The 144,179-nt window shown below is 39.2% G+C and overlaps 2 protein-coding genes across 3 annotated transcripts; one reads left to right on the forward strand and one right to left on the reverse strand.

Moving 5' to 3' along the window:
* Positions 1-25,681: 25,681 nt before the first annotated feature.
* Positions 25,682-42,487, reverse strand: APIP (APAF1 interacting protein). The gene is made up of 8 exons (XM_074809821.1): positions 42,224-42,487; positions 36,554-36,654; positions 33,467-33,515; positions 32,072-32,189; positions 31,005-31,140; positions 28,278-28,445; positions 27,600-27,722; positions 25,682-26,429 (listed from the first exon to the last, which is right to left on the reverse strand). Exons 1-7 carry the CDS (start codon positions 42,257-42,259, stop codon positions 27,623-27,625), a joined length of 708 nt encoding a protein of 235 aa, XP_074665922.1. The 5' UTR covers positions 42,260-42,487; the 3' UTR covers positions 25,682-26,429; positions 27,600-27,622.
* PDHX (pyruvate dehydrogenase complex component X) lies at positions 42,481-109,998 on the forward strand. 2 transcript variants are annotated; one of them, XM_074809819.1, is made up of 11 exons: positions 42,481-42,871; positions 52,756-52,839; positions 56,369-56,469; positions 66,902-67,107; positions 74,127-74,225; positions 79,368-79,551; positions 81,119-81,266; positions 89,571-89,629; positions 94,137-94,295; positions 97,851-97,915; positions 102,777-109,998. In XM_074809819.1, the coding sequence occupies exons 1-11, from the start codon at positions 42,730-42,732 to the stop codon at positions 103,039-103,041; spliced, it is 1,512 nt and encodes a 503-aa protein (XP_074665920.1). In that variant the 5' UTR covers positions 42,481-42,729; the 3' UTR covers positions 103,042-109,998. The 2 variants fall into 2 exon arrangements, with proteins under 2 accessions (XP_074665920.1, XP_074665921.1); XM_074809820.1 differs by having other exon boundaries at positions 94,137-94,299; positions 102,777-103,034.
* The last annotated feature ends 34,181 nt before the right edge of the window (positions 109,999-144,179 follow it).

The following is a 144,179-nucleotide window of genomic DNA, read 5'->3' on the forward strand; positions in this document are numbered from 1 at the left end:
AATGATGGAGATATGACGGTGCTTGCACTAGGGAGTTTATATTCTAAGCCTGAGATAAGAAACGCCAGTGGGTCAGAGATGAAGAAAATCACAAGATGCCAGCAACGTAAAGATTGTGTTCTGCAGTAGGGTCTGCAGGTAAGGAAGATAAATGGAACTTTTGTGAATGAATGCTTTTTATTATTTATGCTTTTTCTTCATGCTGTATCCGAAAAAGCAGAATAGATAAGAGAAAGTTATCACCTTTCCAAGGGAATCAACACTCAGGAATGGATGGCTCCTCCATTTAAGCAAGTTGTTTTTTGCCTGTTGTTGATATATCACAGAAAGATTGAAAGGAATAGGTCTGTGCAGGTAGAACTGGGAGCAGAGTTTGGCTGCGGAGCCTTGATGACTGGTGAGGGTACACAGAAGGGCAAGGGCCTGTGTTGTATTTGCATAACTGACAGCTGAAAAAAACACTTTCAATTATAAACTAAAAAGTGCACAAGAAACACTGAGATAGTGATTCCTTTAATCCTACACTTTCAGTCACATGATGGCACAGGACCACACTTTGAGGCAATCTGATTTTCTTCCCATAGATTTAGGATTCTGCCACAATTCCCTAATTGCTGTGGAATGTTGATAATAACAAGCAGGGCATTATCACTCCATCTGGATTGTACAGTACTAGAATACTTTGCATTTCTTTAGTCTCATTTACCATGGGGAATTTAGATGTAACCTGACTGGTGAATTTACATGACTAATATTCCCTTTTTAGGAGGGCAGAAATTGAGATAAACACTGCTGGTAGTTTTTTTCCTCCATGTTGTACAGACTAGGAAAGCCCGAGATTGGGACAGGGTCTTCAAATCCTTAAAGGGTTTAATTTAATACTTAAAGGGATTAATTTCTTTAACCCCTAAACAACATGTACAGCTTGCACAAAGATCTTCATTCTCACCTTCAGTGTCTTGGGCATACTCTGGGGAAATTCATAGTAGAAACTTCTTTAACGGTGTAACACAGAACAAATTTTCTTAGGCTTTCAAAATACATTACATTTTTAAGACATATGTAAGAATTTGTATGAATACTGAGAACATACATAATCTCCTATTCCTGAGACCTGCTTTGTGAATACTCTTATAGCAAGCATCGTTATCTGAGTGGTCAGTTCGTGGTTCTACCATTACTTTTTGGGTCTACTTCTGTAACACACAGAATTCACATGCTGCTTAGCTGGTGGTTTTGACCACACTGTGAGACAGCAAAACATTTGAACCGAGGATTATTTGAACCAAGTCAAACTTTTAATGCTATACCACACAGATTATTTCTAAATACCATTTGAGCAAAATATAGAAGGATCTTTACAACTAAATGCAGCATTTCAATTTTTCAGAACTAAGATTTGAGAAAGGTATTGGCTTTTCTGCTGACGGGTGGGATTTACAATTTAAGTGAAAGTGTGTCATGCTGACTACTTTTGAAGGCTTTATTATTTATATATATATTTTTTTCCATTCACAACAGAGAAATACATGGAATGCAGCAGAGTGGTATGGATGGTGATTACCAGACAGTGTCAGAGAAAGAACTGAACATATTAAAGACAAGAGGACCGTGTGTGCGTGTGCTGGTGTTGGCTGGGATAGAGTTAATTTTCTTCCCCGCAGCTCGTATGGGGCTGTGTTTTGGGTTTGTGCTGGAAACAGCGCTGATACCAGAGGGCTGGTTTCGTTACTGCGGAGCCGTGCTTACACAGAGCCAAGGCCTGTCCTGCTCCTCACCCCACCCCACCAGGAGCTGGGAGGGGACACAGCCGGGACAGCTGACCCCGACTGACCCCAGGGGGGTCCCAGCCCATATGGCGTCATGCTCAGCACATAGAGCTGGGGGAGAAGGAGGAAGAGGGGGATGTTGGGAGCGATGGCGTTTGTCTTCCCAAGTCACCGTTAGGTGTGATGGAGCCCGGCTGTGCTGGGGATGGCTGAGCACCTGCCTGCCCCTGGCAAGGGCTGAATGGATTCCTTGGGTTGCTTTGCCTGCCTGCACAGCTTTAGCTTTACCTATTAAACTGTCTTTATCTCAACCCACGAGCTTTCTCACTTTCACCCTTCTGATTCTTCCCCCCCACCCCACCGGCGGGGAGTGGGCGAGCGGCTGTGCGGGGCTCAGTTGCCGACTGGGGTTAAACCACGACAGTCTGGCTTGAACTCTCTCCATGAAATGCTCTTACCATGTAAAGGTGAAAGGCACGGGAAGCAAAATGACAGTCTCTCCCTTGCATACAAGTGTACAAACAACTACATACCCTGTGCTTAGGAGGAGAAAATTTTGTAATTACAGGGGTATTCTGTTTCCCTGTAGCACAGTTACCAGTACTTTCAATAGCACATTATACACTGTGACCCTAAAAGTGTGAAATCAGACTCACAAAGAAGTAGCTTTTTGTCTGAATTAGCTGGTGAGAGCTCAGGACCCTGGAGGTGCCTGTATTTTGTATCCCCCTCTCCCCTCCTTCTTATTCCGAAGGATGTGTGCTGGAATGACCAGCTCTTTTCCCACAGTCTATCAGCCAGCTGACGACTGCTACTGACCTTGACCAGACTGGAATGATTATTTATCCATGTAGCTGTGGGAGATAACGTTAGTCCAAGTTCTTGGCCATACTTCATCAGTTTCCAGGCTAATGCATGTAGGCATGATGAACCTATCACAGCTGTGGTTTAATGGGTATAAACAATTAAGTAATTATAAATCAATGAGCTTTGTAACTCTGGTATTATAATAATTACATTTTAAAAGGCACTACTTAGTTACAACTCAGGGATTATTTACAGGCAATAATTAAGGTCAAACTGACTTCCTCCTGTTACAGAGAGTATTTGTATGAGCAGCATGCCAAACATTAATTAATTTAAGGCAAGCCTAATTGCCTAGTGTACTGAAGTGTGTCATTATCCTAGAGAATATGGTCTTGGGTCTACGACTGGTTCTATTTTAAAGAGAAAAGATGTCTTTTTTTTTTTTTTTTAAATAAAAATGCAAATTGTCTTAATGCGTTACTTTTCAGTTAGAATGGTTTCATTTCCTTCAGGGTTTTTTCACTCAGCCCACAGGAAAGGGAATAAAGTAACAGGAAAAAGAGTATGGCACATTCCATGTATGAAGCAATCCTATGAAGAAAGAATAGATGGGAAAAATTAGTGCAATCGTTTTACAGGATTATTCCCTACAATATATTTCCCAGTGCTTTGTCTGGTCTAGTTTGCAAAGATGCAAATTATGTCGTTTTTATTGCTTCCCTTAGGGGAGATTATTCCAGTCTAATAACACTCACAGTTAGGAAATTTTACTGATGTTCAAACTGTTTTTCTTTACCTGACTTTACCCCATTGCTCCCAGTTGTAAACTCCCGCAGGCAATTCGGAATAGTTCCTCTCCTTCCTGGGTTTTCGGAGCCAAGCAATACACAAGTATTTCTTTTAATCTTTCATCGAAGTCTATATAAATTGATGGACGTTTGGGCCTTGGAGAGCCTCCAAGTTTGAACACAGCCTCTGATGACTGCCCTGTGTCCACATGTATGCCTGTGCATGGATACACTCGTGTGCAGAGACACGTGTACTCATCACATGATTACCCCAGACAACGCCCCCACGGTACCCACTGACCGATGAAGCATTCTCTTGCAAATGGATTTCTTTTTCACTTAGAAGAAAAGTCACCTCCAAAGCTCGTAGCCTTGAGGAAAGGTGAATTCATAGGGTCAGCACAGAGTCATAATGGTGGGAAGGGACCCCAGGAGATGTCTGGTGTGAGCCACATCACAGAGAAAGGCGAACTATGAATGCAGACCACGTTGTACAGGGTTTAGCCCAGTTGGGTGTCAAAAGCCCTCAAGGACACACGTTCTCCAACTTTCTTTGTGACCTATTTGAACAATCCATTTTCTCACTGAAATATTTTTTTCCTTTATACCCAGACAGAAACTAATCTTGTACTTGGTAGTCTTCTGGGATCCATTGTACACTTCTCAGCAGAAACAGCAACTGTGAAAGGTGACAGTATGAAAAGCTTTGAAAGGCAGCACAGACTCTCCAGTTTCAGGTCAGAAGAACATTGTCAAGTTACCTTCCCTCTCTGGGTTTTTCTTTCTTGTCTACTCTTAATTTGTTTAAATGATAAACCTGATAAAAAAAATAGTCTTTGGAGTAACATCTTGAGAATGTATGCTTAAAATGCGCTTGTGTTAAAATCCTTTAGAATTTAGTTGTGAGAACCATTTCCTAAAATGTTGAAAAGTTTCTGCTGTTTGATGAAACACCTAATATTACATGATTGTTGGTAGTCACACTGTGCACCCCTTCTGCATTACCTGTATGAAAAGTGGCATCTTCCACAGGAAATATCCTTCCTCCTGGTTCGTGATGCCTACATCAGATCACCTGAGGGACATCTCCTAAGGGGATTCACTTTCAGACTCTGGTGGTACAACTAACTCTGTCACCATGCTTCACTCCTGCTCAGTGCTCCTCTCTTTAATCTGCACTGCTACTGCTGGACAGGCACCCAGCCTTCCCCCGCTCCACCTCGCTAGTGTAAACCTTCTCCTTTTTCATCTCCATTGGCACTGAATAATTCAGTCACCTACTGGTGCCTCTCCCTCAAATACATCAATATATCTCACAGTTCTGGCAGATTTGATTATCACCTTGGAATTGCACTCCTCCTAGATGGAGGTGTCACTGATAAAGATATAATACCCGTCATTTTTGCAACATCAAGTGTAATGAACATTTTTTTTTTTTTTTTTTTTTTTTTTTAGCTAATAAGCTCTAGTTCTTGCAGTCTTTTGAAGACCCCTGCTCCTTTTTGCTCTCTTCTATGTCACTTCCAGATGCCATATTTGTTGAAGTGGGGTTCCCAGTCCTAGGGTGAGTATTCCAGCTAAAGTTTTACACTAACACTGAAAACAGATATTTCATGTGTCTGACAGGCTGTGCTCTGCTTTACACATCCAAGGGTGACGTTAGCCTTTCCCATTTTTTTGTTGTGGCTGCATAATATTTACTCAAGTGCAGCCTGCGCTCACATAGATCTCCTGCCTCCATGTACTCAAAACTATTTTCTGGACAGTCATTCCCCATTCTGTTTTTGTACAGTTGAACACATCTGTGTAAGTGTAGCATCTTCCTCTTGGCCCTGTTATTTTTATTTTTCTTCCAGTTTCTTGATATTTTTATTGATAACTACAACAGTCAGCATGGTTTTCTGAGGCTGTTGTCCATATTTTATTCAGAAGTGTTTATTAAAATGTAGTTGCAGTGCTCCAAAAACCATCAGAACAACTTGATTAACACATGTCAGATGTAATTCTGTTTTGTAAAAGTCACAGTATTTGTAGTGGGGGAAAATAGTTTAGGAAGAGATATATGTGTAAAGGGAACAAAATAGAATGCCTGCTTTATAAATAGATGCAATGGAAAAATTACATGTCCTCGTGATATAAAGTTTCCAAAAAAAAAAGGATGAAATATTTCACATAAAGGATGCTTAAGAAGTCATTTCAAAAATGACAAAATGAAAGAGTTATGTTCCAAAGTGACTGCATTTGTTTTTCATTTAACAAAAAAATCGAGTTTACAGTAAGACTCTTTTGTAGAGATCTCCAGATACATGTAGAACTTAAAATAATAACTGAGGAATACTGTAATATCCTTTAGCAGAAATATTTCAAAGGGGACAGGCTTTCCAAAATGCTTGGCTTCTTTTTAAGAACCAAAACAACTAGCAGCATTCTTAGAGACTTTTAGCACACATGGCTTTGAGCGCTTCTGAAAATTTGCCTATAGAGGTGGATGCCGAGCACTTGAAAAAAATTATCCTTGAGCTCTTTGGAAAATCTGGCTACATTTTAGACAAATGCCTGTTCTATGATCTCTTGCCCTTTGATATACCAAAGCTTCACATTGCTATTTGATGAACTGCTTGTTGACAGATATTTATCAGTTTTTAGCTGGCTTAAAAAAAAAATAAGGGGGGAGGGGAATCTTGGATTTTGTAGACATGTAGGTAAACTTTATATTTAGAGGGAAAGTCAAACAGCCAGCCAAGCAATCAATCAAATTTCTCAGTCCCTTGAGAGGACCTGGAGCGTACAGTCCAAGTGCAGGCCTGGAGAGTCTTTCTTGCACTCCAACCCTTAGTTACATCACGGCTTCATGATTTTACTAATGTTATTGAGAAATGTTTGTACGTATTTTTCCACCACCAAATGGGGAGAAAATACAGCAACCGTTTATGCTGATACAGAGAATGATCAGCCAGTTGGGAAAGTACATTATGGGTAAGTACCATAACTAATCTCACTGCAGAATAAATTGTTACTAATAAAAGAAATAGTAAGAGTATGTATACTGAGATGTATTCAATATTTCATAAAGAGCTGCTTTTTAAATATCGCAGACAATTGTTATATTAATCTAAGTTTAGTGTAGCACCCATTTACTAAGGTTTCTGGATCGCATTCATGTTTTTCAGGTATACATTTTGACACAATACATCATTCCTATTTTCAGTCCTGCCAGTGCTAATGTTAACCTGGGAGTTGTTTTCCAGTTTCCCACCCTCTGAAGAGCATCTAAAGTCAACGCAAAGAACACACGTTCCTGGAAAATGCCTCGTGTATTTAATTGACAATTAAAATCTTGTCGTGGCTTTCCTGCATTTCTGAATGTAGCCAAAATGCAATCTCATCCAAATCCGGACTGGATCAGCAGGAATATCTTGGCCAGCCTGAAAGTGTCTGAGATTAAGCTTAAGGCTACCTGTTGAATTACACCCCCAACTGTTACATGGGCAGTGGTCAATGCCTGGCAGACTACCTGGAAGAACACTGTTGCATCCTTTTTCATCCATGTGTATAAAAATGGCCCAGATTTTTGAACATACGCCTCTCTTGCTGTATTCATGGATGTTAAATTTACAAGAGTAGTAATTATTTACGGCACTAGGTGGTTAAACTGTTCTTGTATCAACTACCAGTCCTATCCTGATTAATCAGTATTTAATTCAACATTCCATATCTCTGTTGACCTTTAAAAATATTTTTTGCTACCTATCAGACAATTGTATATAGTAGGAATTATTTTAGATCTTATTTGGATGATTAATTCTTTGTTTTTCAACTTGGTGGGAAGGGTAGACTTGTTGAATGCATTTATCAAAATTACATGAAAGTAGTTTCTGAGCAATAGAAGCAGAAGAACTGTGCCATGGGTGCAGTAATCTGGGCTTCATGATAGAAGAAGACATTAATTCTTCTTTTTAGAAGTTATTTGTTTACTTATTCCCCATAGCTTCTTTCCAAAGATTGTACAAGAGATGGTTAGCTATAGCAGCAAGGTAAAGATATGATTGCCTAATAGATATGGTTTAGGATGAGTTTTAATCTTTACTGAATCGTCTCACTAAATAGTGAATGATATGTAGCTGATGGAAGAGATACAGGAGAGAAAGAGCAGCTGGTGTTTTGACTGATTCTATGATATTGTAATTATGTTTCTAAACCCGTGCCAGGTGCTTTAACAACTCTAGCTAAGTTTTATTTTATGTGGATGTAAATAAATAAAGATTGTGGTTAATTTTCCTGTTTCCTGAAATAAGACTTTATAGGTGTCAGTGAAAACAATGTAATTGAGGCCTAGAAAAAATAGGAGACTTAATTATTGGAACTGTGCAACTAAAGTAATGGGGTGCTTGAGAGGTTGACTGGGTAGCTAGGGAGGACGTGATTTAGCAGGCCATTTATAGCTCATCAAAGGGTCTGTATTTGTCTTTTAATAAGGACATGAAAGCCAGAAAATGACTGAATATAGCCTTTGAATACTGATGCCATGAACACATGGTGCAGAGAATGATTGGGGCTAGCATGGGTGCATGTTGTATGGGTAAGTCATGAATCAATTGAAAATAAGTTGCAGATTGATGACAGAAGCTAAGCAGTAGGAAATGGCAGAATGTAAAAGGGAACAGAATAGATGTAAATAAAAGAGGGGGAGAGAAGGGATTTGCACACAAATTTTTTGACTCAGCTGCTTGAAAGCTTGACCGGCATCATGCTCCATTACTTACTGTGCCACGTCCGTAAAGAGAACCTGAGCAACAAATGTGGTCTGGATTTAAACATGTGGTTAAAGGCGACTCGGTGAGTGAGGGTTCCTGACTGGGGGGAGAGCAAGACTCCTGACAGGGATGCAGGGTTAGTGCAGGCACAGTCAAACCTGGAATAGCATCCAGGGGCCCTGGAGAGTCAGTGGGAGTGGGGCACAGAGGGGGAGAAAGGATTTGCAGCTGACAACGGCACACATATCAATTGTAGAAAATATTTATTATTATATTCTTAAGAGTTTAACTTGATTTAAATTCAGATGTTTATTTTAGTGCAACATAAATCAGATAACACTAACGATAATATGGTATTACCAGCTCCCAAATAACTGTATTTATCACTGACTGCAATTGTCTCCACTGAAAGCATAAAAGTAAGTGGGAAGGAAGCAATCTTGTTCAATCCACAATGGAAAAGACTTGATATTTTTGTTAAATGCAGTTATATTTTCTATTTCACAAAATATTTTTTCATAGAACCATAGAGTGGTTTGGGCTGGAAGGGACCTTAAAGACCATCTAGTTCCAACCCCCCTGCCATGGGCAGGGACACCTTCCCCTAGCCCAGGTTGCCCGAAGTCCCATTCAATATATCATTTTAAACCAAGTACAAATTTTTGTATTTAAACCAAGAAATACAACTTCTTTTTTTTTTTGTATTTGTTGGTTTAAAATGTCCTGTAAAGCCATATGAAATTATAACAGATCTCATAATTTTCCCTTTAAGTCTCTATGATGATGATTATTGTGCAATTTGCATTTCAACATACAGTTATGCTTTCTGGACTCCAGCCCTGCTGAAGCACAATCAACTTCAGGATAAACAGCAAAGAGAGGATATAATTATATGTACTCAGAGGAGATGAAAATTAAAACTGTTTTCCAGTTTATAGATGTTAAATGGGTTTGAGTCAATTAGCAAAATTATCTTTCACCATAGGTTAGAGCAATTAATTTATTGAGGTGAGGAGTGGTCACCTAGTGCAACTTCTTCAGCAGCTGTGCTTCTTTCAGTGATAGTCAGACATCTTAAATCTTTCCTCTGCTGCAGAACCCGGCAGCGGAAACTGGTCCTTGCCAAAATCTATAAAGCTGATGCCTTATTCTCCTCTAAATCCCTTCTCAAAACCTTTTTCTGCTGTGATGCTTGCGAACCACTCCCATCGGTTAGGCAAGTAGTGAGCTGTAGTGAAGTCTGTTTGTTTTACAGTTATTCAGTCTTTCCAATCCACTCCCACCTTGCGGTTTATCTGTTCCATCCGTCACTTTTATCCTGGCTGATAAAAATGCTGTTAGATCTCTGATGCAGGAACTCTTTCTTATTATTGTTTGCAAGACACCTAACTAAATTAAATCCTTTCACTTGGGGTTTCTAGGTGCAACTATAATACAAATAGTAAATAATAACCCTGTAAGATTAGAATTATCTCTAACCCAAAAATCTGAAAATTACTTCAGTGGTGGGTGATTTGCAGTGCACTGGAGGAACTAAGCAGCAGAGAAGGCACCGGGGTGCCACAACAGAATCTTGTCACCAGACAAATCCTGTCCAGTAATATGAAGGAGCACTAATAGATTTGGGGAACCGTGCAGGTGTAAACCTACACAGCTTGCTCTCAAAACATCATCCAGACTAGAAAGTTAGAACAAAAAGTATTTCCGTTGTAAGATGGTTTTTAGTCCAGAGCAAATTGATTTCTCCACACTTAGATCTGATTTATCGGTTGTTACTACCCTCTGTCTGACCACCAGTGCACGAAAAGCTTCCCACATTAATGGAGCTTAGGAACCAAATGTAACCTAGGAGTCCTCGTGTCTGAACCACAGTAACATATCTTGTCCTGCAGCGACAAGTGTTTCATCACAGAAGTGAAGATCCATAGTTAAACCTTACAGGAGAGGTTACGGGTGAAAGTCCTGGGTCATAACCTCGTTGTGACTTGGCTTTTAGCATGTCACCTTGGCTGTGGTATCGATAATTGGGTCAAAACCAGCAATAAAAAAGAATACACATGCATCACTAAGCCAGGAGGAGAACACGATGTCTTTGGAGCCCTCTGTGTAACTGGTCATACCTGTTCTAAAATGAGTACACTCTCTGAGACGCATTAAAGGGAACTGACCTTACCTTAGTGTCTAATCATAATAAATGACAGGCTGGGTTAATTATAACTTGGTAATTCTTTAGTTAAACTTTGTACTAAGATTCATTTGCAGTGTATTCTTTCATGCAGAACATAAAAGATGTAATTGTGTGCAGAGTGGGCGTGGTGTTTCCCTAGGTCAGGTAAGGAATGATCTGTTCATATACTTGCCCTGTATGAAAAATCCATGCATGCTGTATATGAATATCCCGGTTTATAGGACTGTTTCTACTAGTTCTTTGCACATTTGTGAGGACACTCACTTTCTTAATGCTTGGGGGTCATTCTTCTTCCTAGCCTGATAGAAGGTAGCAAGATAAAGTTGTGTTTGCACAGCGCAGCAACTCCTTAATAAAACCTTCCAGACCCAGTCTAGATGTTCATCCTTCCCCACTCCATACATCAGTATTTCTAAATTAGCTGGCCTGATTACTTCATCTTGTAGTCTTGTAGGACTTGTTTATAAGTCAGGGCCCAGACTTTGCTTCCAGGCTGTTGATTAGCCATGTCAGGGATGAAATAAAGTGATTTGTACTGAACCTTTTTTCACTCAGCTGACTGAAGCTGGTGTTCTGCCTTCAAGAAATCTGTTATAGAGAGTACCTCACTGGATCACTTTTTTGAACCAAAACATACGTGCAGCTTTTGTATGTGCTTCACATGTATGGTTGTTGCACCAAGGACTTTGTGTGAATTAACAGAGGCGCTGGCCATGTGAAATGAGATGTGAGCAGGTAAAAGTAGAAGTCACTTCGGAAAACATCAGTATCATTTTTACAGAATAATGCAGTATCCTGAGAAAGGGGGAATACTAGCTAATCCTCAAGGGTTTTGCTTATTCTTCTGCAAAATAAGATTCTTCTTTTTATTTAACTCCCCCCCTGTAAAAAAAAAAAAACACCACAATCAAGTTCTCCCCCCCCCCCCCAAAAAAAAAAAAAAAAAGTCCCCACAACAACCCTCTAAACGATTCTGAACCTGACTTCCTTGGATTGCTGTCATCAAAAACAACAAGATCCTGTTGAGATTGAGATAATTCAGTGTCAAAATTGTAGCTCATTCCCAGCCAGGCATGAAAGACTTCTTCCAGCAGATTGCTCCTCACAGCTGCTGCTCTTTCTGCTAAAACCGGCTCTTCTATTTGTTCTCTCTTCCTACAGCTCTCACAGATTTTTTGATCTGGAAGCCCCTGGTTGTTCCCTACCTCAAGAACTGGTGACAAACCAGTACCATCTCCCTGTGCTTATTCTGGATTTTTTAGAATAACATGACTCTCCCAGTGCATGAAGGAGGGAGGATGAATGAGCTGAGTCAACATCAACACAAAGGTTAAGAATGAAAGCCAAAACCAATCGCTTCAATCGCTGCTGGCTGATGTTTGTTAGTAGTACCTGGGCCAGTACAGGTGAAGAAAAAAAGACCAACAAAAGCCTAAACTCCATTGAACTAGTAGCTTCAGAAGTTTCCATAGAGAGGGAAAAGGAAGAAAAGTAATTACCTTTGCTCCAGGGGATCAGGAATGATGTGCTAGCTGCACCACATACACAGAAACAAACTGTAAAAGTCATCTCTGACCATCCTGTGGAAGACTGGAACCACACTTTTCAAAGCTGCTAATCAGCCACTTTAATTAGTGTTAAACTTACTCGCCCTCAAGGCAACTTTCTTTATTAGTAACACTTCTCTGCAAGTATTTTGAGTTCACAGGCACTTACTCTGCTCTTTGGGGATCTCTGCACTGAGGTCTCATTATCTCAGAAGGGTCCAGGCTGTTTGGCTGCACCACAGAGAAATGCAAGCAATTACAGAGGGAAGAAACTTGTTCTTCCAGCAAGGGGAAAATGGATGGACTGCCACAGGGTGCTCACTCTTTCATGAGACAGCCACTGGTTTTTCTGTTATCAGCCATATTTAGAAAGTAAATGTTTTTCTAAGCTCTGCTATTTTTCTGCCCTTTAGATACTCTTATTCTAAGTCCTTTGTCCTGTATTTTTTTCTAATGTTTTCTTTTTTTGTGTGTGTCTTGATGTCCCCTTGATATCTTTAAGTTTTTGTCATGTTTGACTTTTTCAATAAGTTTCCTTTTTAATTTCCTTTCTTTCCTTTATTATCTCCTGCATATTCCTCCCCCTCTTCCCCAATATTATATTTATTTATTAACTGCACTTAAACAGTCTCAATTGAGCATGAGATCCTATTATGTTGATCACAATCTACAAAGCATAGCAGAAAGGAATTTTATCCTTTCACAGATAAGGAAAACGTGGCTCTGGCCAGTCAGTCACTTGACCTAACCTGTGTATGGAAGCCAGATGCTTCCAGGCTTGAGACCGTATAGAATAGAATAGAACAGAATAGAATAGAATAGCATCATTCAGGTGGAAGGGACCTACAACGATCATCTAGTCCAACTGCCTGACCATTTTAGGGCTGACCAAAAGTTAAAGCATGTTATTTAAGAGCATTGTCCAAATGCCTCTTAAACACTGACAGGCTTGGGGCATTGACCAGCTCTCCAGGAAGCCTGTTCCAGTATTTGACTGCCCTCTTGGTAAAGAAATGCTTCCTAATGTCAGGTCAGGGTTTATCTCCCCTGATGCAGCTTTGAACCATTCCCACAGGTCCTGTCCCTAGATCCCAGCAGGATCAGCACCTCCCTCTCCATGTCTCCTCCTCAGGAAGTCATAGAGAGCCATGAGGTCACCCCTCAGCATCCTTTTCTCCAAACTAGACAAACCCAAAGTCCCCAGCTGCTCCCCATAGGACATGCCTTCCAGCCCTGTCACCAGCTTTGTTACCTTCCTCTGGACACATTCAAGGACTTTCACATCCTTCTTAAATTGTGGGGCCCAGCACTGCACACAGTACTCCAGGTGAGGCCACACCAAGGCTGAATACAGCGGGACAATCCCCTCTCTTGACCAGCTGGTTCCGCTGTGTTTGATGCTCCCTGGGATGTGGTTTGCCCTCTTGACTGCCAGAGCACACTGCTGCCTCCTATTGAGCTGCTGCTGACCAGCTCCCCCAGATCCTCTCCTGCAGGGCTGCTCTCCAGCCACTCCTCTCCCAGTTTATACTTGTGACTGCAGTTAGTCCATCCCAGGAGAAGAATCTGTCATTTGGACTTCATAAATTTCATGCCCAGTTCTCCAGTCTATCTAGATCCCTCTGCAAGGCCTCTTGTCCCTCAAGAGAGTCAACAGCACCTCCCAGTTTGGTCTTGTAATGGTGCATTCAACTCCTGCATCCAGATTATTGGTAAATATATTGAAGAGAACCGGCCCTAGGACTGAGCCCTGGGGAACACCGCTGGCGACCAGCCAGATGTAACCCCATTCACCACAACCCTTCGAGCCCTGCCCTCCAGACAGTTCCTCACCCAGCACACGGTGTACCTGCTTATCTCACAGACGGACAACTTGTCCAGAAGGATGCTGTGAGGGACAGTATCAAAACCTTATCAAAATCTAGAAAAACTGGAGTTTTCATGAGTCTACTGATACAAGGCTATCAGTCATATCCTTTTTTTTTTTTTTCTTTTTTTTAACACACATTTCCTTCTCTGTGCTCTCTCTTTTCTCTTTTGTTTTGTACTTTTCCAGAGAGAACAGTTTATTCTCTATGGTTACTAACCCTTGTCCAGTTTGCTGAGTGGATATCTTTTCACCCAAATCAGTGGCAATGATCTCAGGTTACAGGATGTTTCATCAACTACAGAACACCTGTATTGCATAACTCAAGTGAGTTGAACAGTACACCCATCCTGAAATAACACTAGGCACACAAGTTAATTGCATAGTTACTGTGGGAAAAAAAAAAAAAACACAACATAAAAATTAATTATTTGGTGGTAACTATTAAGTGACTCTATCAGCAATGGCAGTAACCTGCTTGTTTAACTTAAGATAACACTTTCAGCGCTTGCGATTTTCCAGTAATCATTTAATTGACTGGTGTGCAAACAAAATGACATTTTGGAAAAATGCTTGCACATAAAATCCCAAGCTAACTCAGCAAGAAAAGGTTGCTCCTACTATCTCCATAAGCATTACTGACAACAGTTACCACAGCTTATTCAAAAATAAATGGGGAAAAGTAAAGTAAGAACTTTCATTGAATTCCACCCATGTTCTGCTGCAGGGCAATGGGGAAAGATGCACAACTGGGGGAGAAGGAGGAAGAGGTACTTGATTGGCATGTATAAATGAAGATCAAATAGTCTTTTCGGTTTTGTTGTCCTCCTCTGCAGTAAATGATTTGGGTGAGGGAAGGTTGTTTGGGTTACATGGTGAAACATATGCTTAGGTCTACTGTATTTACAAAGGAAAAGGACCAGTGTCCTGTCACTTCGAGTTATTACTACGTCTAACTCTCCAAACCTAAACTTCTTGTTTGAGAGCAAGATAGAATCAGCTTCTATTAATGGGAGTGGAAATTAGACTCCAAGTTTTTAACATGGAAATGAATATTTGGATGTTAAAAGAGAAAACTGAACTTTAGACTTTCTAAATATTAGAAGAAGAACCATTTTTTGGTCAATTTTCTTGAAAGCAGTTTTGAATCAATAGATTTTTCCAATGGATTTTAGCACCCATGCTTGCACGTGGACAGAAGGAACCTCAGTCGATCTACATAAGGATCAACATCAAAATAAAGTAGGAATGAATAAGAGGTTATGTATTCAAGTCTTTAAGTGGATACTCCTGTTCTAAGATAAAAACTTATCAGAGTTAAGCCACTTGTTTAGACTAGAAGGCTCCACCAGTTACAGTGATGCTGTTACATGGGTACAACAAACGCCCTTCCTCTGATACAACACACTCAAAGGCCCTTTTTCTGCTTTTATTTCATTTGAGCTTAACCCCTTTCTAGTCAGAACAATGTAGTATTTAACACAGTAACATTATCATATTCACAAAGGCACAGTATATCTCTGTTACTGTAGAAATCGCATTTACTCATTTCTATATGTCAGCATTTGAACCGGGCCTGTTATCGTTTTTCCTGGGTGTCTGGAAAATTGGAATGCAGTGTCTTGAGTGCTAACACATTACAAAGATCTTGCAGAAATAGTACCTACTAGAAGTTCACAGCAGCTGTTCTGTCTGTATTTCGTTAAGGTACTTCATTATTAATGGAAATTCTAAGGGAGTTATTATCCCATAGTAACACATAACAAGAGATTTCAATCTATTATTGAGTCATAATAGCTACTGGCATGGTGTTTTTTTTCAGTAGTAACTGGTTGGAGAGCAACCTTTGGACATGTTCCTGCAGCAACACCCACTCTTCTAGGGAAAAGGATTATCAATGCAAATTACAGGGGTGTGTTTATTAAAGGTTACTAATTTGAAAAATGAAAAATTTGCCAAGATGAATGATTGGTAAAAGCATCTATCATCCATTTCAGGACCAAAAGAAGATTATAAGAATCATGGAAAGCAAAAGATGTTTTGTTAAAAGGGAGGCCTGGAAGCTGTAATTGCTCAATTCTTTAGATTTGTTCCAAAGCGCCTATTCAAGCCTGCATTTCAAACATCAAGGACTATTCTCAAGCATCTTAAGTATTTCTATTAGAGGTATCTAATCCACAGGTTTTTCCCTTGTCATCTAAATTTCGCCTAGAATTGTGTACAGTCACCAAAAGCCTCAAGTAACCAAGCAACCACATCAAACCTAAACCTTTTCAGGAACCAGAGCCTTGATATATCTTTGGAGGGTGTGAGCACATCTGGCTCAGGCTCTGAATAAAATATTTTTCACAGCTAAGTGACCTAGAAAAGTAGCTTTTTATGTCTCATGCTATATAAATGACACTCATTCAAAAATCTCCAATACACTTGAACTCCTTCTGCTGAAGGGTCTTCATATCTGCGTCTCCCATGACGGAAGCTTTGCTGAGTGACCGTATTTTAACTTCCTTCTGCTGACTCATCTTTCTCTAGTTCAAGCTAAAAAAGAGTGGGACAGAGATTCAAGCATAGATCTATAAATTAAACATAGATCAGAATTCAAGACTCCCCTTCCCCACGTGAATGATCTGTTCATTGCTTGAGGACTCGTAGGTGCCCACTGCTGTCTCTTTCTGAGCCAGTGAATAGTTTCACAGCATCTTCAGCAAGAAGGAATGAGAATACTCCCTCCAAATTTAGAATAACTGAAGTTTTAGCTCTCTTCATGGAGATGGGAGAAACTTGGTTGCAAGTCCTCATTACGAAAAGGTACCAGGTTTTCCTCATTCTGAATGAGACCATTAACTGCCTGAGTACAATTTGAAAGAGCTGCTACTTCCTTCTCCTCAGGAATAAATTAATAATCCTGCTTACATTTTTCTCAAAGACAGTACTTAGACATCCATCTTGAGGGATGCATTCCAGGCTGAGATTTCTCAAACAGGAGGAGGCTGCTCTCTGCTGTGTTCAAAGATACGGCTTAAGATTAAAGACCTACTCTTCATGTTGTTTGCTGCTGGTTGCTTATTTTACCTCACATACAGCTTGTATTTTAAAAATGTAAATCTTATTATACCTTTGAATAGAAATGCTTGTACAGGGAAGTCCATTACAAGTATCAGAAATCTACCTCCATTTTTTGGATGACACTTTCAAGCTGTTACTGCTTGAAAGATGCATAAGGAAGTACAAAGCCTTTACAGAGCTGACGTGTATCATAGATGAGTCAAAGTCCTGATATTACTTCTCTGAACAGGAATTGATATTTACCCAACTAGGAAATCCACCTTTATCCTCTATGAACTTGACCATGGAAGTCATAGTTTGGGCAAGGATTCACTTGAAGCTGAACTTACCAAATAGGATATTTCAGATAGTCACAAGGGACTGTTTGGGTTAAAGAAGCTCTTTCCCAACCACATCTACAAATCCTGAGAAAGTGTTGTACCCTCTGCTCCTGAAATGATTGTCCTATGCTCAGCCCTTAACAGAGAGCTAGCAAGAGTTCTGCAAGGAAAGCTTCAGATGCTTACACTATTCTCCATCCTTTTGACATTTTAGTCTTTCTACCCAATGTAAAGAGCATAGAAGACCGTGAGAATTTCCTCTACAGACATGAGTTATATTGAACAGTGCAATTTCAGTGCACAGCTGACAAGGTGAAGAAATACAACTCATGAAACTATCCTGACTTTAACCTCTCCTGGCTAACAGCATTTCCGTGATCCCTGCTGTACTTCGGCTGTCTGACTTTTGTTCATTTCTTTGAAAACAAGTTTCTTCTCTTATTTGCAGAATTTGAGCTCTCTCATTTCTGACATCTGTCATAGCTGACATCTGTAGCACCAGTCTAAGTCTGGCCACTTAAGCTATTTAATTTTGTCATCTTCATGACACTTCTCCTAAGCTCTTCGTGGCTGCTTTTCTCTAACATTTTTATGTTTATCATTATTATGATTATTTTTATGTTACATTCCCTACTGTATTACTTTGAATTTCTGGGATTTTAACACTCATTCCCTATGGCTTTTAGCTTTCTCCTTCCTGTATTCCTTTGCACTGTATTCCTTTGTTCTGGAATCCTGTGCTCATTCCTTGTGCTCATGATGGAAACTTTTTACTGCATATGAATATTCTGTTGTACTTCTTTCATCCTGAAGCAGTTCTCATGTATGGACACTTCTTCCGTGGGGAAATCTTTGTAAAACAATCCCCTGTGTTGTTAGGATCGATTTTTAATACGATATGAGGAAAAAAAAAATCAAGGAGCTGTAAGGCAGCTAGGAACATTGCAGAGATTTACAGAGCGTTGGAGGATTTCTGGAGGTGAAGCTATGAATGGCCCGTCATTGATAATAAAGGAAGTAAGCAAAGTAGGTTTGGGAATTATTTTTTTTTTCAGATGGTAAGCCTCCTGATGAATTTCTTCATAGAGATTTCTGCATAGATTTCCACATACACAGAAACATGATTAGGGAAAGCTCATAACTTGGGTAATGCTGTTGTATGGCATAATGCCACAACTTCGGTCTCAGTGTTGCAGCCTGGGAACTTTTATCAAGTCAGAGTTGAACATATATATTATGGAGAGACGTTAAACTTAAATACAGCTGGGATGACTGTCTCCCATCTTTTGTCTCCCTGTGGGAACAGCTTGCAATGTATTGTCATTTCATTTTATTTGGTAATTTCGGGTTACACTAAGTTATCTAAGTTATTGTCTACTTGATCAGCCATTGTTCTTTTTCTGTTCTATTTAGAATTAGTTCCTCATCTTCAGTATGTGATAGATTCCTCCTGAATCTTGGAAATGTTAAAACCAAAACTGTGTTGTATTAATTACTTAAAATGTCTAGACCTTCCCTTTCAAATATAGCAGTCTTCCTTATTGAGGACTAGAAATTTCAAACAGGAATACATCTTAACGTAGGTTAGCAGATGACTTTTTTATTAATAATACTGGACTAACTATTCAGGCTACTAGGATTGTGCTGTTTTAATCATAGTTAAAGATAGGAAGACATAGTACTGTTTTCTAGTAGAGTGAAAGTGTTTTATTAGTGCTTCAACTGCAGCAGACAGTGGTCATCATCCTATTTGTTTAACTGTGCTTATCTACTAATGTTGCTACCATTGCTGCTAAATGCTTTCTTATTTAGGTGTCTGAGGCCTTAATTATATTCTCTCTCCTTGCCTTTACTACAATTAAATAATTTGTTATCATAATGTTTGCCCTTCCCTCCGCTGAAACATTATTCCCCTCTTATGCAGTGGCTTGAGGCTTGATAGACTGAGCTGTCACTGAAATGCTATTGAGTGGGTTCTCCTCCCTCTATTGCTTTTCAGAAACAGCAGCTGCCCTCTTCCTACTCCTACACATCTCTCTCTATCCCCATTTGTTTTAACCATGGCAAGCAAGCATGACAGTAGCCTTGGGTTTTGGTTTTTGTGGTTTGTGTTTTTTGTTGTTTTTTTTTTTTTTTCTTTTTTTTCTGGAAACTGGACTTTTGGGTTCATCCAAATTGAGTAAAAAATAAATCACCTTTCAGACACCTCTACAGCACCCCAGCTGTAAGCCTCTAAGCGTGTTTACATGGAGGAATTATCAGGTGACAAGTGTGAGAAATTCTTTACTTTGGCAATGGGATTCTCCTAATAAAAATGTAAAGCATGCAACTGGATTTAAAATGGAAGTCAGGGACCTCCAGCTCTGACTAAGTATTAATCTGTCCAGAAACATTTAAGTGCCTTGATTTTCAATTGCTAATGTACTTTCTCTTGAGGCCCTTCTGCTAAACTTCTATGTGGACACTCCTTTATTTGTATACAAGTTGAAAAAATTACCTGCATTGTGACATGGCATTTGTTTTGGCTACGTTTTTTACAGGTGTAGTCCTGAACCCTTGTTTTTGTGGCGCATGTGATATTTCAGAAGTTATCATAACCTGAAGATGAGGGCAATAAATAAAACGATGACCCAAGATGATGGGGTAGTTTGATTTTGAATATGTGACACAAGTCATGAAAGGAGTAATTTTTTATTGTATGAACTAAGTTACAGGGGGAGTAATTTTTTATTGTATGAACTAAGTTGCAGGGACTGTTAAGTTAAACTTAAAATAACCCTTTTAAAAGTTGTTGAGGATAATGAATTAGTCAGGAGGAGTTAGAGCCTGCTGCTGTCAACTAAAGTGCTTGGGGACTTGAGATAGAAGTGAACGATAAGAAGCAGCTTTCATGCATTCAAATAAATTACATGTTGGGCTTGGCTTAATCTTGGCATCAGAATGATCTCTGGGGTTTTCCCTACATTATCTTAGTCTATGATTATGCAAATATCCTTTTAATGTAGCGACTGCTTAACAGGAAATTAGTCTCATACTTGCTTATATGCTCTTGCAACCAACAAACATTTGCTTGCAAAATCCTCGTGTGTCTGAGGCACAAAAGGCACATTAACCCTTTAAGGTCCAAAATGTTGCAAACATGCAAATCAGAGGACATGCTCGGATATGTCAGGGATGTAGCAAATGAATCAGGGAAGAGATAGGTTTCCTAACACAAAAATATTTCTGGGTTTGAAAGTTCAACCAGAACGCAAATGGTATTAAGTTTACATTTGGTTTCAAAGATAGCAAGGAAAACAGGGGAAGGGAGAAAAATCTTACAGAAAAGTAGGATTAAAACTGAATAAAACATGGAAATGAGACAAAGCATAAAGACAAAAGAAATTAAACATCAGTGTTAAATGCACAGCAACCTGCTGAGCCCAGGTAGTCTGCCATCACCATGCACACGTATAGACGTACTTCAATGTACTGCAGTGGTGTTGTTTTCAGGAACTGCACCCAAATGGGGACTGTGAGGGGAACCTGCTTTGTCTGGAGAACAGGAACTTTAGAATGGGAATCAGATGTCTCATCTGGAAAGCCAGATGGCTGGTATCCTTTGGGAGGGGTGGACTTGAAGTCACAAAAATTGTGTAGTGTTAGTTGTGGGTACATCTCTGAGTAAGCAGGAAAGCTCAGTTCTTGATTTCTTGTTTTTGTAAATATCTGCTAGGTGAAATTGTCTTGAGTAACCTTATTTCTTAGACTAAGGGTTTTCTTGTTTTTGTAAATCTCTGCTAGGTGAAATTGTCTTGAGTAACCTTATTTCTTAGACTAAGGGTTTTCTTGTTTTTGTAAATCTCTGCTAGGTGAAATTGTCTTGAGTAACCTTATTTCTTAGACTAAGGGTTTCTAGTATAAGAGGTCATGTTTCTTTTTAGGAAAAAAGTACCAGTTAAGCATTTGATATTAATCTGGGCTACACTAGTGATAAATTGGGAGCTAGTACTTGATGTGTGTGTGTGTGTCCGTCCCCCCCCCTGTTTTTTAACACCCCTGATTGAAACACAGAGAGCTAAATCCTCAGAGTTACGGGGGAGCCTGATGAAATTAAGCACCTAACTTTCCAATGGGATTGAGGGTAGTATCTGATTCATTCAAGCTCTTTTGAAACTCCCATCAAAGTGAACTGTTCAAGGCATGACCTTAAGGTAACACTTGAATCAGCCACAAAATCTAGACTTCCAGCTCTTTGCTTCAAATGTAAGACCTATTCTTTCTTCTATATCCAGTGTATTCTGTTTGTAATTATCAGAAATTACCATTAGAGAATTTGGAGCTAATCTAGGGCTCATTAAGGAGCAAGAATTTATACTTGACTATTTGAATAAATTCTTGTTGATCTGGTTTCTGGAGATTAAACTCTGTAATTTTATCTGTCATAGATGGGAGAAACTTGCTAGTACAATAGCACAGTAGAGTAAAAAACCCAACACACACACGTAAGTACAGCGAGAGTGGGTGTTTGCAAATGCTATCCAGGCAACATGAATTTTCATGATTCCCCATTAAATCCCATCTAGTCAAACATGCTCAGTCCATTTTTGGCATTAAGCACTAGCCAGTCACTATTTTTTTCTGACTGCTGTAGCAAAATCTAGCAGATGAGAGATTAAATCTGAAGATATATAGAAAAAATTTAAAATTTACTATTTGGAATTTATTTTGTTTTCAATAGATTAAAATCCTAAGAAATAGACAACTGTTGTGGTTCCCCTAAAGGTTTCACCTCCAAATAATTTTGCAATGGTGCACTCGCTATGCTGAACCACTAGCACTCAAACTGAGCAGAAACAGGTCTCTGTGCTAATGATGTCAGCCAAAAAATAGTGAGATTTTATTTGCCATCTGATTTATGTAGTGAATCCTTGGGTAATACCAGGATAAATGCCTGAGAGCTCTTTTTCAGACTCAGGGACTTAGAAATTTTCTCTTTTAAAAATCATATCAGGTAGCACTCTTCTGGAGTAACATTAAGCTTTTGACATTAAGTTGACTTAAAATTAAACCAAACTTACAGATTCACTGACTTCTATGAAAGCTTTGATTAGCTGGTAGCAAAGCACAATCACAGGCACTTCTATATTCTGTTACAGAAGTCGATCTCAGCTCAGAGGGCTGTCCTTGGACATAACCTAGGTCTGTAAAGCACAACTTTTATTTCATTTTATATGTAGGGAAAGTAAGTAAAAACAAAGCCTGCAAGGGTTTACCTCCCCTTACAACAAAAGGGAACTACAAAGTGGCTTCAAAAATGAAGCATTCTCCCAGTTTCTTTATTGCTTATGAATCTGTAGAGTACATGACTGATAACTCCCTTCAACAGGGATACCTTAACTCATATCAGCTCAGAGGTTTTTTGACCTTAATTTTGAAATTAAGCAGCATTAATATCAAACTACACATTTTCTTCTGTTCCTTGATACAGAATCCCTCTAAAGTGCTCCAGGTTTCTTTTGCCAATTTGTCATCCTCTGTACAACGGCAAAATATTGTTACAGAAATATTTGCAAAAAGTCTGGCAAAAAATAATTTAGAGGAAGGCTACTGGTTTATTTGTACTTTTCCGCTATTCAGTGGGCTTTTTCAGATGTTAATTTTTAAATTACGATTCCAGAGTTAAAGGAAATAGGATGCCAGTTGTTCTGCGGTGTAGATGCTGTGTTCTGCAGTTTTATTTCCTTCTTGGAAAGCAAGTAGGATGTCTGCTAGGGAACTACTTTTATTGGGAAACACTAGAACTTAATTAGTTTTTTGGATGACCCACTTGAAATGGGAATTATGTCATTTTTACATAAGCCTATCTGGTGATACTAAACCTAGATAATCGGCTTCGATGGAGATCAAGTCTTTGCTGTACACATAAAAATATCTAGCTGGCTTATTAGCCTACAATTCACATCAGAAAATGATCTAGACTGAGAAATGATGGGAGTTGAGAAGCTTTAAATCCTATAGGAATTTTTCATATTTTTGTTCTACATAATTGGAGCTGAACTTTAAGAGCTTTCTGAACACTTTGGGAAACCGTAATCATTTCACAGGTTTATGAAGCCACCTAAGCTGTGAAGTCATTGATTTCTTTGTTGAGAGTTGACACACAAACAGATGTAAGAAGAGTGTATTTAGCTCATTTCCATACCACTGAATGGGACTCTGAGCATCCTGGCATTCTATATGAAAGAACTTTATACTACTATAGAAATTTGATATTTCACACAGATTTTAGAAAGGTCAGAGTGGCAAATTGTAGCTGGATAAGTGAACATTTGCAATTAACATGACCTGAGAAGAATATATTTCACAAAAAATACCTTTCCTTGTGAGTGTTCTTTTGTAGTTTGTCACTATACATGCAGAACAAAACAACACCTAGTGTAAAATCTTCTTAATCCTTACAAAACATCAGTATTATAGAATGATACAATTACGGCCTATTCTGAGAGCATCATCAGAATACCACAGGAATTTACTTTTTGCAGAATCTAGCAGTTTGAATAAAGAATTAAAGGTCACAATCAATAGATGGCAACTAGATTCGAAGACTAAGTAGTATTTTCATTAGCATGCCCATAGGGAAGACAAGCTAAGGGAAATACTATCTTCTGTCCCTTCATGTCAGCTGCACCTCTGAAGTCTTGAAAATACTTAGAGATGTGTTTTGTGCTTAAGTGGAGTACAGGATTATGCAGCCTGTCCAAAGTCACTCTCTGATCTAAAAAATAACATTTTTCATCAAAGTTCTTACTGCAATCCACGTACACTCACAAGATGTGGAGTCACTGTAAAATATTTGTCACTGACAAACAAGTGCCTAATAATGAAAAAATGATGAATAAACATATAGTCAACAACCTGCAGTAACTTAGTGATAACCACTATTCCACATTAATAATGATGGTCACCCTCCCCCTAAGGTTTAAAGGTTGCACACTGCGGGTACAGCATTACGTAGTCAGGAAGGACAAACGTGCCTACGGGTCACAAGTCACCAATCTTAATGAAACCTCTCAGTCTGTCAGCACAGTGCCACTACCCTTTATGAATTTTAAGAATCAGGTAGCACAAGCATTCGGGAAAAAAGTTCAGAAATAAACTTCAGAAAAGTTCAGTGGCATAAACCAAAAAACAGTCAATGCTATACTTGTGTTCCTAAAACGCGTAAGGAAATCCAGAAAAGAGTGAAACATGGTTATTCCTTTGATGTAAGAATAGAATGGCAAAGATTTTGTTCAATTAAATTCACTGTAATCAATGCTGGTGAGTCCTACAGCCCAATCATCAGGGGAAAAAACCAAAAAGGCCTATCTGAACTATATGGCAATTATTCTAACAACTCCTTAGTTGATTTCAGACTGATGGGGATGGAAAAATTTGAAAGCAAAGTTTAGGTATTTCCTGTTTAGAAAATCTGAAGCATCCCAGAGAGGTGAGGATATGTTATCTTGGTACATGAGTACTCAGCACGTTTCTGATGGCAGATCATTCTATAATAAATCATTCCTGTGGGGTGGTAACTTCATCAGTTGAGGTCTTGATGTCATCTCTGACAGCTGCTGTTGGTCTGGTGGCAGCAGGTGCTGAACATGCTCTCTTGTACAGCACAGAAAGACAGGCTGTAGCTGCTACAAGGATGGGGAGATAAGAGGGATCTGGTTGCTGGCAAACTGGCAGCATAGCAGCAACTCTGGTGGCTCCACCAGCCTGTCATGGCACAAGTGATGACATCTTACTGCTTAGAAACAGCCAGTACCCAGCAGGTTGGATCAGGTCAGCAGGCACTTGGCTTGTACCAGATTTTGTCAGAGACCAACGACAGACTGTTATGTGGGGACACGAATACCCACCAAGCCAAAGCAGGATGTTTTTTGTGTAAGAAGTTCAGCACAAAGCAATTACAGTAACTAGAGAGACCAATGGCATATGCTGTGCTATAATCAGTAGTCTGACATACATAGCTAGAGAAAAGTCAGTGCTCATTAACAGGGGAAAAGTATGTTTCTTCCTGACTTCTTGGTTCAGCAGAATACTTTCCACAGATTTCAGTTCTTTCTGAATTTGCCAGAACATCCGCAGCAAATGCCCGTCCACAAGTAGCCAAGTAAGTCTGAACAGTCATCTCCATGAAACAGGGGAAGCATTGTCTGCCATTTCTGGCTTCAGCCACCTCCTCTTTTGCCCCAGCCCTGGTTCTCTTTGGACCCACCTCCAAGTTGATTCAACATTTCACCAGTGGTTTATTAGGAAACAATATAATAATTCTCTTCCCCTGATTCCTGTAGTAGCTTTCTCTTAGGTTGAAGAGCTAATTCACCTCACAGAAGCTCAAAAAAGTGCCAGAGATGATGCAAGGGGAAGTGGTGAAATGCATGGCCCATAGCAGAAAAAAAGGTCAATTGGTGCTTACCCTGTCTCAATTCACCGTTGGGACTAGAGTCTCGATACTCAATCAGAAAGTTGGTCAATCAAGGCTTAGATTGGTGCCACTGGGGGGCCATTCAAGATTTTGAAAGAAGACAATAAGATACATAAATATGTGAGACTATATTTTAATGAGCAGTATGATTAAATCTATCTTAGGCTGGCTAATTATAGGTCATAAAAAGCTGTTTTAAAGTTGTAATAAACATAACCTTATTGGAAGTGAATGAATTTAAAGAGGTAAAAACCAGACAAGACCCAGAGCAGTCTCTCAGTAACAACTTCTAAATGCACACTATAAAATTATGTTTCCTACTCATTATAATGACAATTAAGAGAATTTAAAAAATACATATGCTACAGGCTTAATTTAAAAAAACCCCTATTAACACGGCATGAATGAATCAACAGTTCAAACAATGCTTTAAACTTTATACTTAACTTCTAATTAGGGGTTGTCCTCACTTTTTTCCCCAAGAATAAAGGCTACTGTAACTTTCAGAAATGGAGACCTAGAAGAAGTTAAATGATGTAGCAGTAGAGCAGTATCAACAAATGCAGGTTGTTGAAATATGAACTTTTAAAGCACGCAAACAAAACGTTGCATTAGTTCTCCGTAGCTTTTTTCAAAGTCTTTTTTTTGCATCTGAATCTTCATTCCCCCTACTGTAGCGTTTGACAGGATTCATAAATAGCAATGATTGTTCAGCTTTTTTTGTTTAACTTCTTTTTCTTCTTGGATGTGTTTCACAGTCAAAACTGACTGCTAACATCTGTCAGTCAGCCAAGTATAACTGCACCCCCTTCTGGTTTTAACAGCGTGAGGTAGAATCTGGAATTTCCATCATCATGTAAGAAACCTGTACAGGAGAAACAAGATAAAAGTGAAAATATTCTAAAACTAGGTATTTGGTCATAAGACATAGGCAGAGGAGTATTAATGCCACTGTGTTAGCCCAACCTATGCAATTGCAGGGGCCGAGGGGCAATTTTAGAATGGTTCTCGTGGGCCGTGAGGTAGCTCTGTGCAGGTGTGGTAGCCAGTGTCTCCAAATACCTGTTCATGCAGAGACTCACTTGACAGCAAGCCTCCTGTCCCACTGCGTCCTACTCTAGTGTGGGCATAAAGGCTAATGATCCAAGCACCTGTCTGTTCTGGGGTCAGGCTGCCCGAGCAGCCACTTGTCATCTCTTCCGATGCAAACGTGGTGGGTGGAGAAGATTATCTGATGGGCCAACTCTGTGCAACAAGTTAGCCTATCCTGTTTCATCAGAACACCACTTTGGGTTAGCAACTCCTTTATATTCTCAGTACTGGTATCTTTACACTTGCTTAGATTTTCAGCAAGAAGCGTCCCAGACCCTAAAATGTTACGCTACCACTGTGTTTTGCCATACCAAGCTGTACACTGTTTACCTGAGAATTGTTTCAGGGACCCTTCATGTAAAGTACTGCCTGATCACACTATCTATGTGCTTTTACTTTAAAGTGTTCGTTAGGAAAACTTTCAAAACATTGATCATTGCTACATTAGAAAACAAAGTGTCATGGAAACTTGCCGTATGAGGTAAACAGGTGACAATAATCAATAAAACTTAATCAAATTGCAACCAGACATTTCTGCTGAAGGAAAAGTAATACCACTGAGATGGACTGAAAGCAGACTTGATCCTGCAAGCTGAAGAACAAAAGTAGGTGTTCAGGCACCTCTGTATAGATTAGCTTACTAGACTAAGGTCTTTTTTCTCCATTGGCTTTTTCTAGTAATGCTTGATACAATTTAGTCTTAAAAAGCAATTGCACTCCATGATGTACATAGGTGCTAAAATATGGACAGGACATACTTAACTATTAATATGTATCTTTTTGTTGCATTGTGTGGCAAAGGAGCACACTTCAGGCATAGATACAATTGCAGTGGTAATGGGGCGGAGCAGGGGAGATGTGCAATACTGAAGCAGACTGAAGCGATGGTGTCATTTGTCAGTCTCTCCCTCCAAACAGATCATCTCTACAGATAAATTCACACCTGAACATCAATGTTGCTGTCATTTACAAGATCCCATTTTCTGCTGCTGGATGTTTGGAAGGATCTAGCCCATGCTGCTTCATCTGCACTGCGATATCAAACAAGTAATCGTAACACTCACACCTAAAATTAAAAGGAAAAAAAAGTGAAATGTAAAGTAGGGCTCAAGTCTTACCATGTTTTATGGAAATTAATATTTTTCTTCCTTGAGCTTTACATCACCAATGTGATGGTCTGACTGGACAGTTCTATTATCATTTATTCCCATTACTGCAGTATGGAAAGTCCCAGCACTTTTGCTATGTGATCTGGATTTGCTGCATTTCCATCAGCAAATGAAGAAGTAAATTCCAATAAATGGCACTAGGGAAGACTACAGAAACAGTATTGGCAGGTGTCATGTAGAGGCAGAGATTGCCTGCAGGTTTCATATGAGGAGAGACTTGTCCATATGAAAGGAAAATGCTGGCAACCCTATCAGCCAGCACTGATATGAGAGGAAAACCAAGCGGTGGAATCACAGATTAACCCATTCCCAAAAGCTCCCTACATATTCAGTGAGGCCAGAATTTAATGTTCTGAATCATTTTCCATGGGTTGGAAATACACATGACATCAAGGGCATTAAGATTTTGAGGTATAATGGCAAAAGATACCATATTCCTAAATTGTACTCACATCGTTTTGGCTTTTTCCCATGTTTCTCCCCATACGTAAACTCCGTGACGTCTGACCAATACAGCACAAGAGTCTGGGTATTTTTCCAGTGCACGTGCCATTCTTTCCTTAAGATCCTTCTCTTCTGGTGTATTCTCAATAATGGGAACCACTAGTGTATCATCATACCTAAAAGAAAAAGGAATGCATTTAAAAAACCGCTGTGTTTGGATGTATGGAAGCTTTTCCCTAAGCAAGAGGCTGTGTAAAGATGTAAAGATTCTCAACGCTAGTGATTTTATGCTCTTCCCTTGTGAGTCATGCTGTAACATAAGAACTCTCAGGAACATCTCTCACTCCAAAATGTGTTCTCTGTTGGCAATACCTGAGCTACACTTGAGGCACAAAAAGAAAATAACACTTTGATGTATTAGGTGTAGCTGTTTGTTCATATATCACTTTGTAGTTGGGTCCCTTTACAACTTTTTCAGACTCTCATCATCCTGTATTGGCATCACCTACAAGCTTTATCTCAGATTAAATTATTTAAAAGAATCACATCATGAAGAAGGAAATGAAGCTGTTTGCTGGAGAGCAGAAAAAAAAATAGTTTAGGTAGTCCAAAAAGCCCCTGGAAATAAGATTGTCCTGCTAAGGCATATAAATAGAAAGTAGAGTCAACACATGAAAAATAAATTCTCTGTGATGGAGTCATTGGTGGGCTATATGTGATCTTAAGAGAGCCTGAGAACCCCAGTTCCAAAGACAAGATGATGCATGTTACACAGTGGAACTTGCCTAAGAGTTTCTTCTGAAGGAGGACTGGGATATTTGGCATTGTCTGAACTTTAATTAACACTGGCAGAAACTTGTTTAAATAGTTTTAATAAGTCCCCAGTTCAGGTTCAGATTTATCATTGAGATCACATAGATATTTCATGAGTGGATGCTAGTAGTACTTTTATAAAACACAGAGAGAAAGTAATGGTAAAAATAATACCAAAAAAAAAAAAGTCTCATCCCTTACACAGTTTTCAATGCTGATGCTTTCCCAAGGAAGTCTATAAAAATAGCGAATGAAGAAAATTAAGTGGTTTTGTAGGTTTACTTCGACTCTTACATATTCTGATCATGAAAATTAGATTTGGAGTGTTTACTACTAGTGAGGCCAAATGAGCCAAGGGATTGGTTTCCTAGGTTCTGCTTTCTACTTGGACATGAGTTTGGAAGCAGGTATAAATACCGTAACTGATTCCTAATCATAACTGTAAGCTTTTTATCAAGAACTAGTATCTAGAAAACCCCCAAAAGACTCTGAATGAGTTAATTACTTGGTATCTCTTTAGTTTCACTGAAATATAAGCAGCCTCCATTTAGTCAAACCTTCATATAAAATATCTCGGGACAGTCTGAGACTTTCAAAGCTATTTGCTACAGATCTAGTTCTCCTTCTGCTGAAGTCAAAGATAAAACTGTTCTGGCACCAGTGGGATCATATTTAGGCCAACAAATACTTCTGATCATCTCATCTGTACCATTTTCCCGAAGAGCTTCCAGAAAAGGTCTGTGTAATTAGAAATAATACACTGTCAATCCCTTTTCTGCAAGGTCCCATTCTGCACTATCAAATTTCTTTTGAATTCAATGGGGAGCCTTGTGTGAGGCAAGACAATGGAATCAGTCTAGTATGGACAAATACATACTTAGGAACCATGTAGTCTGGAGCTTTGATTTCTTTAGTTTTTCTGGTAAATTAACAGGATGACACCAGACAACTCAGAGATATATACAATGAATGATAAATACAACGTCTCCTGACTAACAACTAGGAATGTTTGAAAATTCAACGTGCATATTCAATAAAGAAAACTCCTGTGGATTTTTTTAAAACCAGTGTTGATAGACAATTCAATATAAGGGGTGTCTTTTGACACATTAAAAATACAAATTGACAAGAAGGTAAACCTGGCAAGTCAACCAACACTGATTAAAATATACCTGGGCATAAAATCACACACCAGACATAAGGCGTGCTCCCTTGTCAAAGGGCAATAGTTACAAAAATTAACATCAAAAAGTGGGAAGAATTTAGCATTTCAATTTGTCATCTAATTGTCACATATTATATAAATATTGTTTGCAGATCCCAATTCAACACTCTGTGGGTGGAGTCCTCAAAACAAGCCATCACACATACTTTGGAATAACTCAGCACTTACCTCAGAGCTCATCCTTGAAAAGTAATAACATTATCTTTAATGAGCTGTTTATTCTGAATTTTCTTTCAAAGTCTGTCAAGTAAAATCTGAAACCCTCTACCCTCTTAACATGCCCTAAACTAGCACAGGCAGTGATATGTGAAGCCCACCCAAATGTAGTTTGTACATTATCAATCCAACCTAATTTTGGTTGGCTCCAGTTTCAGCTTAACGCTGTATAGATGCGTTAACATCTCTGTTCGTGAGATATTTGTCAAGACATAGCTCTTTATTTGGTTTGTTTCTGTAGCTCAACAGACCACAGTTGCCTTGACATTACAAGATTTTATCTCACATCTCTTCCATAGGCTTGAGACCTTCTTACAGAAAGCCAGTCTCTGATTTATTACAGAGGTATTTTTACTTCTTATTCCTAACACTTTATATTACACACTTTAACACACATAACTCAAATGACTTGTCATTTATTTATATTGCTGAAAACAAATGATCAAACAGCATGCCTCTTTTTTTAAATATAGAGAAGTACCGGTAATAGCCTCCTGAAGTACACTTCTGGATTCCTTTTATCATCTCCTGGTGAGTAATACTGAACTCACTCCCTGGGTAAAGAAGGGTAGCCATAACAGCAGCCTTGGAATGAGTATGGATCACTGCGCCTGCCCCTAAGAACAGCAAAAGAAGAAAAAAATATATTTTTGGAATTCATTTTAAAATATGTCTATTAAGAAAATGTTATTCACTTATTTGATTCATTTTCTTCGCCTAGGCATCTTAGCAAATGGTGCTCTACTGCATTAGAGGAAAAAATATACAGTAACCTAAATGAAGCTATGATACAATTACTCATCTATAAAGGATAATTATGGATTGTCTCAGCACACTAGTGTTCATTTTCAGTTAGTGACAAATTCCAGGAGAAAAACTACTTGCACAAATTCAAGGAGAAACACTACTTGTACATTTCTTTACATACTGCAATGACTGAAACACTATTAATTTTATCAGAGTTCGGAGATTCTAAAGAACTCCCAAACTTATTTGAGAGACAAAAATTTGAAGACCTTTACTTTCTTTTTAGGCTAGTACTCTACTTCGATTATGCACTGGTTCTCTAAAAAAATATTTAACGTTATCTTACTGTGTCATGATGGAAAGATAGGTAGACAATAATTATAATTTACTCATAAAGTTGCAATGTTGCCAAAAACATGAAATGAGTTTTCCTCTGGTACATGTGTAAGCTTCTTGTGCAGGAAGATCAGAAGACTCCCTAAATCCTTTCTAAAGTTACAGATGTAAATCCCCCAGCTCCTCCTGCAACCTGCGAATATACTGCATTAAAAATTAGTGCTGAAAAGATGATCACAGGTATAGATAACTACATGAGAAGATTAAAATGTGAATGACTCATAGGATGTTACCACAGATTACCTTCCACTGTACATATTTCTTTGCAAAACAATTTATTCTATAGTGTCATATTTACTTCACTGTAACTTCCACGTATGAAGAATATGGTACTGAATATCGACTTTGTGGATGTGTATATACAGTGTTTCAGTCGCTGCTGAACTGAAAACATTTGCTACACACCTCTCATAGTGTAGGCATTCATAAAAAGAGGCGTGCACTGGCTTTTCTTTAGTTTCTTGTGTGGTGGAGGACCACTGATGTCCTGTTCGTTCATGTCACAAACAAACATATCTTCTGGCTGTAAGAAAGAAGAAACTATTTTGACCTGTGATGACCTGAATAGTTTAGTTTTCCTTCTAGGGAGACAAATATATACACCACATATTTAATACAGAAAGTGATTCTAACTTTGTAAAAGTGCTGTAACACACCACATTTATTCTAGCTTCTAATACTACTTACTGACATTGTGTAATGCGAATTAGTATTAGGTAGTCTTTTTATTCAGACTGCTGCCAAGCAGATACTTGTAAAACTAACATTTTCTCAGAAAGGAGACAGCCTGTATCTAATTACAGACAATAGATCAAAAGGAAAAGTAAAAATAATGTAGATGTACTTTTCCTTCTCCCTTAAAGAGCCAACAAAGGTCATGAATTAAACCTACGTATATTTAACTTGTAGAATTATGTTTTTAAACCTTGTTTTTAGTAGCTTTACATGAATGTTACCTTTGCATCAATCGGCTACTCATAATAGTCCAAAGAATTGTTCAGGGCAGTAATCAAACTTTCTTCTTTAATGTTATTTTAAAAAATCAGCGGGAAATAGCTTTGCAAGAGATTTCCTTACTCACTGTACTCCATCCACTGCTACTGCTAGCAAAGACCAGGCCATCACAATCTTCCCATGTTACCCCTTTGCCTGACCTCACTGCTACCATCCCCAGGGATCACTGCTGTGAAACCCCAAGTTTCTATCAGCGAAGGGATTCCTTTCACTTCTCATTGTATTTACCCTCAGACCTATAAAACAACAAATCCTTTACATATATTCTATTGTGGGGGAGTTTCTGCTGTCATAAAATAGTTATTTACCATTCTTCCCTCTGCTTATATTTTGGGTTTTTTTTGGAAAGGAGACAGATAGACAAGGTCACCTTTTCATTGGGAGAGCCCATCTATTTACTGAGAATATCAAGACAAAGATTTATAACCACTCAAATGAAAATAGAGATGAGGTGTTAATGCTTAATTATGTATGTACCACAGTAACTTGAAACTGTAGCCAGACAGCTATAAAGCCATTCAAGCTTGACAAACAATAAAGCTGGACTTGAGTCTCTCACAGTCTTCTGTGTTACTTTAAAACAAAGAGATCATCAAAACTGGCCACTGAAACACACGTTGGCTTGCTATGCTAGTGGAGTACCGAGTGAAATCCTCAGTTGTTTCAATAAGGCATTCAACAGTATAACAAGTTTCTAACTTTACATAAGGAAAAATGAAACTCTAAACAAAGGTACTTCCATCCATCTCAAGATGAGCTCTGAGGTAAAAATACAGTTCAACATACCTGTATTCTTTCCTTTTGGACTCCTGAAGGAGCGATGTAGATCTCATTCCTAAGAAAAGTTACAGACAGGGAAAACTGGTAAACACAGAGTTGTTGAACTGCACAAGCATTAGAGCTCTCCATCCACTGAGAAGGAAATAGCAAATCTAGCCTCTCATAATTTCATAACTTTCTTGCTCCTTTCATAGACTGACATGTAGATGTTTTCAAAATCGAACTGAATCATACATGGGCATATGAAATCTCTAACTTACAGGGGTACAAAACTCTACTTTCAACTTGACGAGAGATCGAAAACACACATAGGAAGTGCAGCCTTATTTTTCCTACAAAGAAAACCACAAAGCTTCCCGCTGCAATAATTCCAAATTCAGATTCCCAGAATTCAGAATAAAAATGGAATAAGAGAAATTGCAAGCAGATACTGGTCTATGACAAAACAGGTGACAAAACTATTACTAGAAAATCCACAGACTACCTATAACCAATATTAAATATCTGTAGTGTTCTACAATGTAAATACTTTTGGTTTTTGTTATAACTATGTAGTTTAGTTTTTTAATGCCTTTATACATTTATTTGCATTGATAAAAAGATAACACTAATTCAATGCAATTAAACAACTGGAATTCAAGTGCATCACTTTTTGTAAGGTTTACATGAAGAAAGAAGATGAAAAATTGATTTAAATTAAAATGATTTTAAGATGGTATCTGAAATAATTTTAATGATAGCAAAAACAAACCCCAGATTATCTCTCTCCATTGTAATCACTATTTGGTTTCAACAGTAACATACTAAATTTAGGAGCACAGAGACATCTAGTGAATAATTAGTCAAGTTACAGATACATTTCCTAAGGACCACAAGATGTTTATATTTCTGGACAAGAGAAGTTAGAAGAGCAACGAAGCTGGTGAAGGATCTGGAGCACAAGTTTTACGAGGAGCGACTGAGGGAACCGGGGCTGTTTAGTCTGGAGAAGAGGAGGCTGCGGGGAGACCTGGTTGGTCTCTAAAATTATCTGAAAGGAGGCTGTAGCGAGGCGGATGTTGGTCTGTTTTCCCAAGTAACAAGTGATAGGACAAGAGGAAATGGCCTCAAGTTGCACCAGGAGAGGCTTAGACTGGATATTAGGAAAAATTTATTCACCAAAAGAGTTGTTGAGGATTGTAACAGGCTGCCCAAGGAAGTGGTTGAGTCACCATCCCTGGAGGTATTTAAAAGATGTGTAGACGTGGTACACAGGGACATGGTTTAGTGGTGGAGTTGGTAGTGTTAGGTTTATAGCTGGAGTCACGATCTTAAGGGTCTTTTCCAACCTAAATGATTCTATGATTCTAACTCTTCCAAAAATAAAATGATATAATCTTCACAGTGTTAAAATGGCTTTATCATATTTGTGCTTTTTAACATTCATGAATTAACACTGCTAACATTGCATTAATTTAGTCTTAATTCCTTTGCATGAGCAAGATGATTCAGAGTGCAACACATTGAGAAATCAAGTGGTAATTCAGTTACTAATGGAAGACATGCATTTTTTCTTAATTTTTTTTTTTTTTTTTAGAAATTAATCACAAAGGGAAAACCTGATGATAGAATACAGCCTTTAAAACACATGATACCTGAAAAAGAATTCTAGATCCACTTTAAATATTCAATCCCATGTACAAATTGGCATTTTTATTCTGAGTAGCTGACACGAACTGCACACTGAGTAATGCTGATTAGGATTAGCTGGTAAAACCAGTTGTTAGAACTTCAATCAAATTTCAATTGTTCTTTCGCTGTTTCCTATGTAACAATTCTAAGCTAGTCTGATCTCTGCCTCATAACTATCAATTTTGAAACACAGCTACTGTTACTCTAGGTATAAACCAGTACAGTCACATAGATTACTATTCCTAGACCATGTACAATATCGGTACCAACTCGAATATGTATTTTGGTGTAGTCTGAGCAACCAAGTTATATAACTGCTGAGGAAAACTGTACTACTATGTTAGTGTAATCTCTGTTGACACCATTTGTCTTGCCACAGCCAACATGAATCACACTGAAATGATGAACAGGCCATATTTAGCTACTGCTGAGAAATTAGTGCTAGAAAGATCTTTCCACAGATGAAGAGCTTCAAAAACAAGAACTAATCCTCTTATCATTCCTCTCATTATTATTATTGCTGTTGCTTCTCTTGCAAAATCAAGCAGGGAAGTGAAATAACCTGCATAAAGCAATTAGAACAGCACAAACGTTAGCATTTAGAGCCTTTACTTCAGATCTATAGCTCTCATATATTTGAGTAGCAATGGCTGTTTGTGTCTGCGTGCGAGTGTATGTCAGAAAAATGAGTGAGAGGTCAGACACTTTCAAGTTAGAGAGTCAAAACACCCTGTGACTGGGGACAGAATATCAGGCACTGTGCAAGGTGTTTTGCAGAATGAGGACTTCTGTTTTTTCAGTGGCCACTGAGAGGAGCTCTGTCTCCATTAAAAGCTTGGAAAGTATGAACGGGGAGAGACAACCAAATTAAAAAGCAAAGTGGTGCTCCTTAGTAGTGGATACACACCAAAAAATGTTTTGCTGTTACCTGTCCTGCTTTAATTATATGTTAAGAATATCTCCTTAGAAATTATCTCAGAAGAACAGTAATTTCCTTTCTTAAAGGAAATGTCTTGCCTGCAAAATGTCTAGGGTGGGATTCATGTCATCTAAACACAGGCATGTGAAAGCTCTGTGCCTAGTGTAACCCACTCTAAATTCAATAGTCAGTGAAATGAAAAAGGAGGAATGCACTGTTCCTTATAGACAATTCATCTACCTTAAAAAAAGACAGGAAAAGGACAGAAAAAAGGCTCTCTCTGAAGTTGGCTCTCTCCACTGAAGGGACTGCAATGATTAATTCAGACCAGCCACCTCCCTTCTACATGGTTGAGTATAGCGTACTGTTCATTTCCTTCTCTACCTTCTTGCTCACTTGACTTTCAAAGATTTTTCATGGGACTGAAATGCCCTCACCAACTACTAAACACAGTGTCTCTCTCTCTCTAACCATCACATTCTTTCTCGTCCATCTCTACTTACCCATGTTTCAAGCTGATTCCTCCACCAGTTCCTGTTACCCAGCCCAAACCATAAAACAGTCTACAAAGCTCTGGGATAAGATTTCTTGGGTGTAACTTCTCCTAAAAATAAATTAAAAAAATAGATTAAAAATCATCAGAAACATCACAAACCTAAGGATTTCAATTCTGACATTGAGTTTAAAGGGGTAGTACTTTCATACTGCAGTCTATACGATCTTCAGTTACAAACTGACTGCGTGCTTGCACAATGCCCTTTACACTTTGCAGGCACCATTCACATCTCGAAAGGAACAAACAAACCCCCCAGATAAAATGCATGTCTGATCATCCTTTACAGGAAAGGTCTCATCTCACATTTATTTGAGTGCAGTGGCCCAGAGGTATTACACTAGCGAGATTAAGTCATAGATTATTGCCATAAAAAAAGAAAAATAAATGCATCTAACCTGATCCATTTTGAAAAGCTCAACTAATAACTTTTCCCATTGAATCAGTTTTCTGTAGGTTTATTTTGCTTGATTCACAAATTTCAGTAGAACAGCCTTTATTAGTTCTGTTATACAATATTTTTACATAGCAGTCAAAAATACCATAGAAAACATAGTCAAATTATTTGATGAACTTCACATTCCCATATTTTTACAACGTGAGGTTACTTCACAAGCAGTTTGGCTAGAAGGCAAATTGCCCTATTTTAATATTTCTTTCAGAAGGAAAAAAAGTTCTTAAATTTTTCCATATTCCATTGTTTGTTACATCAATAAACATATTTATATTTATCTATTCGGTATCTGTAGTATCAGAGATTCATTCATAGTTAATCTAAACCAGAGTGGCTTTACAGTACAGGCTAAAACTATTTATTGGAAATCCTAAACATTGCTCTGCACTGAACATATAAAACTAAGCAAGCTGTACCTAACAGCAGTCTTTGATAAGCGAGTACTAAACTGGAAAATTAAAAATGTTGAATGTTGGAATCATTTACATGAGAAATACAACCAGAATACACAGAGACAACTGTGAGATGCTACTTTAATTCATGCTGTGTGCTTGAATTTATTCATTTGGATGTTGTCTTGAGGATTTCTTTTAGCTTATCTGAAAGAATAAAAAGCCAAAGTCTTCCCCCATTTACCAGTGTAAAAATAAAAATCATATGTGCTTTCACAAAGATCCCGATACAACTGAACCCATCAAATAAGGAATTAAACAGTAGAGAAACAGAGCAATCATTCTATTTATGTCAATTTATCTCCCTGGGATGGGGTGAGATTTCCACCTACATTACCACAGTAATACAGCTGGGTTTGTTTCTTATATGGGTGTGTAACAGAAATCAGCAATTAAGCGCAATAGATGTGTTCCCTGCATTGTTTTCAGGAGAAAAATGTATTAGTTTTAGGAAGGCTAAACACTTAGGTCACCAAATACAGTCCCCTGCTACTGCAGCCAACTCTTACATGATTCTTTTTATATATGCATGAAGCCTGATCAGGACTTCAAACTTCAATTTAACACTGTAGCACCATATTCTTCAGTGGCGCTTGCTTCTGAAGTGATTATATTAAAAAATCATCTGTTCGTTCAAGTGACAGAAACAAGACTCTAACCAGCACTGCTCGAAACTTGTGTAAGAAGATTTTTAAAGCACCATGAACCTTCACGAGTTCACATTACCTGAAAAAACAGAACAGAATATACAAGAGTACTTGAAGGAAAAAGACCCCAAGCCAAACACAAACTCCTATGTTTACATTGAAAAAAATCTGAAATCTTCCCCATTCACCCAGCTGAAAATAAAAGCCCTCTTTCCCAGCTCCTTTCCACTGAAGACAGTAATACACATCAAGTATACTCTAACCAAACATTCCTCAAATACTAACGACTCTGAAATGTACTGTGAATCTGAAAATATTAATGCATGTGTCGCATGTTTACAAACACAAACCAGGCCCATAGTATGTGTAAATTATGGGTCCCTGGTTTGTTGTTCTGGTTTACTTATACAAAATTAATGGCTGTACATAACTTTTATCTATTTGCCTGTCACAAAACTGAGTCCCACAGTATCTTGTTCTGACTCTTACTCAAAATGACATCACTGTCACTGTAGTACCTAGTAGCACCTACAGCAGTATTTTCGATTTCAAAGAAAAATTATGTCTCTTCTACTTTTGATGGAATAAGCTTATATTAAACAGGTTTACACTGCTATTATTTATTGAATGTACACAGCCATAAAAAAACCTGTAACACTCCTACAGTTGTTTTGTACCTTCCCTCTTTGATGAAGCCAGACATTTACTGCAAAATTCATATTCATGGAAGAACATGAGTGCTTTTCACCACTGTGAATCATTAAAAATAACCTTTTAAAGTTCAAATTCAGAAGCTACTTTCATCAAGAACATATGAAATAAATATAACCAAGGAATTTTGACTATTTTTCTGAAGAGTTCCAGGATTATAAATCAATCTTCAGAGTTTAACAGCATCTTTCCAGGATCAGTGAATACTGATTATAACCATAAACTATCTAAAGAAAAATATTATTGTATTTCATGTTTAAAATTACTGATAATAAAAATGACAGTTCTTTCCATAACTAAAAAAGGGCACTTGCTGTAATAAACCTGGGAGTAAACATGTGTGAAAGCAGTAGGCAACTCAACAGGATTACTTTCTGTCAAATCTCAATTAGCAGTACTTTTAAATTTGATTTTTAAGTTGAAGTATGGATGCCAGTGGTTATCTCTTCCTTCACATCTTCAACTCAGGATCTGGCCCACTAGTTTTCTGATACAGCTAACATGAACAATTTAGCTTCTTTGCTGCTATGCTGCTACCATCTTAGCCTCAGTTACTACATGCTGTTAGGTATGAAGGAAAATGCCACAAATTTCTATGAACTAAAAGATGTAACTAATTTTTCAATCCATTAAATTATTATTTTGGAAACAAACTTGCTGGCAAATTTCTAAACAGAAAGTGACTGAAAGTGCTCACTGAAAATTCAGAATATTTCCATTTTCAAAAAAATATTATTTTATTCTGCAAGACTGTGGTTGCTCAAGGAAAATTAGCTTTTCCTTTTTTAATCCAAATTACTGTACCTAATACAATTTAAAAACCAAAACAAACCCAACCTCCCAACCCAAAAACCCAGAAAATTATGTGGATCTAAGACAATGGAAACCAAGGTGGACCCAGGCTACTTGTGGAACAGACCCATCTGTAAAGGTTTTGGGGATAATTTTAAAAAGATGTAAAACTGAACTCCAAAGTGGATGTTTTAAGATATTATAGTAAATAAGCAGTGCCTGAAATATGTACCTCCCTTTCATAAATTGCTTAGAAATCATGTATTTTCCACAGAAATAAGCACAGCCTGCATAGATTAAATCATACCGTTGATATTTCATACTGACAGGTAGTAAACTATGATGAGGTTTCTCTGCATAGCCACGTAGTGGTAAGTTTGATGTGGTAAAACAGATTTGTGCTACACTGTATACAGAAAGTGAGAAAAGTACCCTTAATAAGCTGGTAGATTTCTGCTTAAAATCTGTCTTCAGCATCAAAATGGATCAAATAAACCAAAACGGCAAAAATATTGTCCTGATCCTTTAAAAAAGTTTATTTTCTACAACACCTTCAGGACCATGCAAGGATTTTATAATGCAAAAGGGAGTTTTATTAAGTGAGAAAAGAAATAATTATAAGGAAGAGATAGGAAAGCAACGTGGTGAGGATTCCTACTCTGCTTGAAAGCCTCAAACTGTCAATTTTTATAACAAGTACAGACCTCCAAGTGAAACTGATTATTTCTCTTGTGCCTTTTTGGTTTTGAATTGTTTTTATTGCAGCAATTAGAAGCTTTAATAGTTTTTTAAAAAATGGTAAGTGATTACATGTTCTGCACTTAGCTTAGTCACTTATGCCCCATGAAAGGACATTTCCAAGAGAAACCTTTGTTCAGCGGCAGGAACTCACATGAAGGCAGGTATTCTGTTAACACCCACGGAATAAGACAACAAAAGCAAAAAATATGTAGTGTATTCCAAAACTAGTTACTTAGTAACAATACCTTTGCTGAAACATTAAGAAAAAAGTGCCGTTGTCTCTATTCTCTCCCCCTGTCCCAATACCACTGCGACTCTAAAGTTGAAGACTTGAGTGATCCTTGATGATCTAAAGTAAGACTGTCTTAAGCAAAGGGGAACTGGGATTTTGTGAGCCACTCGGATTGTCTCCTAGCCCACTCGGATTGTCTCCTAGCCCACTCGGATTGTCTCCTAGCCCACTCGGATTGTCTCCTAGCCCTTGGAATCACAGCAAAGCAGAGGCTTTGTTTAACGCAGCCCCTCTGGACAGCCAGCCAGCTTGCATCTCGTTGCAGATGCTACAGGAAAATGCTTCCCGTTGGTGTTGGACTTGCAGAACCAGGAGCGGGGAGGCAGCAGCACGGCAGGAACAGGCAGGGGTGCAAGGCAGCGTCTGAGGCAGGAGACAGGGAAGGTGAAGTGATGGAAACCGCAGCCTGGGGCAAGTCTGACAGGGTTTGGAAGCTCCTGCTTTAAGCTCATCTTTAAAAACTCCAATGACAGTGAGTCGCAAACTCCTTAGGCAATCTGTTTAACTGTCCCAGGTTAGAACTGTTTTCCTAATGTTTAACCTAAACCTTGCTTGCTGAAACTTAAGCTTGATATCTCTTACCAAACAGTTACTAAACATAAAGAAAGCATTCTTCCCTTTCATCTCTGTGACAGCATTTTACATATTAAGACAAGTCCATTTGCTTTTTTTTTTTTTTTTTTGGACTAAGATTCTTTCCCTCTTTCCTGACAGGCCACATTATCCAGCCTGTTGATGATTCTCATCTCCCTGCTGTCAGTCGCACACTGTTCCTGACACCTGGGCTGCTCTCTCGACCAGTTCCACACACAAACAGGAGAGGTATCTCAAGCTTCACCCAAGCTGATGCTCCCATACGGTCCAGCACGATGTTTGCTTTGTCCGATGAAGCACAGCACTGCTGACTCATGTTCGGGTTGTGATGACTTATAGTATAGACTTATAAAAAACCCCAATCAAAGACAGAAAAAAACCCCAAACAAATCTAAAAAACCCCGAGAGTTATCGTAAATAAATAAATGGGCCACAAGTCCTGTACCTGCAGCCCGTCAGCTGGCGTGTACCTGTCAGCTACCAACAGTTTGGGAAGCACAGTAAATTTCATAACGTCTCCATACTCTCTGCTAATTAGTAACTACGAAGGCTACTAGCTAATTGTTAGAGTTAGAAGAATTGCCTCAAGAAGCGCAGTCGCGGGCTGCTCTCCTGCAGCGCCCGCTGAGGGGGCGGCGGGCAGAGCGCGGAGCCGCCCGCAGCGGCCGGGCCGGCACAGGGGGCCGCGGCCCGTTCGCTGTCCCGCCTCGGGACCCCGGCAGACGGTCTCTCCGCACCGGAGAAGGGCCCCGGCAGCGAGGGAGGGAGCGAGGGAGCGCCAGAGAGGGGGCCCCCGGGGCGCTCGGCCCCACCTGCAAGCAGCGGGTGTCCAGCCCCGCATGGCGCGGCGCCGGGCTCCTTAAAGGGGACGCTGCCGGGACGAGACGCCCGCGTGAGGGCCCGCCCGCCGCCCCGCGTCCCTCAGGGCCCGCGTTACCTGCGCGGCGTCGCGGTCGTTGGCGGCGGCTGCCATGGCGCCGGCCGGTCGGCGAGGGCGGGGGGTCCTTGCGTGGGGACCCCGAGCGGTGCAGCCCTGTCCCCGGTCCCCGCTCCCCGCCCAGGGCGGGAGGGAGGGCAGGAAAGGGCCGGTAGCGGGAGCAGCTGTAGAGCAGCCGCGGGCGCGCCCCGAGGGCGGGCGGGCAGGGCCGGGAGAGGCGCGGGTGCGCCGGTGGGAGGTATTCGCTCGTACCTGGCGCGATAGAGGCAGTCAGGCCCGAGCAGGCGAGCGGCTGAGCGCCCGCGGCTGGTGCTGTGGGAGGGCTCGCCGCGGTGCCAGGCGCAGGCGGGGAGCCCGCGGCAGGGCAGGGACCGTTGGTGAAGGCGCTCCTCCGCGCTGAGGCGGCTTGGCCGAGGGGTAGAGGGGGCGTGTCGCTTTTTTTCTGCTCAGGCAGTGAGAGAGGCAGCCCCGGCGGCGGGGAGGGCAGGGACGCGAGGAGAAGCAAGATGGCGGCTTCCTGGCGGCTGAGCTGTGGCGGCAAGGGGCTGGCGATGTTGCTGCTGGGGAGGGGGTCAGCTCTGGGCGCCGGCGTGTCTTTCCCCGCTCGAGGGGGCTGGAGGCGTCTGCACAGGACCCGAGAGCTGCTGGGTGAGTGATGGTCGGGATCCCGCACCTTTCGTTGTGCTGTGGGCCTGCTGCAGATCCGTGTGGAGGAGCTGCGGCGGTGAGTAAAGGATGAGGGTAGGTGGTGCTGGAAGAGAACTAAAGGCTGAGCAAGGTGGTGGGGAAGCGTGAGCGCCTGGTGTTACCAGGTAGGTGTGTAGGGTGGCAAGGCCGAGCAGGGCCGTTGATGTACTGAGCAGGAGAAACTTCGTAGCAGCGACCAACTGGGGAGAGGATGAGAGGCTGTGGAGATGGATTAGCTTGGCAGGGTGCTGTTTGGTTTGGCCTCTGGAAGTACAGCAGGAAGGGTGTGGGCTGAGGGGAGAGAATTCGGAGAGAAGAGTGAGAATTACTGAAGAAACAAGCTCTTGCTAACCCTGTGTAATAAAACTATGTGCATTTTACAGTAAAACTCAGTAGTCGTTTAGACACTTGTTAATCATTGTGGTTTAAGTATACCCTTCTTTCCACCACTGGTTGACTTTGCTGCTTTGCAGTATAAAAATATTTTTCTTTGCAAAGCCTGCTGTGTATGATATGGGGAAGGCTAACCCTGTTCTTGAAACAAACGTTATTTATTCTCAATTTTTATTAGAAAAGATTTGCTTCATCATAAAATAATATATGTTTGTCTTTTTGTCCAATGCAGGATTAGCTATCTCTACATTACTCTTATTGAAGATCTCTTGTCTACAGGCCTTCCAGGCAATCTATTGTAGTACTTCATATCTTTATGATGAGAAAGGCTTCATTGCATTTTTTTTGGTTTGACAATGCTGTTTCCATATCAAAGGAGGTCAAAAAGATGCAATGAACCCGTGTTTTGTTGAGTAAGTTTAAATACAAAATTCACAGTCAGTGGGATTCTCAGATTGTAGTTAGTAGGATATTACAGAGGTCTTCTGGTCTGCTCTTCTCTTAAACCCCTGCTTTTCAGTCTGCTTGATACACAGCCTAAACATGCATTGAATCTCTTCATGGAGAAGGAAGGAGGCAAAAACCTCTGCCCAGACTCAACTTGATTCTTAAAATATGTCACCAAGAACAAATTCTCTTGGATTTTCTTTAAAATAGTAGCTACTGTTTATGTGAAGGTTTTTTTAAGTCTTCCTTCTTTTTTATTCAGAAAATTGCTATGTAATAACAGTTACTGTTGATAGCAATAAAATGGATGATGACAGGGAGTTCAGAAGTTTCATATGCTCATGGCTCTAATTTCTGTTATGCTGATGAGCTCTGTCTTTGAGATTCTGTGTGAATTGCCAGAACTTCTTCCTTATGCATAATGAAAAAGTAACAATATTTACTTCCCAGTGTACTTGTAAGGACTGCCTGTGCAGTAAAACTAACCTACATGAACGCAATGACTCCTTTTATTAGCATTTTAATTTAACAAGGGAGAATTCAATGAAGGGAATTGTTCATTGTAAGATTGCTTCTTTTTTTTTTTTCAGACATACTTGAGCCTGTTTTTTGGATGTGTGTGGTCATTAACTGAAAAGTGACTAAAATAACTTTGAAAGGAGCCCATTGTTGTAGCTAGTGTTCTCGTGTATCTGTTGCTGAACAAGGCTCTTAATTGCAACACTACTGGACTTCTCTGAATGTAAGCATCTCTATGCATGAGCATTAAATGAATGCACAGGGGATGGGTAGGTTGGTGAGCTTGGAGGATGAGAAAGGAGTGGAGAAAATGGAGCTGAAGTGCACCTAATTTTTTCCTTTTCTTTGCGTAAAAGTACTTGGATTGTAGTTTCACAGTTGCTTTAACTTAAATTCTATTCTGGTTTCCACTGCCTATTTTGTGATGAGCCAGATCAGGAAGCTACCTTGACTGAAAGTGTTTTTGGTTTTGTGATCAGGTTGACTTCCAGCGAAATCCATTCCCCAGTCTGGGTAACTGGGCGGCTGCATGAGTATTAGAACTACTGGCAGTATGAATAAAGGTGTGAACCTGAACAACTGGAGCAGAAGACTGACCAGCTCCTTTTGGTTGCATCATGAACTTAAGTTAACATGGAACAAGAGGCAATCAGGCATGGCTTTTTCCCTGAATTGACCCTATTCAAAATGCAATCGTTGCCCCACCTTGCAAAATTAGATTTGTGATACAGCATAGGGAGAAGAAATGCTTTTCTTGTTTAAAAAGCACTTTGATTTTGTAGCTATGAAATTACTTTAAAGCATCCGAGTAATGTTAATAAATGTGTTCTCTTGGAAGTTTTTCAATGAACTTGCTGACTGCATCTGACCTCCAGATAACTGAAAGTAATTAGAAATGGGGTTTTAAAAATCAGTGCCGCAGAATTGCCAAGTCTGCTGAAATCTTCTTGTACATTAGTGTAATGGATGCTGTAACTATTATAATTTTGTTGTATAATTCTGCATAGTTCAGATCAGGCTGCATATATGTGAGGAGGAAAAAAGTTCTGTGCAAAGTAAAGTAATAGAAGTAAAGCAATTTGTTGGTATACTTTGTCCACTTTTTTTGCTGCCATGGTTTTCCATGTTATCAACATTATTTCTAAAGATAAAGTTCTTCCCTAGATAGCCCGATTTAAAAATTACTTGAGATAACACAACACTAAAAAAACTAATAAGTTCTCTCAAGTCCTCTGTCTGCAAATTTCTTATAGAGTGTCAGGAATATTTTTCTTTGTTTGATATGCCAGCAAAAGCAGCCTAGAAATAGACTTTAAGTTTTGCTGGTGAGTAGAGGAGTTGGGAGAGAGGGGAAAAAACCCCAAACCCCTGCACGTGGTTTTCCAGTGTAGGGATAAATCGTATCAGCTCTCTGCTGATTCAGTTTCTATGTGTGGTTTTTTTCTGAACAACTTGCTGCAGGTGACTGGAGGTTTGCAATGATTTTCTAAATAATTCATGTTAGCTTTATGCCGTATACCTTAGTTGCTATATAACAATCAGCATTCAGCTATAATTACCACAAACAATAAAATAGATTAAAAATGTATGTAACTCCCATGTGGGAGAATACAGCAGAATTTCAAATGCTAACACGTAGCAACTATAAGTAAACTGGTATTTTCTTTTTAAATTAAGATCTATGATGTATCTGTTAAATTCTTTTTTGTTTGAATCCATTTGGGAAGCAAAGTGTTTCCATATACAAATTATTTTGTAATTTAAGCAGTATGTTGCACTTCCAGTGAACAGTTTAAGGGAAAACATCTGTGACATCAGCAGTCATCTTGCAATATGTTTTAAGTCTGCAGGGACAATTCACGGAATTTTACAGCCAGATATTTCTTTTTCTGAATGAAATCACCACATAGTATAGCATAATATTTATATGTAATTATGTTTTGAAGTAAAATGTCAGCAGCCTTCCAGGTAGTAGTAAACTTTGTTACCCACAACTTGCAAGGTCTTGTGTTAGGCATCTTCAAAGAAAGTGGAGCATAGGGCTAGTTCTCAAACTTTATTTTTCTTACAGTTTCTAGATGTACTTGCAAATTTGAGGGTAGAATTACACTGAAGTGTCCAGAAGGGAAATAAGGTTATTTGAGTTATAATACTCTATTTACAGCATAAAACACCAGACTAGAATGGAAAGGTGGATGTTCTTTTGTTTTGTGATGCAGAGTGAGCTATATGGAGATGATGTAAGCTCATGGAAAGGGTTTATATTCTCTTGCCTGCTGAAGCTGCTGAGTAGCCCTCAGCTCCCCATGTCTTCCCAAATAGGAGTAGCAGAACACTGTAGGTTTTTTTCCAAAAAAGAATTTTCATTTGAGCTATATAATGGTCTTTTTCCGGGAGCAGAAAAGTTTCCCTATGTACTAATAACAAGCCTTTACTAGTTGCTGGGACCTTGCAAGTCAAATATTCTGTGTACCTGGTGGAAAGCTGGAGAAGGATGAAAGAAAGAAATTTTTTTTAGTTACCATTGTAAGTACTTGTCTGGTCTCCCACTTAATAGAGGTTTGGCAAAGTTTTTATCTAGTGATAAGTGTCTTTATTCAGTGTGGTGTGGTTGTGTTTTAGTGTGACCGTTAGTAACAAGTTAAGTGCCTGAGAAGACTGTTAGCCTACTGTATTGGCTGTTAAAGTCATCGTCATATACCTTGTAAGGTCAGTTTGAATGCTGTTCCTCAGTGACATTTACCATTCTTGCAGTGAGGCACTATAATATAGAAAATGGCAGTTTCTCATTTTCAGATTTGACATGTGCCTTGATTTTTGGATTCTTCATTTTGCTTTGAACCCTGTTTATTTTTTATACACACTTCACGTGTACTTGCTGCTGGATCTTCTCTCCTAACTTGATCAAAGGACCAGAATGCACTGCGTGTCTTGTGGTAGTTGCTCATAACACAAAAAGGAAAATGTTAGTGGCACAAACTCGCTGCTCAGTTTTGCTCCATACTTCGGCATACGTACATATTCTGGGAAATGGATCAAGTGACTTTGCTGAAGTGAAACATGTGAACCACCATGTTAAAAAGTATTTTTTTCCTCATTAGAAATGTGGAATGCTTTTACTTTTTCAGTGAAGTATCTCCACTAGTTCTGGGTGGTCCTAGATATTTATGGGATATGACTTCAAAATCATGTTTCGATTGTCAGAGTTGACTTTGTCAACTTTCGACTGTCAAGTTAGACAAATGAAACAGAAAACACTTACTTGTATCCTGTAACATATTTTCTACATGCTGTTATCTGTAAATATTTTTTCTGGGTGAACATGTATAGTGTAAAGAAAGTTGTGAAATTATGTTTTAATTTGTAGTATTTGACAAATGATCATGGACAGAACATGATTTGGTAGATGAACACAGATAGGCATTCACAGAATAATACACAATAACATAGTTTGTTTTTCTGTGTATTGGTCCAAGATGAGAGGTTGCAAGAAAAAACTGTTTAAAGAAAATCCTTGGAGGTAATTTGGATGGGAATTGCCAGTGTTACAAGGAACATTTTCTGGATATGTTTCTAAGCTTTACAGTAACGAGTAATATTAAACTAACAAGCATTTAAGTACCTTGGAAAGGCTGAGACAGATATGTGTGTTTCCTCATGCAGTCTTCTGGGAACATGAACCATGTGTACACCGGGCTCATTTCCTCCGTTCAGTGTTTTGGGGAGCGTGATCCTGATTCTGTTGCTCTCCTGGGGACTTTGGGGAGTAAAGAACTCACTTTCTGCTCTTGGTGGGTTTTAAAATGTCAGGATCATTGATGGCTACTAAGGTTATCAGAGGTTTGCAACAATGTTTCCATTTCACATTTGGAAATAAAAAAAAAAATCATAGAATCCTAGAATGGTTTGGGTTAGAAGGGAACTTTAAAGCTCTTCTAGTCCAACCTCCCCTGCAATGAGCAGGGACATCTTCAACTAGATCAGGCTGCTCACAGCCCTGTCCAACCTGGCCTTGAATGTTTCTAGGGATGGGACATCTACCACCTCTCTGGGCAACCTCTGCCAGTGTCTCACCACTCTCATAATAAAAAAAAAAAAAAATAAAAAAAAGTATTCCTTATCTAGTCTGAATCTACCCTATTGTACTTTAAAACCATTACCCCTTGTCCTATTGCTAAAAAGTTTGTCCCCATCTTCCTTATAAGCCCTTTTTAAGTATTGAAAGGCTGCAGTAACATCTCCCCGGAGCTTTCCCTTCCCCAGACTAAACTCCACCTCTCTCAGCCTGTCCTCACAGGGAAGATGTTCCATTCCTCTGGTTATTTTTGTGGCCTCCTCTGGACCTGGCCCAGCAGGGCCATGTCTTTCCTGTGCTGAGAACTCTGGAGCTGGACCCAGCACTGCAGGGGGGGTCTCACGAGAGTGGAGCAGAGGGAGAGAATCCCCTCCCTCGACCTGCTGCCCACACTGCTCTGGATGCAGCCCAGCACACGGGTGGCTTTCTGGGCTGAGAGCGCACATTGCTGGCTCACAGTCAGTTTTCCATCTACTACTATTCCTAAGTCCTTTGCAGGCTGCTCTCAATCCACTCATCCCTCATCCTGTGTTTGTGCATGGAATTGCCCTGACCCATGTGCAGGACCATGCACTTGGCCTTGTTGAACTCCATGAGGTTTGCATGGGCCCACCTCTCCAGCCTGTCCAGGTCCCTCTGGATGGCACATCCCATCCCTCAGGTGTGTCAACCACACCACTCAGCTTGGTGTCATCTGCAAACTTGCTGAGGGTGCCTCAATCCCACTGTCTGTGTCACTGCTGAAGGTATTAAACAGTCCTGGTCCCAGTACAGACCCCTGAGGGACACCACTCATCACCAACCTCCATCTGGAGATGGAGCTGTTGACCACTACTCCCTGGATGTGACCATCCAGCCAATTCCTTATTCACAAATACTCCACCCATCAGACCCATCTCTCTCCCATTTGGAGAGAAGGATGTTGAGGGGGACCATGTCAAAGGCCTTTCAAAAGTCCAGATAGACGACATCTGTCGCTTTTCCCTTGTCCACTGATGTAGTCACTCCATCATAGGCCACTGGGTTGGTCAGGCAGGACTTGCCCTTGGTGAAGCCGTGCTGGCTGTCTCGAATCACCTCCCTGTGCTCCATGTGCCTCAGCACAGCTTCTAGGAGGATCTGACCCATGATCTTCTCAGGCACAGAGGTGAGGCTGACAGGTCGCTAGTTCCCAGGGTCCTCCTTTCTACCCTTTTGAAAAATGGGTGCAGCGTTTCCATTTTTCCAGTCAGCAGGGCGTTCACCTGACTGCCATGACTCTTCAAATATCGTGGAGAGTGGTTTGGCAACTACATCAGCCAATTTCCCCAGGACTCTGGGATGCACCTCGTCAGGTCCCATAGGCTTATGTATGTTCAGGTTCCTCAGGAGGTCACAAACCTGATCTTCTCTTGCAGTGGGAGGGACTTTGCTCCCCCAGATGGACCTTGAGGTCCATCCACTCCAGAGAGGTACAGGAAGAGACATTAAATAATAATGGAAATGGAAATAATGGAAAAACTATGTAATGTTTTTAACTCTACCTAACCTCTGAAATATTTATGGTTCAATACCTACGTTCTTTTACAAGTGTAGTGTTTTATTCTTTCATAATCCTGTAGCAACGAGAAAGACAAGGTTGGATTTATTGGATGTATCAACATTAATGAATTACAGAACATGGGTGGACACTTTTAATTCCCTTAAATCATTGTGTATTAGTTAAAGTTTCACTTTTGTCTTCATTGTCTCTGAGATTGTAACCATGGTAGTTGTAAGGATGAGAAGCATTCTCACTGTAGGTGACACATGCTTTTCAGCTCAAAATTCTTCTAGTTTTTTTCATTGTCCTTTTTCTTCCAGATAATGAGAGGGAAAAAAGAAAGGATTATTTTTTATTTTTTTTAAAGCTGTTTAAGCTTACTCTGAGCAAATCAGCAACTGGAAGGAGTGTGGTGGTGTTTCCTGTGGAACAATAGTAAGCCTTAATGCTGGGTATTAGAGAAAAGGGAATATGAAGCAGAATTGCTTCTTGCAATGTACTTTCTATGTGACTATTTCCTTCTCTAACTGAATATAGATTCAGATATAATTGTTTGAGAAAGAGCCTCAAAAATCAGTCAAGTACTGGAAAACTCTTACAAACTGTTATCTAAAAATATATTTATTTGGCCTCATAACTATCCTTGTAAGTTCAGAGAGATAGCAGCTGTATGTCAGAATACTACTACTGGATCAAATGACAAGAGGTGTAGTGTGCTGCGAAGCCCAGGAATGTGCTGTATCATGAGCCCTGTCCTCGAAGAAGCCCGGTTACATGGCACACAGCTTGCTGCTGCGCAGTGACGCTTCTCCCTCTGTCGGGGTTTACAAAGCAGTCAGTGGGAGGCTGAAGCCGTCTGCTAGCTAGCTGTGTCTAGTAGGTGGTGTTGCAGGGCCAAGAGAGGTCGTGGTGTTGGGTTGCTTAAATACATTGGACTTTTCAGATCTTTTTATTTGGCTTGTGAAAGGAAAGAAAAGGCTAAGAATTTATCTGGTCTCTGTATATAGACCCCCATTAGAAGGATCTCTGTAATAAGAAATCTTTCAAGCTTTTTAACAGAGACATAAGATCCAATTACTGAAACTGGAAATTAGGCAATGTCAGTCTGTGAAGTAGATAGTTTCCTAGCAGAAAGGATAAATAAGGATTGGAAAAGGTTATCAGTGAAAGAGGTGGATCATAAGTGTCCGGAGTACTAGGATCAGGGGGGCTTTATTAATTTAAAAGATAAGCTTTAATCTGTCATCTGGAAAAAAATCCACAGCCTGTGGCAAAGAGGAGGAGGGAAGGACATAGCAAAATCCACCACAAACACTACATCCTAAGACCAACAAAACTTCTGGTTTAGAAATTCAGGACTCTGAATGCCCATTTCTTTTTTTTCATGTTTGAACTTTGGGGGAATGGGATTACATGCTTTGCCTTGGTGTGCTCTGAATATTGCAGTTCAGCATTAAGACAGAGGTCATATTCAAGTTACAACCATCGCGCCTTTGGTTAAGGGTCAGAAAGGATCCTAACAATTGGCTAGATTTGTTCTGCACAGTTACTCCCCACTCTGTCCTCACACTTGCATGCCCATGACTAGAAGCCTGAGGTTGGATAAGTAGTCTGAGACAGAAGAGAGGATGCCTGCCTGGCTGGTGCTCTGGTCATGCATTCAGAACCATACTGCTGACGTACTGCGTAACTAGGAAGAAAAATTTTGTGAGGAAATTTTTCTGCATAACTAGGAAGAGGATTTTGTGAGTGGAGTTATGCTATCCTCTGTAGTAAGTCATGGTTCATCAGCAGGGAACATATCAATACCTCTCCCCCAATTTCTTGTGATTGCAGCAGTTTTGGCCTCTTGAGGAGGGAGATGTGTGTGCATGCATGTGTCTGTGTGTGTGTTCTCTCCTCTGGGCTTGCTTCTATCTGACAAATCTTATGTTCAGACTTCCTTTCCTGCCAAGCAAGCAGGAAATGAGAGGAGAAGTCTTTGAGATTTATCTCATTCACTTCTGTCCTGGAGTCAATGGAAGACTGGGGCACAGCATTTTAACCAAGGTTTTGCTCAAAGAGACCTTGGCAGGGGCAGAACTAAACAGATGCAGGGCCATGAGTGGAAAGCCCCCCAAAATGGAAATGTGGTTTGGTTTAATACATACTCCCCTGATACACAAGAGGCAGGGGGTATTAGCTGGGTCAACTTTGAAATTTATGGCATTTTGGGGGTGAGGGGTGAATAAAAAAAAATAATCACAGCTTCATGCTAGCTACTGATTTTTTTTCTAATGTCTGTTCCTATTTTATAGCTGCTTTTTCATTCTACACATGACAGCTTGTGTGTAGTTGGAGCTCTAAACAAACTGTAGATTTTTTTTTTTTTTTCTGTCTACATTTCTTTTGGACAAAAGTTATATAACCCTGTTTCACTTGCATCCACTGTAGGATTGTTCAGTAGGTCAGGCTGAACTGAGGGGCACTTGAACTACAAGTTTGTGTATTTTTAATAATGCAATAAGACTTGGTTGTGAAGAAAGTTTCTATTAAAAATTGACTGAAAGATGAAGCAGCATGAGTATCTAAAGTTGTTTTAATCATATCCAACGTTTCTAGATAATATTTTTACTTAAGACAGAGTTTAATTTGCATAATACTTTGTATTATTTATGACTTCATACTCAAGTTGGCCCTTGTTCTCTGTGAAACATAGATTCTATACTTAGTGCCTTGTTTTTCTTGGTGCTCTTTGGAGTGCATGTTGGTATGTAAGCTTAAAAAAAGAGCATCATAGTGAACCTTTTGTTCAACTGTCTTTCAGACAGTTTGTGTTAAGCAGTTAACTGCGGAAATAATTATACTGAAAAAGTGTTTAGTCTAGATAATCATGTGCTTGTTTTACAGGTACGCCTGGCATTAAAGTGCTCATGCCCGCACTTTCTCCTACAATGGAAGAAGGAAACATTGTAAAATGGTTAAAAAAGGAAGGTAAGATAGCATTTTCTATGGCCACATTTGTTGTAATTCTTCAGTTATATAAATCTATCCTGTAAGAATAAGATCATTCTTTCTGGTTGTACCTTAATATTTTGAAGCAAAATGTTTGGTATATGGATGTTGTCTTCTTGGACAATACCTGCTTTGAAATTGTTGGTTCTGGAAACATTTTTCCTTTAGTTGTCTTCCAAAAGGTTGCATTGATCATATTTTTGAAAAATTTCCATAAGGCTCTTCCAGGGTGTGAGTGTGTGTGTTGTTTTTAATTCCCAGTGTTGTTGTGCTAATCAGCAACTTTGGAAGCCTTGAGAGCCTTTGACTTTGGGGAGGGTCTCTGTTTCATTACTTCACTGCATCATGAAATAACATGAAAGATACGGCATTTTTATAGTTGGTATTCAGGGCTTTTTTAATATCTAAATTATAGTCTACAATTAAAACTGATAGAAAAATTTAAATTACTTTCATAACCCAAATTCCAAATGGGGAAGTCTCTTTCGAAAAAAACAAACCACCAACCCACAACCCAAACAAAAGCCCAAACTATTCCTCTAAAAATGCAAAACTATTCCTCTAAAAATAACAACCTTGGTTATCTTAGGTTCTCTGACAACTGAAATGTGCTTCTGTTAAAATATGTTGGAGCAGCTAGATAAATAGTTTGAATGTATGCTTTGTTTTCACATAGGTTGTATGTAAATGCAAAATGATCTGCAGAAGAATGGGCAGTCCCTGTTCTGTCAGGACACCTTTCTCCACTCTCCTCCTACCATTTCCCCTCTCCAATTTGATATTAAAACTGGATTTTGACTGTAGTTTTGTAGCAGTTGTCCACTGGTATAGGATGCATTGCAGAGTTCTAGGTGATTGTAGGAGTATATCTTGTTCTCAGACATTTTTAAATTTCCTGAAGAGATTAACACATTTGGAGAAAAGAAAATTCTTAAAGCATATTATTTTTGACAGACACAATATGGTGAGCTAAACGTGTGTGTTGTCTATTCTGCCTAGATAAGCCTTTTCCTTTGGCTTACCAACCTCCATCATTGTTACTGGAACACTTTGCTTTTATACATTTTGAATATGTTTTGAGAGGTGGCCGGAAGGCAGCTTGTTGCTCTAGTAGTGGACATGACCTTTTGCTTGTAATACTTTTAGTAAGAATTTCTGCAGAATTTTCTCGGAACAATGTGACAATCCATGTCTGTAAAAAGTAAATTGCACCAGTGTGCTTGAAGCTTCAGTTAGTGAAGTATCAAGTCCAAGATTATGCAGAAAGGAATGATCCAAAGTCCTTTTTCTAGTCATTGGTTGTCAATAACTGTAAGACATTAAAAATCAACAGTAGTATGTTTTACAATAAATATGGCATTCAAAATAGCTAGAGAAAACAAAGAAGAGAGCATGCTAGGAGTTGAAGTATATTCCAGTTTGCTCCACAACACAAATGAATGAGTTTTCCTCAGAAAAAGGTCTTAGGACACAACAGCTATACAACGTTTTTTTTCAATCTTTCCACTACTCTTCCACCCCAACACTGAAGGAAAAAAAAGCTCCACACCTCTTCTAATTAAATTAAAATCAAATCTTAATTGATGGTTGGACTTTGAGAGAAAACTATTTTAGGATTTTTATTGCTCTACTTTCTATTTAGAAACAATCAAAACAATACAGTATATTGTGTTATTTCGTACATCTGAGACCATAATTAGTTCCTATGAGTATTTTTTTTCCTTTGACAGTCTGGAAAATAAACATAATGACAACATTAAGAAAAGTGAAGATAAATTTTGAAGAAAAAAGCAAAGTGATTTAATGCTTATACTCTTTCTGTCTGCAAGGAATGCTCATAACTACATAATCCTCCAATGAGTTGGCCATCTAAATGTAGTGGTATTGCTGAATATAAATGTTTGATAATCTCATATCCAAGAAAATAAATATTTTTAAAGCAATTGAAAGAAGAAAGCTGATGATTGCATTTGAGATGTTTTTCCCACTGTATGACCAGCAGGGGTCAGTAGAATACTCTTTTGATAATTTTTCTGCTCTTTGTGTAAATATCAAATGTTTTGATTTTATGGTTTCACAGGATGAATGGATGACTTCAGCACTGCAGAAGGAGAAATGCTGAATTTAACTGACAGCTTTACTATTTCTGTCTCATTGTTAATTCAGTGTCATACTGATTCCTGCGGCTAATAAAGTTGTTCTCGTAAAAATAAAACTCTGTTTCTAAAAACTTGTACTTATTATGTATGAATGTAACGTTGATGAAAGATGATAGATTGACAGCCCAGGAGACCAAAATCCTTTTCTTATTGTGGGCAGGAAACAGAATAGGCAACAGTACTAGCAATTTCTTTGTGCGGTGTAACTCTGCCGCCTTCTGAGACATTGCCTCCAGGGACTTCAGTCTCTGTGCTCAGTCAGCTTTGATTTGATTTGCAAAGAGTTCATCAAGGAATGCAGTTTGTGTCTTGTGATTTGGATACTTGTCTGTCAGTGATTGAACAGAACGCTGTAGGCTGTTGAATGCCAACTGGATCTGATCTCCTAGAGGGAAACTCAGCTTCAGTAGAGGTCCTAATCATTCAGCCTAGCTATAAGAACTTAATCATTTAAAAAAACCCAAACAAATGCTACCCAAGATTTTTCAGGAGCATTATGAAATGAACTCTAGGAGAGTTGCCATTCAGGCAACTTCTGTTGAGCGTAAGAGAGAGATATGCTCTGTAAAAGTGTTCTTTCCAATCCTGTCTATTGGGAAAGCTGGTTGACATCAAAGTGGGCATTGATTAGGAGCTCTCACAAATTTTGCAATCTAATGAAAATAACTATGATCCTTTCTGCTGCACTTTGATACTGAAACACATGAGATTTTTGAATGCTGCTATGAAATATTCTTCTTAAAATGGCATTTAATCAATTGCCTTCCAGACTTATGACCAGTTCTTGGCTGCAGCAGTGAAAGGAAAATGAAAAGTAGAGGAAAAGTGGTTTGCCCAGTTCTCTGAAGACTTTTCCTCTTTCCTTCCCTGTGCGAGGGAATCCTTAGCTTTCTGTGAAGAGCCTCACGTACACGAGTTAAGAGATATGTCAATATGACAAACACGTGGATGGAGATACTTGCTTTGGCGAGCTTGCCCTGTTGGAGTTCCTGCCGTAGGTTGCTTAGGGCTGAGCTTTCTAATGGTGCAGAATGCTTATAGTCTGATTGCAGGTTGGGAGAAGAGAATAATTAAGATACGGAGTTAAGCTCCTTTCTGCTTGCCTATTTTGTCGCTGTTGGTTACAGAATTTGCCCAACAATTTGATTTCTTAACATCTATGAAGTAGTTGTCTAATGATCTGATATATGGGCTGCTTGAATTAATGATCCAATGGAATTTTAACACCGGTATAGAGCTTGGCATTTTGACTTCTGTTATAAACTGTTTATGCTCTAGTTATTGCATGGTTAAATAGATCTGAAAGGAAGTTTAGGCTAAGTATTCTGAAGTTCTGTTGTATTTTGCAGGTGAAACAGTGAATGCTGGAGATGCGTTGTGTGAAATCGAAACGGACAAAGCGGTGATTACCATGGAATCAAGTGATGATGGCATATTGGCTAAAATACTGGTAGGGATTCTGCCTTTCTGCGTAGGATGATGTAACTTCAGGCTGTCGTTTAGCATATTGCCTCAAAACTAGTTTAGATAGCTAAATTTCCTTCTGCTCAGGTTTCAGAATAATGCACTCATTTGCATTCCTAGTGAGAAATAATTTCTCTGTGTACCCGACTACTGGTACATGGTACATGATTCTGTATATGTTTAATGGATTTTCTGTTCACCTGGTTGAATTATGTTGTTTTGTATGTTTTGTGCCTTATGAATTATGTCCATGAAATATTGCAGTTTGTGACATTTCTTAACTCTGAGTTATAGAAAAACAAGTTACAATCAATTAGTTGAAATATGGAATTTTGGATTGTACTTTACCCAGGAAATGTGATCTCCGTGCTAGAATATCTTGTGCTGGCCGTTGAAGATGGAACATCATACAAAATGGGCTGACCCAGAGGACAGTTCTTAGAATTATTAATTTCCTGTATGCTTAAAATTAGATTGATTAGGCTTAATATAAAGAATGAGAACTGGGAGGAAGCATCATCTCTGAGCATCATTTTGGAGTATTTGTTTGTATGTGCATGTATAACAGAGAGAATGCTCAGTTTGTTTGGGTTCCTTGTTTATGTTTGGCTTTAAATCCTGTTCTGTACCAAGATGGAAGCAATAACAACTGGACTACAGAGATGAGGATGAAGGACTTAGTTCTAACCCTGCATTGCTTAAGGTCTGCGTGCAAGTCCTGTGCTGTTCTTTACTTACTGTATTCTAAAAAGACAAGTCAAATTCTGTATCTTTTCCTTTCTTCTCCTCTTTTCTAATGTTTTTGAAAATTGTTTGCTATTTCAAGATGACCTGATGTTAATTCTTACCAGAAATTAGAAGGGTGGGGCTGTAATTCTGAGGCCTTCTGTTGCTGCTTCTGCGTAAAAATGACATTTTCTGAAAGCTCACATTTGATGCTTAAAAATTACGGAAGACAAGATTTTTCTTGTCCGCTGAATATGTATAATGGGAAATGTATTTTAGACTTTCTTATCTTTAGGGTGGGGAATGAGAGTTGTTATTAATTATGTATAAGGAAGGGGAAAGGTTTTTCCCTCCCTTTCAGTGTTCACCACTTTTTTCTAAAAACACTTCCAACAAGAACACTGGTATCATTTCTTTTTCCCTTTTAAAAATTGGGTAGATAAACATGGATAATCTTAAATATGAATTTGCAATGTATTAGCAGTTTGGTTAAGATGAAACAACTTGTTCAGTTAAAATTGTAGAAAATCTAGTTATAGGCAGCTAAATGGGGAAACAAGGTTCTGCAGCATAGTATTTCTCACATTTAATGCTTATACTGATATATAAAGAGCATCTTACCACACTTAAACATCCTACCTAGGAGCTGGTGTCTCCAAGAAAAGTTATGAAACACTTAGTAATGTTCGAACCGTAGAATACTGAAGAAATCTACTTGAACCACTGTGCAGCTTAGCTTTTTTTGGTGGCAGACGTGTTAAAATGAGTATTAATCCTGTTATTTTGTCTTAACTCCTAGAGCGTTTAACAGACACTTTGGCTGTCTTGGTACACAGTATGTCAGGTTTGGTTATTCCAGGGCTATTAATGTAGCTTGTATTCTTTCTGTCAAAGGATCCTTTGTGTCTTGAAGCGTTGCTTAATAACTCAGGTTTCCAGCACCGTGGTATTTGCCTTTCTCTGGCTCCTTACCTTTGCATGCTTGGCCAACCCATTGCATCTACAAAGTGCTGTTGAACCTGGTGTGAAATGAGCACCGTGCACTAGGCATGGATATTTGCCTTTGCTTAGGTGCAGTCCAGCATGATTTGGTGCAGAGGGGGATGCATGGCTATGCAGCTGTGTGGTGCCATGCTTTTACCACCTTACAGTGAACAAAGAATGCTTTTTTCTTAGCTGGGCTTTCTATTTAAATTCTGTTGCAGCTTCAGCTGCAAGTTTTCACACTTCAACTTGTACCTAAGAGTTTCAACTCCTGCATTCAAGGGAAAAGAATGTGCCGTTAATGTTCATATGAAAAGTCTGGTTTTAAATGCCTTGGCCTATATTGTGTGGGAACTCGGTAATAGAAAGGACTAGATTTCAGTTTTCCTGGACAAGATTCAGTTGTCTTTGATGATATTTTCCTTTCAGTTCTTTGCCTCATTCCTTATATATCTTTTCTATCATTAAAAAAAACCCCAACCATAAATGAAAGGCTGCAAAAAATGATGAAGCAGAAATGTCCTAGAGACGAAACTCCATCTCTTTGTACAATCTTGATACAGCTTCATAGAAAATGGAAGAAATACAAGTGAGCATGAGACTAAATGATGCCTATACAGAACTTGTACTGATTGAATGTTTGACTTTCCAGCAATACAATAATGATCTTTTACTGTTCTTGTGTGTGGAAACCATTCATAAAGCTGTAATAACTTTTTGTTGCAAATGACATCTTCCAAATTTTCATGGTGCTTATAGGCTGGTCTATGCCTCATTACGTAAATTATAGTCTGTGTTCCTTACCCTCACAAGACTCCATCCTTGTGGTTTGCTTGGGAGGACTAAAATTTTGTTTCTTCATTCCTTATGCTTTTCTCTCCCAAATGCCTCACTTCTTGAAAATTTCAGCACAGTCTCATTTCCATTCTGGTGGAGTATTGCAGCTGTTTCTTCCCTCCCTCCAGAATAATTAAACAACGGGATGGATTGGAAGAACTTTGAATAAAATAAAAAATGATGAGAAATTGTTTTGCTATATGTTTAATAGATTATGAAACCCTTTGTCAGAATGTTTAGTTCAAATTGGTATGTTAGGAGAGAAGGGAGTGGAAAAAATGTAGAGATTGAGAAGTAAAATGTAACAAGATGAGTGGAATGAACTTGAAAGGGAAAATTCTTGGCTGAACAGAGGTGGTGGTGGTTTAGAGTGAAGATACTGCAGTTACAGAATTCTCCACTAGAACAGATCCAAACCCCAGTGAAAAGCTGTATTGAACGAAATCCTTTTTGTGATAGAAAGAAGGGGAGGAAAAAAAAAAAGGAAACAAACTACAACCACCACCACCACCCAAAACAGAACAAAAAAAAAAGAAACCCCTCTTGCATCAACAGTAAGAGCCATCTGAGAGATCCAGCCTTTAATATGAAACTTTAATGGACAAAAGTAAGTTTTATGAGGCTGTCAATAAAATATAATTTACTATATAGGTTTTTATTAACTGAGTGCTCACTAACATGACCTGGGGAGACACTTCGTTGACTTTTCACTGAGATCCTTTATGGTCTATGGTAGAAATATTTTTGCCATTTTAGACTGGTAATATGAACTCTTAAAATGGTTATTTTTGGTTTGGATGATCTGTTTAAAGGGTTATTAGCTCATAATCTGCATACCAATTTTGTTAGTGTTTTCAGAACCTGTTGATAACTAGAAAATATGATTTCAACATTAAATGTGAGATTCCTTTTAAGCTATAGAATCTTTCCTCTTCCTAACATACAGTGGTCAAATATCAGATTAGAAGTAGTTTGTAGACTGCAGTGCATCTGACATGCAGGAAGAAATAATAAAAATTCCACTGTGTTTAGGATGAAATGAAGTTAAAAGTATTTCTAGTTTTAGTATGCAAAGTTGTGTAAGAATAAAGTGATTATATTTTGAAGCTTAAATAAAGATTTCAACTATCAATACCTCTTCTGGAAAAAACAGTTGTTCTCTATCCATTTTAGCTCCATGTGATCATATCTTTTGATCAATAAATATTAAGAAGTCTGAAACTTTCCTAACTCTGCCCAGTACTCTAAATCCTTTTGTGAATATGATATCCACTATTTCAGTCATGCTTCTGAGCATGAATACTTATTTTAACTCCATGGAGCTGTTGGACTTTATCTAAAAAATGCAACTGTTTTTGTAGTTCCACACTAAACAAAACATATCAGATGCTGCCCTGCAAATGTTGCTTTATATAGATGAACTTGTTAATAATGAGATTATTTAAAGCTTAGTGGCATTCAGTCAAAATTGAAAAGGATTTATTTCTGAAAAATGAAACAGGCGTGAAATTTAAATGTCTGTTTCCTTGATGTTTGCTATGTTCTATTGTTTCACTGTGTTTAATACAAACATTTCACAATCAGATTATGTAGAAAGTGGGAAGAAGAATTAAAACCTGGGGGGCTGGCTTTCCACAGAAGCCTTACTCTGTTTCTGAAGGCAGTAGTTACGAAAATTTGTTGTGACCACAAATGCTGCTAGTAAAATTTCCCTGGAAGATACTGCATTTTTTGGTCTTAACACTTCACTCTATTTGTAGTTCTAAAAAGGATGGATATTGACTTAATTAGTTAACTGCAAAAACCTGGAAGAGAATAGAGATGATGAGAGTGTGATCAGAATGGATAAAAAGGGGTGACATTTGGCAGTGTAACGTGCAGTCAAAGAGCTATAGATAAGTAGGTTGGAAAAGGACAAGTCATTAATTACTATGGCCTCCTGTACCCATAGCAGCTCAAATTTACCTCGACTGTTTGCTGACAGAGACTCTACATGCTATGACACTATTCTGGTTTTGCATTTCGGAAAAAGTATTTTCTCAGCCATCAAAAGTAAATCATTGTAAAAAGTAAAGTGGTTTTCTTATTTTCTTGACGCAGTGGCCACAAAATGCAGGTGGTATCTATTCCATTTATCACAATAGTTTATGTACTGGAAGACTCTTAACATCTCTCTCCAAGGTATTCTCTTTTGCAAATATGAAAAAGATTGAGTCCTTCAACTTCCAAAGGATTGTTTTCAGAATTCTCTATTGTTCTGTTATAGTGCTTCAAGCTCTCTTCAATAACTTGTCTTGGAAGTGTGGTGCTCTAAACTGGCTTAAATATTCCATTTAAAGCCTCATCAGGACTTTATAGAGTGAAATACTTCTTGAGTATTTAATGAAACATTTCCCAAACGAAATATGCTATGCTTCTCTCACCCTTCCTTTTTTGCAGCAATGTCTATATTGACTCATGTTTAGCTAGTAATTCTTTGTAATCTTAGAGCCTTTGCTGCTTAACTAAACCAGTGTTATTGTACTAACAGTCCTACAGGCTTCAAGAACTAAGATTGCACTCTGAAAGAAAATGCTGTTGAAGGCAATCTTTTAGGTCAGGGAGGTCCCATCTAGGGAGGATCTACACAGCAGGTGAAGACTGCATAATTAGATACAGGCATACTGGTATTAGTTGCCATCTAGCTACTTGAGAATCAACAGAATGGGCATAGCTACAAACTAGTTCCTGGATCCCTCCGCATGCAGGAGAAAATTCTACCCTACGCATGTTTCTGCTGCTATTGCAAAAGCTATTTGGGTTGGTATATTAGGTTGCATCTCTGCTACAGTTGCATTTTCTTAGAACAGCATGTATTTGCAGTTTTCCTTTGCAAAAAAAGGGAGAGTAGTTTCCTGTGTGGCAGCGTTTAAGAAGTGATTGTCTGTTTAGTGTCTTTTTTGTATAAGCTAAGGGAACATCCTTTGCAAAAATGAAAGCATCAGAATAGGTGGGGGACTGGGTGGGGAGGAGAGATGATGTAAAATGCAACTCAGCTGCAAGGGAAGTCTATCAGGACTTACAAGAAATTGTCATTGGTGTTTAATTTCTACAGGATAACTTGCATTTTAAACACAAGTTTATATAAGCAAATAAGTTTTGTAAATCTTTTCCTTCTTTTAATTTACATCATTAAATAGTAATTTTTCCCAGATGTTCAGTTTTTGTGTTCAGCTGTGGAGCAACACATCCAGTAAGTTTCAGCAAATCTGTTATATCCCAGGACAAAATCTGACATCAGATGTATTTTTAATGCTTTCACTATTTTTAATTCTCTCCTCTTCAATTTTACATGTTTCTGAAAATTATTTCGCATCTAATAGCCTTGACAAAAAATTGGGCAACCTCTTCATTTTTTTTAAATATGAAGTACCTATTTGGCATTTACAGATACTGCTTTGTTAGATTATGTGAAGGGGAGATACGGGGATTGTCTCTGTCTAAAGTATTAAAGAATGATTCCCAGAGAGACATTAAGAAGAGAATAGCAGAGTCCAATATTGATTTTTGAAGTTTCTTTAATAGTAATTCATGATGACTACAAGTAGCATCAGTATTTCAGAAGCTCTGTTTTTCCCGTTTCCTGCCTCGTATTCCGAATGCATTCCAAAAGTTCTTTGTGTTATTGCTGTTGTGACACGTTTTTTCACAGATCAAAACCAGACTCTCCAGCAGCTACATGACACCAATGTTGTGGAGCAGTGACACTCAGCCTTAGCCAAGATATCAACGTCATCCAATAACAGTCACACACCAAGAGCTGAGTCTGAGAAGGAGGTGCCAGGAGGTTGAAAATAACTGTTGTCTTTCAGATTAAGGGAAGAGAGGCAGCTTTATTGGAGTAACATGGACAGAGTATTATGCAAATCCAATAGATTCTTTTAATCCCTCTTTTTAGAATCTAGAAATGGTGAGTTTAAATATTAGAGTACAGAATAGATACACAAACAGGCTTTTATTCCAGTCTCCTAAAAAGTACAGAACCAGCCTGATGTTTTGGAAACTGAAATGATAGGGGAGCAGTAAGATTGGAAACTGATTGTTTTTTCCTAGCTCTAGTATGATGCTTAGTAGTCTTTCTTCAGTATCCTGAGGATATTTCTGCACTCTACTGGGTGTTCAGTAGATGTTTGTGTAAGGTTTATAACATGAAGGTGTCTTAGGTTTGTGGATGGGAGACATTGCATATTGAAAACACTGTCCTTCCAAAGCCACTCAGAAGTTTCAAATGTGCTGTAGTTGATGGGAAATTAAGAATCTTTGATGCGTGTGAGCAGTCAGCATCTGGCTGAAGTTTACTCGCTTCCTAAAAGAAATGAAGCAACAATGTTATTTTCTTTGATGCCAACTACAGTTCTACACCATCTTAACTGAGTTCAATATGGAAAACTGAGTCAAATAAACACACTATCTGACTAACACTTTGTTTCTTAGCGTAATTTAATTCAACTTCTGTAACATTTCTTGGGTTTTTTGACTGTATAATGTAAGTATGTATGATTTAAGAAAGAACAGGCTAACAGTAAAACAGATACTCGTGCATATATTCCTTTTCTGTCTTTTAATGATCACATCTGATTCAGTGTAAAATGCAGTAAAAGATTAAATGACTGAAAGTACTAAAAGGGTAATTTCAGAATGGTGATTATTCTTTCAGTAGAGTTGCTTCTTAAATTAACACTTTTTTGCCTAAAATACTGATTAGCTCAATTTGGACCAAAACCAGATGATGAATGATTAAGAACTGGATTTAATATCCATTACCATTTTCTCATTCATGACCTAAATGAGACTTGGTATGAACTCAAAGTACTTTGTATAAAACTTCCACTGCAGAGTGAGCCATCCTAGGTTCTGTTCCCCTTTCCTCACAGTGTAGGAAATAAACCTACTTTGGTATATGTGTGTTAGTGACTAAAGCACTGCTGCAGTGGCAACAGCTCCGAGGGAACTTTATTCCTCTGTGCACTTAATCTCCTCCAATTTTTTCTCCCTGTCATGGCTCACCTGTGCTTTGTTGGTTTGTCAGCAAAGTTAGAATCTTTTTTGACTCTTCTTGGCTACGCATACACACAGTAATAGAAGTATTGCAAAGCGACTGACTTCAGCTCTTTCTAAATAAGAGATTCTGGAGTTCATTGAGATTTATGCAGAGAGGTTTTCTGGTATTGTGAATTATGAAAATGTAGATGTGTCTCAAAAATCCAGGAGATGAAAAGTTAAGCAAAGTAACAACAATTTTTCTGTCTACTCTAGTTCCGAGCTGCAAAGGCTGTGTGTTTAAAAACATGTTTTAAAAAAAAATACATGCGTACACTTTTAAAAAGTATAAACTCTGCATCATCTGGGCTGGAAATTTGCATTGGAAAATAAGGAATGCTGGAGTTTCCACATAACTGTCTTGAAGTGGTGAACGGGAAAAAACACAGTTGGCTTGCTCTGAAGAGTGAGAGTTGACAGCACTGATGGCTTTGAATGCTCGTGTAGTGCTGGGTTATAAACAAAGCCTAACTAGTGTAAGTGTTGTGTTATGTTTCTGAAGGCCTAACCATCCCTGCTGGATTTCTGCATGTGTTATCACAGCACCATTAAAGCACTCTGATACCAAAATTGTGGTCAGGACTGGACACCACAAGCATGTCCTAGTGCTCCTTAGTCTAATCAGTTATGATATGTAGGCTGCTTATGTAAATAAGGGTCTCTGTTGTCTGTGCAAGCCTTTGTGAAGGAAAGAGAAGACATGCCAACAATTTTGGTTTATTCTTATTTTGGGGAAAAAAAAGTTAACTGCTGCATATTAATGGGGAGTATTTTGAACTTGGACATACCTGTTTTGCTGTCTGTATTGGTATGGAGAAAACATCTGAGTATTATGCTGATAAACATAGTTTTCCTAACTACATTGTTCAGTGCTAAGTATGATAATGCTGTAAAATTCTTAGAGTGAATAACTTCAGTATTTTGTATGTTTATAGCTTTGTTTTCTTTTGTTTGTCCTAGTTTTTGTGTTTCGGTGACTACATTAAGTAGATTCTGTTTGTACTGGCTTCAGGCTGCTGTTGTGTTTGATTATGAGTGGCAGTAACATTGCAATTATACATAATTTTACAATTTTGTTTATCAGTGGGCCTTTCTGTGGTAGGATCTTTCAGCCTTAGACAAATCAGTTCAGGACTTTTGGCATTTTGTCATCCTCAAGTACTTTAAAGTCATCTTAATAAAATAAAATATGATCAGGTCTTGATGGACTCTCCAGATTTTCTTCTCTCAAATTAAGCTTTTCAGAATATTAATGGAGAAGAATGTATCAAGAGCTCAGAACAAGAAATATTGAACTAAGTCTTAAATTTTTTCATGTAATAAATACTCTTAAAGAAGTATTACACTAGAATTTACCTAGTGGTCATGGGAAAAAAGAAGTGAACTGACAAAAACTGTAAATGTGAGATGTTTTATCAGAACATACTGAGAACAAATTGCCTTTGCCATTCCTTCTTAAGTCTGTTGTTGGCCCTTCTAGCGAGGGAGCTGGGTAATCCTGTGAAATCTGATACATTCTCTCAGTGGACTTAACAGTGTGCAGACAACAATTTTATCTGAGTAGTAACGTTCTAGTATTTGCATCTGCCTAGTACAGTCTCTACAGCATTCTGTTTTATTTATTAGTGTTTGAATGCCTAGAAAACCCACTTAAGGTAGAGTGTGATGCCTCATACAATGTATATTTTTATTTTGTGTGTCTGTCTCTGGGCTTTTCAAATGATAGTGATTTGCATTTTCTTGGGTAAAATGTCAGATACATACCAGCTTCATGTGAGACAAATGAATGTGCAGTATGGGTTTCTGGTGCAAATATAACGTCCATTTTCCTTTGTTAGGAAATCAACTCCGTTTGGGCTGGTACAGTCTAAGTTGTATTTGACTAACTGTGGTCCTGTCTTTACATTTGGCCTGATACCCTGAAAATGTCACTGCTGTGGAGAACCTGAAGAGTTGCACTTCTGCAACCATTTCAGAGGCTGTAGGAGGAGCCCTTCATTAGTCACGACGTTAACATGACTGCCATGCCTTTATCTGCCAAAGCATCAAAGAGGTGTTTCTCTATGATACGGATATCTTTTTGGTTTAAAAGGAACACCTGGAATAGATCAACCTTATGCAAACTACTTAGGTTATAATTAGATCAGATTAGATTTATCTTTCTATAAGACTTCTGTTCACATGTTCTTTGAAACAGTGTTTTACATAGCACGTAAGTGCTGTCGCTTGCTTGGTGGACAGACTTGTTATGTTAAAATAGACAAACTCAGAGGTGGAAGTTAGTGGAAAGCAAGTGTTATCTTTTTCAAAAAGAAGTAATGGGGCGCTGTTGTTGTTGCAGAGTTTCAGTCTCTGTTTCCTTAGCTTCTGAATTTACAAGCTTGGGTTTTAAAAAGTAACAGGGTAGATACCTCAAAGTACAACTGCTCAACGTGTCCCACAAAATTTTCAGCCTCTGTTCGCAAAGATTAGGCATCCATATTTGTTTTCAGTAGCTAAGGTGACTTTATCCTTGGAGGTACCCAGTAGTCTGTAACTTGCTTACTTTGATTTTTGAATGCTAACTTTGATGTATGGGATTTTGGGGCATAAGTTAATATTCCTTGCCTTATAATAGCAACTGTAATTAATTTCAGTCATGAGTCCTCTTATTAATGGTAGGAATAAAATGGGATATATTTTCTTGATGAAGTGTCATTAATAAGCCTGAAATTTTCACATCTACCATCTTCAGTCATATTAGTCCAGACAGTACAATATGTAACTTAATGTTCTCATTGCCTTAAATTTAGATGGAAGAAGGAAGCAAAAATGTACGCTTGGGCTCACTAATAGCTCTGCTGGTAGAGGAAGGACAGGACTGGAAGCAAGTTGAAATACCAGCTGATGGTAGTGATCCATCCTCTCTGGCTCCACCAGCACCTGTGCTTACCTCAACTCCTGCAGGTCCTTCAGTTCCAGCCCCTCCTAAACTGGAACATCAACCTGGAAAATTGCAGTAAGTTTTTATGTTTGGTAGGAAACAGAACTCAGTTAGTTCAGTACAGCTGAACCAAGAAGAATCGTGTCTATTTTTACCTACTATTAATCTGTTAATTTAAGAGAGTGTTTTAGTATGTGTGAGGTAATAAAGTTTGCCTGCCCAGAATGTTTCTTTGCTTGTAAGCAATTTGAAAAACATAGTTTTATTAGAACACCTTCTATGGATGTGCTTTTCTTCTAACATACAATTGCTTTGTGAGGGATTCTAAGCTTAGATTAGGAAGAAGTTGTGTTTATATATGATGGACACTAATGCTGATGCATCAGATACTCAGTTTACCTATAACTTGTTTTCTATTTCTTTTTTAGGAGAAAAAATAAACAAACAAATGGCACACTCCAAAACCCTTCCAAGCTCTTGCGTGTTTGATATTAGAAATTTTTAAATTTTATTTTCATAACAGTGAAATGCAAAAAACTCAGAACTGTGGGTTTACATGCTCTTTGCTTTGTTTTGATCTGTTAGGGTGCTCTAAGCATTGCAAACATCTTAGGGGGTGAGTAAATTAACCCCAAAGTGTTAGTTAGGTAATAGTAATCTGTAAATCACTGGTTTGTGTCACAGGATGTACCTTATTTGGAGGTATCACTCCTTATTTGGAGTGAATTGTGATAACACAAAAGCTGTAAAATTACAGCCTATTAAAGAAAAGAATAGAAAACTAATTTTGGTATGACGTGTTATGCAAACTGTTTGGTTTTGGTTGTTTTGGGGTTTGCCTGATTTGAGCCCAGAGGGCAACTGAGCTCCAGGCAGCCGTTCCCCCTCAGGGATGGGGAGGAGAAAATACAACAAAAGACTCGGGAATTGAGACAAGGACAGGGAGGGATGACTCGTGAATTATGATCACGGGCAAAAGACAGACTCCTTAGGGGAAGAAAAAGAATATCACTTTAATTTGAACACCACCACTACTTAATTTACCAATCAAACAGAGTAAGACAGTGAGAAATACAACCACATATTAAAAACACCTTTCCCCCACCCATTCCTTCTTCCCAGGCTCACCTTTACTCCCGGTTTCTCTCCCTCCTCCACCCGAGTGGCACAGTGGGGCAGGGAATGGGGGTTGCAGTCAGTTCATCACCTGTTGTCTCTGCTGCTCCTTCTTCCTCAGGGGGAGAATTCCTCGCGCTCTTCCCCTGCTCCAGCGTGGGGTCCCTTTCACAGGAGGCAGTCCTCCACAAACTTTCTCCAACACGAGTCCTTCCCACAGGCTGCAGCTCTTCCCAGACTGCTCCAGCGTGGGCCCCTTCCATGGGTCACAGTCCTCCCAGCAATGGACTGCCCCAGTGTGGGCTTCCCTCAGAGTCCCAGCCTCCTCCGGGCACAGCCCCTGCTCCAGCGTGGGGTCCTCCACAGATTGCAGGAGGGCATCTGCTCCCCCTGTCACCTCCACGGGTGCAGGGCACAGCCTGCCCTCCCACCATGGGCTGCAGGGGAGTCTCTGTTCTGGCGCACTTCCTCCTCCTTTCTTCCACTGACCTTGGTGTTCGCAGAGGTGTCTCCCAGGTTCCTTGTCTTAAATACTTTATCACAGAGGTGCAGCCATAGTCAGTAATTGGCTCAGCCTTGGCGCAGAGGCAGGTCTGACTTGGAGCCGGGGGAGCTTCAAGAAGCTTCTCACAGGGGTCACCACTGTAGCTCCCTCCCTTGCTGCCAAAACCCTGCCACACACAAAACCAACACAGCGGGGGTTTTTTGGTTTTCTGGTTTGGTTTGGGTTTTTTTTCCAAGGCTGTTTACTTTTCTGTCTGGTTTGCTATGTTTACTTTTGCTGTCAGCATTTAGGCTCTTCTCATGCAAGTGGAAGATGACTAATTGAGGTCATTGCCCAAACCTTACCTGTGGTAGGGGGATGATCCAAGTAAAGGCTTGAAAGGATTAAGTCTTGCATTTTGGTACCAAAGAACATCAGAAGTGCATCTCTTTCACTGCAGCTGTTAATTAGAGATGTATCAGCTTCTTTGGAATCAAGTGATCATTGATGACATCAGTTTTTTGTCAAGGGCTTATGGATAGTTCTTAAAACTCGATGTGGTGCAAATACAGTCTCCTTTAGGAAATAATGAACTGGAGATTTTGTGGAAAGACTTGAAACCAAGTATTCTTTTATGAAAGTGTTGCTGCTTTTGTATCTAAGAATTCTCCAATCACTTTTCTACTTGTGTTTTTCCTCATTTTGGAAAGCAAATCATGCTAAGGTGCACTGGGTGCTCTGTAGCTATGTCCTGTGCTTTGTAGTTGATCACTGCTTCTGTTTCCAAGCAGAAATGTTACTACTGGGCGTACCCCATCTAGGCCAAGATGGCAGGTACAGGTTTACTAGTGTTATAGTATATCTCAGGTATATGCTGATTAAAATGTTTGAGTGTGGGAGGGCTTAGTATTTAGTCTTCTAAAGCACATACTGAATTATGCAACTACATCTATTTGGCTTTTGCTTTCTGAAAAAGTTGCCATCTCATTAAATCAATTCTATAAAATAAAATTGAAGCTAGGGTGAAGATAATGTTGTAATTAGAATTAAGCTGCGTAAATGATGCAATTACAGCTAGCCAAACAAATAATAGAGATGAACAAACCTCTTGTCTGCGCTCCTAAACCTCGTTTTTTAATATTACTACAACAAGCTGGTCTTAAAAAAAGTATTTGGTTCTTCAGTAATGACCCTTTTCTGGAAGAGTCCACAAGTATATTGCATCGCTGCTGTAAAAGGGAAGTTTGGAGATGAGTTTTCCTCTCTTCATTTTGATCCCTTTAAGGTCATTGCTGTGTTTTTAAATTCAACCTTGCAGTAAAGCTTGATGAAGGGGCACAGTCTGACTTCAGTGTTACTCACCTTTGTACATGTCCTGGTTTTGGCTGAGGTAGAGTTCATTTTCTTCCTAGTAGCTGGTACAGTGCTGTGTTTTGGAAGTCGTATGAGAATAATGTTGATCTCACACTGATGTTTTAGTTGTTGCTAAGTAGTGCTTATCCTAAGTCAAGGACTACTCAGTTTCCCATGCTCTGCCAGTGGGGAGGTGCACAAGAAGCTTGAGAAGGCACAGCCAGGAAAGCTGCCCTGAACTAGCCAAAGGGATATTTCATACCATAGGGTGTTACGCTCAGTGTATAAACTGGGGGGAGATGGCTGGGAGGGGCCAACTGCTGCTTGGGAACTGACTGGGCATCAGTCAGCGGGTGGTGAGCAATTGCATTGTGCATCACTTGTCAGTTTGGGGTTTTATTTCTCTCTCTTTTTGTTATCTATCTTCCTTTTCATTATTATATTTTACCTCAGTTATTAAACTGTTCTTTGTATCAACCCATGAGATTTACTTTTTTCAGTTCTCTTCCCCATCCCACCAGGGACAGGGAGGATTGAGCAAGCAGGTGTGTGATGCTTAGTTGCCAGTTGGGATTAAACCACAACAGTCCTTTTTGGTGCCCAACATGGGGCATGACGGGTTGAGATAACAACCAATCTGACTGGGATGCATTAGAACAGATTTGTTATAAGCATTCATTATATTGGTTCAATAGTCGCTGGTCACAATGTTTATTTATTTGCTCTCAAACTTGGTGTGCTTGTTCCTGAAGTCGCGTTATGTAATACCATACTCACAGTATATGCTCCATGTTGTGCTGTTTCTTCGTATTCCCCTTCTCCTCCAGGGTAATCACAATAGCTCTTGAGGATTTTTAATATCCTTGGGATGTTCAAACTAGCATGTTCCTATTGCTGTGTCTCTTGAATGTGTTCCAGGTCATGTTTAAGGTTAAGAGATCTGCCCTGAGGCCAGATAATTATGAGTGACGGTGTGTGGGATCGCATGAGCAAGTACCTAGGACAGTGGGCACCTCCGGTGATTTGGAACTTTACGCAGGAAAAGTGCAGAATCTGGAAAAACTAGTAAAATATTTGGAAAAAGTATGCTGTCACCCTGGCAGTTCCAGAGATGCAAATCACTGCAATGTGCTGGGGCCTGGCCTGTGCCTATCAAGCCTTGTCCAAAACAATTCAGTACCCTCAAGGGGAAGAGAAGTTCTCTAGATCTGACGACAAAGCAACAGGCACTCTGGCTACTCCAACCCCCATGACAGGCACTGCAGCTGAACCAGAGAACCAACCAGTGGCAGTGTCGGTTGTCCCTATGCACAATAAGAAATGGACATGGAAGTCATCTCGTTTAGTAAAGGAGGGTGAAGCAGGACCATCACAGGAACAGGAGGAAGAGGCAGAAGAAGAGGTAATCGCCTGATCCCTATCCCTGAGTGAGCTGTGGGATATGTGAAAAGATTTCAGCTGTGGTCAAGTGAGCACATTATCACCTGGCTGCTCCAGTGCTGGGATAATGGGGCTAGTAGCCTGGAATTAGAGGGTAGGGAAGCCAGTCAGCTGGGCTCACTTTCTAGGGAAGGGGCCATTGACAAGGTCATTGGAAAAGAGACACAAGTCCTCAGCCTCTTGAGGCGACTCCTGTCAAGTGCGAAGGAAAGGTGTCCTTTCAAGGAAGATGTTATGTGTCACCCAAGGAAGTGGACCACCATGGAGAGAGGTATCTAGTACCTGAGGGAATTAGCCATGTTAGAGATGATTTGTTATGACTGGGACAACACAGTTATCCACAGATCCAGACCAGTAGAAAGTTATACAGAGCACACCATCGTCATACGCCAAGTCATTGTCAGTCATGAAATGGAGAGATGAAGAGGTGCTGATGGTGGGTGATGTGGCTTGCCAACTCCGGCAATGCAAAGAAAATCTCTCTGCGGGACTGCGTCTTGGCTGTGGAAAAACTGAAAAGTGTGAAAATCTGTTCCAGGAGTTCCAGCAGTGGAAAGAGGATAGGTCCTACTTCCCACCTGTACAGACCAGGATCTCGGCTATTAAGAGCAAGCGTTACTCTGCTCAAGAGAGAGGATATAGAGGGTACATACACATCATGGGGTACCCTCTGGTTCTACCTGCAGGACATGAGGAGGTGGGATGGAAAATCCACCTCAACCCTAGAGGCATGGGTATGTGAATTGCAGGGAAAAACAACCACAAATGGGTGTTCTTCCAGGAAAATTGCTGCTCTGGTCTCCAGTGGGCAGTTCCCCAGATAGAGTGGAAGGGCTGATCTTACTCCTGATCCCATGGAAAGGAATTCTAATCCATTTTTACAAGAAGTGAGTAACTATTCCTATGACCAGGACTAGAGGGGCCCTGCTTCCAGCCAGATGGAGGAGAGGGACAACTGGATTTATTGGACTGTGTGGATTCAGTGGCCTGGCATATCAGACCCACAGGCTCTGATGGACACTGATGCAGTGTACAACAACAGCATCAAGTTATAAAGGGGCAGAACCCACCTGTAATTCTGGAGTGTCAGGGGGATTCCAACAGCTAACTGTATTGGAGGCTGAAAGAAGCCTAACTGGGAATGAGTGGCGTAAACACCCCATTGTGACTGGCCCAGAGGCTCCGTGCATCTTTGGCATAGACTATCTCAGGAGAGGGTATTTTAAGGACCCAAAAAGGGTACTGGTGGGCTTTTGGTATAGCTGCCTTGGAGGTGGAGGAAATCAAAGAGCTGTCAACAGTGTCAGGTCTCTCAAAAGACCCTTCTGCTGTGGGATTGCTGCAGGTTGAAGAACAACAGGTGCCAATCGCTACTACAACAGTGCACCAGTGGCAGTACCACACCAGCTGAGACTTCCCAGATTCCCATCCATAAGCTGATTCGTCGACTGGAGAGTCAAGGGGTGATGAGCAGGGCTTGCTCACCCTTTAACAGCCCAATAGAGCCAGTGTGAAAGTCTAATGGGGAGCAGAGACTAACAGTAGACTATCATGGCCTGAATGAAATCGCGTCACCGCTGAGTGCTGCTGTGACAGACGTGCTAGAGCTTCAATATGAATTGGAGCCAAAGGCAGCCATGTGGTATGCCACAGCTGATATTGCTGATGTGTTTTTCTCCATCCCTTTGGCAGCAGAGTGCAGGCCATGGTTTGCTTTCACTTGGAGGGTTGTCCAGTACACTTGGAATCAACTGCCCCAGGGGCAGAAACACAGCCCCACCATTTGCCATGGACTGATCCACACTGCAGTGGTACTGGGTGAAGCTCCAGAACACCTGCAGGACATTGGTGACATCATTGTATGGGTGGCAGCACAGCAGAAGAAGTTTTTGAGAAAGGGAAGAAAATAATCCAAATCCTTCTGAAAGCCGATTTTGCCATAAACCAAAATAAGGTCAAGGGACCTGCTCAGGAGATCCAGTTTGTAGGAATAAAAAGGCAAGATGGGCATTGTCAGAACCCAGTGGGTGTGATCAATGAAATAGCAGCTATGTCTCCACCAACTAATAAAAAGGAAACACAAGCTTTCTTAGGCATTGTGGGTTTTTGGAGAACATACATTCCAAATTACAGTCTGATTGTAAGCTCTCTCTATCAGGTGACCCAGAAAAAGAATGACCTATGTGTATGTATGTCAAGAGACAGGAAAGGTGGTGGTGATTAATTGGAATGTATTGGAAGAGTGGGACCTGGGCATGGCATGAGTGGTATAGAGTAAGGAGTGGGTGTTGTTCTGGTTTTGGCTGGGATGGAGTGGTATCTTCCTAGTAGCTGGTACAGGGCTGTGTTTTGGATGCACAATTTTGCATTGTGCATCACTTGTCTTTCTTGGGTATTCTGGTTTTGTTATCTTCCTGTCCATTACTATTATTATATTTCAGTTATTAAACTGTTCTTATTTCAGCCCATGAGTTTTACTTTTTTCAGTCCTGCCCCCCATCCTACCAGGGGGAGGAGACAGCGAGCAGCTGCATGATGCTTAGTTGCTGACTGGCGTTGAACTAAGACAGTACAGAACTCTGCTTTCTTCCCTAGCTGTTGCTTCTGAAATAGAGCATATATTGTGTAGTTTCTCTTGATATACATTAAATGAAATAAGTTAATCTTATTAAATAGTTTATTTTTCTTCTCATTTCTTTAGGGTTCGCTTAAGTCCTGCAGCTCGCAACATTCTGGAGACACATGGATTAGATCCAAGCAATGTTACACCTTCTGGACCTCGAGGAATCTTCACTAAAGAGTCTGTATATATTTCAGTAAAGCTAGAACCTCGTATTCCTTATTTCTCCCTTTGAATCTAGAGCAATCTCCGTGAACTTGACAAGTCCATTTATTTAAAAAGCCGACTTTTTGTTCTAGTTTTTTCTGGGGGGGAAATGGCTTTGTTAAATTTGAATAACCTATTGAGAAGATATGGAGAAGAGGTCAGGAAATATTGTAAGAAGCCTTTAATTAAAATTTTTTTTTTTTTTTATATGCTATCTGAGCTGCATGGTACTGCTGTCACATTTCCTGCAGCTCAGCCTAATGGTGGCTATCAACTCCTAGGCACCACTGTTAGCTACCATTGTAGATCTCAAGAATTTTGCTACTCAGAAATCTATTCAGTGCCAAAATAAAATACCAGTGGCCTGTTTTCTTCAACTCCTTCTCTGGGGAGTTCAGATCTTTTGCTTCTTTCACTGAAGTTCAGTTATGAAGTCTGTCAGGATTTAATTTGTTCCATTTTTTTATTAGGCTGGGGAGAGCAATGAAGTGTAATAGTAAGAAATCCAGAGTTCTGTTTTTCTCCCATATTTGTTTTTTTCCCTGTCTTTGATTTAAAGAACGTTTGTTTACAAACCTGTGGTTTGTTATGATCAGGCTTCTAGTATTTTCCTATACTTTTTGAGTATTCTGATGTAATAATTGGCACTTAAGCCTTGGAAGGAGGAACCCGTGTACAAAAATGTGTTGTGGTAGATCCAGAGCCCTTAGCCTTGAAATGGTGCATTATCTACACATTAGTGTGTGTGTTAGTGGAGGTGAGGATTTTGACAGAAGTACTTATTTTTGTTCTCAATTAAATTATTCCTTTTGACAAATGCCATCATTCACCTACACAGACCTTGTTAGCTGCTGTAATTTTAGTTCCATTCAAAGACAACCAGGTCAGCATAACTTGGAGTTGAACCCAGAGAAGCAGACAGTGGAAGCCTGCTGTTTTTTCAAAAGTCTTTTTTCATATGGTCTTTGGCTGAATTGAGATAAATTATGGAGCTGAATAGATATAATATCCTATGTAACAGCAAATTGTCAGAGATAGTTTTTTCTTAATTATGTACGTGTAATGGTATTTTATGGTGTGCTACTAGGCTATGGCAGGTGGAAACCCTCTAGGACTTTTAGCTACCTAATTAACATTCATTAGTTGTCACGGAGATGTAGCAAAGACTTTTCTGTAGCTATGAGAATTACCTGACAAAACCTTCTTTTTTCAAAACTGCTTTCTTCCATATAAAAGATTCAACTTTTAAATATCATTTTAAGATACAGACTGTCTGGGTTTTTTTTAACCATTCTTCTGAAATGGTGTTAATCTTGCAGATGCCTACAGGCTCTGCTATTATATTCAGTTGGAAATTAAATGTTCGTAGATTTTTATAGAGAGCTGCTACAGATATTCAGGGAAATATTTCTTTTCCTAACTCGAGATTACTGTTAAAATTCATGCCATGCTTTATAGCAGAGTGACTCATGGTCTCTTTTCCAAGTAGACTAGTGATTGATTCTTTGAGGGGGTGTTGCAAGTTCACTTTTCACTTTTAAACTCTGAATTTCCTTATTGAACAGGGCTCACACTCACTAGATTACAAGAAACAAAGAAAGATAGTGAGTTACATAAGCAAGCAAGATTCTTTCCCCCCAACCTTCTATCTTTAAGTTCAGTTCACTTTTAACAGCAATAGGAGCTTTCACTTAATGGTTTCCTGTCATAATCTGCTCCCTTAGTAGGCTGATACTTCATTTCTCTTACATATCTGTGCAAGGCTTAATTACTGTTGTCATCTTCGTGCTTGTTTTTGTTTTATGGAATGGCAACTTTTTTTTATTTTTCAGCAATATCCTCTGCTTTCTTCAGAAATACACTAGCAAATTGATGTGTCAGTACCGAGTAACTCCCAACTTCCGTCAAAGATTGCACCATGTTCCTATTCATCAGCTCAGACACTGTGTTTGGAAGAGCAATGTTAAAATTGTTGGTTGTTTCAGACTACTTCTGCCCTTTCTCATCCTATTTACTAGTGATCTAGGGATTTATAAATGCAACCTTAAAAAGGTGGGGGGGGTAGTTACCAATAATAACTGGTTTTCTGAGGCCATGTTCCTCCCAGCTGTACCTTCCTACCAGCTGTCACTAAGTGTGATTTGGGATCTCAGAGCTGCTGAGGCATTTGCATTTTCAGCTTGCAAATAAGGCACAGGCACACATGTAGTTTTCCAGAGAGTAATTTCATGTGCATGTCTTGAGCACAGATTTACAGTGGGATCTGTGCTGCATGCAATTTGTCAGCTGCCATTATGGAGCAATGAGTTGTTCCTATAATGTTGATAGTGCAGTAAGTCTGAGACCTAGAAGTTTCTGATGTGTAACATTCTCTGCTCACCTTTTTCCTTCCTCCATGACATCTATGAATTGAGTAATTGGATATTCAGATGAAAGGGGATTGGGACAATTTAGTAACAATAACTGCCACCAGAGGGAAGCTAGTGTCAATCCGTGCATCTCCTGTTGCACCACTTGGTGACTTTTAGGTGCGTGTATAGTCCCTGACTTGTGTGTTTCAAAGTATATTTTGAGCACAAAATAGTTTACTTTCACCATTCTTTGAGTTTTGGCTAACACAAAGTGGAAAGACTACACGCTTCTGTAGTAGTGGAAATCTCAAGTGTAACAGAGTTGCCAGAGTCTGCATAATAATAACAGTTTGGTAAGGCATATTTCTGTTTAATAAATGTTTACCAAGCTCTGGTATCCTTTCTGCTTAGCAGACAGCTCTCTTTCATGTTTGTTACCTCTCTCTCTCTCATCTTTCTCCATTACTATCCTGTGTTGATGGAGGCTGATAGAGTAGTTAGATGTGTCCTTTTCCAGTTCTGATAAAATATTTGCCTGACTTGTACTGAAATCGGTTTAATTTGATTTGCTTTGGTGGTTCCTCCAACTCTACTCGTACGCAGGCTCGCAGTCTTGCACCCATGACAGTCATAACATTGATGTATATATTTTTCTTGTTCAGTTAAATCATGTGGAATTGGTGGTGGTGAAATTATTTTTGTATGTATGTATTGAATATATAATATGTAAAATATGAATACATATGAAAGATGATTTCTATATATGTATTTTTTTATATATTTATATCTCATATCATACATGAGTTTCAAAAACCCCTGAGTGAATCTTCTAATCTAAAAATAAACTAAATTTGGGCAATGCATTTTTCAGTTAACACACTGAAAGCCACCAAAATTATTAAAGCATTTTGACGTGACTATGATAGGTAGGACCATCTGGTTTTTGTCATTTGCATAATGTATGGAAGTAATTTTAAAGCATTTCCTTAACTCTAAAAAATTTATGAGAAGCTATAAAAGCTTTATTTTATGTATTATGGAATATAATGAGCAGATGGTCTGTCTTATGCCTGCCAAGTTAAAACAGTTAAGTAATTTTTGATAGCTTCTAGTATGTTAACTAGGAAAGTTACATTATATCATGCAGTTACTTTTTTTGTCTTAAATTGTAATGATGGGATAATTTTTGTTCAATGAAATCTATTTTTTTTTTCCCCAATATAGCAGTTATGTTAAGTACTAAACACTTATTTTTAAAAGAAATTTTGGCTAACATGTTAATTTGGAAAAAGAAGGAACAACTTTAATAATGACAAATTTACATCCTGACCTTAGTCATTTTTTAATTTTTAATATTATTTGCTGAAGTAGGTACTGAAGCTAAAGCTAAATTGAAGCAAGTCAGCAGTCAGTAGAAGGCATTCTGTAGAACATACAGAGCTTTTCAGTTTTCAGTTCTTGGTTCTGGAGTGCTACTTTGTTAGGAAGAACTAAGAATGCATGATGTTCTGAGATTTTGTCCTTTCTGCAAAGATTAAATAACACAGAAACTGTTGACTGTCACTCAAGAATAGACTCTCACTGAAGCAGTAATCTAATGAAATTGGATAGCTTTGATGTTTAGTATTTACGGCTTATGTTTCAAAGCCATGGTATGGTTCTAAGTAGTCTGATTTTCACATTTATTTTTAATTTCCTCTGCCAGTTTATGTAATAAAACTGTGTACGTAAACCTTCGTGTACGTGCTGTGGTAGCGTCTTCATGAACTGATAGAGATTTACCTGGGGTGTGTGTGATACAGACTTGTGATCAGATCTGGAGCACAAAAAAAGGAGATCTATGACTGATACAACTCTTCTAACAAGTCGCTAGGATAGGTGCAGTTACAGCTGCAAACCAGAAGTTTTGCTTACATCCCTTGCAGCTGGGAAGGGAAGTGGTGGTGGAAATGCAGTCTCTTGTGTTTAGCCTCATAGGTGCTAATCCTTTTCCATGTTGCTTTATAAACACAATGCACCTACAGTAGATGTAGTGTTGTAGCTTAAAGATGGTAGTTTACTTATGTCTGTCATACTGTGCCCACAAGAGGGAAGTGTTGTGGTGGTAGCTGTATCAGTATAAATATTCTCCCAGGGTCTTTATAGGGTAGATGAGGTTCAGCCACACCTGGGACTGGTAGATGTTACTCTCTTTTTGGCTTTGGTTCTCTAGTGTTGTGCTGTCTTTCAAATTGCTTATAAAGTATTAACTTGTATACTAACTACACCTGTTTGTGCGTATTTATGTCAGAAAGGTACAGAGAAATGAGTGATAAATGTACTACTCAATTTTCTGTGAGTACTAATTAATTACATTAAATTCAAATGATTACAAATATAGCACATGAAGCAGCTTATATTTGAGACTCTGTAGCCTAAGTGTACTGTAAATCTTATTTAGAAGAATTGTTAGTGCAATTCACAAATTACCTTGTACACTCACTAGTGATGATGAATGTTACACTTCTCTAACACAAATGTTTTCTGTTACTGCATATTCAGATCCTTTTATTCACAGAAGTTAATGAGAATTTGATAAAAAGATATGACAAGAGAGACACAAAATTCCTATCAGTTAATAATAATCACCTTCTTAATGTTTGGTTTGACAACAGAAATTTAAATGCACAGAAGTGACTAATTAATTAAGTGATGGAATAGTAATACTTTGGGAATTTTGAGATCGTTTCTTTGTGGTCAGTATTTCACTGTGTTTAATCACCAGGGATGCTCTCAAACTTCTGCAAGAGAAGCAGAAGGGCAAGCCCAGTGAATTGAAACCTGTGATTTCTCCAGCTCCTCCTCAGCCTACTGCAGTGCCTTCTGCTTCGCAAGCAGCAGCTGTGACTTCTGCTTATCCAAGGCCAGCAGTTCCACCAGTTTCCACACCAGGACAACCTGCTGCACTGGTAATGCTTCTGTTAAGTTCTCAACATTTCTACATTAAATATTGCCATGGCTACTTAAGTAGCTATATGAGATTTCCAGAACTGGAGAGACAAAGCAAACTAAGGCCACCCAGATGCCAAGCCCGGTCATGTGCAGTTCTCAGTATGTTGAGTGAATCTAAAGCATTGTAATTCAAACTGCAGAGCTCTTGAAACTCTGGTCTGCACACTACTTTATGTAACTTGCAATTTGAAGTCATGAAAAAATTGACATTGCAAGCCTTGGAAAGGGGAAAGTCAGAGACAGCAGTTTTGTTTCAGTCCCCAAACAAGAAGATGCCACTAGCTTGGAAATCAACAATAAACCTTTCTCTCAATCCCTGTGGGATCAATACGTCAGCGTGTATTTCCAAACTCAGATAAACTTGAATCCTGATTTAATTTTAGTGTACTACATTTGTTTGCTTTCCTGCAATATAAGTATATGTAAATGTCCGCTGATGAGTTGTGAAGAAGCAAGTAAGGAAAGAACTTAGTGGGTGCTTTGAAGAGCAAACTCTAGCACCTAAATACAGTTTCTATGTTAATTTGAAATGTTAGATATACCAGAAATTATTTTTTAAGAGTAAATGCCCGTGCTGAAATGTACATTAGTAGAAATTGAGAAGCTTTTATGGAAAATGGAGGGGAAAACCTTTGTGGTCTAGAACTAAATTTGAAGTATCTTTACAGGCTGAAGTTTACAATGTAGTTACAGTTCATAACATTCAGAAAGTGCTGCTTTCTTTTGCACTGTAGAAAGAAGCAAATAGCACACAGAAAACTCAAACTTAGATATTTTTCCATTACAGAAAAAAAATCTTTCTGTGATTGCACCATAATACACATACTGCGATTTGTTGTGTGTTGAGTGCTACTCAGTATGAAGTATAGGTACTATAGGTTAGGTATACAAAATAATGTTTTACAAAATCACTTATTTTCTTGCTTTCTGTAGTCACTGATACTTTAAGAGATTCCTTGAAAGTTGACTCGCTTCTGTGAAGAAGCTGGAAAAACTTCTACATTGAAACATTACTGAATATGTCTGGAAGGAGAGAGAACAACAAAAGATGCACAGTAAAGCCTTTCTTAAGGAGCAACTCAGGGAACTGAAAAAGCAGTAGCTTACTGAGTAAATGTTCTATTATCATTTGAATGGAACAAAGCATGTCCTGAGCAATATGCCAGCTCCAGCAGATGGAACAGTGCTTATGTACTCTGAGAATTAATGCCTGAATATTTGAAATATTTTTACTAAGCAGTCTGCTAGAATAGTAAGATTAGTTCTATACTGTAAAGTGAAACTGTCCTTACTCTGTAAAACCTGTTGTGTTGATCCAAGTTAAGTGGAATACACTAAAACACCCAATGGTCTTTATTGTATTAATTTAAGTAGTTGGAATGTATCACTTTTTGATATCTAGGGGATATTTGAAGTGAGCAGGAGTCACTGATGATAACACATCAGTGCTAGAGTCCTGTTTCAACAAAGGGGAAGTATGTTTGCACTCTTGATAATTAATACGCAGCATATGATTTCTTTCAGGGCACATTCACAGAAATCCCAGCTAGCAACATCCGAAGAGTTATTGCTAAGAGATTAACAGAGTCTAAAACTACTATACCTCATGCATATGCTGCTGCTGACTGTGACATTGAAGCTATTTTGAAATTAAGAAAAGAATTGGCCAAAGGTTAGTGATTAAAATGATTTACTATAACGTGGTACTAATGCATAGAGTATCTTGTTTACATAATCTTGCCCAGAAGTGTAGATTTTTGTATAGGCAGAGCACTATGCAGTCAAACAATCTTTTTCAGTATTCTGTATGTTGGACTCAAGTTGTAGTTCCCTGTGATTATTGAATTGGACAATTCACCAAGATGTAAGAAGACAGGTGTTACTTTGCCAACTAACACAACACTCTGTACACAGCTGCAGTTTAACCCAGGACTACACATTGTCCAGTAGGTTTTTGTTTCCTTCCATCCAGATGCAGCAATATTTAGCTTCTTGATGGTTACAATCTCAAAGTATTCATGTGAAAGATAATACAGAAAGCTTCAAATTAAAATATGCAAGGTTGGACCAGATGATCCTTGGGGTCCCTTCCAACCTGGTGTTCGTTGATTCTATAATTCTGTCCTTCTTGGTACAATGTTAAAATTTAGTTTTGCTGGCCTCTTTGTTGAATTTACTGGAAAAGGAAAGCTAATGCAACTCTCAAATTCTGAGTGAGAATGACTTTACCCATGGTGAGGAAAGAAGGTTTAGCACATGTCAGCCAATGCATGGTAAATTCCTCTCAAAGGCAAAGTAATGGTATTAATGTGAAGGAGGCTTACTGAAATTTGTATATACATTTAAAGCTTTGTTAAGCTGTTGGAATAGAAATCTGTCCCACAGAAAACTGGGTAATTTTAAAATATACATTGAGTATTGGGTTAAAAGTTATAAATCTCAATGTGTGTATATATGTGTAAACGCCAGTTTTCATGTGTCCACTGTGTCTTATTCATACAGAAATGTTTATGTATAAGATTAAGAAATAAATTTTTCCCTTTTTGTCTCAACTTGTATTCACTTGAAGTGACTTATTTAGACAAAGTTCTTGAAGTTTAAGGTCATAATCAAAGATTGCTTTGTTTTTGCTAAAACTGTTTGGTTTTGCTAAAATCAGCTGAGGATACTGTGCAACAGGATGTTTTAATCATTTCAAAATTAACTATGCAGACTGGAATCTTCTTTCCAAAATCTCAGTTCAACAAAGTATATATGACATGCATTTAAAAAAACAAGATGATTTTTCAATAGAACATTCTTCAGGCGAGTACTTAATTTTCATGCAAAATATCAAAAGTGTTGTTTGCTTGGTGTCTTTTTGTTTAAAGACTTCTACTTAGTTGGTGTAAAAAAACCTGAGTGAAAGTGTTTTTATTACTTTAACATCATAATCTTCTTAATGTAAATAAATTCTATTATATTTAGAAATATTTGGTCAATATACTGACTTTAATGTTGTCTACAGGAAGTGGCTTCAGTTTCATAATTCATGAAGGTCTTAAACCAAAACCTGTGGAAACTTTAGGAAAACATTGTTTTATATTATGTCAGCTCTTGCAATTGCCTGCAGTTACTAGCATTTTTCCTTTTTTTTTTTTTTTTAATTTGGTATTTGGTTTAATATTCTGTTAAGAGGACACCCACACAGTGCAATCAGTTTCTAAATACCAGTGTCAAAAATATGGAAACAAATGTTTTCATAAAGCTTTGACATCTGTAAGTTAATTTGTTGAAGCCAGATTTACAGCTGAGTAGATTAGATTTGTATTAATCTAGGTCATCCTTCTCGTCAGCGGCCCACCTTAAGTTAGAGGATTTTCTAAAAATTCGATCTTTTGACGCAGAGATAGTTAAGCCTGAGAAAAAATTAATTTTGTAATGTTATGATTCTTTTTTCCATCATTCTTAAGGATATTTTCCATTAAATACACATCTTGAACAAGAATTTAAAGGTCTGTAATGGAATCAGATGAGAGAGAGATTTGTTGAGCAGTTGCAATGTAAGATGTATTTTTCTCAGCAAAGTCATATCTCTGTCACCAATGTGGAAAAAAATAATGAATGAATTCACTGTCCTTTTTCAGGCACATCTTCCATCTTCACTTACCTCCTAAGCTACTTGCAGAGGTTATAGGTTTTTTTGAGATATTCTTCTTCACAGAAAAGCTGGATTAAACAGCTGAAAACATATGCTGCATGTTTCTGCCTCTGTACTATCTTCATTCCCTCTGATGCCAAAACTTGAGTTATTTTAAGTTGTCCCAACCCACTGACACATTTTGGCATCAGACCTGTCAAAGTTATACAAGCACAATTGAGGTGATGTTGCAAAGTAGGAAGCAGTAGCTGCCAGTAAGGGAGACATGCCTAGGTGGGGGCAATGCCTGTCTTCAATTCACTGCTCGTCCCTGGAGCTCTGACTAATTCTAATACACTGAGAAATGAGGTTTGACTGCAGCCGGCCTGGAACAGCAGCCTTCTCAGGAAATCGATCTGATTTTAAGGCAGAACTTGGTAAATGAGTCAAGATCATGTAGTATGATTGACAGTAACATCTGTAAGTGATTCTTCTGGTCTTAAGTTTCCATAAAATGTGGAATATTCTTCATAAAGAATAACATTTATTTCTAGTGTCTGAGGTTAGCACTATTTTATTATTGAATTGACAATATCTTATCTCTGCCTAAAATGACACCTATTGTGTTTTATCTGCGGGAAATCAGTTGAGATCTGTTGATGTCTACTTTATCAGTTGCAGTCAAACTAATTAGGCTTTTAAAATTAATTTTCATTCTTTTAGAGGAGAGATCCCTTTTCAAATTAAATTGGGAAAATACTGATTACTTTTGATAAGTTTTGCTAATTATGCTGGTGAAAGAATAATTTATGTGTTTACAAAACTTGACTCTTCAATACCCACAAAGTTTGGATACTATTCCAGGTATGCAGATTAATCTCTGCCACTTCATAAATTTAATTTTCATCATTCATTCCATTTTATGAAATCTCATTTTCCATGCTATTCGGGCTGCATATGCAAGTAGTGAGGTCCTTTTTGCTGAAGGAGACATGCACACATACACCTCATAGCCTGGTACTAAGTCTGTTACTTGGGTAAAAAATTCAGAAGGCCTGTTATTTTATAATGAGGAGAAACATTTTTTTTTTTTAAATTTCCTACTAATACTTTTTTTTAAAGACCAAAGTTGCTTTCTAAAGAGTAAGGACATTCGTGGGAGAATACAGGTGTCTACACAAGAGGAAGGTACATAAAAAAATCTCACATAGTTTCTTTTTGATGTTGTTCAATTAGTACTTTTTTCTGGTATCATTTAAATCATTTAGTCTCAATAGTTCAGCTTTTAGATGTGTAACCTCAGTGTTACACAAAGTAGTAGAAATAGAATTAACAGTGTGAGCTGTTGTAGACATTACAACAATATTGAAAAGTGAATATTTATAGGTCTAAGGCACGTGACACCAACTTTTGTTCTAAAGCTTTATCATTGCTATCATGGTTTGAAAGCTTATAGGTTCAGGTTCAAATGATCGTTTTTCTGGAGCCACGTCAACTCTGCATTCAGTATAGCATAGCAGGATAATTTTAATTTACATTTTTATTGCTGTACTGATTGAGAAACTGAGTGCTTTCTTCTCCTTTATTGAAGCATTTAGAGAAGAACCTGAAAGCTGGGACCACCTATTGCTGACATTGCTGTGACTTTCTTTAGCCTGCACAAATTAGGTCCAGTTTCAAGAAATACTGCATGTTTAACTGGAGTCTGAAACCTAAAGACTTCTACTCACAGAATCAGGCCACAAATAACCTTCACACTCGTACAAGCCAGTTAGAGGGGTCTGAACAGTAGCCGAGAAAACTGACCCCAAATCACAAGGATTGTTAGGCTGCAGAAAGAGAAGCACTGTTAATCATTAATTATTGCACCTTCATTCAATTTCAGTCATTACTTTTTCCATAACAATTTTTTCAGAGGCTGCATGTTACACTAATACTAAGGAAAAATCTAAATTACCTTCAGTATTTATGCCAGTTTTGAGACTAGTTATCATCAGTCAGTTACTGCTTTCAAAGTAAAATATAGTAATGACTTTGAAAAGTCATGAAAAAGTAAGAGGACCTTTTTAAGTTAAAGTTTTCTAGGTAAGTAAGTAGAACTATGTTTAAGCAAAGCTTCTGAAAGGATGTAGAACCTAATCATCCAAGATTACAAGGAAAAGAGCTTGGAAGATTGGCAGGGGAGGAAATACGAGTTGTTACAGTGTATTGCTGTACATCTGAAGGCTGCATGTCTTGAAAATAAGAATGAGGAAATAAGACTAAAGGAAGAAAAGATGTCAGCTTGGAGGGCTCTCGATGTAAGCAGTTCTGGAGTTAGGAGAGTGAATTCGATGGGTCCCACAGTCAGTTTTCAAGGTCTGTTCTAGAGGGTGGTCCCCGTGAGGTGTGATTCTGTCAAATTGCAGTAGCTAAGCAACATCTTGCAGAAACCTTAAATCACAGCCTGGAAAAAATGTGTATCATGTATATTTAAAATTTCATAGGGGTTTTTTTACACTAAGCTTATTCTTTTATACGTAATTGGAAACACAGTATTTCAATCAATATGATTTGTAAAAATAAACCTTGTTCTTCATTTGCAGCTTTACTGGTAATTGAAATGGATTAAAGCAAATCTGAAAAAAGACATGTTGGTTTTCTTTCAGAAATACAGAAATGATGAGTGCACATAGTGCTTCAGGTGATCTTTTGGGGTATCTGCAACTTGAAATATATTTGAGCATCCTAGAGGTAGAAGATTCAGTTTGGACTGATGTCAAATAAGAGAAGAAAGGGAGGGGGTGGGTTTTTTTTCTAGCTAGCACTGAGCAGTAATAAAGCAGTTTGTGCTTTTGTGAATACATGTCCTGATGTCACATCCCTTTTCAGTTCCTGAAAGAGAAGAACTGGGGGCCGAACCTTGGAAAATAGATGGGGGTGGATCTTTCATTGATAAGGCACTTGTACCAATGCACAGAGGGGTAAAAGTTGTCATTTCTTGGTATCCCAGGGAGATAAACACTTCCATGTGCCCCTTTATTCTTAGGTGCAAAGTACACATTGCACAGTGTGCATTAAATAACTGCGCTAATAAATAATTTGGTAGAGAGCAAAATATGGTTTTCTATCACTCAGGAGACAACTTGTCAGTTTTAAGTCAACAAAATACAGACCCAGAAGTCACATAAATACTTCTGACCGGTGATACATTGTGAACTGGTAATCTTAAAGTAACATTTTTATTACTGTAGTAATTATTACTGGGTGTTTTTATTATTTATTACTGGGTGTTGATCCACAATTGGTTGTTCTTCAGGCAAGTGATGACAAAATCTTTCACTGAGTTAACCAAAACTTTCCTGGTGCTATTTACTTGTCTTTATTTCTTCTTATGAGTTTTGTTTGTTTGTTTGTTTGTTGGCGTTTTTCTAGAATGATGAAGGGGAAAAAGAATAGAACAAGAGTTGAAAGATATCTTTAGCCTCTGTGGTTTTTGTGGGGTGTTTTTTGTTTGTTTGTTTTCCAAAAGAAGTGGTAGTTGCCCTAGACAGAGTGCCTACGTCTTCAGAAGCTTTCTTGGTCTCATCTGTAAATGTTTTGTATGACAAGACCGACATAACTCAAAGGAGTAATTTTCTTGTCTTCAGGGAAAGGCAGGCATGTTAGTAATCCAATATTCACTGTATGTTATCCCAGGTAGAGCTGTAGGTAGGTGGGGGGTTTTTTGTTGTTGCCCCACACCCCTCCACCCCAGAATGATACTATAGCTTTTATATGTGGCATCTCTTCCATCTTAAATCTTTAGTAGGGTTCCACCACGTAGGTCATTTAGATACTAGTGCTCAGCCGTAGAAGGATTTTTGATTTACTGAAGGTTTGGCTCTGGTGCCAGGTTAAAAACCACCTTTGTTATCACAGGGTAACATCAGAAAATATCTTCAAGGTCCAAGTTAACTGTCTTTACATGAATGTGTTATCACGTGGGTATGTTAGAAAAGGGTTTTCAAGATTAATCTAACGAAGTTAGCCTTGAAACGCTCCATACACAGAGGCACCAGCTAGATTTAGACACAGACACGTGTTCATGGGGTGATATGTCTGTCTGTCAAAGAGGTGGATGCTCTTTTCTCTCTCCTTGACCCATGTTTTTGTTGATATAACAAAAGATCTGCTTGCAACCAGATCTAGCAATTTAGACTGTTTTGTTTTTCCTGGGGGTATCCCAACATAGAGATCTTTTGATGTGTCATTATAGCACAAGACATAAGTCCTCCAGGAGTCTTGTTTGCTGTTCCTGAGACTTTACCCTGTGAGTGGATTTTTCTCTCAGCGTAGTGTCACCGAGCTGTACACGTAGGCAGTAGAATGCTGGCATTGAAGGGCTAATGTTATGTACTGGTGACTAGCCCATGCTTGTCTATCCATTTGTGAGGTCCTAAATTAAATTAGACTGGTATATTCAGATTTTCTAGATGATGGTACAGGAGCTGCCTCTCCTTTCACTGAAGTTTCGAATGACTACTTTTTAATGCAAAAGTACCCAAGTCGTTTTTCTACATGGTTTTTTTGTTTGTTTTAATGCTATCTTATTCACAAGTTAATGTCAAAGACAATTTATGAGGTTGATATTTTCTTTTAAACAGCAGCAGGTCAGAAGAACTTAAGTAAAAAATTGTCTTAGGAATGCTCACTTAAAATTTTTCACATCTCTCCTGCTGTTGTGGATTCTGAACGAATATTTTTAAAAAATGTAGTGGTGGGAAAGAGCCATATGTCATTGCATAAAACTGAGTTGCAGAGATGGCCCTGGTAGATTTTTTTTTTTTTTTTTTCCTGACGGAAATGATGGTGGTTTCTACTACATGGTGAGTCGTAATATGGAAGGTTTGTGCAGCGTGTACTGTAAGCTGCTTTGTCTTGGGGGTAAAATATAGCAATTTTCCCTACTGTAAACTTCAGTGATTGAGGGTAAAATATTATCAGACATATTTTATTTAACCATACTCCTACATTTTCACAGTATTCCTGCCCTCTTAGTACGGACAGTGACGTTTTTGGCAAGAGTTAGGAATGTAATATAGAAATCAAAATATAAAATACCGAAATATGTTTGATGACCAAGGTACAGGTTTGTCTGATGTGAAATTCTGTCAATGCAACACAGTACTTGCAAATTCCATTGCGTTACATTAGAATTCTGGTTCTCTTCTCATACATAGATTGCTAATTGTGGCAAATGTTGCAGGTCAGTTACGTGGTAAGTGGATACTTGGTTCATTCCTCCAAATTTATGATCACTTAATATAATTTTCCCTTTACAAAAGCATTTCTAAAGGTGTGTGTATTACATGCTGTAAAGCAGACTCAAAAATGAAGTAGTTTTACTTCTTGATCTGTTGAGCTGACAGCAGTGATGATGGTAGCAGAGTAATGTAGTTTTATTGTGAGAATGATGCATTTAATATTGTGTCAATATGATGCATCTTCAGGATAATCTCGTAGCAGCTGTGGCATATCCTGCATTGTATCTGTAGTCTTTGCTTCTGCTGCCAGTCCTGATTTTAGTTAGTGCTTTGGTCTCCTAACACTTGGAAAAAAATAATACAGAGCAAATACAGCTGTTGTTTCCATCCGTCCTTTCTCCCGAGCTTTTGAGGAAAGGAAGCAAATGTACTAAGTGTTATGCAGTATTTCTTAGGCTCACATTGAAAAAATCCAGTTGTCTCAAGGTTATTTTGTCTGCTTCTGGCCGATGCTGCCTTTTTTGTGTGTAGCTTTGCTTTTAGTTTAAAAACTTTGTCACTCTCGTATTATTTTGCAGCCTGCTTTATAATATATTTGCCTATTTTAAAGATTGACAGATGCCTTCACCTTGCTAATCCTTGCATTATAAGACCCCAAAGGTCACTGGAGAATAACATACTTATGATTTACAGCTGAATAAAAGCTGATGTTTGCAGTTATTCCAGTTAATGCATCACGTTACATAAAGAATAGTAGTCTCCAGTATTGTCTCTGTATATTTAAATCCTACAATAGATTTCTACAGAGACAATAAATATATAAAGCATAAAACATATATGGGCTGCTACTTATAGTAATACCCAAGTTTGCAGCTTTTTTGACCTTCTAGTAACAGCTAGCAAGAATGTCTCTGCTCAGGAGACTTTTCTTTGATGATTCCTCTCCTTTTGTCCCAAGGGAGAGAAAAGTTTTCTTGCTTTTATGATTGTAGTCTGAAGATGAGTTACTTCCTGGCAATGTTTCAAAGAAGCAAACCTGCTGAATCACTGGAAAATCTTGTCATTGAACGAATGCTGATAAACAAATCTTATGAGCAATGATTGTTGTCTTTTTTTTTTTTTCTTTTTGCAGATGACATTAAAGTATCTGTAAATGATTTTATTATCAAGGCAACTGCAGTTACTCTGAAGGTAAGTGAATAATTGACTTTGAAAAAATATGTTTTATCATAAACCGCCAAGGAGACAAGAAGTATTTTGTGAGCCTATACGGAGATATGAATGTGATCATAGCAAAGCTTGTAATTTATCACTTATTGTCAAGAGGTTTTTTTAAGCTCTCCAGGTAGAACTCTCTACATTGTCTATGCTGTGGACTGTAAAAATGAGAACTTCTTACTGAAGATCCAGTTACTATAGTTATCATCCGCAGATAACGGTAGATGCTTTGTCAGCAGACTAAAGCAGTTGGCAAGATAAGTCTTCTTTGTTGTTGCATCTTATTTTCTCTTACAGTTATAAACAAATATTCATCCAAGTCTTATACCAACCTTGTGTATTACCTCAGATGTATTCTGATGGCCTACTCAGTGACTTCTGCTTTGAATTAAAAATTCCTCAGGCAGCCCATCTTTGCTCATTGCGAAGAATTGTCATTGTTCCCTTTGTCAATGTAAAACTTAAACAATTGCAATACATCCTGAAGTTAAGATCTTAAATTTAATTAGGGTCTACTTATTCCATGCTAAACTACAGAGGCTTTCCAGTCTGCATAAGCTATTTGCATGTTCTCTAGGTGAAACTGGATACATTGCCTTCCAATTTGTGTCGATTGCTCTGCTTGGAAAACACTCCCAGTGCCACTTAATTTTTTGAAACTAAAAGGTATCAGAGATCTTTCTTTAGGAGAAATCCCACGCGTTGGAACTGTCTCCTCTTAGTCCAGAGTGTCTCAAATATAATCACTTGGAAAACATAATGTGAAATTGATCTTATTTCCAAACTCGTGACAACAAAGAACTGTGATGGTTTCACTTAGATGTGGAGTGGCTTTGGTTTAAATTCAGTTTGCACTTAATTTTAGAATAAGTCATAGGTGGGAGCTCTGACAAGCCTGAAGGCCAGTATTTTTAAGGTTCAGGAGGAAATGGTGTCTTTTAGTGATCACTGACAGCTGGAAAAGATCTCTGGGGGACACACGATCCTGAAATTATCCTGTGGGGTTTGCCCTTGTCATCAAGGCAATGTACTTATGTGTGACAATGAGTGAATGCATATTCTGAAGCAGTTTGGTATTGCTGTGGGTTTGTTATCTGTACCTTCTTGATTGCACAGGAATCACACCTAGCTATATGGTAAATGACTAGAAAAACTAAACTTTTCTGATACCATTGCATTGTTTGAGCAGCAGGATCTAAAAGCTACAGACAAGATAAAGCAGAACAAGGATCCACCCTAGTTGCATTACCTCACAACAACATAAAAACGTCAGAAAAAGAGTGAGAGCCATTTTTGTCATTTACAAGGATTATTTTAACTATTCAAAAGCTGAAGGAGGAAGTTACATTTAAATTGGGGAACTATTCCCATGGATGTGTGGAATTAAGAAAGAACACTGCAGTGGAATGGACTTGGGAAATTTCTAGCTAAACATGATCTAAATATTAATATATAGCTATAGAATTTGACAGAAAATAGACAGGATTCTAGGCAGTTTCATAAGCAAGTGCCTGAGGGAAATTCTGGGCATTGGATAGATTGGAAAAAATTTCCTAAGTTGTTCTTTACCAGAAATAGAAGGAAGAGATCTATATGCTTGCTATGCATTTGTTAGATGTGAACATAGCAAGAAGCTTCTTTTTGTGGTCTAATGAGACCTTAAGCAAGGAAATGGTGACATCCAAAAATTACTGTGAACTGCTAGCTGTGAGCGTGGGATGACAAATCTCTGCACCAGAGAGTAGATGAAAGGAACAGGAGACAGAGAGAGGAATGAAAGATTAGGTTTTGTGTTTTTGTTGTCTACACAAAAAAGACCAGCCAAGAAAGATAAGGGATGTAATCCTAGTTTACAGTTTGTCTATATGTGAGGGAATGACTGGGATTCTGTAATACGATCATTCAATGTACTTTTTTATTACTCCTGCTTATATAATAAGTTTTTTGTTTGTCATTTGTGACTTTTTTTAAATTAATGTCTGAAACTTAAAAGATGAGTAGCTTCCTGTCCATTTAACTGTTATGCTGCTTTACTGTACTTTGAAGGAACATACATGTGGATTGTGCATGTTGTTCATTGCCGTTATCTAGAACAAGATTTCCTTATCTGCCATCATAAAATGACCTCACCAATGAATTCCATAAATATGATTTCTCTTTCTGATATACAAAAAAAAATACTTGTCTGTGATTAGATTTGTATTCTTTTTCCTAGTATTTTCAGCTGACACTTATAATAGAGCATTTGAATCTTGAACCTAAGGATTAGAGAGTTCTATGCTGCACACACGAGAAAGTCACCTGGGGCGTGTCAATAGGCAAACCAAGTAAATGATAACGCATACAGCTTTGTAAAGTCATGCATCTTTGGTTATAAATTAGTTGGTGTTCCAGGTCTCATTCTGAGAAGCTGGAGTTCTTGTGCATTGGGTTAGAAGAAATTGAGGTGTTTTTTCTGAGTTTTCGGGTTTTAAGGCTTTTTTTAAATATTGTGTTTATATGGAAGTAATCATTAAACTGTCTGTCCTATCCTATCGCTTTGTTAGAAATATATGCTAACATTTGTTTGACTATTAAAATAATAGATTAAAACAAAAAATCAACCAGATTTAACTCAGTACACCAGGAAATAAGTTCATGATCAAGCTCATGTCTCAACTACTTTCTGTCAGTGTTTCAGGAAAACATGTGACTACTAGTTTAAAAAAGAAGCCCCACCTCCGCCTCCTCCTCCCTACTTACATTCAAGACAGTTTTATTGCCTCTTTTCTGGGCACTGTTCAAATCATATTTTGTTAATATTTTCTTTATGAACAATGCAAGACATGCTCTTCTAGCTTGAATGAACTGACAGCGGCTGGTTTGACAGTTTCTGATTGGTTGGCAAACACCTCAAGACACTGTTTGTATCAGTTCTTTAACATGCTAAATTTCTCTTTCATAGTTCTTAGGATCCCCAAATCTACTTTTCAGCTTGGTCTTGCTATTTGACAGCCAGAGTTTTGTGAATGTGTCAGTGGGCTCATCAGATGATAGCCCGTTAGCTTTCTGGAACAATGAGGGAGGAGTAAGGCTGGAGGAAGGGATAAAAGCTTCAGGCTGATATCCAGAAGTGGTTGGGCTTAGTAACAACAGCCAGTATAGCAGCTGGCCTTAAAAAATAAACAATTTTTCATTGCTGAAGTGATGGGAGAAATAATACTATCTGGTCTACATCAAAATCAAGACTGTTCTAATGATATAAAATTTGATAGGGGAAACTCCTTGTCCCTAACCATCTCTTTTGGATACCTTATATAGAGTCATACTTGCACAACACCTACTTGGAGGCATCTTACAACTGTGGGATTTTCCTGAAGGTTATTTAACTTGCAAAGAGGTGTACCACCATATTATCTTTCTTTTTTTTTTTAATATACATTTTGGTGTTGAAGAATAGGAACTGAGAATATAGTTACACTGCTTCTTCTAGGAGTGGAGTTCGTTTAGATAGAGAGTAGATAGATAGATAGTGGAGTGAGTTAGATAGAGATAATGTATCCCTCACGTACTTTTTTCTGGAATACTTTCTCCACTATGAAATCAACTTCCTAATTCCTAATTTCATTAAGGTCACTAAATACTAATCTTGGATTTATTGGAAATAGTACCTTCACAGTATCTATCTGTGACCAGTTACCTGGCACTTCACCTGTATTTTGGGGTATTTTTTCCCCTATGCTGTTTCAGCTTTATATGATAAAACTCAAAAACCTCACTGAAACTATCAGTAAACATTATCTCAATTTTAATTGAGTCCACACACACACAAAAAAAATCTGATACATTTTAGGAGAGCCTTATCTGAATAATAGTGAGTGTACCTGCAGCATAGTCTATTTGTAGTTTACTCTGTTGAGAGTCATGCTGGAGACATGAGTGGAAAACAGTACATGGGCATGTATAGTAGGATGTCCATTTCCATGCTTTTTAAATCATTACCCTGTGATTTATTTTGGGGGAGAAGTGACACTGCTTTGTAACTTTGCTTGCTGGGCATCCCTATGGTGGTATCAGTGACTCCTGAAGGAATTTGTAGGCTTTTGTTAATTTTTTTGCCAGCAGCACCAAAAAAATTCCTGGCTGCCCTGCCATTTTCAGTTCCTGGAGCATACATTCATGCTTTTTGACAAAGTAAGTTTAAATAAAATAAAATAAATGCAAACTAATCATGTACATCTATTCTTAGACACACACACACACCCCCCAGTGATTTGGTTTTTGATTTTTTTTTTTTTTTGTCTTGCTTATGGTAGTCCCCATGACAGATGTGATCTGTTCTTTTGCCTTAATTTACAGACTGCAGTCTGTGATGCACTAATTAATTTGGTGAATGCCTGTATGTAGCTGTGTGTCTTAAAGGATTTTCCTTTTTCTTGATAATTGATTGCACCATTGTTCTTTTAACAGATGTCTTTTCTACTCTCTCTCTCTCTTCTAGCAAATGCCAGATGTGAATGTAACCTGGGATGGAGAAGTCTGCAGGCAGCTGCAGTCCATTGACATTTCTATTGCTGTGGCAACAGACCGAGGTCTCATTACACCAATCATAAAAGATGTTGCTGCCAAGGGAATAAGGGAAATTGCTGCCTCTGCAAAGGTAGGTCAGTACAGTACAGCAGGCTGAGGAATATAGTAGCTGTATGGATTTTTGTAGCAGAAAATGTAGCATGACCTAGATACACATCAGTAATAATAAAGGCAGTTTCAAAACGGATCTAAAGCAGTTTCAGCATTCCTTAGACTTCAAAATTACTATTAATTTTGCAACTCTGTTAATTTTTAGTTCACAATAACTTAGCCATCATGTTATTTAGTTGAATGCTGGCTAGACTGAAACATAAACTTGTACAGACTGCTGCAATTCAGTATGTTTCTTTATCTAGCTTTCTCATGAGGATTAATGTTAATTTGTTTAGTATTTCCAGTCTTCGGGTTTGAGATCTTGTTTGGGAGGTTTTTTCCCCTTTTGTTACTCTCTGTGCAGACTTATTTCTGTCTGCATTTTTTCAATATGCAGTTCAGTTGAGAATGTCACCCAAAAGGTAACGTTAAATTCCTCAGACTAATGAGCAGCATTTTGCATAGGCTAGGTGCCAGTTAAAGTGACTTTGATCTGTGGCAGTTGTTATAACCACAGAAGTAGTATTTTGTGGCAGGTAAAACACAATGAATGATGAAATGCCCCAACACAAGCCTTTTTTTGGCACTTAATGAGTGCTGAGGCCTACAGGATCTGAGGAATGCAGTGGAAGTAGTTGCTAGGACATAAAGCTGTCCCAAAACTAGACACAAGCTGCACTTCCTAAATTTTTGTCTTTTACTAAAAACTACAGAAATCGTAATAGTCTGTGATGGTGGAGGGGAACAACCAACAAAGCCGTAGCAGAAAAAAGCATGTCATGCCCCAAAACATTCATAATTGGATGGTGTTAAGATTTTTCCAGTCCATATTGCTTACTTCATGTTGAATGTGTTGTGAAAGCAAATCCTTTCACTAATACAATAGCCAACCAAGGAGGAAGAGCTGCTGAGATTGCCACATTATTCTGTGATTAGAGATAGAATGACAAGAAGACAAACACTGAGAAGTGAAGTATAGGCTGTGCTTTCATTACCATTCCCAACAGCTGTGATACTGATGCAGTATTACAAACCTCTCTTACCATAAATTAGTGCCCTGCAGTTCCCATCACGGGAATGTGCGTTATGTTTAATAGGGCTATGGTAAAGTAAGCATTCCCTTTTCATTTCAAATGCAATGTATGTAATGTAGGTCACACTACTCAGTATGAAAGTCAGTGGGTCACGTAGATTGCAGGTGTCCACGCCAACATAATTTTGCTTTTTATCTTCTTCGTTGAATTATTGAAATAAATGGGTACCTGACATGCACATGTGGGAGGCACAAACTGAAGCTTCAGCTGCTTCTCTACCAATCTCCCTGTAGTTTGGCAGGCACTTTCTTTGTGTACATTGCTTATATGTCCCCTTCTGCTGCACGTTAATTTTAACTTCCTTCCAGGTCATGTGCATCCCAGCACCATATTTTCATCATTCAAATAATGCAATTGCACAGATGCATTATGCTCATATTGACCCTATTGTGTGAGTGCTGTTCCATGGGTATTGTCTTCTGGTTTACTAATTATCCAGAGATGAATAAAAACCTAAAAGAAAATTCAGTGTATCTTTTTAACTTCTAAATTCATAATAAGGGTGTCAAAGTTTTGTACAACTTAGTGTAAACTGCATTTACTGGGTGATTCATTAGAATGAGATTCTCTTAAATTTCTTGGTGTTTGTTCCTAAGCTGAAGTCATTGCAGTCATTAAACTATCATGGCCTTTCAGAACCCTTCCCTGAAAGATATTTAGAAATGTTTACAGGGAAGACAGTTGTTTACCATGACCAACAGTTATATTACGACGTGAAAGGGGATTAATCCATGTCACAACTATAACTGCTAACCAACTCCTTATCTGTGTGGAAGTTTATCTGGTAATGACTCTACCTGCCCCCACAAGAAAACATAAAAAAGTCAATTCAGTCATAGTTTTCACTTACTGACTCTGGTCCTTAAAGGCAGGGGTGAGTTTTCATAGAAATTACTTCATGGTAGATCAAATCGAGTGCTTGACAGGACATTCATAGAAAGCATGTAGAAAATCCCTGGAAAGCAGAGCAGGCAATTCCTGGAAAGCAATCTAGAAATAACAAAAAAAAAAAAAAAAAAAAAGGGGTGGGGGGTGGGGGGTGGAACAGGTCAATTCCTAGAAAGAACATTGGAAAAAACCTAGAAAACAGTGGTAGAATTCCTAAAAAGGGAGTGAAAAATTCCTAGAAAACGGAGGAGATTCATGGAAAAAATCTTCTCCAAGAAATTTTCACAAATGTGAGGTATTACTTTTTTCATGTTGTGATAAAGTAGGGGTTTTTTTGTTTTTTATTCTCTTCCACCAAAATTTCCCTAACATAATAAATTGTTGGAAACTATCATTAGTTTTATTCTTTTTACCAGAAGAAGGAAAATATAAACAGACTGTGTTGCTTTTATCAGTCTTCCCAGAAGTTATTTCCCTGCCTGTGCTTTTGGAAACAGCTATTTTTGTCTTAAATTGTCATAATGCTGCAGTTGTCACAATGTGACATTTTCCATGTGCTTTTCCACCTGTGGAATAAATATGATACAAGCCAGAAACACTAAATGTATTCTGTATGAATAGGATAGATCATCTCTCCTGCAGATATTCCCACTTCAGTCTCTGCTGTCAGTTGAAGAGCTCCTGATTTTGAAAAGGTTGCTACTAATGGAGAAGTCATCTGACACATTTCCAGTCACCACCTTTCCCACTGGGTACTCACAGGGTGTGAGGATGGGTTGGTGGCTGAATTAACTGGCTCTTGACCCACCAGTGAGTGCTGTTTCTCTTGAGGTCCACACAGTCCTTTCTTCATTATGTGACAACTACTGTAAAAATTATCCATCCTGATTCTCACTGCTTCCATCCAAGGAGATCTCTGAGTTAGAATCATCTGAGGTGGGGATAAGGTTCTTTTTCTCTGTGATTTTATCTTAGAACATAGCGTGAACTTCTTGGGCTGTATTTTGAATGAAATATTTGTGGACAGTTTCTTCTGTTCTATTTAGAAGTAGGAAAGTCTCACGAACGAAATGGAGGTCACAGGAAGGGTGGTCTTTAAGGTAGTTGAACGGTTAACTGGAAGAAATACATTCTCTCAATCTGCTAGAAGGTTCTGAAGTGGTACAAGGCAGTTTCTTTAAACAAATATGTTAATAATACTGTGAATTTGTCATCAGTATTTTGCTAGATATTTTTATCATGTTAAAACACCAGGGAGAATGGTGGTTCCATTGTGAAAACTAGAGCAAGGTTTGTAAGGTGAGAGAACAGCTCTTACTGAACAGCCAGTATCACTGGAAAAACGAAGTTTTGTGTCCTGGTGTCTTTGCCAAATCATTGCAGCTACAACAACAATGTTGCTGAGGTGCTTCCCTAAATCAAAAAGCAGGTTACTTTTTAATGACTGTGTGGTACTTATCATGTCTTACTGAAGTAAAAAGAATCAGTCTATTACAACACTTCAATTTATTTCCACTCTCCTCTTCTTTTTCTTCTTTCACTTTCCTTAGGCTCTAGCAAAGAAAGCAAGAGATGGAAAACTGTTACCAGAAGAGTACCAGGGAGGATCTTTTAGGTAAAACTCTCTAACAGCATTTAATACATTCAGTGTGGGTTCAGAACTGGTTTATCCTCAGCTAATCCACTGTGTGTTAATGCATTGCCTTTTAAAATCTTGCTCCATGTAGGGTGAAACTCCACGTGATGGTTCTGAGGGCCAAGCTTAGGCTGAGTGTCCTGTATTGAGGGAAACAATTATCTTGGTACAGGTTTATTTCATCTGATCCTGGTGTGAAATTCATGGTTTTTATACCGAGACTGATCTGACTTTTATTTTTGCACCTAATTTTTTCCAACTGCAAAAGAATGGGGTTTTTGCCTTTTTTTTTTTTTTTTTTAAAAATGCATTCTGTAGTTAGGAAAACCCATTGATAATAGTTTTAAAATAAGTATTTTAAAAGGAGTTGTTTGACAGAGGTATCGCAGCAGACGGTGATGTCCAGTTTGTCAATTCACCCTTCAGAGGAATGTCTGTAGAGGGGCAAAAAAATGTTACAGCAAAGTTGTGGTGTTAACTCTTATAGTTTACTTTTAACTGAAACATGAAAAACTGAGTAGATCAATTTTAAATAGTAGCATATATTTAGTCAATATTTTCCTATGAAATGTACTCTTCAAAATGAGCTAGTGAGCTCAGTGATGAGAAAGAAATGACGTGTAAAGCACTAGCATAAATGTAGTGACACAGTTCCACAGTTAATTTCTCAGTTGACTTTTTATACTTCCAAGTTTCTAAAACTTTTAATGTATTGTATTTTATGACACAGTATCACAAAGCAGCATTTTTGGTTATGTAAACTTTAGCCTAGCTCACTTTTGTAAATCTTTTAAAGCTAATTCTGAATACTTTGGTTAAATCATATCTTCTAGAATAGATAATTTGTGATGAGAATAATACTACAGGCTTCTGCAGAAATATTGCTATTTTTACCATAAAAGCCAGCAGAGGAACTCTCTCAGACTCATTTTGGAGTGTTGGAAAGCAGCATTCTTTATTGCAGCGCTGGGTGCACACATGTGAATAGCATGAGCGCGCCCCAGATCCGTAAGCAGCAGCTAATATACAGTGAGATCATGCATACTCATAACTTTTCTGAGAAATGAGATACATATGCATTAGAGTTCCCAGAACCAATTACAATATCTGCATCCTAATTACGCATGCGCTTTCTTGCTGGGTGGTGGTCCCTGGTGGTCTTTGTTAGTCTTCCTCACCGTGTCTGCGGGTTGACCCCCGTGCTCACGCATGCTCACAAAGGTCTGTTCGGGAGGTGTTGTGCAGCTGGGTTGTGTCTGGAGCTGGTTTGTTTTAGTTTGTCCTGTCCTTGTTCCTGTTATTTTCAAGAATAGGCCTCAACTGTCTTATTTATTACTGCTTACATTCAAACCCTTTTCTTCTTCACAAAAGCACCGTCAGCTGTGTCTGCACATTCCAGAAGCTACATTGACACTGACCTAATTTATTCTCAGTAAAAAATATTTAGCAAGACGAAAAGCAAGACAGAGGGGAAAAAAAAAATGTTAGCAAGATGTTTTGGCTTACACTGTAATGTATATTAATGTGCCTGGGTTGCAACTGTCTGGTGTATGTGGCTCTCATGCTAGAGGAGTGATCAAAAAAGCCTCTAGGCCTTTCAGCAGAAAAAAAACATATGGAAATGCAGCAGACCTGGACGTCTTCATCAACACAAATGGCCCCTGAGTGAGAATAACTGTGGCAGTAGTGAGAAGAGCTGGGTGGGGTGTGACCAGGTGGATGATCTGCTCAGCCTGGTGGCAGAGCTACAAGAGGAAGTAGAAAAGTAAGGAGCATCAGGGAGTCTGAGAAAAACATGGACTGGTGGAACCATGCTCTGCCCTCCTTCGGACAGGAACAGGAACAGGCACCAGAAGAAAATCAAGATCAAGGGGATCCTGTATCCTCTCCCCATCAGGCTGAAGGCAGTAGCTTAAAGGAAAGGAGTGAATGGAGGCAAGTCCACACTCAGGGCAGCAGGTGAACCGCCCTCCTTGCCCACCTCACCTTTCCAGGTGCTTCTATACAACAGGTATGAGGCTCTGGATGTGGAAGGCCAGTCAATGGATGATTTGGTGACAGTCCATCTACAACATAGGTGTTGCCAAGATCAGAAAGGCGTACCCTCCCTGTATCACAATGACCTCCACAAGGAAGAAAAGATGGGTTAGAGTTGTAGGTGACCCCCTTCTGAGGGGAACAGAGGGTCTAATATGCCAGACAGACCCTCCTCTCAGGGAAGTCTGCTGCCTCCCTGGGGCCCAGGTTAAGGACATCACCGGGAAACTTCCTAGGCTGGAACGGCCTTTGGACTAGTACCCATTATTGCTCTTCCATGTGGGTGGTGGTGAAGCCACAACACATAATCCAAGGACGATCAAAAGAGACTTCAGGGCCTTGGGGCGGTTGGTAAGGGAATCTGGAGCAATCTTCCAGTTGTGGGCAGTGACACTGGAAGAAACGGACGCACCCAGTCTATTAATACATGGCTCCGTGTCTGGTGTCACTGCCACAGTTCAGGGTTTTTCAATAATGGGATGGCCTACACGGCACCAGGCTTGCTGGCATCAGATGGGATTCCCCTTTCTGAAAGGGAGAAGGTGGTATTTACTCACGAGCTATTGGGGCTCACTGGCAGAGCTTTAAACTAGACTTGAAGGGGGAAGGGGATAATACCAGGCTTGTCTGTGACCAGCTGTGGGATGGCACGCCAAGGTTAGAGGGACGGGGTGCTAGCAAGGGCCCTCAGCCTGTTGCTCCAAGACCTGATGGCTCAGGAGCACTCCTGAAGTCTTATGGAGACGAGTCAGGGGCTCCTGAGGTAATAGGAGCCGACAGGAAAACAGCAGTGAAATACCTCAAAGGAATTAAGGGATGTTCCTCTGAGGAGGTGACACGGCTGACAGCCCAGCTGAAGTGTCTCTACACCAATGCACGCAGCGTGGGCAACAAACGGGAGCAGTTGGAAGCCACCGCGCTGCTAGAAAGTTATGACCTAGTGGCCATTACTGAAAGTTGATGGAATGAATCCCATGACGGGAGTGCAGCTGTCGATGGCTACAGCCTGTTCAGAAGGGACAGGTGATCTACATCAAGAAATGGATGGATTGTGAAGAGCTCTCTCTGAAGAATGTCCATGGGCAGGTTGAAAGCTTATGGGTAAGAATGAGAGACTGAGGCAACAAAGGGAACCTTGTGGTTGGTGCCTATCACAGGCCGCCCGATCAAGGGGAGCCAACTGACGAAGCCTTTGTGCTCCAGCTGCAGGAGGCATCACGCTCACAGGCTCTTGTCCTGCTGGGGCACTTCAACCACCCCAGCATCTGCTGGAAAAGTAGCACAGCGAGCTGTAGGCAATCCAGGAGACTCCTGGAGTGCATCGAGGATGACATCTTAGGCCAGGTAACAGACAGCCCTCCCAGAGGGGATGTGATACTGGACCTGATGGTCACCATCGCAAGTGAGCTGATTGGTGGCATCAAGAGTGGAGGTAGCCTGGGCTGCAGTGATCATGCACTGGTGGAGTTTGCAGTCCTGAGGGGTATGGGTCAGGTGGTGAGTAAAGTCAGGACACTGGATTTTAGGGAAGCAAACTGCCAGCTGTTTGATATCAGGAAAGGAAGGCAAGAGACCCACATGGCTGAGTTGAGACCTGCTGGTGAAACAAAAGGGCAAGAAGGAAATGCCCAGGCAGTGGAAGCAGGGACAGGCATCCTGGGAAGAGTACAGGAACACTGCCCGGTTGTGCAGGGATGGGGTCAGGAAGGACAAGGCGTGGCTGGAGCTGAACTTGGCAAGGGACATGGAGAATAAGAAGAAGGGCTTCTGCAGGTATGTCAGCCAGAAAAGGAAAGTCAAAGAAAGCGTAACCCCACCCTGATGAGCAAGACTGGCAAACTGGTAACAACGGATGATGAGAAGGCTGAGGTACTCAACAACATTTCTGCCTCAGTCTTCACAGGCAGCCTCTCTTCCCACACCTCTGGAGTGGATGGACTGCAAGATGGGGTGTGGGGGAGAAAAATCCCTCCCACTGCAAGAGAAGATCAGGTTTGTGACCTCCTGAGGAACCTGAACATACATAAGCCTATGGGACCCGACAAGGTGCATCCCAGAGTCCTGGGGAAATTGGCTGATGTAGTTGCCAAACCACTCTCCACGATATTTGAAGAGTCATGGCAGTCAGGTGAACGCCCTGCTGACTGGAAAAATGGAAACGCTGCACCCATTTTTCAAAAGGGTAGAAAGGAGGACCCTGGGAACTAGCGACCTGTCAGCCTCACCTCTGTGCCTGAGAAGATCATGGGTCAGATCCTCCTAGAAGCTGTGCTGAGGCACACGGAGCACAGGGAGGTGATTCGAGACAGCCAGCACGGCTTCACCAAGGGCAAGTCCCTGCTGTGGCAGGGGGGTTGGAACTAGATGATCTTTAAGGTCCCTTCCAACCCAAACCATTCTGTGATTCTGTGTTCAAGGGAGGAAGACATGATGAGGCTTTCCTATGCCTGAGTGATATCTAAATGCCCAAATTGTATCACTCACTTAGCAGCCATTGTAACTTAAAAGTTGTAAAGTTCAATCTAAAAGAGATTTGACTCAGAACAGGGACAAGCAAAGTTTATTTGAAGATACCAATTTCCTGTCCTACTTTCTGCCTTTAGTTTGTGCAATGCAGGGATATGTTACTGTAAAGCCTTGAGATTCTGAATGTGCTCAACTGAAATCCAGTTCAGATCTATTTCAAAGTTAATGGGGTTAGCCTTGGGAGATAATTAGATCATAGTGGTCACTGAATATAGACTATTTCTTCTAGGTGATACATAATTTCTGACATCACTGGTAACTCTTCTCTTTCATTTAGCATCTCCAATCTGGGCATGTTTGGCATCAATGATTTCACTGCAGTCATAAACCCTCCACAAGCCTGCATCCTAGCTGTTGGACGAGCAAGACCAGAGCTCAAGATTGTGGAAGATGAAGAAGGAAATGAGAAACTTAAGCAGCATCAACTCATGACAGTGACTCTTTCAAGTGATGGTCGGGTGGTAGATGATGAACTGGCTTCAAAGTTTCTGGAGACCTTGAAAGCCAACTTAGAGAATCCAATACGACTTGCCTTGTGTTAAACTCGGTGAAGATGGCTTCTTGGTTTGACAGCATATAGAACTGTTATGTACTTGGGGTTGTTCTTCTGTATAGAGGAGTAAATAGTTACTCTGAGATGGACAGTTAAAATATTTATTAAATTAACATGAAAAACTATTAATTTTCATGCTTTTAGTCTTTTGCAATGATCAGGTTTTATACTGTAAAGCTAAAAGACTTTAACATATTACATTTCTTTAAACAAATGGCACATAACATTTTCATAGAAAAGTCACTCTCTTCTGTAAAGGAAAATTCAAGAGAACTCTATGAAATTTAGGAGGGAATCATAGAAGAGTTTGGGTTGGAACAGACCTTTAAAGGTCATCTAGTCCAACCGCCCTGCAATGAGAAGGGACACCTTCCAGTAGATCAGGTTGCTCAGAGCCCTGTCCAACCTGACGTTGAACGTTTCCAGGGATGGGCCATCTGCCACCTCTCCGGGCAACCTGTGCCAGTGTTTCACCACCCTCATTGTTAAAAAAATTTCTTCCTTATATCTAGTCTGAATCTACCCTCTTTCAGCTTAAAGCCATTACCTCTTGTGTTATTGCAACAGGCCCTGCTAAAAAGTCTGTCCCCAACTTTCCCGTAGCCCCTTTAAGTATTGAAAGGCTGCAACAAAGTCTCCCCAGAGCCTTCCTTTCTCCAGACTGAACAGCCCCAACTCTCTCAGCCTGTCCTGGTAGGAGAGGTACTCCAGCCCTTTGATCGTTTTTGTGGCCTCCTTTGGACCTGCTCAACCAGGTCCATGACTTTTTACTGTGCTGAGGACTCCAGAGCTGGATGCAGTACTACAGGTGGGGTCTTTCCTGTGCTGAGATGGGATGCTTTACTTAAGGGATCAATATCTAGCTTTGAAAGTGAGGAAAGCAAGAATCATAATTGAGCAAAGTGCTGTTATGAGTCCTGGTCAGTACCTAGATAACTGAATAGCTAAATTATATGCTGCAGTAGGAAGTCTTTCAGTTTTCAGAAGGCTTCTCTGGCATGTTGTGCCATCCAAATTAGATTGAAATAAGGTTTATAAGATTTTGACAGATATTTCAATGGCTTCCTACAGAAGAGCAAACCAAAAAAGTTTTGGTTTAACTTCATTTACATCAGAGATTTTACACTTCTTTATCTTCCCCTTTACTATAACCTCCACTGAAGAAAACAAGATGACCGTGGAGATGAACGGGGAAAAGAAAGAACAGGAAATTCTGAGAGACTCAATTAGATCAGAGATAAAAAAGTAATTTCTCAAAATATTAAGTAATCTGTTGAAATCCACAGCTTCTTTCATATAATTAGAACTCATCAAAGCACATTTAAACTGTAGGTGCATCTATTTTTTCCAGTATTTTAAGATGACTGCATAATTTAATGCCTTGCAGAGGGGTAGAGAGGAGAATAAACTTGTCTGAATAAATTTATTCTCCGTGAAGGATGGAATCTCAGTGTTGTTGATTTTTAGTTTTTGATGGAACCACCATCTAGTGAAAATGTTCTGTGTAAAAAAATTAATAATAGGTTTTCTTTGACTTTATTTGGGGACAAGTACGCTTTTTTAATTTAGAAGTTGCCCCAACTCATATACCTTCTTCAGTACCACAAAATATAAAAAAATTTTTTTGAGGTGCTCTGTGATATATTGTGGTTAACGTAAAACACAAGATAATTGTGCCAGCAGTATTGTGATGAAAAAGTAGCTCTGATCTCTTAATCTCATAGAGGTTCCAGTATGAAAGGTCAAATTTTGCACACTGAATATTTGCTGATTAATGCTCTTCTTTGCATGGATAGAATGAAGATGTAAGTAGAAAGTGTTTCATCGTCAGTGTATATTGAATTATAACTCAGAGACTTAAGTGCATTGGCCTGAAGCTTAAATTAACACTAGATTGGTTTTTTTCTTATATGTAAATGTAGAACCAAGTATTGTATGTGTTTGTAATGAAATAACCACATTTACAGACCTGGTGAAAATATAAATTGTGAGTAGAAGTCAGAGATATTCTGGTTTATGCAAGTACTTTTTTAAAATATTTGGAGGACTTGTTTGAGCTGTTGCCATAATTAAGAAGCTAATTGCAAGACAGAACCTTTAGCTAACACTAAGTTGAGAGTTTTTGCTAAATAAGTTTTCTTCTTTGGCTTGTTCTGTTACCATAAACTGTTAATCTAACAGTAGGGAGAGATTTTGATTACCAGTCTCGTTTACCGTGCAATAATGGACATATCCATTCTCTATTTCCAGGAGTGTCTCACTGATACATTATATTCAAGATTGGATGATGAAGATTAATTTGCAATTTTAAATGTTTAACCATGAATTCTTCCAGAGTTGTTTCTCAATCCCATATTACTTGGAAGGTAAAAACCCCACTAATTTATACATTGTCCTTAATATTGTACAAGAAGCTCTCACTGTTCACACAGCAAGGTCTGCTCTGTCCCAGAGAATTTTAAAATCTGATACATGTTGTTCTTCTTGTACTTGGTGGTCTAGTGTTCTGTGCTCCCCAGGATTTGTACATTCTGCTCTTTAGCTGGCCACGGGGAAGGGCTGCCTGACAGATGTGTACAGCTGTAGTTTTGCGTGGGTGTGTGTTCAGGTGGTACGAGTCACACTGGTTTCCTTTTGCCTTTGGAGGCACTGGCAGGTGCTGCTGTATGTCAGTATAGAATGTTTATCGTGTCTCAGTCAGGTGGGTACTAATACATCCATTATACTTCCCCTGTTCAACACAAGCATGTGAAGACAATGCAACTCCTCCTCCAGGTTAAATAAACCTTTACAACTTTTGAACTAGGCAAATCTCAGTAAGGCTAATACAGGTTTTAATTCCAGTTTCTTTATACCCGCCTGCTTGCCAGCATTATCATTTGGCACAAAGATGGATGTATGTGATTTGTCACCATCAGCCCGTGAAGGAGATCTCAGGAATTGCGAGATGTGATAGCAGTCAGATCTCCTTAACTCAGAGTGACTGGACCCTTGGCAACATCTACCACTTTGGTAGAAGTGAGACAACAAATAGTTGCCCATACAGATTAAAAATTTAATATCTTCCTGAAGATTTTAGGGATTTGGGGATGGGGACAATGGATAAAATGGCCCAGAAAGTGAACCATATGAAATGGTTATGCTTACATTTGAAGGAAATTTGCCTTGAAATAAAAATTTCACAGACGAAAAATATAATTTTTCATGTGTTATTCTTTCAAATGTCTTCTGTCAACATCTTTTTTACATACCTAAGCAAGAAATACCATGCAGGCATCTACCTTCTTGCAGAATTAAAAAAACAAAAATAAAAATTTAAGGATATGCTTGGGGAAAACTACTTTCTTGGTATCATTTTCCTTTGCAAGAGGCATAGCTAGAAAAAAATAAAAGGTAGCTATTTGAGACTTTGTTGACAAGGATTGAACCATGTGTCATAATTTAATCCCTAATAATGCTGTCAGAATATTTGACTTTTTTGGATTGTTCTTCCTGCAATGTATTCCTTATGAAATAAAAGTTCCATAATTAATATTCCTACATGGAATCCCTGAAAGAACCTCACTCCTGCCAAGTGAATGCTCAGTGCTGTTTTCACCTGATCCTTTTGTCCACATGCTCATTTCCATCCATACAAAATACAGTAGACACTCTTTATTTCAACTAATGATTAGTCCCTTTGGATACAAAAGAATTTTAAAGTTGAGTAGAAAGCCACAAATCGGATGAATGATCCAAGAAACAAAGTCTGAACACCTGCTTTGAGGTGCTGTGTTTTACAGAAAGTTTCATATTGATTGCATTAGAGTACCTGCAATTACAGAGCGCATTAGGGGAAACCAAGAAGTGTTGGAACGAAGGGTCATGCTTGATGTCTTTCATATGCAATAATTTGTGCCATAAGGTGACAGAAAATAAAGAAAAAGGTGCCATTAGGATTGGCTGTGTAATAGTCTTAAGGTGGTGACTGGTAGGTTTGAAACTGATTTTATTTTTTAATATTTTTTACTTTCTTGGCGTTCTTGTATGACTTTTCATTTTTCCACTGAATTTTTCTCCTGGATTACATCAGATCATAACAAATACTTTTTCCTCCCTCAAACCCACTGAAAATATTGTGCATTATTATATTTTCTTTGAAAGCAGTGTAAATAAAGCACATAGTAAATAATGGTTGCACAGTGACCTTTGCCAGCTGGTCAGAAGGGTCAGTCTCCTCCTGTCAGGAGTGCTCCTTGCAAGCCCCTTTCGGTGCCACTCCATTAATCCTGGCAGTTTCAGATGTGGGTTAATAGGAGTAAGGTTAATCTATTTGTATGGTAACCAAAACCAGGCAGGACCAGGAGCAGCCACCAGGAAGCTTGATTTCTATATTTTGTGCTATAGACTCCTATAGAGAAGAATTTTTATCTCACAGGTGGACAATCCAGTATCTTTTACAACCACTCTGCTTCAAGGATATGAAAAGCTTGTAGTATAGAATTAAAAACTGCATAGGAAAAGGCACAGCTCAGCTCTGGCAAACCTGACAGCATACACATTTAAAAGCTTTGGTGACTGAAGAGCTGAAAAGTATCCCAATGTCTTTTGGCAGAAGAAGCCGTGTTACGAGGAGTCCTCTTGCCAAGCCAGCAGTTATCCATAAGCAGGCAGGTTACATGACACCAGGGTCAGGGCAACCCCTGGTATCGACACAGGCTGGGTGAGGAGTGGATGGAGAGCAGCCCCGAGGAGAAGGACTTGGGGGTAGTAGTGGGTGGAAAAGTGACTGTGAGCCAGCAATGTGCGCTCACAGCCCAGAAAGCCACCCGTGTGCTGGGCTGCACCCAGAGCAGTGTGGGCAGCAGGGTGAGGGGGGGATTCTCCCCCTCTGCTCCGCTCTGTGAGACCCCCCCTGCAGTGCTGGGTCCAGCTCTGGGGGCACCAACATCAGAAGGACACGGACCTGCTCGAGCGGGGCCAGAGGAGGCCACGAAGATGCTCGGGGGGCTGGAGCACCCCCCTGTGAGGACAGGCTGAGAGAGTTGGGGGGGTTCAGCTGGAGAAGAGAAGGCTCTGGGGAGACCTTAGAGCGGCCTCCCAGTGCTTCAAGGGGCTACAGGAAACATGGGGAGGTACTCTTGATCAACGGAGTGTGGGGATAGGACGAGGAGTCACAGTTTTAAACTGACAGAGGGTAGATTTAGATAAGATATAGGGAAGAAATTCTCCCCTGTGAGGGTGGTGAGGCCCTGGCACAGGTTGCCCAGAGAAGCTGTGGCTGCCCCCTCCCTGGAAGGGTTCAAGGCCAGGTTGGACGGGGCTTTGGGCAACCTGGGCTAGCGGAAGGGGTCCCTGCCTGGGGCAGGGGGGTCGGAACTAGATGATTTTTAAGGTCCCTTCCAACCCAAACCATTCTATGGTTCTATGATTCTGTGATTATTCTAGTGATGAGTGTAACTTCTGCTGCCTTTTGTGTAGGTAATATTTCAACTTTTATCTGTACCACCTTCATGTTGTGGAAAGGCTCTTTTTCAGCCCTCGGTTTGTGGCTGATTTGCCTTAACTGCTAAATTCATGCTATATTGTTCTTGAAATTAGCAATTTTTTTTCCTCCCCGAAGGCTTTGATATAAAATATCCCTCTGCTTCTTATAAAGTACTGCAGCACAACTAATAAAATTTAACTAGCCATCCAACCATTCTTACTGTTTTTCTGAGTTTTCCAGATCAGAAGAGGTTCTCATCTAGTACTATAATGCATCGAGGATTAGAAATAAATAGCTATTATTTCCTTTACCCTAAATGTTGCTAATAAGCGATCATAATTTTCATTTAAGAAGTGTCCTGGCACCTACAGTTTCCTGTTCCCCAATACCTGTTTGCAGACTGCCGTTTGCATTTCCTTCTTTTTTGTTTGAAGAGGTACTGGATTACATGTGAGTAGTCACAGTGCTTTGTAAGAAAGATGGAAAAATATGGTTGTTCAGTGAATGTTCTTGTTTGTATGCTTATGATGATGGTGGTTTTTCCAACTATTTTCCAACTATTAGCTAAATGATAGTCCAATAAAATGAGATTAATGTTTTGATAACCTTTCCTAAGTAATTTAAATGTTCTGATTCTTCCCTTTTAGAGTTTGTAGACAAGGTTTAGTTTTAGAAACTTCTAATTTATGAATGTTTCCTGGTTTAGTTCAGCCAAATGAAAAAGTTGAGTGGAGATTTCTCTGTTGCTTTTAAGAAACAAGGTCAAGCCCTTTGAGAATGTGTCATTTAAATTAAAGTCCTAGCAATCATTTAAAAAATATTCCAGGTAGATACTGATCTTGCAGAAGAAGAAATGTATCTAAGATGAGCAGGACGTTGATCTCATGATGCAAGGAAGATGAGCATTGCTGCTGTAGCTTTAAAGGATGTTAGCACACTGAAGAAGTATCTCCAGTATGTGTCCTACCAGTTTCTTTTCTATCATAATGTAGCATGAAAAATGAAACGTTGTTCTATAGGAAAGTGCAAGAAGTGTGTTCTTTTCTTTCACTGTATTTTGTAAATTACCAGAAATATATGCATATCTATCCAAAAATTGTTTCCAGGGAAGTGTATTAATCTCTACACATAGAGCTTTCGCTGAATCATTCTTCAGAAACGAGAATCAAGGTACTGATGTACTCCTCACCGCTGGATTTGTTTGATATAAGCCCTGATGGTGCCACTGTTTTCAATCATTTCAGTCAATGAAAGACTTGTTTTACAGGGGACATGGAAATGCAGAAAGGCCAGCAGATGGCAGACTGAGCAGTCGGGTTTTCTGACTTTCTGGCTCTCTTGAAGTGTAAATATAGTCACTGAACTATTTTAGTATGTAGATATTCTTGAATTTAAACTATAGCTTGATGGTTTGGTATTTGGTTTTGAAGTGTTTCAGAAAATGCCTGACATGAATAAAGAAGGAATAGTAAACACTAACTTGCCTTCATCTGTTGAAATTAGGATCAGATGGAAACCTTGGTCATTGTATGGCACTTCCTGCAGAACTGGATTGTATAATCATAGAAAATCTGAAGTTGGAACGGACCTATAAGAATCATTGAGTCCAACTCCCTGCTCCTCTCAGAATTACCTAAAACTAAACTATATGACTAAGAGCTTTGTCCAGATGCTCCTTGACAGGCTTGGTGCTTCCCTGGGGAGCCTGTTCCAGTGTCTGACCACCCTCTCAGTGAAGAACCTTTTCTTAATGTCCAACCTGAACTTCCCCTGATGCAGCTTCATTCAGTTTCCTCGTGTCCTATCACTGGTCATGAGAGAGGAGATTAACACCTCCCCCTCCACTGCACACCTTGAGGAGGTTGTAGACTGCGATGGGGTCACCCCTCAGCCTTTTTTTCTCTAAGCGGAACAAACAAAGCGACCTCAGCCTCATAAGTCTTACCCTCAAGACCTTTCACCATCTTGGTCGCCCTCCTCTGGACACACTCAGTGTGTCCTTCTTATACCAGGGGGCACCCAAAACTGCACACAGTACTAGAGGTGGGGCTGCACCAGTGCTGTGTAGACTGGGACAACCAGTTCCCTTGACTGGCTAACTGTGCTGTGCTTGGTGCACCCCAGGATGTGGTTGGCCCTTTTGGCTGCCAGGGCATGCTACTGACTCATGTTCAATAATGTTTTATTCCATTTGTCCCTAAAATGTTGAGGGCATAAGGAGCAGCTAAGTCAGAATGGCAATTACATCTGTAATAAACAGAGAAAAAACTGATCAGTTGGAATTACCTTTCAATATGTTCTTAGTTAAGTTTTAAACAGAGCTTCCTGTAATTTCTTTCTTTGTAATCATGCTTGAGTAAAGCAGGAGCATGTTCATGGTAGCCTGCTGGAGATTTGTAGAAACATGCTAACCAGTAAATGTTCCAAGAAACACAGAAACTTAGGATTAGGGTGAAGACCCATGTGTTGACTACACCGGGGTGCAAAACATTTACTGGAAGCTCGACTGGCTACTTTGCGTGGTTACTTCACAAAATCTGCCTAACCTGTGCCCGTGAAAAGCCGCCGCTGTTTGCTAGAATTCAGTTTGCACTCCTTCCCTTTGACGTCAGTTTTGCTTTGACTTGTAGGTATCACACTAGATAATTATTCAGATACAATAACCATATTGTTCTTCCCTCTCTCCACAATAATTGTCCTACCTGGCACGTTAAGCATTTGTGTCATTATGAGAAATAACTAGCTGGAAAATGACAGACTTTTCTGTTTGTTCATTACCTCTTCTAAGGAAAATGACTCATGCTGTGTTAATGAATACCACTGTTTATCTCCTTAAAGATTAGAGTTCAAGAGAAGATTCTGGTTTATACCTTAAAAGTTCCTCTCATGTGGCCTAGACCTTGATAGGAAGAAATACTGTTGTATTTCTTCATACTGTTGTATGAAGTATATACCAAATTGTTAGTGCAGCAGATTTTCTCTCTCCTACGGTTCCATGATTGTGCGTTGTCCACGTAACACTCATTACAACGTGCTCTTTGCTTCACTTTGCAGGGATCCAACCAATTGAACCTTGTAGGACACTCTCTATTGACCTAGTTTTCAACCAATTCCTATTTCTGAAGAAAAAATGTGTAATTATGTTTCATTTTGCAACTTTGGTGCCCTTTTAATTGCTTCCCTGCCAAATAAATTATAAGCTTAAATATCCACAGAGGTTGTTTGCTTGTGCAGATGTTTATACTTGCTGTGTCATGTCCCAGTCTCCGTTAGCAGCAGGCACTGAGTTTCTCTAGGTTTCAGCAGACAGCATCACACTTTCTTTCCTCTTCTTCGCGTGGAAAATAGGAACAGTAACAGATCTCTTGGTTGATCAAGAAATAAACTCTTCTTAAATGTGAGACTTCTGGCTTACAGTGCAAATTTCAACCAAATATTCTGAGTGTAATACATGGCTTACTCGTTCATTTTGGCAAGGATTCTAGAGCACCTTTACTATTCACTTTATAGTACAAATAATACACAGATTCAAATGAAAATAATATTCACACTTTTTTTTTTTTTTTTTCCCAAAAGTATTTAGAGAAACAAGTTATGTACAGAATTATTTTGGAGTCAACTCACAAATGAATCGGTTGTGCCTACAGAAATTTATCAGATGTTAGAATACCTTGTATTTCCCCGTTGACAAGCAGAGAAGAGCTGCAGCTTTTTCAGGCAGATAGGAGTCCTTCCACTGTCCATTCCTGTTTGGAACCTAATCTAGCTATCATAGTCTTCAGAGCAGGTGATGTCTTACCCAAGCTCCTAACAAGGGCTAATGATTCAGAGTGACTCCCAGCCTGGAGCAGAAGAGACATTTTGGAATGTGCTAAATTATCCTAAACAATGCTCCGAGGCACCTTCAGGGCTGCTTTTCCTATATATTTGTATGCTATCTGGCTTCAGCCGCTCTGACAGCTGCCAAGGAAGGCCACAGAGGGTCTAGGCCCTCTTGTTGAAATGGTTAATACTAATAAAGGAGAAGAAATCTGATTATTGGCTCATTTTCACAAGTTTATCGTTAATAACGCCATTCCAATGCGTTTGGCCCCACTGCAGCTAGTTTCATTGACTGTAAATCAAAGGAAAGGGTTGCAGCTTTACCACAACAGAACTACCACTGTGTTAATACTTTTGTTTTCAAACAAGACAGCTTTTCCCTGCTGAGTGTTGACATAATGACTGTGTTAATCATTAGTCTCTGACACCCTTAGCTGTATTAGGAGGGAAGAACATTGCTTATGAAGGTCAATACTCACTGTTTACTTTGAGATTAGCAATTGCACTTTTACCAGTATCACTGATGCCGCTACACACTCATGAAACTAAATTGACCTATCACGAGTGTCTTAAATATTATTCACATTGGCTTAAATATTAAGTGATATCTAGCCAAGAGACAGAGGTATTTGGGCCAAAGACTACTTTTCAGCAATTGCAGGAAGACATCTTTATTTTGGAAGACAATCCCTACTGTGCAGGGTAGAAGAGATGAAAGAAAGTCAAAAGAAAGTGTCTTTTTCATCTGTACGTGAACATCTTTATATAGCATTGTATCTGGTTTTTTTGATTATCAAGCAATGCCTGGATATTTCTTTTAAGCCATAAAGTATATATATATGGCACAAGCCATAAAGTATATATGTATAGAGATATATAAAATGATCTCTGTCCGTGTAATTGACTTAAGCAAACTCTGAAGGAAATAATACTTCAAAACTTTAATATTCCGTAACACATTTAAGAAAGGGAATTTTACTTCTTGGACCTCCTTTTAAAGCGTGTGTGCATACTTTGCACGTGTGCCAATGCACATGTACATCTCTGTACGTGCTGAGATGGACTGGGAAGGAGAGTCAGCTCCTATTTCAAGGACATTTGTTAAAGCCTTTCAGATTCAGGCTACAGGATTAGCAGAGAGACAGGCTTCGGAGTTTGCCTGCTGAGACTTCAACATTCCTGCTTTAATGAACGTGTGTCAGTGTATCTGTGTATAATAGGTACAACATTGGGGGAGGCCCAGGAGAAACCTGCCCTCATTACATTTGAAGAAAGTAATTGCAGCACTGCATGTGTTGCTCAAACACGAGTGATGAGGCAGTTGAAACGACAGCTAGGAGCAAATACTCTTGGCTAAGGGAGAATCTATGAAGCAATCTGTGTGAGAAGGCAGCTTTCCCTTATACATACCTCATCACAGTATTCTGGGGGGGTGTGGTGATGGAAAGAGTTGTCCTCTGTGTGAGAATAATGTGTCTAGTGCTCTTGGAGAGGTTTTAAACATTTATTTTTGTTCAAAAATAAAATGACAACCAACTAACCAAGCAAAACCTGCAACTGTTGCGGAGTTCTTTATTAAGTTTGTTGATAAATCTATGAATCCAGAAAGGGATATTCTAGAAATCACATGGTTATTAGGACTGATTTAGGCATAGGCTACACCGTAATTTTCTTTGCACTTTCCTAAACCTCAGTCCTATTTAGTTTTTAAGCTGTTTCATGTGGTGATTCTCTGCTTGTGGATGTGCATTATATCCAACCCAGCAGTGTGTGTGTATACCATTTGTATCAAAGTAACTAGTCATGGATGGTAATTACCAATTTGCTTTTAATTTCAGAATTGACTAGACAGGCATCAATGCCACAGGCAATGATGTCTTTAAAAAAAAAAAAAAAGTATCAAAAACAAGCAAAAGAACCCCCAAAACAACAACTGACTAGCCATGTTGGTGTGTGGTGCTTGCTCCACTAAGATAACAGTTTGCCTGACTAGCGACAGAAAGCAAGACAGATTAGGACAGGAAAACAGTGACTCTGTAAAGGACTCAGTGGCAAAAGAACTCTGGATTCTTGCATACCTAAAGACTGGGGGTGGGGGTTGTTTTGGTTTTTTTCCAGTTTTCAGATTAATTAAACACAGAAAATTTTAGCTTTGCCGTGTTAGTGACAACTTTTTGCCAGACCAACCACAAGTTCTAATTACAAACTCCAGAATATGTTTTTCTGACTCTGGAAGTTTTAGGGGTTTCTTCTGAAGATTTTGTGGCATTAAAAATAAATGTTTTCATGTGGTTTGTTATTATTCTTGTGGGTATTTAAAATGCTTGACTGGAGTTTCATGTGTGAACAGCAGAGTAAACAATTATAGATTGCGATTTTTTTTTTCTGAAGGTATGCAACTGCTTCGGTAAGTTTTCTGGAGTAGGTACCCGTGTCACCAATGGTAGGGAGTGTAAAGATGGCCTTTTCCTACGCTTTCAACCAGGTGAGAACAATATCAAATTTTCTTTTATACTTTTTTTTTTCATTTAAAGTTAGTTTCAATGTACTGAAAGAATTAGTGGCCTGGTTTACCAAAAACATTTATAAATATGCTGATGTTTTCACAAAACTGTGGATGCATATCTACAGTGAAAAATGTTTTCATTAGAATTGCTATGAACGTGTCAAATACGTTCATTTGCGGAGTTTTGATTTAGATGTAGATTTATATAAATAATAAAATGCATGCATAAAGGTTATTTTAGTACTGACCACCACTTTTTAAAATAAGAGGTCATTTATGTCTCAGTTGTTTAAGTCATTTGAAGAATTCCTTATCTGGCAATGTTTAATCAGAATCAGTGTTTTCAGCAATCACAGAAAGCCTTAGCTCACCTCACTGTGAATTGCTAAGGACTTGTGTTATCTCTGAAATCCTTATACAAAAAGACCTTTTTAAGGATCCTGTAAATCTGAATAGAATAGCTTTTTAAATGTTTTTGATTACAATGAAAACATATTTGGACCTGAAAGGAAAATTCAACCTTTTTGAAGTCTGTGAGGACTAAATCAGAAAGAGGTTTCTGACTATCTTTTCTTTAGTAACTGTTTTCTTGTTTGTATGTAAATAGAATCCAGAGTTCTGAAAGGAAAATACTGCCAGGACTGTCCATAGAGGTGCTGAGAGACTGAAATGATTAGGATAGCAGCTCAAACTACATCTTAAAAAGTTGCCTTCAGCTTCCAGTGATACTGTGAAATATCAGCGAGGAAGCATGTGTCCTTTGTGTTCATGTGTCTCAGGTCTCCTGGCACTCAGTCTCATCTCTTTCAAGCAATCCAATTGTGAGAAGAAAAAGAAAACAATTGACTACAGAGCAGAGAGCGGAATCATCTTTCAGTCGTTTAGCAGCAGTCTTGACTAACCAGCGAGGTCCCAGTTGACTGGATGTTAGCAAATGTGATGCCCATCTACAAGAAGGGCCGGAAGGAGGATCCAGGGAACCACAGACCTATCAGTCTGACCTCAGTGCCAGGGAAGGTCATGGAGCAGAAAATCTTGAGTGCCCTCACATGGCACCTACAGGACAACCAGGTGATTAGGCCTAGTCAACATGGGTTTATGAAAGGCAGGTCCTGCTTGACTAACCCGATCTCCTTCTATGACAAGGTGACCCGCTTACTGGATGAGAGAAAGGCTGTGGATGTTGTTTACATGGGCTTTTGTAAACCCTTTGGCACCGTTTCCCACAGCATTCTCCTGGCCAAACTGGCTGCTCATGACTTGGACAGGTGTACTCTTTGCTGGGCGAAAAACTGTCTGGATGGCTGGGCCCAAAGAGTGATTGGAGTTAAATCCGGTTGGCGGCTGGTCACGAGTGGTGTCCCCCAGGGCTCGGTTGTGGGGCCACTCCTGTTTAACATCTTTATTGATGATCTAGACGAGGGGATCGAGTGCACCCTCAGTAAGTTTGCAGACGACACCAAGTTGGGTGGGAGTGTTGATCTGCTCAAGGGTAGGGAGGCTCTGCAGAGAGACCTGGCCAGGCTGGAGCGATGGGCTGAGGCCAACTGTGTGAGGTCCAACAAGGCTCAGTGCCGGGTCCTGCACTTGGGTCACAACAACCCCACACATCACTACAGGCTTGGGGAAGAGCGGCTTGAAAGCTGCCTGGTGGGAAAGGACCTGGGGGTGTTCGTCGACAGACAGCTGTATATGAGCCAGCAGTGTGCCCAGGTGGCCAAGAAGGGCAATAGTATCCTGGCTTGTGTCAGAAATGGTGTGGCCAGCAGGACTATGGAAGTGATTGTCCCCCTGTACTTGGCACTGGTGGGGCCGCACCTTGAATACTGTGTTCAGTTTTGGGCCCCTCACTGCAAGAAACATTGAGGTGATGGAGCGTGTCCAGAGAAGAGGAACGAAGCTGGTGAAGGGTCTAGAGAACAAGTCTTCTGAGAAGCGGCTGAGGGAAATGGGGTTGTTTAGCCTGGAGAAGAGGAGGCTGAGGGGAGACCTTATCTCTCTCTACAACCACGTGAAAGGAGGCTGTAACGAGGTGGATATTGGTCTCTTCTCCCAAGTAACAAGCGATAGGACAAGAGGAGATGACCTCAGGTTGCACAAGGGGTGGTTTAGACTGGATATTAGGAAAATTTCTTCAAGAAAGGGTTGTCAAGCATTGGAACAGGCTGCCCAGGGAAGGGGTTGAGTCCCCATCCCTGGAGGTATTAAAAGACGTGTAGACGAGGTACATGGTTTAGTGGTGGAGTTGGCAGTGCTAGGTTTATGGTTGGACTTGATGTTCTTAAGGATCTTTTCCAACCTAAATTGCTCTATGATTCTATGATCTAGATTAGTTATTTGGAGCCATTATAAAGATTCCAGAGATTAAAGGTGAGAGAAATTTTACCAGAGAATTATATTTATGTTTTCCTTGTGATGATTTCAACAGTGTCGCTGTACATTTAAGATAACAGTTTCTCCACCACCATAAATGTGAAGACTGGGTATTCATGGTGTGGAGCTTATTCTGACAGTGGTAGAGATGTTCTAGGGGCACTTTGTTCTTGTCTGTTAGGAGTAAGTCTCAAAATCTCAGCCAGTTTGTGAATCATATGCTTAAGGCAAAAAAACCACAGCCCTGCTGCCTCCTTTTCTGTGAGATTGGTTTGTCATCCTTTCTCAGTTGTTAGCTCATCTTCCCACTGCCTTTGAATAATCTCTGCTAGTGCAGCTTCTTCTCGAAGCTGTCTTCTATGCTTACCAGCCCCATGTCAGGAATTGGTTGATATTTATCTTCACAAGTGCTGCAAAAGGAGAAAAGCAGAGGCTTTAAGTCATAAGTTGTGACTATTGTATACACACATATATATGTGAATGTTTTATTCATTTGCCTATCCAGAAAATTCTTTGAATCGTTTCTTTTCAGCTAACTACTGGAAGCCTGTGAAGCACGAGGAAGTATTTAATTAAGATTACTCTATTTCCTCTTTTGTAAACTGTTCACTTCCCACTGTAACCCAGCAGGATTTGCCACCCCTTCCAAAGGATTCCTGTGTCCATCTGTAAAGTGTTTTAATTCTTCAAGATTCACTAAAGCAGGACTCATTAATGTGAAGCACATACTGTGTTTTACAGTTTAGAGCAGGGTACCTCTAATTGTTGCTAAATCACTTTCATAGAAGCTGTTTACTGAGAGATATATGTTAAAATATACTGAGATATATGATAATGTTGAAGCTAGCATGGTTTATAATTTGCTTTTACTGTTTCAATTTTTTTAGCCCTCAAGTTGCATGTTAGGACTGTGGTGGCTCTTTACATCTGGTTGAAAAGAAAATAAAAATAAAAAGCTAAAACAATAGCAGACAATAGCTGCTCTTCAGGATTGGCAGCTAGAGACCAGGTGGGATATCCAAAGGTGTCTAAAATACCACTAAGACTTGTAGGTAAACAACAAACTCTCATCACTGAGTTACGTCACTGAGTAAATGTGGAGAGAAACCACTGTTAGGTTTTGACTTGCTGTTTCTTGTTTCCCTGGAGAATGAACTTGAATGATTTTTTTTTTTTTTTAATTGAACGTTTGTTTTTTGACAGGACCTTTTGTACTTTCATTGCAATGAATGATATAAAAAGAATCAATTTTTCCTTGGACTTGGAGACATGTTTCTAACCACATCAGCAGCTGTGCATGTCCTGAAGGTACAGGTACACATGCTACATACAACTTCTGCGTTCCTGACAGAGAGCTGCCTCATTCGTGGGTAAGAGATGAGCTTGCAAAGCTACGCTCAAAATGAGAAACAAAGGACTTGCTGAAGAATAGCTTGATTTGATTATCTTTCTGATAGATTTCTGAAGTTCAATGAAATATAAACAGCAGGAAAGAAACACTTCACTTTCAATTAAATCAAAATTCAGCATCAACTACCATTATCTATAATTTGGTGATTTGAATCATGAATCAAAGAGGAGGAAAGTTCTGTCTAGTAACTCCTGGCACAAAGCTAAATGTTTTCAGATAACTCTTGAGTTTTAAGTGTATGTGCCCAGGAAAGTCCAAACGGCAAACACAGTTTCACCCAAGGTTTACAAGGACTGCCTGCTTATCAGGTGCTTACCAAGCTGTTTACTGAGGCATATGAAAGAAAGTACAGAAACTTTTTAAAATCAGGAACTGAAAAATATATAACTGCCACTAAAACTGTCTAAGAAAGATGTGTGCAAACAATGAATTAGAAGTGTGCTCTGTATTCATATCGAACACATCCAGCCAAGAAGACAAATGGACTCCTTTATCGAGTATTTAGAGTGGAAATAAAAATTAAATAGTGCTCCTCAGGATATCTGCATTACATAGTAAATTAATATGAAGTATATTTACTTCCTCTGTATGCATTCTTTGATTTTTTTAAAATAAAGAAGCCCTCAACACAGATGTAAACAAAGAAGAAAATCCCACTATAAGGATATGGACTTTTCCCAACATACATGACTTTCCAAAGTCAGTGCATAATTAGGTAGGCATCTTCTAAATACTTTGCATTTATGCAATAAAACGTTTCTTTAGTGAATAGTAGGCTGACACTACAGGAAGAAAACAGTAGGGAAAAAAGCAAGAGATGCCAGTACATGTTGATGCTGATGACAACTCACTAGGTTTGTTGTCTTAATCGAGAGAATGACATCATCAAACCGATGCCTTTGATCTCAAACGCCAAGGCAAATGAATTGCTATAAAAGGCCATACACTGGATTTTTCCCAGAACTGTTCCAACTGATTATTCGGAATAAGAATTAGCAATTAATTAACATGATTGTAATTCATACAGCCATGTAATCAAGTCCATAATTAGGCCTGCAATTCCTATTATGTTCCAAGGAGGATAAATTGTCTGGAGGGGGAGTACATGCCGGCAGGTGAGATAGAAGGTTACAGACTGAAACCATGCTGAAGAGGGTTATGGAGTTTCCAAGTAGAGGAACATCTGCCAGAGACTAGAGGTGGGTATTGAAAATGGAGATGCAGGTCAACTGGCTGGCACTGTAGGAAGCAGAGCAAGTCTGGTGAGTAGAGGAAAAAGTGAGTTGTCCAGTGACTCACAGCCAACCTTTTCTCTCCATTCCAGGAACTGTTCAACAAGCTCCAGAACAGAGCACTTGCCTTCCATGCCTCTTCGGCATCATGGGTTTTTATCCACAGCAGAAGTTGACATCTGTACAGCTGCCTTCACTCCATCCATTTTAAGTATATAATGCAACAAGTCTTTGAGATTTCTTATGTGGACTCTATCAAGTGCATATGTGATCAGCAGGACAGAGATGGGGTGATTCAGTGGCTTGTCTGGCCTATGCAGCAAGGACAATTCATGCCTGGTATACCAGCCAGGCACTCTTTCAGTTCGTGTTGATGGAAAACAATACCTCCTTGACTACAAAGTACTTAATAAAAATAAAACCGTTTCAGTTCTGAAGAAAATAGCTCTGATTCTGCACCTCTTTTCTGCTTCGTGAAGTGGTGTCACTGTGCGAGTGTTGTAGCCCTCTGTTGTCACGCTGTACAGCATTATGAGAAGTTACTTTGATGTGGCTCAGAGGAAAATGACAAGTTATCAAGTGCAGATACCCAGACTAGACTGAATGGTTTGTAATTTTTCTCTTTTGGCTGCTGATATACTCTTTTGGTGCCTTGTGTGTAATGCTTTAGGCAGAAGTGTTGTATTGGGTAAAAGGTAACTTCCTCCAGGAATCAGTGGAGAACTTCCTGAGATGCCTTGTCCTCTGAACACTGTCATGAAGGTATGGTATTCATTTGAGATGTGATGGGCCTGTTTCTGCAGGGAAATGAACAGGAAAATATTTCCAAAGCTTTTTAATTAAAATCCCAGAAGAATCAGGCCACATCCTTATGCCTCAGTCATATTAAAGAGATACAAGACCTTTTCTTTGCCTGTATCATTTGGATTAAATGTTTCAGAAAGATATGAGCAATAAGGGTCTATTAAGCCTTTGTACGTGTGTGATGCGGTGAGCAAGGATACAAGAAGCTTCTTCAGTTTTTCTCGGTCTGAAGGAGTATAGCTTTTGCCTTCCATGTCCCTTTGAGATGTCCGCAGTATGGAACATCGCCCCACCACATGTGGAGGGGCAAAGGCAGATATTCTGCTTTCTCTGATACACAACTGTGCATGGTTTAAGAAGCAAAGAATCTCCCAAGTAAGCAATCCTTGCCATCCTTTTTAACAAGCTATAGACAACAAGACCATGGTTTATCTTCATCGTTCCCTTTCCATTTTTAACAGCTGCTGAACTGAAATGAGTTTCTGCTCACAGTATCACGTGTTGATGTCAGTGCTAAATGCTAGCAACCCACCTAACCTGACTTTCCTTTAACAGGAAGATACATGCCCCAGAGGTCTTGATCAAAAGTTGTTTGCTATAGTGTAGTTTGCTGTACACTTGTGTATTCACCAGGAGAACGCTCTGCTTCAATGATTCTCTGCCTTTACCTTCTCTAGTGATTTTATTCCATTCTGACATTTCAGAGAGTCAGCTCTGTTATCCAGACATCAGTCCCCTGTATGGCATATTCTTTTATAAAATTGTCATTGCACTTTAGCTGGAGGAAAAAAAAATCTGCACAGAAGACAATCTTTTCAGGATTATTAGCAGTAGGGTGAGTATTTGGGAAGGAAAGATTTTTCCCTGTAATAACTAAATACATGTTATTGTACGTCATCCCCAAGGTAGCATGATTAAACCCCAGTGGGATATCAGTCATTCTTTTTGGAGCTTTGGAAGCAGTTGTAACTTTCCAGGCTTCATTTTCACAGTATATTGTTTATCATGAATCTGCCAGAATTTTAAGCAGGTGTACCCTCACATTCTGATGTTAAAATATTCTATAGCACCTACTTCACCAAGCAAGTTCAGTTCAATTTATTGTAAAGTAAGCTCTATTTTCTAGAATGCATCAAAGGGTGTGGAAAAATCTAAATTGCCTGCACTAGGGACAGAAGGCAGAATGACATAGGAGGAAGAGAATTGCTGATTCCAAAGGCTGGTTAAAAAATCCACATATTAACTTCATGTGTCACCTTATAACAGCTGGAGTGATGCAGAAAGAGATGGTTAGAAAATGAAAGTCATCTTCAACAAAGTATGGGCCTAGGTTGACATATCACTCATAAGTTTCCAAGTTCCAGTATGGGACAAAGGAAACAGGAATGAAAGCCTGTAATACAACTGTCCCCGAGATTTGGAAGAAACTCTGACCTGAATTTTCCACAGGCATTTTTTATTTTTTACTCCAGCACATAATAGAATAAAACATTTACTATCCTTAAACTTTCAGAGAGTCAGGATTTCCATCCTTGACATTTAGATCCACTGCCAAATCACAAAAGTAACTGTCATCTTTAAAGCAGCACATTCATTTCTACGGCAGTGAATAAGCTAAAGAGAAAACACCAGTGTATTAGAGAGAGGTTAAACACTGCTGTCTCTTCTGGAGAAAATTTCCATTGTGCTTCATAACTAATAGGCCTCATGTCTACCGTCTACTAGAGTGTTCCTGCTTCTCACTGAATCATTAATTACAGTTTGTTTTTAAGAAAGGAAAGTGCTGTCATTGCTCTTATTACAATATGCCAATGTGTTTGGCAGCATGCTAACAATTTCTGATTTCTAAGAACACAAATGCACTCTGACCTACAAACACCAGGCTCTTCTCTGTAGTCTCCATAGACTCCAGAAAGAACAGAAGTTTGCTTTGCTGTGCCTGCCAGGTGATCAACATGGTGACCAACCACAGCATTGTGACTCTTGACTACAACTAAAACAAAGCAAGAGCTATCAACTCAATCTTCTACTCAGGGGTCATTGAGTTCAGGGGTAGAAAACCAGAATAAGGGGCACATTTCTGCTGAAAACAGAGAATGGTTCTTTGGTGGTTCATTTTTTATTTGTATGGAACTAGCCATAAGGCCTCTGCAAACTGCTTTGCAGAATCTACCTGTCATACCTGTTGCTGGCCTTTCCAGTTCCAGCAAACCTTGTGTACCCAATGTTTTATTTTCCAGACTTCATGGTCTTCTTTTCTCAAATTTGTTTCCTGCTATTGAAGCAGTTTAATTTTTCCTTACCCTGTTCCCTTAAGGCAGTTTTTTTCTCTTTTCCTCTGCTCTGACATTTTTCTGGCTGGATCTTATGCCTATGTGATGACACAGTACCACCAAAAAAGCCATGGTAAATCATAAATGCAATATTGCTAAAGATGTTAGTGGACACTATCAGAAGACATTATCCATAAAAATCTGTCCAGAAAAGAACTCTTAAGGAAAACCACCCTTTTCAGAATGCTTAAATGAGATTTCTGAGGGTGTATGCTTCCTTGGAATGGCCTCAGGTTGACGAAGAAGTCAGTATAGAGAGAAGATGCAGAAAATAATCCTATTGGGCACGTTACTTGGAGCAAAGTCCTTACCTGGACAAATAGCTCTATAATTATGCATATTAAATAACATATTTCTCATGAAGCTTCTTAGACTGCAGAAAGCCATTTGTTAAGAAAAGTGAATGGCAGATATCAGACCTTGGCTGTAGGCAGCTTGTCTCTGGAACAGAACCTTTGGATGTACATTATAGCCTTGTTTCTGGCCCTGTTTTCTGATCCTGACTGGACTCACTGGATGGACTCTGTACCTGGTTCATCACTTGCCTGGGAGTGTCGATAAACCCTTAGTAGTAACACCTGGTTCTGCCCACCGTTTTCAGTCCCTGTGGGACTGCTTTGGCCCTTGCTGCTCTGACAAATAAGTCACTTTTTGCTGCAGCTTTTGAAGACCTCAGTGCACTACAGCTTCCATGTGTAACCTGCCTTGCTGCAGCTTTACCGAGATGGAAATGTGTTCTCAATTCCAGATCAGCCTCCTTTAGTTCTGATCTTTTCTTATTCTCTGTTTTTATCTTGGTTTATTCAAGTTTATCTCAACTTTTAGTGAAGATTAATCTTTGTATTTTCATAAAAATATTTTCCTAGCAGAATGTCAGCCTTCCAGCTCATCTTTTACAGAGATTATTTTTTGCCTTTCAAAATTACTGTCGTATTCATTTCTTATATGCTGTTTTAATAGATGGGAACTGTAGTCTCAGAGATACATTTATAATGTCCCCATCTTTTCACTTAACAAATGAGTTTTCATTTTTACCCTAATTGCCTGTGTATGCTTAGTGTACGAAGAACCAGTTTAATTTTATCCCAGCTTTAGACCTCTGTTCTCAAAGCCAGAGTTATGTCAAACTCAGGATGCTGTTGCTTTCTGGCTTGCTAGGTTTTACATTCACAAAGCTCGAGTGCTCTCAGAAATTTGTAGCCCTCGCTCTCAGTAGCCTGGTGGATGAGATATCCTGGAAAGCTTTATTGGTTCAGTCAAAGAAATACCGTTGGAGCAAAATGAAATGTTACGGACCTTCATTGTGATTTTACGTTTTGATATCTGGAAATTTAACTTTGAAAAGTTTTTTTTATTTCATAAAGCCATCGCTGGATAGGTACGGATGTAGAGTGACAGTCTAAAGTGAGGGTAACCCTCGAGAGAGGGTGCGCTGCGTAGCCATGTATACTCATACATTGTACACACTATTTACTCTCCAGTCAACAGCATACAGTATATAAACTATTTACAGTAATTTAGTTGGCTGACTGCACAGCTTCACTGTTGCAGATTAATGTGTTTATGGTGACAGCAGTTTTACAATGGCAGACTCACCTGGTAGCCAGCCAGCGAACTAATTAAGCTGGGGAAAAAATACGTAGAAGATTTAGTAGAAGTTTTTGCATTTTTAGTAGAACACGTAAAGGTATTATAGTTCACAGAACTTGCAGGTGACCCATTAGGAAGACCAGGGTCTTCCAGGTGATGTTTGCTTTGTCTTGCTCACCCCAACGCCTTATCTTGTGCTTTCCTCTCCCCATGGCCTTGCTTTCATCTCTTGATCTCTTTGCTCCTTTTGTTTTTCTTCCTCTTACTCTTCCCCTTACTGTGTCCCATTCATCTTTTTTTCTTTCTCTGTTCTCCAGTTTTGTCTTCCAGCACACTCTCTTCCACTGGTTCTCCCATCCTTCTGTTTTGTGTGCCTCTCAATTTTCCATTCTCATTTTTTTCTGTTTTCATTTTTTAAGTGTCTTTTCCCACTCTTATTTTAAGCCCCAGCTTTACCATTCATCAAGTGCTGCCTATTCAAATTTATATTTTGTATGAAATATGAGAGGATTTGAATGGAAGCAAGTGATCTTTCACTCAGGTCAAGGATAAGTATACTTATCCTTGGCCCTTCTGCCATTTTACTAATGGTATTTTTTTCTCCAGTTGTTTCCATGGGTTATTAGGTCCTTCATACTTGAATGTTAATTTTAAATCTCTTCCAAGCTGAATATCTGAACAAGATTTTAGCTACACTGTCCTGTCTGAAAGGAGAGTCAAAGTTCCCTCTCCCTGAACAGTGCAAACGTTAGCACTGACTAGTTTCCAAGCCTGTACTACAGCGACTGGCTTTTAAGACTGTGCTGGAGAGTTAGGACAGACAGACGTAACCGAATAGTGGAATGAGCAGAGGACAGGGAAGGGGCTGCACTGTGGGAAATGTTCCAGGTCAACTAATTGCCTCCAGCCTCCCTAGAATGCTCCTTGTACAGCTTTGGTTTAGATTGTCTCAAACTTCTTGTGCCATGTTACCGCACGCTGATGAGCAGCGGCTGAGATCCATCTTGGAGGCTGCTGCCCTTACAAAAACAAACCAAAGCAACCCTCCCCTCTCCCCCCTCAACAGATATGTGCGTCCATGATATTTATTAGCATGAAAATGTACTTTTGGAGATTTCTTCATGAAGCAGTAGATGTAGACTGCAACATGGAAAATATGCATTTTGAAAACACCCATTACTATGACAACCAGATAGTAGTATCCAGCCACGGCTGTGATCTCATTATATAGGAAGCATATTATGATCCCATTTTTACACTCATTATTTTTCCTTTTTTTTTCTAGACTTGTTCAAGTAAATAATGCAGTTTGTCCAGACTAAGAGGCCACTCCTCGAGCTGCTGTGTAGAACTCCCTTTTTACACTGTGACAAAGGGTTTGTTCTCCAGCAGCCTCAGCCTGTGCAGCTCCATTGACTTCATCTGGGAGCTGTCAGCCCAAATGTTTGTTCTAATTACATATTCACAAATATGTAGTAAAAAGATCCTGTTGAACAATCAATTTAAGCACCATTCTTATGAGCTAGTAGATTCATGGAGGTTTTGCCCGAGCCATGTTTTCTAGAATGCGCTAAGTAAAAAAGGACTTTTAGCTCATTATGGCAAACAAAAATAATATTATAAAAAGGGAAATCTTTTTAGCTATTTTGGATTTTTTATGTATCAGCTGGTCTATCACAAGTCTGTCTGGTTTGTCATCCCTAGATAGAGTTTCTAGCTACATTATTTCTTTTCATAATACTCTTTGGGCTTTGTGATTAATTTTTAAAAGGAATCAACGTCTTGCACTTGGTGTCTTTGAATCATTGAAGTTCAAGGCATTGGGAAAGAGATTCTCCCTAACCACTTTTGCTTGATGACCCAATGGCAGCTGCCATTAGAAAAAGTACTGTGTTTCCCCAGGAAGGACGTTCCTTTACTGGACTCCTCTGTACTGCTTGAAGGTCCGAGCTGTTTCATGAAGAACCATCAGTGTCTGAATTGACTTTCCTACAACTCACAGTCTGTTAATCCTGGGGACATGCTATAGACACTGGTATAGAGAGGCAGAAAGAACATGTTTATTGCAATATAAATCAATTATATCTGTATGGTTTACCAGAAATTCGGTGTAACATTGATTTAAATAATAGAAATGTTTCTAGTAGTGCTTCTACTTCAGAGTCCTTATTGACTTTTTTGCCATATTTATTTGTCAGCGTGGATTTAGTCTTGAGTAGGATGACTTTTTTTTTTTTTTTTTTTAACACATTATTATCCAACACTGCAAGTCAGAGCAGGGTTTTTCCTTCATTGATTTTCTGTTGTTAAGGCATATTTTTATAAAGTCAGATGTTTCAAGGTTTCTTTTTAATTATGGATTTTCAAATATAAATGTGATAATGGCAAAGTCCCAAAGCTTGGGCCTATGTTCTTTCGTTTGAGCCCATTAGCAGGTGCAAGATGAACAAGTTTTTCAGCTTGTTGTGGATGCAGCTGCCTTGAAGTTAGCCACAGGAATCCTACAGCATCTTCAGGTGTTTTCTTATCTAGTCGATCATGCAAGTCTGTGGTTATTGTTTTATGCTCTCTCCACCTCCTTCTTTTCTGACACCTGTCTTTGGTTCCTGACAACTGGGTCTGTTTGCAGAACTGCAAAGCTGTTCTCATTCAAAACACTGTTTTTCTAATTCTGATCTGCAGGAGATGGTCAGCAGCCTTCCACTGTGTTGCAGCTCACCCACGGTCTCAGCTAAAAGCCTGATGCAATGATCCGCTTGCTGGTCGGCTGGCAGGTGGGTGACCTTCACCTACATGACACTAGACCGATATCCTGTCTAGTTTCTTCTGTGTCTCCCAGCCCCTGGGCATAAAGTTAAATTAGGTTATCTTTGCAGAGTCTTTTCAGGGAACAAAAATACTCAGGCACAGAGAATTTAAGTTCACTGGGGCAGGAGATCCAGTCTCTTTCTTTACAGTCTTAACGATTTAATCTGGGAGATTACACTTCACCTCTGCATCCTGTTGTCAGCAGTGTTGTATGATAGATGAGCTAAAGTAAAACAGGAATAAGACACATGAGGAATCTATTCAAAGTTATATACAGAGGTGGGGAGAGGATGGGAATTTTCCAGTGATTACACCCTGGCCCATGAGACTTATTTATCCAAAACAGTCTGATAACTAATGAAGTTCGTTTGCATAGCTAACTCCCGTGATTAGTTCTGGGGAGGCGTGTGGCTTTCTTTCCACTTCGGGGAGTTTCTTGTATAATTTTCTTCCAAAGGTGAATAACGTCATATTTCCCTATATGCAGCTGGCTCTGAGAATGAAACTCTGTGTTCAGCAACTGAATATTCAATCTCAAATAGTTTGATGGCTGCATCTGCTACAGGAGTTTCTCCTTTTCAATATGTACATTGTACAAGTTGCTTAGCTCACACTTCAGTCTATGCCATAGCATCTTTAAAGTACACCTTTTTCAGAGTAAACTCATTCAGATGTGACACCTTATTCCATAACTCATCTATGTAAATATCTGGCAGCGTATAAGAAAAGAGAGAATTATCACAACCACTAGTTTAAATGGCAAAAACTCTTTTGAATATGTGTCCTTTTTGTCCAGAAATTATTTGGATTGTCATCTAAATTTGGGTTTGATTTCTAACAGTTCAGCAAATTGTAGTGTTCATGCATGGTGATCTAGCCTATAAGTCCTCCTGTCACAGAATAGGTCATCAGTTGACAACACCAGACTCCGCAGGTCAGTTAGTGTGAGCTCTCTTTGGTAAAGTAATTTCCAGAACCTTCTTTTTTGGTGTTTGTTTTGATCATCTAGACACATTTCTAAAGACTTAATGGAAGAATTTTTTTTTTTTTTTTTTTTTTTAAGCAAAGGCCTCACTGTGGCATGGCATGAAAGTTAGGTAGGATGGAGAGCTGGGCGAAACCAATAATTTTACTATAAACAAAGAAAGTAGAATATTAAGAGTTCCTCTTTATGCATGTCACATCTCTTTTGAAAGTAACTACTTGAAATGCTGACTGCAGCTCAGTATTAACATGGGCACAGAAATAGAGATGAGTTCATACTTCCACCGGCTTAATGTCATAGCTGCACTTAAACAAACAGACATCTTACATTTCCAGGATGAGATACGCTGCCTCAGTTCACTTACTATTTAGCCATGGACAGTACTGCAACATTTGCTGATGTCTGTCTGCATATATATTGTGCTTTCTGCTACCATAATACATCTATCAGGTCACTATCAGGAGATCATGCTCTAGTGATGTTATCTGATTTCTTACCTGAAGCTGCTGGCAAATGTGGGTGTGAACCCAAGAGGGAAACAGAGTACTGCATGGGAGATGACAAAGCTCAGAAACACTGGGTTTTTTTCCTTCTCAAAGACATAAAGAGAAAGAACACAGTCCTCATGAGGAGAACAGGATGTGAGGCTTCCCAGACTCTGTGCTCAGAGGTGCACGCATGGAGGTTTCTCATTTCAGTGAAATCTTGTGTAGTAAATGTTAGCTACACACGATGGAAGAATACAGGTTTTCACCAGGTTCCTATTATGGTTATAATGGACTTGCCTGGTGAACTTTGAATTCAGGAGGAATTTCTTCTTGGCAGCCAACATCTGAACATTATGAAGAGGCAAATGTGACACCTCTTTACTTGCAACACTCTGCCTTACAGATTTTGAGAGAATATGTGATTCCAGTCAGGGCAATCCAATTCACTGTTACTCTCAGAAGGAAGAGACGGATTGAGAGACTTTAGTGCATGTTTTTATGAGAGATTTTCCCACGTATCTCTTGCACACATTTATATTCCTAATTCATACTCTGGAGTTTCTGAGTCTTTTATTCTGTCAAAAATACTGAAAAGCTTGGAAGATAATGATAGAAGTCTCATAAGAAAAAAGGAACCTATGGATGTTAATCATATTGCAATTCATGGAGAACTGGGCTAGAAGCCAGCCTAGTTGTTCAAGGCAGACTGATAGAGGCCAGTAGAGAATGCTTAAATCTGGCCTTTTTCCCGGTCTTTGCATTCTACTTTAATCATGACTTCAGGTATATGAAACCCTGAGATTCCCACTGAGAAACCCCCTTCTCGGGTTCAGAGGTCGATTTGTCCTTTCAGTCCGGGTGCTGGCTCAGTGGTGGTGGGGTTTTTGGCGTGCATTCCTCTGAAAGGACGTCGGAAACTTAGACTTGCTCAGAAAGTAGAAGACCCTGGTTCAGTGTTTTCCTCTGACAAGGATTCACCCTTCCAGGAAAAAAACCATAGATAGTCCAGAGGCTAAACTGGCACCTGGTTATCTTTACCTATATCATGAGAGTGAGCCACTATGTAGCCAAGAACTCAACATTCAAAAGCAAAGACACTCAGCCAGAGAGGTTGATGTGGAAGGGTGTCCTGGAGTCATGGTTCTCAGGAGTAAGTCTATGTCTTATTAATTATTACTTCCCATAAATAAACATTATCTTACTGCTCAGTGTTAGGTGAACAGTAATCTATATTTCCCATCAATGACAAGAAATTTGATCACACTTTTTAGCTCTTGTGATCTCAGTGAATTTTGCATTTGGGCTTTCTGTGCATATTCAATAGCAGAAATCAAAATCATTTTACTGACACAAACCATAGGTCTATATGGAATCAAAATGCTGAGATAAGATTATTGACAATCACAGCCTTGAGCTGAGACCCCCTGAATCCTTCCTGGTTTGTCCTTGAGGTATGTATGAGTCTATGTTTTTGTCTTGTCCTTTGTAGGCATCCATTTCTCGATTTTGCTGTCTCACAATGAATCAGTGCTCTCTACCTTTTCAAGTCTCAGGAAGGGACAAACATTTATCAGTGAAAGTAGACATAGCCCTCCTGCCTGCACTATGTTATGCAGAGGGAAGTGACGTCTCCTGCAAATGAAAGTTGTAAATAACTTATTTTCTTCCTTTCAGGCATAAAACATGGTGGGAGAAGGTGAAAGTGCTGTCTTCTAAATGATTGATGCCACTTTCTGCAGGTGTTCCCTTTTTAAGTGTAGCATTAGAGAAGTTAGCATTTGAAAGTGCCAAGGGAATTGCAGCACACTGAGGCTTCACTATCTGTCCTTTTGGGTGGAATAATCATGGACAGAGCTGCGATATGTGCCAGTGAAGGAATTTGTCATATACTGTGTGTGATAGTTTACAGCAAGTGAAACCAAGGGAAGTGCTGACTTGTGTAGTGCTCGACTGAGATAATGGCACAGCCCGTGTCCGTGAGTTACACGAGCATGATTATCCCCATGTCACAAGGTTTTCCATGGCTATACTGCATAGCTACAATGCATGTAAACGTTGTCCTGCTATAGCAACATGACTCATTTGTTCTTTTAAAGACATTTCTATTACATCAGGGGGATCGTTTTTGGAAACCTGATCATTTTCACTGAGTCAGTTAACTGTCTTTTCTTGTCCAAATGTGCCTGGTTATCTTCTGAGTAAGCTCAGAGAATGTGAGGTTGAATGACTATTGGTGGAGTCTGTCTGTCTACAGGCAGAAAATACCCTGAATGAACACATGGCTTGTTGGTCATGTCAGTATTATTCATACATACACTATCTAAGAAAGAGAGCAATTTAGCAAACCAGTAAATAATTTTTCCTGATAGCAAATTGAAGAATGAGCACTAAGGAAGAGATAGCTTCTCTTTCTCAGAGGACTTTACTAGGTGTTTAGTCTTGCAAAATTAATTCTTAAATTGGCACAGAATAACTCCGTAACCAAAGCTCAAATACTTCTTTGTGTTATACAAAATACACTTTATGAAAAAACAAATTTCTATCACAATTAATAAATCATATGTAGTAACATATTAGAGGACTTTAAATGTTGATATAATAAAAATATGAGGTTGTCTATTTCAAAATAATTTTTGCTTAGACTATACGGTCCAAGGTATTTTTACTGAATCAGAAGATTCAGGATTATATCTGATATAGAAGAAGATCAGAAGAAATCAGGATTATATCTTCTTCTGCTTATGTATAATTTTACTGGAAATTTTATAATAGAAATGTGTGACTGTGTCAGAGAGCATATTGATGTGTGTGTTATTTAATAGAAGAGACAGAATTTCTTGTTTATGAAACATTAAGTCTGCAGTAGTCAGCTGATATAAACCAGAAGGAAAAAAAAAAAACCCTGGGTAAGCTGAAAAAAATCCTGCCTGCACACTGTTCATACAATTTGTGTGTAAATGGACAATGATATACCCTCGTCACTTGAAAATATGAAAGTTAGAGCGAGGCAGAACTAGGTTTATAAGAAATGAAAACTTTTCTTAAAATGGCTGTAAGGAGAACATTAGTTTTTAAATACTGTTGTGGCTTTGTTGTTCACTGACATAACTATTCTGAAAAAAAAATTATTTCTGCCTGTTACTATAGTCATGGTGTGAATACAGGCAGTGCTTGTTCTAGGTCTCAATTTCAGGTAAATCTCAGCCTAAGTACTTGTGAAATGGCTCTTGACTGTCTTGAAGCTAGTGAGAGTTACTGGATGGAAACTGAACAGCAGGGATTACCCAGGCTTGGTGCTTGTTAACTTAGAAACACTGAATTCCTTCATTTAAATTGCTTAAAGATTTCCCTCCCTTCTCTGGAAAATGGAGTTACACAAACTTGAAGGCTAGCAGACCACTGCTGTCTTTACGTGTAGTCTGCTGTGCTGCCAGGCCTGTGAACATTCCTGTGACATGAGTGGAGAGTTACAAACTAGGAGGTATGCTCAGCGTCACAGCAAGCAGAGGCAGACGAATTAATAACTTCTCAGTTATTAATTCTACTCTTACGGGATCACCATAACCAACTCGTAAGAAATAACAAGCCCCAGCTTGCTGGGTTGCCTTTAGTTTTACTTTCCTGCTTGCAAAGGTGGCTCCTGCTGCAGTCAAGAGGAGCATTCTGGGCTTTGGTTTAAACATAAAGTACTCATAAATTTTGTAATGAAATGATTCAGGAGCCACTGATGTTGAGACTTTCAATCTTTAAAGCTCTTACTCTATCCTAGGACACTTTCATATTTTTATTAACATCATTCTCTGTTTGCTTTTAGGCAAAATGAGCTGAACCAAACACCTGTGCAAACGAGAACAGAAATTGCAACAGCACACAGTTATATGACATATACCTGGTATTACACTGCCAGTGCGTGAAGATTTAAAATACCAACACAGAGGTCCTAATTAACACATGCACACTGTTGTAGCAACGAGCAGCTTTTGAATTATGAATTTATTGGGACAAATGCTCTCAAATCTTGTCTCCTCTGTACCCCAACTGCATATGAAAGACACATCTGTAATCTGTTTTCTGCATTTATTCACTTAGTTCTAACATGTGGTATGCCTATTCTCTCCAGAGAAGCTTGTATGCAAATCATCATCTAAGATTTTATTTTTCTAGGCACTGATAGATTACATTTGCTGGTATTTGGAAACAGAGCAATTGAAAGAGAAAAGCAAGAGTTACATCACCCTGGGTTTTGTTCCAAGGAGGGTACCACATGGTTTAACCCTGCTGATGCAAGCCAAAAAATGATGTACAAGCCTACAAGAAGACACAGAAACAGCCTGGAAAAAAATAGCATGGGGACTGCAGGTACCAAAATGTCTATGTTATCCATGTATCTGGGGGCTGGTTTTGTATTTGTGCAAAGCAAACTTTATTTTAAAATGCTCTGCAGTGGAAAAAGACCAGTGAGGATCTCTAGCACTTGAGGAAATAATCTTCCTACATATTTTCTCTTTTTTTCCCCTCATTGCATCATAAACTTGATTTGATTTTTTTTTTTTTTTTAGCTGGAAAATTGTTACGGGAACATCCAGAAACATGCAGTAATTACAGTAATGCATTTCAAAATGAGGTACTGTTGGAACCAGAAAAGCAGCAAAGCAACCTGTTGTGGCTTACTTCCCAGGTGAGAGAAAGAGCTCAGGGTGTGACTGGGAAGAGGAGGTTTATGCCATGGAAATGTAGCAATCACCACCCATGAATAAGGAGCTGTTGACTAATGGGCAGTAAAGTTTTGGGGTGCAGATGACTAACAAGGATCTAGTTTCATTCTCTGCATCCTGCCCATGACTCTGAGAAGGGCTCTCCATCTTTTTTGCCCAGCTGGCTGTGCATATGGCTTTAGTCAGGACTAAATCAGCTACCTACGGAGTGCTGATGGCTACCTTGCTGTAACTATGCCTATGAACTGTGCTGTAACCACGCCTGTGCCTTTGCATTTAAGAACAGGACCCAGAATTCCGCTCAGATTCCAAGTCACCGTGTTCTTTCTCTTTAAACAATAATGTATATTCATCTGAAATAAACAATTGTCAAAGCAATATACTTTTAATCAATTGCTGTGTTGCAATGACGGACAAATTTATCCTTAAATGTAGCCTGCAGTTAGAGTCAATTGCCAGTGATGGACTGCTAAATAAATAGCAATCGTTGCCCATTATATCTACCCATATCATAGACACTGACTAGATATTACTGTGTAAATTTGGTAGATGGAAAAAATGAAATTGATATTTTGCAGTTTACTTGGTAGATTTAAAGTTGAGATGTAAACTGTACAGCATATCTGATACAAAAGCCAAACAGCATCATGAGATCATGTCAGTCAAAAGATAACAGCAAAATCACGTGAATCATTAGCTATCAGACATGAAGGGTACTAAAATGAAGTCCCTGTCTCTTAAAGAGGCAAAACTGGCAGTGCTTGGAACATAACAATCAGGAAATAAAAAATAAAATATTGTTAGAATGGAAAGTAAACCTAGCAGAAAGGTGAACTTCACTATTAGAGGCTGCTATGTTAATTGAGTTTCTGTTGAATGATGCTGGATTGACAGCTTAGAATATGAAGGCCTTTTTAACTAAGAAAAAAAAAATCACACTCACTTGAAAAGTACTTCAGAAATGACATTAGATGAGTTGTCCTGAGTTATTTAAGTAGAACAGATAAACAGCTCGATTCCTGGTATTTGAAAGAGTACGTCTTACCAAGTTTTCCTCTCTTCCATATTAGAGTGTCACATCTTGCTTATTCAAGGACAAGATATTACACTAGATGGTCCTCTAGACTAATTCCTTAATTCTTTTAAAATTTCCAATTTTTATATCACCTTCAAGACTTTATTTGAAAGCCCCTGTATGTCTGAATCACAGGAATTGTTACTAGTTCATGTTTGGGGTGGGTTCTTGCCAATATGTTACACAATTGCTGTGCCTTTAGTGGGTGTTAATTAAGGGGAAAAACATGTAAAGCACCTGCAGAAGCTAAGATTTTCCCAGTTTGGTGTAATTTCCCATTCTCAACTTAATGCTGGTTACAGTCTGGGGTGGCGTAGTAACTATTGGCCGGATTTGCACTCAGATGTGATTGTTGTGTTATTAACAGTCTACAGAGACTTTCTTAGTTTCTCTCTCTCTTTCTCTCTTATACCTTGTGATCTGATGTTTCGGTCTCCTTGTGACTCCCTGAGATTAAGCTTCCTGCTAATTGTATCAGGGCATTCCCCAGTTGGTATGGAAGGCTGGAACTGGAAAATGTCCTCTGTGGGACAGGAGTGGAAAATGTCCCACAGTGAGCTCCAGAAATTTTAAAGCACAGGAGTTTTTCTTTGGCAAAGATTTCCTCATACTGAGCAGAACAGGAGGAATATTTTTACTGGATTTACATTTTAAAGAGCCCAGAAATTGTCTAAAAAAGTTGTAGCTGAGATAATAAAGTTCCATTTTAATTTGAAAGGGTCTCTGCTGCTCTGCCCAGCAGTGGTGCCTCAGAATGAAATTCATCTTTGGAGGAGAAAATCACAGTAGGATTTTTTAAGCTTGCTTGGAGATGGTTGAGTGCAGGTAGAGCAGGTTTAGCCCTTTAACAAGAGGCCATATTATACTCAAGAGGGGGGGAGATAAGGAGTTTGTTGGTGAGAGATGCTCCGAAGGATGAAAGTGGTGTCCATTCAGTTCTGTCTTGCCAGCACTGAGGATGCAGCCAGTCTGGCTGGTATAGGTTGTTTTGCTCAAATGTGAGCTTGGTAAATAATCAGGAAATTCCAGGGAAAAAGGGAGATCTTGAGGTGGGTTTTTTATTCTGCTCCTTACCCTAGGTCATCTGCAAATATGCTCATCTCAAATAGCTCAACACTCAGTGCTCTCCCTCCCTGTTGCTTATTTGCTGGCGTCCCCACAGAGCCACTGTCTTTAACCTGGTGACAGATGTCCCTAGGTGCCACATTAAACATCATAAGAAACAATTAGATCAAACCATTTGAAATTTGCTAGGAAAGGAAATAAATGGGTAATTACATAGACATACTGTTTGAAGAGAACAATATGACAGTCGCAAAGTCAAATATTCAAGAAGTAGGAAATAGCAGAACAGGTTTGTCTGCACTTCTGTAATTTTGGCTTGTTTATGTATCTGATTATGATTCTTTCTCCAATGAAATGGAGAAAGAATGCTTCCATGCTTCCTCCTCTCTTCATCCTCCCAGGACCCCAGACTCACTCAGTGCATGACATAGGCAGCGCTCAGTTAATGTGTTTTGTTTATGCCTCATTATTCTGTGTTTGGTGTTTAGGGACTGCGATGACCAAGAAGCCATGTGCTTTGAGATGACTTGTGCTTTTCTATAGTGCCTGAATGCTTCAAAAGCAGTAGTTTGTCTTTACAAAGGCCCCTGAGACAAGCAAATCTTATCACCTCCAGGAGGTTTTGTGATTAAAAGAAACAATTACCTTGATTTGAGACAGTACAGTTCTATTTGTAAATACCGTGTGCAGTTCTGACAAAACTGAGACATGCAGGAAATCATGTGTTAGAATATGTAGGAGTAAACTGAAATTCATATATTCAAAGCGTATCTCTCTAACTTCTCTTACAGCTGTAAACCAATGAGATTTCTTTTACTGGCGCTGAAGCTTTAGCTTAGACACTCAGAAGTTAACATGCAGCCTTCCCTTGTTCAATAAAATTAAAATATTTGTTCAAGTAACCTTCTGTTTCAGGTAGAAAATACGTGGCAGAGAGAGAGAGAGAGGAATTCAGTTTAGCCTTTAGCCTCAACCATGAACACACCTTTTCTCCTGAAGTCCCTTATTCTAACTGCTATACACCTTCCAGTCTTTATGAGGATTATGGGTGCTGCCAACAACAATCACTTTTACTTCAGAGCTTTCCTGCCTTCCCAGAGTGTTTTGTAGCATGCATGCCGAATAAGGTATGGTGAAGAAGGAAAATATGATTGTGAAATTGTGAAGGTGGCTCCCTTATGCGTACAACGAGACTGAATTATGATTATACACTGATGAATGCTGATACTTCCTCATTTTGGAACCTTAACCTTGTAATCACAAAAAAGAGATATTCTATGCAACCTGCTTGGTTTTCAAAAAACAAAATGAAAAAAAAAACCTCCAGAAGTGCTTCCTTGTAGAGAACTATCTTGAGTTGTTATCACAGCCTTTGCATCAGTTAACAGTGATGTTTGTCTGTGGTAGACTGTTTGCAACCAAACCATCGCTAGAGGAAAGATGAGGGAGTGGCAGAGGGCAGTGAGGCTCTAGAGTAGAGTGACCATATTTCTGAATGCATTTACTATACATCCAGTGGGACAATGCTTCTGGCAGGAGAAAGGGATATGTCTTGAGAGAGACAATATGAGTGTGGACAAAAACGGACAGCTGCCATTTTTCTTTCTTTCAACACGTAGCTGAGCTTTGCTATTGCTTTTGTGCTGCAATTCCCCTCTTCCTTTCTGTCCTGTTTCCTTTCTGAGTCAGCCCAGGTCTGCTTCTCTCCCCGCCAGGTTTTCCAGCAGGCTTCTTTCTTCAGTCCACTTGTATATGGGTCAACTTGTGTCCTCTCCTTGACTCTGACATCTCTGGGGTTTGTGTGGCTGAGTGGAATTTGGCAGTTTCAGGGTTAGCTGTGCTTATCCCCGTGCTCCCTGTGGAGGTGGAATATTTGATAATCATAGCTGCGAAGAGCCACTGGGTGTATATGAGATGCAGTTACTCTTAGAATTTTAGCAGCACTCATAAGATTGGAATATGGCATGCTTCTGATGCAACAACCACTCCCATGTAAAACTGTAAAGTATGTGGGTGTTAGAAGAATCAAAAGAAAAAAAGTGTCAAAAGTATGGATATTTGAATAAAGCAGTATATTCTTAATTTTATGTTTTGAAAAGACCAAACTATTCTGGTTGAAATTTTCTAAAAACCAAATTTACCTTAACACAGCAGACACCCAGAAAAGTTTTGTTTCAAAACATAGAAGACTTTTAAATTATGATTTTTTGAAGCACATATTGTTACATGGCTTTAATAGGTGGAGCAAACAATAGTAGCTACTAAGCCACCAGCAAATGGAAATATGTTTCTAACTACAGAAGACTGACCTGGAACCCAAGCAACATTCTAAAATTATAGGACTTTGTGCTTCATTTCCGATCTCAGAGCCTTAAAACATATTTATTTAAGGATTTTCTTTTCTCTCTAGAAGGCAGTCTCTACATAGAAAATCTCTCCCTCCTTTCTTCCCCTTTCCCTGCATATAACAAAATGCTGTTCTTGATCTACAATATTGAAATGAAATTGAGCCCTGGCGTCCTTCCAAAAAGACAGAGATGTAGGGAGGATATTTGAGCTATTAGCTAAACCTTGTATATAAAATTTTCCATTCTCTTTTAATAATACTTTGGCATTTTCTTAGTGCTTTTTATTCTTTGTAAAAAAAAAAAAAAAAAAAAAAAAGACCAAAAAATACTTCATGAAAACCTGTGCTAGATCCTGAAATAGAGGAAGAAAAAGAAAGATTCTTGCAGGGCTCTGGAACATACAGGCAGAGGAAATGAGCCAGGTTTCACTCCCCTTCACTAGATTTTGTTTCAAAATGGCTGTCAAAGACAAAAAAACGGAATTTAGAACTTCTCCAGATTTCTTAGGATTTCTGTGAGCAGCCAGTGTTTCCTTTGAATTGCCTGAAGTAATTTCAAGGGGGAGCTGTGCACTCTTACAACAAAAAAAAGTCAAATATACAGTAGTGTTCATAGTGCTAGTGCTCTGGTACCTGTGGCACAGTTATTTGTACATACATGTACTCCAGTATCAGAACTCACTGGAAAGATTTTATACTCTAATCTTTCTCCCCTTCATTTTTCTTTCCCTTCTCTTCTTCTCATACATTTTTCCTTTTTTATTTTCCCTCTCTCTCTTCCACACCTTTTGCTTCCTCTCTACAACTCATTTTTATTATTTATATTGAACCATAGATTAGGTTGCACAGTTTCTGTGCCATTACTTGCAAGCCAGAAGACTGCCTCTTAGTTAAAAAGAAGAGGAAAAAAAAGGATCGGAAAAAATATGCAACCCTCCACCCAGTAAAGATTCCGTGTAGAGCTCTTGAAGGATTTATATTCTCTACCATCACATTCACAGAGGCACATGCCAAATCTATTTTCATGTCCATGAAGGAAAAGTTGGGCTTTTTTGGAAGAAAAAAATTAGCAATGCTACATTTGTATTTTCACAACTGACGACCACACACTTCACGGTGAGTATGTTAGGAACTGCCTTTCCAGGTCTGCATGCACAGTCATAAAACTGCAAGGGAATTTATAACATCAAATGCTATGTGAGAGAAGGACACAGAGACCCTTTCCAATACTCTCTCTCTTCCAATGTCTCTGCAAAAGAAAATTAATTGCAATCTGCAGTCTGCTTTCTGAGACTGAAAAACTTGGAAAGTTTCCTCTGTAAATCAACACTGCAGTTGGGGGTTAATGCAAGCCCATAGGGCCTCTTTTTCTAAGCCCAGTGGTGTTTGTCAAACGCTGCTGAAGGCAATTTTCCCACAAAGGTGCCGACTTATTTTTCATTCAGATACCTAGTATTTGTGCGTAAGCCTTCATGATAATTATTCAGAGCTTCATGATAAGAACAAGTTCAGGGTCAAAATTCTTTGCTTCTGAACACACATTCATGCAGTCATATTAAATTTGAGACTTGAAGGACAAATTTAGAAACCTTGGAAGCTTGCACGGTAAAAAACTGTTCAAGATTCGTTGTACTTTCTCAGTTTCTGCAGATACTGAATCACCTCTGCTACCTTCTTCCTTGTGAAGGAGTTCAAAAAAAAAAACCAAACCAACCCATGAACAAAAAACAGTATTTGATGTTCTATATTCATACGAGATATTGTGCTGTGGTCGCTATGTGTTTTTTTGTGGTTAATGCTTGTGATCCACCTCATGTAGCAAGGCATCAGTTTATGATGTGCTGCACAGAGACACCGTAGAAAATGTTTCCTCATCCCCAAAAGGTGCTACACAGTAAGAGACAAAGCATAACTAAAGCTGGGAGAAGCAATCAAGTAGTGGCTGAGTTAGTTGTCAAAATGAAGAGTATTATAATTCTACGGCTTCATTCGGTAATGAGGTTGTAAATCATAGATATGACAGTGAAAAAAATTTCAGTGTTATTTTTACATAATGCATGTTTGGTAAGGCAGGATGAATATTCTGTGTAAGTGGAGGGCTCACATGAAAAGCTGCTGATAAACTGCAATAATTCTAGAGCAAGGCATGGCAGCAAAACGATTATGGTCTGGAAAGACTGACTTGGGAGGAAAATGTGAAATGATAGCTCAGAGGGAATTGTGATAACAGTTTGAAAAAGCTAAAGCATGTGAATTACCAAAGAAGGAGAGGAATTTACTGTGGTGCAAAGGAAGTGCTACAAGAATTAATAAGCTGAAAAATCTGGAGGAAGTAGAACTCTGAGACTTCAAAATGCTTTAAAGTAGATGTAAAAATTAAGGCCGGCCAAATGTCTAAAATATAGTGCAGGAATCAGGCTGAACATTGGAACTGGGCAATCTACTGTTATATCCAAGCCTTATAGACTTCCCTCTGCCACAATGCTCTTCCACCTCAACACTCACGTGGAACCGATAAGTTGCATTTCTGACTGTTATATTGCTGATTATGAACAACGTTATGATCAGCCACGTAAAAAAGCTGAAGACCTAATGGGTCACCTACCTCAAATCATCTTCTATCCAATTACCTGGAGGAATCTCTGTAATGATAATGAGACATATGAATTTTAAAGTAAGGAACAAGGGAAGAAGGTGGGGAGATAATTTTACAATTTTGAGGCTTAGTAGTTGCTCACCAAGAACCTAAATCAGGTAAATAGGATACAACAAAACTCAAAGAAATATGATCAGTGGAGAGAAAGACAGTAAAAGGAATCATATAGATGAAAGTACTGAAGGAACTACACCTCATCTCAAAGCGTGGGTGTGGTCAGTGAGAAACCAAATATTTATATACTAATACTGCAGCCTGTTAACACAACGGAGGAAGCGGAGATGCTAGGGGAAATGAAACCTGGTGGGGAGAAGAGGAACATGGTGGAATAAGAATCATGTCTGGACTGTAGGTACTGAGAGGTATGCCGTATACAAAAACACTCTTTATACATTTAGCTGGTGGTAAGGCAGATGGATAGTGCAGCACACTCAGGATGTGATCGGACGTAAGCAAACAAACAAAAACCAACCAAACAAAAAATAGGTAGCATGGCTTAAGGAGAACAGATTTGGATTAAAAGGAAATCTAGTTAAGAATACTAAAATAAGTTATTGCAGGACAATAGTGAAACCTGTATAGATGTTTTCAGATTTCCAATGATGTTAGGAAATACTTTCGGGAATTGCATGATTGTGAGATTTTTAGTTCTCTTGATAAGAGTTAGAAAAGAAATGCCACTTACAATGATAAGCCTTAGACATTCCCAGATTTAATAGCTGACATATTTCTTCATGGACTGTTCCCTGAATTAGGAAGGCATGATGTTATTTAGCTTGGTTTGGGTGCATAATAAAACATGCTACAAAGAGGGCAGAGAGAGCTGGCCACAGAAAATACTTGTGATTTGAATACTGGTGGCTTGATCCACTATAAATTGGGGGAAAGGTAACTAAAAGCAGATCTGTGAATAAGGCCTTCAATTTTGAGAGAGAAAACCAAGTCATTTTCTTGTATAAAGTATGGGAATTAGTCAAGTTACTTGAGCAGGAAAGCTGAGAATCTTGCATGCAGACAGTACTGACACTTGCTTAATTAGAATGTTGAAGAACTATCAGGAATTCCAATCTCATGCAAGGGAAAACTTATTGAAGGCCTTCTGTGCCTAAATAGATAATAGGTACCTCCAGAGTGATATTATCATAAGCAGAGAGCTGGCAATGAATAGAAAATGGTCTGCTCACCAAAAATACCCCATGTCTTGGACATGAAATATATGGCTACAGTAAGAATCAACAGAAACCTAGGTTGAACAGACCTTGTTAAGAACATAAAAAATAATTTTCAAGACATCTTTCAGCTGTATAAACTGAAAAGTTTTTAAGGAAAATGTTCAGTGCAGTGAGGATGTGATCAGGGGTAAAGATATTTATTATGATTCAAAACTTCAATCAGTGTCAACCTCTTTCCCAGGTTTCCAAGTTAGCTAGCATACAAACATTTGCTGGGCCAAGTTGCATCTGTTTATTATACAATGCTCAGATTAACGTTGAAGAAAAGAAAATGTTTTATCAACACTTGCAGAGGAAGGGATATATCCACATATCTGTAGGTGCATTGGTTCAACCTGAAACAGAAGAAAGCCTTCAGAGCAAATCTGAAGGACAGAATTACTCAAAGATTGAAACAAGGATGCATTCAAACAATGATTTTGCAAACAGAAGGTTGCACCACTCAAATGTTTTATCTCTTTCTGTAGAAAATCAGGGAATCGTTTGCAGTGGGGAAAATCTTATTTATTTGAATTAAATACATCATATATAGGGCCACATTACAAATCATTGATTAAGAAGGGAATGAGTGCAAGAGTTGTAAAGTGGAGAAGGAGTTGGTAAAGAAGAAGAGAGGTAAAGAAGCACCTTGGGAATGGAGGGACTGATGATGATCACGTCATGTCATCACATTGCAGAACTGGATCATCACACAGGAAGGTTTGAATGCATTGAGGACTGGAGTAATAGGAATGAGATGAAGTTCAGCAGTCCAGTAGACAAAAACACTTAATGGAGAGACTAATCACAAAACTATTCTGAATTGGGACTACCACAGGGGTAGGCAGCTTAGAAAGAATGTGAATTTGGGTGAGAGAATGGACAGCTATCAGTTGCCAACAAGACATACATCCATGGAAAAGACAAATGTCCTGAGAGCTATCAGCCGAAGCATTTCTAGTAGAGATGGTAGGTATGTGAACAACTGATAAGCTGGAACAGGTGCAAAGAAAGGCAAGTAGGATGCTTCAGGGAATGTAGACACCCAGGAGAAATTTGCATTCTTTGACTTAGAAAAGAAAGTGGAGAAGTTGATACTGTTCTCTGCACATGAACAAGGAGGATAACCACTACCAAGAGATGACATCTTAAACCAAAGAATACAAGATCAAACAGATAGAGGTGCTGTGACTGTATGGAGCCTGAAAATGAGAGCAAGAAGGCTCTGGAGGAGCCCTCCATTAGCAATAGTCCATAGTATTCATGGGACTTTTAAGATAGAGATCAGAAAAACACTAAAAGTCACTTTTGTTACTAGGTGACTGAGCAGGGAATTGCTTTGGGTGGGCTTGGAAAATCTTTCTAAACTTACAGTCTAAATGTGTATCCAGTCTTTGTGACCAGTTAGTTCCTGGTTCCTCTCTCCAGTTCCCTTAATCTACAGTGAAGGAACTATTTAGCTCTTCCATAGAAACACACTTCTCAGTAAACATTTCCCAAGTCTCATCTTTCTGAACACAGCAGTGAACTTAATCACAAATTAAGTGGGTTAAGTAGCATTTCCAGTAGTAGCTAAAGAGAAAAAAACCTACTCTTTTTTCACCTCTATCACATCTATGAAAGAGCCTGCAGGTGAAAAAACCTTCCAATTTACTTTATTTAGGAGGTAAGATTAAAAGGTTAAAATGGCCTGTCATCATTTTTGATGGTATAAACCACCAAACTACTGGCTCCTCAGGGAACTGCTGGTCTGCTCTATCTGTGGAAATGCACAGGTGAGAGTTTGAGAAAGGGAAGGTGACATGAAAATATCATCCTGCTGAACTTATTTAAATTGCAAGCGAAAAATGTCCATCCTCAGGTATTAACTAGGTATTTAATTTTATAGTACTCTGTTGCTGCTGACCTCCTTCTGCCCTCCATCTCCCAGCTGGAAATATTGTTTTGCTCCTGCAGAGAAGTCACTATGTGGCACAAGAAGTCACCATGTGGCACTTATGCATAAATTTCACAGATGGTGAAATGGCTGATTTTCTACACCAACATATCTGTTCTGAGTGGCTGAAGTATGCAGAAATTCTACTCTAATCACTTCCCTCCACAGACCAAATTCTCCATCACCTCTCTGATGTACTTACCTTGCCTAGTGTAGGTATGTACTTTATCACTTGGAGCCAGTCTTGGCATCTGAGTTACTGGCCTATCTGGAGTGGCTAAGTCTGCCTAGGATTGTGATGTG

The sequence above is a fragment of the Strix aluco genome, chromosome 31 (genome assembly GCF_031877795.1).
Source record: "Strix aluco isolate bStrAlu1 chromosome 31, bStrAlu1.hap1, whole genome shotgun sequence".
NCBI classification, from domain to species: Eukaryota; Metazoa; Chordata; class Aves; order Strigiformes; family Strigidae; genus Strix; species Strix aluco.

Coding starts and splice junctions, on each gene's coding strand:
- APIP (XM_074809821.1), bottom strand. CDS start 42,259: ATGGCAGCCGCCGCCAACGACCGCGACGCCGCGCAG. Junction 28,446..31,004: donor ACTTCAGGAGGCTATTACCG/GTACTTCTCTAT, acceptor TTTTTCTTTTAG/GTATGATGATACACTAGTGG. Junction 27,723..28,277: donor TGGGAAAAAGCCAAAACGAT/GTGAGTACAATT, acceptor TTTTAATTTTAG/GTGTGAGTGTTACGATTACT.
- PDHX (XM_074809819.1), top strand. CDS start 42,730: ATGGCGGCTTCCTGGCGGCTGAGCTGTGGCGGCAAGGGGCTGGCGATG. Junction 56,470..66,901: donor GCATATTGGCTAAAATACTG/GTAGGGATTCTG, acceptor CCTTAAATTTAG/ATGGAAGAAGGAAGCAAAAA. Junction 89,630..94,136: donor CAACTGCAGTTACTCTGAAG/GTAAGTGAATAA, acceptor TCTCTCTTCTAG/CAAATGCCAGATGTGAATGT.